At 41.3% G+C, this 125,725-nt stretch overlaps 5 protein-coding genes across 14 annotated transcripts in view; 2 read left to right on the top strand and 3 right to left on the bottom strand.

Moving 5' to 3' along the window:
• Positions 1-2,160: 2,160 nt before the first annotated feature.
• Positions 2,161-6,362, bottom strand: LOC132777075 (uncharacterized). The gene is made up of 2 exons (XM_060779384.2): positions 6,228-6,362; positions 2,161-4,580 (listed from the first exon to the last, which is right to left on the bottom strand). Exon 2 carries the CDS (start codon positions 4,577-4,579, stop codon positions 3,239-3,241), a length of 1,341 nt encoding a protein of 446 aa, XP_060635367.2. The 5' UTR covers position 4,580; positions 6,228-6,362; the 3' UTR covers positions 2,161-3,238.
• Positions 6,363-11,604: 5,242 nt separating this feature from the next.
• JCHAIN (joining chain of multimeric IgA and IgM) lies at positions 11,605-22,601 on the bottom strand. The gene is made up of 4 exons (XM_067468363.1): positions 22,428-22,601; positions 16,218-16,359; positions 13,638-13,718; positions 11,605-11,994 (listed from the first exon to the last, which is right to left on the bottom strand). The coding sequence occupies exons 1-4, from the start codon at positions 22,489-22,491 to the stop codon at positions 11,796-11,798; spliced, it is 486 nt and encodes a 161-aa protein (XP_067324464.1). The 5' UTR covers positions 22,492-22,601; the 3' UTR covers positions 11,605-11,795.
• A 6,088-nt stretch (positions 22,602-28,689) lies between these two features.
• On the top strand, positions 28,690-30,220 carry UTP3 (UTP3 small subunit processome component). The gene has a single exon (XM_060779385.2). The coding sequence runs from the start codon at positions 28,735-28,737 to the stop codon at positions 30,145-30,147; it is 1,413 nt and encodes a 470-aa protein (XP_060635368.2). The 5' UTR covers positions 28,690-28,734; the 3' UTR covers positions 30,148-30,220.
• Positions 30,221-35,311: 5,091 nt separating this feature from the next.
• Positions 35,312-107,499, top strand: RUFY3 (RUN and FYVE domain containing 3). Of its 10 annotated transcripts, none has more exons than XM_060779386.2 (19): positions 35,312-35,737; positions 59,320-59,373; positions 77,069-77,242; positions 79,052-79,169; positions 82,380-82,481; positions 83,621-83,744; positions 85,793-85,854; positions 87,500-87,565; positions 87,662-87,731; positions 88,762-88,854; positions 90,343-90,429; positions 91,050-91,217; positions 92,521-92,618; positions 99,014-99,133; positions 101,633-101,756; positions 102,347-102,426; positions 104,328-104,355; positions 105,676-105,750; positions 106,759-107,499. In XM_060779386.2, exons 1-19 carry the CDS (start codon positions 35,422-35,424, stop codon positions 106,900-106,902), a joined length of 2,103 nt encoding a protein of 700 aa, XP_060635369.2. In that variant the 5' UTR covers positions 35,312-35,421; the 3' UTR covers positions 106,903-107,499. The 10 variants fall into 10 exon arrangements, with proteins under 10 accessions (XP_060635369.2, XP_060635370.2, XP_060635375.2 ...); XM_060779388.2 differs by lacking the exon at positions 35,312-35,737 and adding an exon at positions 49,391-50,111; XM_060779390.2 differs by lacking the exon at positions 35,312-35,737 and adding an exon at positions 58,634-58,652 and having other exon boundaries at positions 106,759-107,498.
• Positions 107,500-114,356: 6,857 nt separating this feature from the next.
• GRSF1 (G-rich RNA sequence binding factor 1) overlaps positions 114,357-125,725 on the bottom strand; it is a 16,765-nt gene continuing 5,396 nt past the window's right edge. Inside the window, exons 3-10 of the mRNA XM_060779397.2 lie at positions 125,377-125,532; positions 123,876-124,019; positions 122,867-123,002; positions 120,994-121,172; positions 120,760-120,881; positions 120,304-120,439; positions 118,251-118,339; positions 114,357-114,561 (exon numbers count right to left, since the gene is read on the bottom strand). Coding sequence (XP_060635380.2) covers positions 118,278-118,339; positions 120,304-120,439; positions 120,760-120,881; positions 120,994-121,172; positions 122,867-123,002; positions 123,876-124,019; positions 125,377-125,532 — 935 coding nt within the window. The 3' untranslated portion in view covers positions 114,357-114,561; positions 118,251-118,277. The remainder of the gene's footprint in view (positions 114,562-118,250; positions 118,340-120,303; positions 120,440-120,759; positions 120,882-120,993; positions 121,173-122,866; positions 123,003-123,875; positions 124,020-125,376; positions 125,533-125,725) is intronic.

The following is a 125,725-nucleotide window of genomic DNA, read 5'->3' as shown; positions in this document are numbered from 1 at the left end:
CCACAGCATTCCTCTGGATATAGGTGAACTACAACTCCCAAACTCAAACACTGGTGGAGTTTGGGAAAAATAGAATCTTGACATTTGGGAGTTGTAGTTGCTGGGATTTGTAGTTCACCTACATTCACAGAGCATTCTGAACTCCGTCAACAATGGAATTGGGCCAAACCTCCCACACAGAACCCCCATGACCACCAGAGTGGGCCACAGCAATGCGTGGCAGGGGACGGCTAGTGAATATATAGATTTGTAAGTGACTTAGTGGATTCCAGTCAAAAATAGTTTGCTCAGATTGATAGCAGTAGCAGATCAGCAGAATTTGGAGGGCTGTGCTCTTCTCGTCTTTTAACTGCTCAGTTATTTTCTAGCTCAAAATCTAGTGTAAGAACAGCTCTGATAAATCAAGATTTACAGATTGCTGATAGTGGCTTTATTTGCTTTACGGCAGTGATAAATCTTATACGCAGATCATACATCAAAGCCATGAAGTGGGTTCCAAATGCAAAAAAGAAACTATCAAAGACACTCTTTGCAAAGGGATGAGTTATAATTTGGTCAACTGTCAGCCTGCTTTAACTAGGCAGTATTTTGGTACAACTGCTTTGAAAGTAGAATCTTTTTCTGCAGAGTTAACAAAAACTAGCAAAATCAATATAATTTATGGAAGTCAGTACTAACAGCTCCCTGAGCAGTCTTCAGAAACTCAAGAGCTTCTAGCTTTGATGGTCTGGCCATTGATGATTAGTTTTGTCAATATCTCCCCCCCCCCCCCCCCATATCAACTAGACGTATTTAGAAGCCACATCAACATATAAATAAAAATGTAATGTTCGTTTGTGGGATTCACAGAACTCAAAAACCACTGGGGGAATTAACACCAAATTTGGGCACAAGACACCTAACAACCCAATGTATGTCCTTCACCCAAAAAAAAATGATTTTGTAATTTGGGAGTTGTAGTTGCTGGGATTTATAATTCACCTATAAATCAAAGAGCATTCTGAACCCCACCAATGATGGAAGTGGACCAAACTTGGTACACAGTTCTCCCATGACCAACGAAAATACTGGAAGGGTTTGGTGGGCAGTGTCCTTTGGTTTGGGAGTTGTAGTTCACCTACATCCAGAGATCACTGTGGACTCAAACAATGATGGATTTGGACCAAACTCTACACATACTCAATATGCCCAAATATGAACATTGCTGGCGTCTGGGGAGGAGGCCCTGCTCTTGGTCCAACCCCCATCCCAAGTATGGTTGGTGAGAACAAGAGAGGGGGTCTTCTCTGTGGTCACACCCTACCTTTGGAACTCCCTTCCTAAAGAAATAAAGCTGCCCCCTTCCTCCTCTCCTTCAGAAAACAACTGAAGACCTACTTCTGAGAACTAACATATTGAGAGGATTAGTCAGTGAGTGACCACTACAGGGCCCTGGTTGAGAACTATTTTGTATCTAGGCTCTGCTAGTCTATGCCACACCAATTTACCACCATAGTCCACACAACTAATCCACACAAGTTGACTTTTATAAATTAATATGGTTTGTTCAGATTTGATGTCATTATATAATTTTTGTCTGACTATTCCTTTAATTTATTGACATTAGGTTTATTGACATTCATTGATAGTATCTTTAATTTGGTGTTAGCTTTTAATTGCTGTTTTCATATGTTGGGTTTTCCTGGGATTTTATGTCAGTGTTTGTTTTATGGAAGCTTTGAATGTTTGCTGTTGTACGTTGGAATCTGCCCCCAGTTCCCCTGGGGAGATAGGGCAGAATACAAATAAAGTTATTATTATTATAGACATTCAACCAAACTTCTAATTTTTCTTTTGTCGTGTCAGGAGTCACTCCTGTTGTGAGAGAATTGGCCGTCTGCAAGGACGTTGCCCAGGGGACGCCCGGATGATTTGATGTTTTTATCATCCTTGTGGGAGGCTTCTCATGTCCCCGCATGAGGAGCTGGAGCTGATAGAGGGAGCTCATCCACCTCCCCGGATTCGAACCTGCGACCTGTCGGGTCTTCAATCCTGTCAGCACAGGGCTTTAACCCACTGCGCCACCGGGGGTCCTTCTAATTGGTGCAGATTAATTGGAGTGGGTGTCGCACCCCAGACCTGACCCCACCTATGACCAGAGCATGACACAGGAGTCCAGAGTAAAGATAAAACAGTTTATTGTAAAAAGCACACAAACAATATATAGTAAAAAACAGGAATAGGGAAATAGGTGTAATATCCAAAAAGTCAGCAATCAAACGTCTCTTGCAAATACACTAGCAAGACTGTTCAAGAATAGTCCAAAATCCAAAAGCGGCTTGAGTCCATTGGCACAACTTGAACAAGGATACATGACATGAACATGGAAAAACATGGGAAAATTCCCAGAATACTTGAATCCCAAAACCAAAACAAGAACTAGAGAACCCAGGCTTGAGTGTAACTTAAAAGCTATGTTGCCTGAACTGAAGAGCAAAGAGCCCGCAGCTCCTAATATATATAGACATGAAAGCATTATGACTCACTTCCAACTGAGATGTGTTGACCTATGAAGCTACTTGAATCCCAAAACAAGAACCTAGGCCTGAGTGTAACTTAAAAGCCACGTTGCCTGAACTGAAGAGCAAAGAGCTCCTAATATATAGACATGAAAGTATTATGACTCACTTCCAACTGAGATGTGTTGACCTACGAAGCTACTTGAATCCCAAAACAAGAACTAGAGAACCCAGGCTTGAGTGTAACTTAAAAGCCATGTTGCCTGAACTGAAGAGCAAAGAGCCCGCAGCTCCTAATATATAGACATGAAAACATTATGATTCACTTCCAACTGAGATGTGTTGACCTACGAAGCTGCCTATCTACTTGAATTTGCAGGTGAGCCTCCTAACTTAGATTAATGTCACCAATGAGAATTTCTAATCAATTCGCCTTTGCTGGACTCCTTATCTGGAGAGGATGATTCCAACTCCCATGAACGGCCTTGAAGATCAGAGGCAATTCTATTCCTCTAAAGTAGTTTTATTTTCTGGCTCTGCTTGAGAATGGCCTTCTGCACAAGACTGAATCCCAGGGCCTGCTTCAAAAAAGGAAAGCCCACAATCCCATCTAACTCAAAATAATCAGTGAACCCATCAGCCTGCAGTGATTGATGCTGAAATACAACACTGGGGCTCTTTGGAAAGGGAAGGAGTCCCCTGTACCATTTTGGGATATTTATTATCCTTTCAGATGGTTTTCAGGGATTTTCTCTATTGCAAAATTTGGATGAATGCGTTCCATTGCAGATCGAACAGCAATGTTGGAATCTGCAAACCCTTCTGAAGCACTCACCCTGGGAGGAGTATACCCAGCACACGGCCCTTTGTTTTTGCTGCTGGGAGGACACTTGGTAAAGGCTCTGTTCCTGTTCAGAAGTTAGAATGGTATGGCCACTGTCGGATTTTTCATACCGAGTCCACCGTGGAGGGGTTATGACCTGCATCCACAGATAACCTTCAATGAGATCCCACCTCAATGTGGGATTCCGAGCTGCTGCCATTCTAAAACGCTTATCATAAAGCAGCCAAGCGTTGCCCGAATAGTCAACGTAAGTGTTGTGGATAATGTTCAAATACTTAAATAATGAGCACCCTCTGGTCGGATATGCTTTTGTTATGACGACAGCATATATCATAAAACCATTAAGCCAATTAGGAAAGATTTGATCTATCTCTCTCTTCTTCATATTTTCTTCATCATCTGATTCGTCTGGCTCTCTAAACAGCAGTGAAAATAAATCTATGTATTCTCCCCTCAGTATTTTGTCTATTGTTTTTTGTGCAAGGTGTCCACCCAACTCAATTGTGCTGCTCTCATGGGTATCCTTCAGAGGATACTCAGGAGTTCCCCAATATTGATGATAGGGACCATGTCTGTCTGGCAATGTCTGGACACTAGTTATTGTCCCTAAATCCTGCTGGTTGGGCTGCTGAGGCCAGCAATTCTGAGGCTGCAGCACTGATGTTGTTGACTTTTGGGCAGCACTAGCTTGTGAATTTGTGTTGGTGTTACTCGCGGGTCTGGCCACTTGGGTGTTGCTTGCGGGTCTGACCACTTGGGTGTTATTCACGGGTCTGACCACTTGGGTGTTACCCGCGGGTCTGACCACTTGGGTGTTACTTGCGGGTCTGGCCACTTGGGTGCTACTTGCGGGTCTGCTTGACAATGATGGCTCCAATATGTGCACCTGGGGAGCTGTCTCCAGTGTCTTGGTGGGACCCTCCAGCTTGACTGTGGGCTGGCCAGAACTCACATCCCTCTTTCTTCTTCTGGACTCCGCCTCTAAGGCGGAGATACGGGAAAGAAGAGATTTTATGAGCAAACGCTTACTAGCTAAGCGAACCGGCCTAGAACTGGGAGTCATTTTTCCGTTCCTCCTTTCCAGTGCAGCCACCCGATCCAATAAGATCTTGAGATCTTCCATTGTGATGTTAACTTTGTCCAAAGAGGCCATGTTTGAAGGGAACGGGTGCTTGGTCGGAGCCTTTTTGGCCAGGCCCTTGCCCTTAGTGATCCCAACATTCTTCTTAGGAGCCATTCTGTTGAAAGAAAGCATAGTTGGCCATGAGCGGAAATCATGAGTGTATGAGTAAATAATAAAAAGGCCAGCTTTCAATCACCAGCTGCTGTAAATCTTCCCAACCAAAATGTTGACAGTTTGAAGCCAGGTCAGGGTGAGCTCCTGACTTTCAGCCCAGCTCCCCACCCACCTTGCAGATGCAGGCAATGTGATAAATTAGGCACAGCATTTAGGATGGAAGTTTACGAACAAAAGCTCTTTGGCAAGGAGATGGAGAAGAAGAGCGGATATAAATACTGTAAATAAATAATACATTTTGGAGGCTGTGCTCACTTCCAGCCACAGGAGGGTCCTGTGGCTGGAAGTGAGCACAGTCTCCAAAATTTAATACTTTATTTATTTACAGTATTTATATTCCACCCTTCTCACCCTGCAGGGGACTCAGGGTGGATTACAATGTGCATATACATGGCAAACATTCAATGCCAAAGACACACAACATATATAGACACACGGAGGCTATTTAACATTCCAGCTTTTTTATCACCAGGGGAACTGTGGCTTCACTGTCCATTTGTGACACCGATGAAGTACTTCCTCATTCTTTGCATGCTTGCTGGAGATTTTTATGGTTATGGATTTTTATGTTGCATTTGTCCCTGTTGAACTTCATTTTGTTAGTTTTGTTGAATCATCTCTCTAATCTGTTGATTGTTTTGAATTCTTCTGGAGTATTGGCTCTCCCTGGATGATCATGCCTTCGAACCCTTCATCTAAGTCATTAATAACGATGTTTCCATTTGGGGCCACCTTCCCATCCAGGGGCCAACCATGTGGTCTTTAAAAGGGGCAGCCATTTTGGTCTGGTGCTGTAGTTCCACACTACTATATTTAGAGCGCAATATTGTAGTGTATGTGGGACTAGTTTTGCTGTGTGATCCAAGTCAACTGAGGTCTTTGTGTACGTGTGGTCAGAACAACGTCTGCTTAAGAACTAAGACTAAACCAATTGATACGATATACCATTATTGATAATGCTAACGCCGATTGGATTGGTGTTGGATGGTGAAGAGAAAGCTTGTTTTCTTCTTCCCTGGAGACTAGGACACAATGGAACAAACTACAAGAAAGGAGATTCCACCTGAACATGAGGAAGACCTTCCTGACTGTGAGAGCTGTTCAGCAGTGGAACTCTCTGCCCTAGAGTGTGATAGAGGCTCCTTCTTTGGAAGCTTTTAAGCAGAGGCGGGATGGCCATCTGTCGGGGGTGATTTGAGTGCAATATTCCTGCTTCTTGGCAGAATGGGGTCAGACTGGATGGCCCATGAGGTCTCTTCCAACTCTGGGAAGAGATTCCTAGCCCCAGCCCATCAAAAGCTCAGCCAATCCCGGGCCAGGGAGGGAGGATTCAAGCTGTAACAACGAAACAGACTCTCTTTAGCTCCTTGCAGGAGGGCAGGCTTTCCTAGGCCAGGGGTGACTACATCTGCCTCTATGGTATGTCCTCAACTGCCTTTGAGGAGTTAATTCGAATCTGGGAACTTAATTAATTGCAAGCTCCCCACTCAAAGCCTCTCCGGGTTGTGGAAAACAAAAAGCAGGGAAAGGGCGAGAGGGAAAGGAGGAGGAGGTGGGATGCCAGGCCCAGCCCACGTGCCGCACTTACAGAGAGCCCCAGAAGCACGTCCGCACTCTTCAGCCGCTGGAACCCAAAAGAACGCTGTGGCGGAGTGTTGTAGCAACGCTGGCTCCGCCCCCAAGCGGACTTCGCGCCAAATTGACTCGACTCGAAGATGACTCCGCCCCCAGGCAAGCTCCGCCCCCAAACAGACCCGCCCCCGAGCTGACTCCGCCCCCCAAATCATAGAATCAAAGAGTTGGAAGAGACCTCATGGGCCATCCAGTCCAACCCCATTCTGCCAAGAAGCAGGGATATTGCATTCAAAGCACCCCTGACAGATGGCCATCCAGCCTCTGTTTAAAAGCTTCCAAAGAAGGAGCCTCCACCACACTCTGGGGCAGAGAGTTCCACTGCTGAACGGCTCTCACAGTCAGGAAATTCTTCCTAATGTTCAGATGGAATCTCCTCTCTTGTAGTTTGAAGCCTAGTCTCCAAGGAAGCAGAAAACAAGCTTGCTTCCTCCTCCTGTGGCTTCTTCTCACATATTTATACATGGCTATCATATCTCCTCTCAGCCTTCTCTTCTTCAGGCTAAACATGCCCAGTTCCCTAAGCCGCTCCTCATAGGGCTTGTTCTCCAGACCCTTGATCATTTTAGTCGCCCTCCTCTGGACACATTCCAGCTTGTCAATATCTCTCTTGAATTGTGGTGCCCAGAATTGGACACAATTCTGGGCACCAAGAGGCTTCCCCAAGATTTTATTTATTTGTTGTGTCAGAGCAACCAGCCCATTATATTACATTGCTAACAGAACAAAGCAAACAAACAGAGAAAATACAAAACGTGTGAGTTTGGTAGTTGAGTAGATGTCCTTTGACCAGTATCTGGCCACTTGGAGTGCTTCTGGTGTTGCCGCAAGGAGGTTCTCCATTGTGCATGTGGCAGGGCTCAGGGTGCATTGCAGCAGGTGGTCAGTGGTTTGCTCTTCTCCACACTCGCATGTCGTGGATTCCACTTTGTGGCCCCATTTCTTAAGGTTGGCTCTGCATCTCGTGGTGCCAGAGCGCAGTCTGTTCAGCGCCTTCCAAGTCGCTCAGTCTTCTCTGTGCCCAGGGGGGAGTCTCTCATTTGGTATCGGCCATTAATTGAGGTTCTGGGTTTGAGCCTGCCACTTTTGGACTCTCGTTTGCTGAGGTGTTCCAATGAGTGTCTCTGTAGATCTTAGAAAACTATGTCTTGATTTAAGTCATTGACGTGCTGGCTGATACCCAAACAGGGGATGAGCTGGAGATGTCTCTGCCTTGGTCCTTTCACTATTGGCTGCTACTTCCCGGCGGATGTCAGGTGGTGCAATACCGGCTAAACAGTGTAGTTTCTCCAGTGGTGTAGGGCGCAGGCACCCTGTGATAATGCGGCATGTCTCATTAAGAGACACATCCACTGTTTTAGTGTGGTGAAATGTGTTCCACACTGGGCATGCATACTTGGCAGCAGAGTAGCGTAGCGCAAGGGCAGATGTCTTCACTGTGTCTGGTTGTGATCCCCAGGTTGTGCCAGTCAGCTTTTGTATGATGTTGTTTCTAGCGCCCACTTTTTGCTTGATGTTCAGGCAGTACTTCTTGTAGGTCAGAACACAGTCCAGAGTGACTCCCAGGTATTTGGGTGTGCTGCAATGCTCCAGTGGGATTCCTTCTGAGGTAAACCTCAGAGCTCGGGATGCTTGTCTGTTCTTGAGATGAAAGGCACATGTCTGTGTTTTAGATGGGTTAGGGATCAGTTGGTTTTCCCTATAATAGGCAGTAAGAGCACCTAGAGCTTTGGAGAGCTTCTGTTCTACCATCTCAAAGCTCCCTGCTTGAGCAGTAATGGCACGATCATCAACATAGATGAAGCTCTCTGTCCCTTCTGGCAGTGGCTGGTCATTTGTGTAGATGTTGAACATGGATGGAGCAAGCACACTCCCCTGAGGCAGGCCGTCCTTCTGTTTCCGCCATCTGCTTCTCTGGCCCTGGAACTCAACAAAAAAGCTCCTGTTTTGTAACAGGTTTCCTATGAGGCGGGTGAGGTGGTCGTCCTTTGTGATATTATACATTTTTCTCAGGAGGAGGCGGTGGTTCACAGTATCATAGGCTGCTGACAAGTCTATGAAGACAGCTCCTGTGATCTGCTGCCTTTCAAAGCCATCTTCTATGTGCTGAGTCAGGTTCACTTGCGATGTGCAGCTTTTGCCTTTCTTTCAAGGATGCCATCCATCCATCTTGCCGCCCTCTTTCTTTTTCCTTCCATTTTCCCCAGCATAATTATCTTCTCTAAGCTTTCCTGTCTTCTCATGATGTGGCCAAAGTACTTCATCTTGGTCTCTAGTATCCTCCCCTCCAATGAGCAGTCAGGCATTATTTCCAGAAGGATGGACTGGTTGGATCTTCTCGCAGTCCAAGGCACTCTCAGAACTTTCCTCCAGCACCACAGTTCAAAAGCGTCTCTCTTCCTTCGCTCAGCCTTCCTTATGGCCCAACTCTCACATCTGTAGGTTACTATGGGGAATACCTTTGCTTTAACTATGTGGATCTTTGTTGCCAGTCTGATGTCTCTACTCTTCACTATTTTATCGAGACTGGACATTGCTCTCCTCCCAAGAAGTAAGCGTCTCCTGATTTCCTGGCTGCAGTCTGCATCTGCAGTAAGCTTTCCACCTAGAAATACAAAGTTTGACACTGCTTCCACGTTTATTCCCTCTATTTCCCAGTTGTCAATAATTCTTGTTGTCAAAATCTGGGTTTTTTTTATGTTTAGCTACAACCCAGCTTTTGCGCTTTCTTCTTTCACCTTGGTTAGAAGACTCCTCAGCTCCTCCTCACTTTTGGCCATCAAAGTGGTATCATCTGCATATCTAAGGTTGTTAATGTTTCTTCCAACAAATTTCCGCCCAGTCTTGCATTCGTCAAGCCATGCACATTGCATGGTGTGTTCTGCATACAAGTTGAATAGGTTGGGTGAGAGGATACAACCCTGCCGTACACCTTTCCCAATCTTGAACCAGTATGTTGCTATAACTATACTTATAACTATAGTTGCAGCTAGTTACTTACAACTATAGATGGCATGATTTTAATATGAAATGTTTTTAAATGTTTAATATGTTTTAATTTTAATCTAAATTTATTTATCTATTTATTTGGAATTTTATGTGTTTTTAAGACAATGAATAATTGCCTCTATGTAAGCCGCACACTGCACTTACTTTATAATCCTACATACCACCTGCCACATCAGCACTTTTAATCTTGTACCCATTATTCTGGCCCGGCCCAGTTTTATAGTGTCTTGATGTATTGTTTATTGTCTGTTGTTTATACTGCTTAACTGTTTTTAATTTGCTTTAGGTGTTGTATTGTTGTGTTGTGTTTTGAGGCCTTGGCCTATGTAAGCCACATCGAGTCCTTTGGGAGATGCTAGCGGGGTACAAATAAAGTTATAATAATAATAATAATTGCCTTCAGGGTAGAAGGCGGGGTATAAACAGAATAAATAAGTAAATAAATAAATAATACAATATGCTTTAATTTTAATCTAATCTAACCTTATTTTATTTTATTTGAATGTTATCTGTTTTTAAAACATTGAATAATTGCCTCTATGTTAGCCACCTTGAGTCGCCTTCAGGATACATAAAGGTGGAGTATAAATAGAATAAATAATAAATAAATAAACACTGGCCAGCCCTGGGAAGCCCTGGTTCTTGAGCGCTCTAACTGGAGGTCAGCTGTGACCAGCAGTGCTGCAGATTTCAAAGGGCGAAATGGAGAAACGTGCCAAGAGGAAGGCGCATCAAGTCAACCCTGACCGGGACTGCCTTCCTCCTGGAAACCGATGTCCTCGCTGCGGGAGAACGTGCGGATCTAGAATAGGGCTCAACAGACACATATGCATCCACTGCCAAGACACTACACTTGGAGGAACATCATCCTCAGGCTATGTAAGTAATGTTAAGTAAGTATGTAAACTATGGCCAGTTCCATACCCGCGGGAGAACCCACACACATCCTCCGATTTGTAGTTTTCAGTCCCAATGAAAAGAGTGCAGGAATCATGAAAGATGCACACAGATTTATTTATTGAGAGCAGGTACTTTGCTTGTTGTTGTTCATTCGTTCAGTTGTCTCCGACTCTTCGTGACCTCATGGACCATCCCACGCCAGAGCTCCCTGTCAGCCGTCACCACCCCCAGCTCCTTCAAGGTCAGTCCAGTCACTTCAAGGATGCCATCCATCCATCTTGCCCTTGGAGGTACTTTGCACAAGGTGTAAATAATGCAGATGGGAAAGGCACAGTTTTATAGAGAAGGGAAATCAAACCTTTGCAATGAGGAATGAATAAAAGGCAAAACATTCTGCTGATGCATCCAAAGATTTATTTACTTTAAGCATAGGTCAAAATATAGAAATTAATCCTCATATATGTAGGTCAATACGTAGCAATTAATTCTCTTATCCTTGTAAAAATATTCAAGATATTGTCGAAGGCTTTCATGGCTGGAATCACTGGATTGTTGTAGTTTTTTCGGGCTATATGGCCATGTTCGAGAGGCATTCTCTCCTGACGTTTCGCCTGCATCTGTAGCAAACATCCTCACTGGAGCCCCTGGTGGCGCAGAGGGTTAAACCCCTGTGCTGGCAGGACTGAAGACCGACAGGTCGCAGGTTCGAATCCAAGGAGAGGCGGATGAGCTCCCTCTATCAGCTCCAGCTTCTCATGCGGGGACATGAGAGAAGCCTCCCAGAAGGATGATAAAAACATTAAATCATCCTGGCGTCCCCTGGGCAACATCCTTGCAGACAGCTAATTCTCTCACACCAGAAGCAACTTGCAGTTTCTCAATTTGCTCCTGACACGACAAAAAAAATATCAAAGGCTTTCATGGCTGGAATCATTGGGCTGTTGTAGGTTTTTTGGGCTATATGGCCATGTTCTAAAGGCATTTTCTCCTGACGTTTCACCGGCATCTATGGCAAGCATCCTCAGAGGTAGTGAGGTCTGTTGGAACTGATTACCTTGATTAGCATTTGATTGCCTGGAAACAGAGAGGAAACAAACAAGGACGTCGAATTACCTCTCAACAAAAGATTGCCCCAGGCACTGCCAAATCAAATGCTAATCAAGGTGATCAGTTGAAACATTCACACGTAGTTCCAACAGTCAAGAATCCTTTGTCCCACCTTGGTCATTCCACAGATATATAAACCCTCTTTCCTAGTTCCAACAGACCTCACTACCTCTTAGGATACTTGCCATAGATGCAGGCGAAACGTCAGGAGAAAATGCCTTTAGAACATGGCCATATAGCCCGAAAAACCTACAACAACCCAAAAAAAAATCCTCACTACCTCTGAGGATGCTTACCATAGATGCAGGTGAAACGTCAGGAAAGAATGCCTCTAGAACATGGCCATATAGCTCGAAAAAAACCTACAACAACCCAATATTCAAGGTTTGCAACAGTGAATTCTTGATATTTATCACCAAATTGTGAATTCCAGGATTATTTGGATTTAGCCAGAACTTGTGTAAAAGTGACACGAATCTGACTGGTCTTGTATGAGGATGGTTTGGCTCTAATCATCATAGCAGGATTCCGGGGTCAAGGCTGTCTCAATGGTCTGTGTTTTCCCACCGTTGTTGAACAGACATGGTGCGGTGTAGCATTTATTCCTGTCATAGGTGTAGCAGGGTTCCTGTGGGTCATTGCATAGGCCACTCTCCCCGACCCTCCGGCCCTTCTCTGGATTGTCACCTGAGTGGCAATTGCCACACCTGGAAAACAGTCAGATAGCAGAGTGTTAGTCAGTAAACCTAAACAAAACAGCACTTGCAACTATCTTGAATACTGCATTTTGATTTGTGTTGTTTGCATCTTTTGTGATGTACTCACCCATTCATTCCTTACAGCAGTGGTTCTCAACCTGTGGACTACAACGACCAGAAATCCCAGCCAGTTTACCAGCTCTTAGGATTTCTGGGAGTTGAAGGCCAAAACATCTGGGGACTCACAGGTTGAGAACCACTGCCTTATAGTATTTGTCATTCCATTAGACAGAGTGAGGCACCTGCATCAAGCAGTAGATTTTGGGGTTCGTGAATAATAATAATAATAATAATAATAATAATAATAATAATTGGAACTCTGATTCTGGCAGCCCAAGAACAAGCCATTCAAACCAATACTACTACTACTACTACTACTACTACTACTAATAATAATAATAATAATAGGAACTCTAATTCTGGCAGCCCAAGAACAAGCCATTCAAACCAATGCCATCAAAGCCAGAATTGAAAAGTCGACAACAGATCCCAAATGTAGACTCTGCAAGGAAGCAGATGAAACAATAGATCACATCCTCAGCTGCTGCAAGAAGATTGCGCAGACAGACTACAAGCAGAGGCGTAACACCGTTGCTCGGATGATTCATTGGAACTTGTGCCACAAATACCATCTGCCTGCGAAAAAGAACTGGTGGGATCACAAGCCTGAAAAGGTTACAGAGAAAGAACACACCAAATTCCTCTGGGACTTCTGAATTCAGACAGACAGAGTTTTGGAGCACAATACTCCTGACCTCACAATTGTGTTAAAAAACAAAGTATGGATCGTCAATGTCACAATCCCATGTGACAGCAGGATTGCAGAGAAAACTGGAAAAGCTGACACAATATGACAATTTAAAGATCGAACTGCAAAGACTCTGGCACAAACCAGTAAAGGTGGTTCCAGTGGTGATCGGCACACTGGGTGCAGTGCCTAAAGACCTTGGCCTGCACTTAAATACAATCGGCGCTGACAAGATTACTATCTGCCAGCTGTAGAAGGCCACCTTAATGGGATCTGCATGCATTATTCGCCAATATATCACACAGTCCTAGACACTTGGGTAGTGTCCGACATTTGATCCAATTCAACAGCCAGCAGAGTATCTGCTGTGGACTTATCTTGTTGTGTTTCAAATAATAATAATAAACAACTTTATTTATACCCCACCACCATCTCCCCAAAGGGGATTTGGGGCGGCTAACATGAGGCCAAGCCCAAAACTACAATACAGCAAAATAAAATACGATAACAAAATAAATGCAATAAGTGTTGTCAAAGGCTTTCATGGCTGAAATCACTGGGTTGCTGTGAGTTTTCTGGGCTGTATGGCCAAGTTCCAGAAGCATTTTCTCCTGACGTTTCACCCACATCTATGGCAGGCATCCTCAGAGGTTGTGAGGTCTGTTGGAAACTAGGCAAGTGAGGTTTATATATCTCTGGAATAATGTCCAGAATGGGAGAAAGAACTCTTGTCTGTTGGAGGCAAGTGTGAGTGTTGCAGTTGACCACCTTGATTTGCATTGAATAGCTTGATTTGCAGCATCAATGCCTTATGAACCCAAGTATAATGAAATGACATCCTTACAGTTTGGAGAGCCTGTACACGAATTTGGTTCTCACTGGTGAGGTGGGATCGGAGATGTTCTCCCTGGCTGTGAGAGGCACTCTGGAGAAGGCAAAGACGAAGAAAAAGGAAGAATGATGCAACAAACCAGTTCATTCAATATGTTAGATATTCACTGTTTACAGAAGTTCACTCTGTAAACAGTCTATATGGCAATAACGTGCATGCAGTACAACAGGGAATAGATTAAATGCTAGCAAGAATGAAAATATCAGCAAGGCAATGACTAAATACTAATGGCTACAATTGGTGGGGCATTCTTATTTATTTATTTAGTGTGTTTACATACTGTTTTTCTCTCCCTTGGGAGGACTCAAAGCTGTTTACAACAAATAATGGTAAAATTCAATGCATCATATGCATTAAAAAACCCAAAACAACATTTAGACATGAAAACATAAAAATTAAAATGACCTAATAAAAACATTAAAATCACATGATCCAAACTCATAGACCGGGCCATTCCAAAGGTCGATTGCATATTTACTTCTTGTACATCTAGTAGTCAAAAGCTTGGTTCCATAACCATGTCTTTCTAAAGACCAGGAGGGAGGGCGCTGATCTAATCTCACTGGGGAGAGAGTTCCAGAGCTGAGGAGCCACCACTGAGAAGGCCCGGTCTCTTGTCCCCACCAAGTGCTCTTGCGAAGATGGTGGGACCAAGAGCACGGCTTCTCCAGACGATCTTAACACTCTTGATGGTTCATAGGGGAGAATATGTTCGGACAGGTAAACTGGGCCAGAACCGTATAGGGTTTTATAGGTTAAAACCAGCACTTTGAATTGTGCTCAGAAGCTAATTGGCAGCCAGTGGAGCTGGTGCAGCAAGGAAGTTGTACGCTCCCTGTACCCCGCCCCTGTTAGTAACCTGGCTGCCGAGCGTTGGACTAATTGGGGCAGTCTTCATAGGCAACCCCATGTAGAGAGCATTGCAGTAGTCTATACGGGATGTAACCAGAGCGTGGACCACCATGGCCAAGTCCGACTTCCCAAGGTAAGGGCGCAGCTGTAAGACTACCAGGTGGGTTATCTTACTCTCTCATACCTTTTGGGCATTAGTAATGTATCACCCTACCAAGCCCCCAAAGATCACAGATTCTCCTGAAATGACAGGGGAAATTTTAACTTATTTTTCGGGTGGAGGGGGCAAAAGCACTTGTCAAAGAACTCATAATTCAGTTTGATTCCCTTCCCTGCTCTCAACTGTTCTTCAAAGTCCCTAGAATCCTTTATTCAAACACTATTACAAGTTTAGCTATTTGTAGGGATTTTTTGTGTGTGTGTCAGAAGCAACTTGAGAAACTGCAAGCTGCTTCTGGTGTAAGAGAATTGGCCTTCTGCAGGGACGTTGCACAAGGGACCACCAGATGTTTTACCATCCTGTGGAATGGGAAATCCTCCATGGGAAGCTGGAGCTGACAGATGGGAGCTCACCCCTTGAATCCCAAAACTTGAAGTGATTTTATTATTTATTTATTTCAAACATTTGTACCCCACCCTTCTCACCCCCCCCCCTCCCGGGGTGGGGGTGGGGGCTCAGGGTGGCTTACATCCGGCACATTTCAATGCCATTACATATAAATAATACATACAATAATTACATAGAAATTATACAGTAAGATTAATTTAAAATGAGTTTAAATAAAAGTACATTAATAAAAAGTACAATAATACTGGCTTATGTAGACATGAATTCAGTGAGCACAACACAATCGGAAGCCTATCCACAGTCCATTTTCCATAACATTGTCATCATTGCAGTTGTCAGTTATCTGCCAGCTACCCAAAGGCTTGGTCCCATAACCATGTTTTCAATTTCCTCCTGAAGGCGAGGAGGGACGTTGTTGACCTGATTTCGCTGGGGAGCAAGTTCCACAGACACGGGGCCACCACTGAGAAGGCCCTGTCCCTCATCCCCGCCAGGTGTGTTTGCACTAAAGGTGCGGCCGAGAGCAGGGCTTCTCCAGAAGATCTTAAACTTCGAGGTGGGACGTAGAGGGAGATACGTTCGGACAGGTAAGCTGGGCCGGAGCCGTATAGGGCTTTAGAGGTCAAAACCAGCATTTTGAATTGTGATCGGAATTGGACTGCCAGCCAGTGGAGCTGACATAACAGAGGACTGGTATGACACTCCAGTGAGTAATTTAGTGATGTCACTTTAGGATGAACCAGAAGTGACTCTGGATTGAACCAGGTTCATAGAGAAGTCAAGAGATGGAATGACTCTTCCCTCTTTGCAGTTGCCATCCCTTCACCTGGGTCTTGCTAGCCTTTACTTCTTTTGCTCTAGAGCAGGCATGAGCAATCTTCAGCCCTCCAGGTGTTTTGGACTTCAACTCCCACAATTCCTAACAGCCAGTAAGAAGTTAGAAGTTGAAGTCCAAAATACCTGGAGGGCTAAAGTTTGCCCATGCCAGATGCAGAAAGCGTGCATAAAAGAGAGGGATAACACTTCTTTCCCAAATAAAGACGGAAAATCTCCCTTCCCCCTGGATCTTTGCCAGTTTCACAAGGAAAAGGAGAATATAAGGTTGCACTTACACAATTCGGATATTTCTCACCAAGACTTCATTGTCAGGATTGTCTTTCGATGCGACAAATTTCGATGTCACCTTGACACATTGGCACTTGTTATCAACCAGAACCTTCTCATGGTCGTGATCTTGATCCAGCCCATAAAAAGCTTGAAACGAGAGGGTGGGGAACCATGTTGAGAGATGAAAATAAAATCAACTTGTTTGGCATCATAGGATGGGAATACATATAGTTATTGTTATGTAATGTAATGTTCGTTTGTGGGATTAACAGAACTCAAAAACCACTGGACGAATTGACACCAAATTTGGACACAAGACACCTAACAACCCAATGTATGTCCTTCATTAAAAAAAATGATTTTGTCATTTGGGAGTTGTAGTTGCTGGGATTTATAGTTCGCCTACAATCAAAGAGCATTCTGAACCCCACCAACAATGGAACTGAACCAAACTTGGCACACAGTTCTCCCGTGAACCACAGAAAATACTGGTAGGGTTTGGTGGGCAGTGTACTTTGGTTTTGGAGTTGTAGTTCAGCCATATCCAGAGATCACTGTGGACTCAAACAATGATGGATCTGGACCAAACTCTACGCAAATACTCAATATGCCCAAATATGAACACTGGTGGAGCTTGGGGAAAATAGAATCTTGACATTTGAGAGTTGTAGTTGCTGGTATTTGTAGTTCACCTACAACCACAGAGCATTCTGAACCCCACCAATGATAGAATTGGGCCAAACATCCCACACAGAACCCCCATGTGGGCCACAGCAACGCGTGGCAGGGGACGGCTAGTTATTTATATGCAACCCTTTCTCTCTTAAAAGAGAGTTATTGCATGCTGCACACATGCATCATGATATGATACAGGTTATTTTCATATTACACAATTACAGTACTTTCATATCATCTTAACTATCTTTGTTCAATGCATTTTAATATGTGTATTTTATAGAAATATGTTTTACTATTTGCATTTTATTGAATGTATTTTATTATGATGTATTTTTACTCTATTGTGCCCTACCTCAAGCCATAAAGAGAGGTGGGTCACAAAATTATGATGATGACGATGACGATGATTGTTGGAAATAGCAATCTTCTCAAGCCTCCACTAGTTGTTAGACTCTAAGAGTTTTAACTTAGGAGATCCCTTGTTGTTTATATAATTGGTTGGTTGTATATAATTGCTTACTGAATTGTATGTGTGTATTGGTTTGCAATTTTGCCTAGCCTTTTTGTTGTGGGCGGGGCTGCAGACCATGTGATCAGGTCTGGACACATTTAGGACTAAGACTACATTTTAGATCTGTTTTCCTTAGACTCCAGTGGAGATAGAAGCTATTAGCTCTGTGAGTGCAACATTTTTCCGAATGAAGAAGAGACTGTTTGAGGACCGGGACATCCGTAGGGATAGCAAGGTGCTTGTTTATAAAGCTATTGTCCTCCCAACCCTCCTATACACCTGTGAGACGTGGACTGTTTACAGACATCACACTCAACTCCTGGAATGATTCCATCAGTGTTGCCTCTGGAAAATCCTCCAAATCTCTTGGGTAGACAAGCGGACAAATGTCAGCGTGCTGGAAGAAGCAAAGACCACCAGCACTGAAGCGATGGTCCTCCGCCATCAACTCTGCTGGACCAGCCACGTGTCCGGATGCCTGACCACCATCTCCCAAAGCAGTTGCTCTACTCCAAACTCAAGAATGGAAAACGGAATGTTGAAGGACAGGAGAAGAGATTTAAAGATGGGCTCAAAGCCAACCTTAAAAACTCTGGCACAGACACTGAGAACTGGGAAGCCCTGGCCCTTGACCGCTCCAGCTGGAGGTCACCAGCAGTGCTGTAGAATTTCAAGAGGCACAAATGGAGGGCGAGAGCAAGAAATGTGCCAAGAGGAAGGCACATCAAGCCAACCCTGACTGGGACCGCCTTCCACCTAGAAACCAATGCCCTTCCTGCGGGAGAAGATGCAGATCAAGAAGAGGGCTCCACAGTCACCTACGGACCCATCGCCAGTACACCGATCTTGGAAGACAATCCTACTCGGACAACAAGGGAACTATATTTGAAAATAGTAGATGTTTTGGGGCAACGAAAGGAACACTTCTGAAACTCTGCTGAATATATGTTTTTGTATATTGGCATGCTTTTGTCCCTGGAAGTTCAAAGACATACCTACGTACATCAGCTGAGAGACCTAGTTGCCTTGCATGAATGCTGGTGAACATCAGTTTTCAAAATTTTGTTGCTTCTAACAAGGTCATATCTTTCCTTGACCACTGGTTTGCCAAAAAGGTTATGAATCCCATTTCCCAAATGGTTATGGAGATTCACATTTTCCAAAAGGTTATGGCATGATGATGATGATTTTTTTTTTAATGTCAGGAGCTACTTGAGAAACTGCAAGTCACTTCTGGTGTGAGAGAATTGGCCATCTGCAAGGACTTTGCCCGGGAATGCCTGGATCTTTTACCATCCTGTGGGAGGCTTCTCTCATGTCCCTGCATGAGGAGCTGGAGCTGACAATCTGGAGCTCACCCTGCTCCCCGGATTTGAACTGCCAACCTTTCAGCTTGCAGTCCTGCTGGCACAAGGATTTAATCTATTGCACCATCGGGGCTCTATGATGACGACAATTTTTATTGATATGTCTGCATTGTATAGAATTCTGATTCAGTTCATGGGTTCAAATAAATTCTACCTAAGGGCCATGTTTATATACATCATAGAATGTCAAATTGAAGATGGAGCAAGCTTGTTTTCTGCTGCTTCAAATACTAACTCATATAGCAATGGATTCAAGGTATAGTAAAAGAGTTTTCACCTAAAAATAGGAATAACTTCCAGACAGTAAAAAATGTTTAACAGTGAAATATGCGCCTCTGAGTGGTGGCTCCTTCTCTAGAGGATTTTAAACTGAGTCTAGATGGCCATCTATTGGGAAAGCTTTGATTGTGTGTTCCTGCATGGCAGAATGGGGTCAGACTAGATGGCCTTGTGGTCTGTTCTAACCTCATGCTTCAAAACGTTATGAAAAAATCACTGAGAAAACTGTGGGAAAGACTGGCATACAGGATGGTGGACTTTCCTTTTGTTGGGAGTTGATGGGTATCTTCCAGGAGTGCTTTAGTTGTGTGTTCCTACATGGAAGGGGGTTGAGCAAGGTAGATTTACAATTTGTCTTTAATTCTAAAATTGTATGATTTTGTGATTTAGAATTCTCTGCCGGGGGGGGGGGGGGGGGTCTAGTGCCTGGTGAAAACTACAAATCCCAAGATTCATTCAGATGCAGCGATGACAAAGTAATATCAAAGTGCTATAACTAGCCAATGTGAAAAATATTGACTGAGTCATTTGGCATGTTATGGCTGCACACCAACAGGATTAAGATTTGCAGGTGAAAGATACGAAAAGCCAAATTTAGGTTGCTAGAAAGGAAACTGAAACCCAAGGTCTTCCAGGTGGCATTCTCAGTTCAGGTGATTATATTTCAGTGCAGATCACTGGGTTATATTAATACATATTAACATTTGAAGTTGTCTTGAGAGAAGACCATTGGTCCACGTAGTAGAGGAATATTCTCTGTTCAACTGCGTACAGCTTTCCAGCTTCTCAGGCAGAGAACTGTCCCAGTTCTGCTAATACAAATCATGTTGACATTGAGATGGCCAAGAATAAGCCTGCAGTCTTCTGCAGGCAAAACATGTGTGTGATCTTTCTTTACTTCCATAACGTAAACATCTAATTCAGGGGTCCTCAAACTAAGGCCGAGGGCCGGATACGGCCCTCCAAGGTCATTTACCCGGCCCTTGCTCAGAGTCAACCTAAGACTGAAATGACTTGAAAGCACACAACAACAACAACAACAACAACAACAACAATCCCATCTCATCAGCCAGAGCCCCCGGTGGCGCAGTGGGTTAAACCCCTGTGCCGGCAGGACTGAAGGCCAATAGATCGCTGGTTCGAATCTGGGGAGAGGAGGATGAGCTCCCTCTATCAGCTCCAGCTCCTCATACGTGGACATGAGAGAAGCCTCCCACAAGGATGATAAAAACATCAAATCATCTGGGCGTCCCCTGGGCAATGTCCTTGCAGATGGCCAATTCTCTCACACCAGAAGCAACTTGCAGTTTCTCAAGTCGTTCCTGACACAACCAAAAAAAAAAATCTCATCAGCCAAAAGCAGGCCCATACTTCCCACTGAAATACTACTAAGTTTATATTTTTAAAAGATTGTTTTTTCATGTTAATTATTGTATTGTTCTTAAGTGTTATTTGCACTACAAATAAGATAGGTGCAGTGTGCATAGGAATTCATTAATGCTTTTTTCCAATTATAATCTGGCCCTCCAACAGTTTGAGGGATTGTGAACTGGCCCTCTGTTTAAAAAGTCTGAGGACCCCTGATCTAATTGAACAGAATACTGCAGGATAGCCAAAGCATTACACTATGAATCACAATTATTGTTCCTGGGTTTGGTAAAGTTTTTCCCCTGACATTAAGTCCAGTCGTGTCCAACTCTGGGGGGTGGTGCTCATCTCCATTTCTAAGCTGAAGAGCCGGCATTGTCCGTAGACACCTCCAAGGTCATGTGGCCGGCATGAATGCATGGAGCATTATTACCTTCTCGCCAGAGCGGTTCCTATTGATCCACTCACATTTGCATGTTTTCGAACTGCTAGGTTGGCAGAAGCTGACCCTAATAGTGGGAGCTCACACCACTCCCCAGATTCAAACCTGCGACCTTTTGGTCAGCAAGTTCAGCTGCTCAGTGGTTTAATTTACCGCATCACCTGGGATTATCCCTTATCCAGAATTAAGAATTGGATTACAACAAAATTGGTGTCAGAGGATGACAGGCGTGCTGGATTCCTTCCTATAGTTTGCATTTCAAATGGAAGGAACCCACTTCAGAAATTCTGATCTGGGAAGCACCAAAAGGGCTCATATTGAATCTCCCGTGTCCTCCAAATACATTGAATTGCAATGCCCATTAACCCCATATTGGCTTGGGATGGAGAGACCGCAGAATAACACATCTGGAGAACAGTAGAAAATAATACAGAAGAAGAAACCATAGACAGCAAAATGTATACTTCATCATTAGTTATAATCCTGTAATTAATACTTCAAAATATTTTTTTAAAATGTTGATGTGGTCATGGCTTTATTTCAGAGTATTTTTGAGGGATAGAAACAAGATTTTATCCCAGAAATCCTTCTGAGGTCTCCTAGTAAAAAAAAAAAAAAAAAAAAAAGATGAACCTGCCATATGACATCCAGATTATTTGCTTTGCACTGGATTATATAGCAGTGCAGAAGAGGTCTTACTTTTGGTCGTCAGAATGATTGCTTCCACAATAGCCCCATCTATACTGCCATACGAAATCCAGATTATCTGCTTTGAACTGGATTATATGGCAGTGTAGACTCATATAAACCTGTTTTTAGACGTAACAGTATTTTATGATACGAAAGGAACTTCATAAATATACTATTTTTGGTTTCATTACATTCTACCTTTATTAAAACAATTCCTCACAAATGCACATAAAACAAAAGGAATCTCTCCAGAGATGGCCTTGACTACAAAGAAATTAAAGCCCCGTCTACACTGCCATATGAAATAAAGATTATCTGCTTTGCACTGGAATATATAGCAGTGTAGCCTCATGTAATCCTGTTTCAAGCAGATAAACTGGATTATCTCCTTTGATAATCTGGATTATATGGCAGTATAGAAATAATCTTACATTTGGTCCTTGGAATTATTGCTTCCATATAACCCTATCTACACTGCCATGTTAAATCCGGATTATCTGCTTGGAACTGGATTATATGCCAGTGTAGACTCATATAATCCAGTTTAAAGATGATAATCTGGATTATATGGGAGTGTGGATCCAGCCTCAGCCACTTTAAAAGGGGACTGTGCAAATTTTGCAAATTTATGGCTGGGGTCACAATTTCCACCTTTCTGTCTCCTATTACATTATATCCCAGTCCCACAACAGTGTAACCAGCCATAACAATTTAGCCTTTATTAGCAAACCCGAGTAACTGGGTGGATACCCAGGCAAGCACATGATAAAGTATCCATCAATAAGTGCTGCCAGATCATTCTTTTTTTCTTTTCTGCAGCATACAAGACTATTTCATTAACAAATGTTAGATTTGCTTCACCTGAAAAGGTACCACATACCTGCTCCAAGAATGGCTCCCCAAAACACTGCCAGAGGGACGCATAACACCCAAGACTTCTTCATCGTCAAAGTGTGTCCTTCTGTCAAAGCAATGCCTCCAAGCACAGTCTGCTGATTCTCCTAAAATGCCAGGACAGTTTGACAAGCCACTCAGGTGGGGCAGTGCAGCCGGATGTAGTGAAACCACAGGCTAATGCTTTTTACTCCTTGGGGGGAAAACCCATTCTTAGAAAACTCGACTGGGTCAGGGTTAGGGTATTTCGATGCTTTTCTTCTTAACCTTTCCCTCTTTTAAAAATATGTATATTTCAAATCGGAAAGATACCAAAAAGACTTAATCTACAACATGCAACAAACATTTCAAGTTGGTGACACGTATTTTAGACATGCATCATGTTCTGACACAATAATTTCTAGCAAACCGGAGGTTAAACCAACCTCTTATAAGAGATACAAACACATACATTTATTGTAATAATAAATGTATGGCACAACATATCTGATGAAATATTTTATTTATTTATTATTTATTTATTTCAGAGTTTTATATACCAAGCTTCTCACCTCATAAGAGGGACTCAGCCCGGTTTCCAACCATAAAAACACATACAATCGGTAAAAATATCAAAATACACATTACAATAAAACATTTAAAAAGCACATATATTTAAAACTACAGTGGTCAGTCGTCATACTAAACTCGAATATACACCGTCTTCCATCCAGATCATTGTCTCATTCTTCGAAAGCATGTCTCCATAACCACGACTTCACCTGTTTCCTGAATGTCAAGATTGTTGGGGCAGTTCTAACCTCTGGCGGGAGAGAGTTCCAGAGTCGCGGGACCATCACCGAGAAGGCCCTGTCCCTCGTCCCCACCAGCCGCGCTTGTGAGGCCGGTGGGATCGGAAGCAGGGCCCCTCCAGACGATCTTAGTAATCTTGATGGTTCGTAGGGGAACCATCTTTTCATTTATATATTTTAAAGTACACAATTCCTTGTTTATTTCACACTAGTTGCCCCCTGTCACACATTGCTGTGGCCCAGTCTGGTGACCTGGAAAATAGTGTTGGTTTCTGGCGGGTACGAGAGACAGGGCCTTTTCTGTGGTGGCCCCGCGGCTATGGAACGCCCTGCCCTTGGAGGTAAGATCAGCCCCTTCATTGATGGCATTCCGAAGAACATTGAAGACCTGGATGTTCAAGCAGGCATTTGATTAACTCAATGCAAAGAATGGTAATTGACTAAAGGACTGGCAATATGACGACGAACAGGATCACGTTTTTAGTTAAGAGCTGAACTGGATTGGTATTGATGTATAAACTGTGTTTTTATGTTTTTATGCTTTTAACTGTATATTGTTGACTGTTATATTATGCTGTAAACTGCGTTGAGTCGCCGGCTAGGCTGAGAAACGGCGGTATATAAGTATTTAAATAAATAAATAAATAAATAAATAATAAATGTAATTTCTTTATGCTTGCGGGTAAACAGTATTTCTTGTCAGTGTTGATGTGGAGATTGTCTGGTTTGCCTACTCTGGAACATGCAACATATCATTGTCCTACTTTAGAGGTCCCTTTGAAATCTATGATACAATATCTGGCATATATATGTGTGTGTGTGAATCATATCTATTTGTCTATATTTATGACTGGATGGCTCTTTGTCAGGAGGGCTTTGTTCATGTTTTCTTGCCCTGGTCAAGGGAGTTGAACTGGATGGCCTTAAGGCAGCATTTCTTATACTGGGTTTTGGGACCCCGGGGTGTGTGTGTGTGTGTGAGGGGGTGTCAGAAGAGTTGCTGAAGACCACCAGAAAACACAGTATTTTCTGTTGGTTATGAGGGTTCTGTATAGAAAGTTTGGCCCAATTCTCTCATTGATGGGGTTCAGGATGCTCTTTGTAGCTGAACTATAAATCCTAGCAAATACAACTCCCAAATGTCAAGGTCTGTTTCCCTCAAACTCCACAAATGTACACGTGTGAGCATGTTGAGTATTCATGCCAAGTTTGGGTCCAGATCTATCATTGTTTGAGTCCACAGTGCTCTCTGGATGTAGGTGAACTACAACTCCAAAACTCAAGGTCAATGCCCACCAAACCCTTCCAGTATTTTCTGTTGGTCGTGGGAGTTCTTCATTACCTTGGTCCTCCTTATGCACTTTCAAGTCCTGGAAATTCAACAAAACCCCATCCATAGAGTAGCTGATCCTTTTTTCCAAGCCAGAAGTGGATCTTGAAGTTTTTATATAAAGTGTCTTCTAAATAAGTCACTTTATATAAAAACTTCAATATCCTCCTTGCAGTCTACTGCAAAAGTATTTACCACTCTTTGAGTTCATTGTTAAAAATATTCTCCTTGTGACCACAGTCTGTTTTTCTTCTTTGAAAAAGGTTTCAGTTGCTTTTTTTGGTCTCAAGATAGTTGTTAAACAAAACCACAAGAAAGAGTAGCAATACTGAGTGAGTAGCAGATATGGGTTCCAAAGGTCATGACTGCTATAATTGCAGTATGAAAAAGAACCTGAAAAAGACAAACCATCATATAAATATAAATATTAAATATAAATATTAAATAAAGGGTTAATCTGGTCAGTTCTTTGAATAGAAAACTATTCTCTGTTCAATGAATTTGCACAGTAAGATTGGTGGGGTTCCTTCTTTTGATTGGAAATTGTCCCTCTAAAAGCACTCTTGCTCAAGATAGGCTGGCAACATTAGGAACGGTGACTGCATTCCCTTTGTTTATGTACGGTGCAGAGTTTAATATATATATAGAACTGTCTCATACATGTAGAACAATTCTGGTTTATTTTACCCCATAAATGATAACTCTCAAGCCACATAGGTATGTTAGATCAGTAAACACCTCAGTAGGATGATTCAATGAAATATATTCTTTCCACATGAGATGTGTTATGGATGGAAAATTATTTAAACACATTACCATGGTTGGCCACCTCGATGGTTCCACTTCCTTTCCATTACTCAATGAGAAAATTTATTCCAGATTAGTCCGTTGCAAAAGCTGCACCTGTTCTGTGGTATTCTTAAAAATAAATCGGCACCTGCACTTCTTTTGCATAGGATGGTCGTAGGGTTTGGGATCAAGCAGTTTCATTCCTCTTTTGCACCACAACAGCCAACGGAGAGCACCTAGACCTTATTTTTTTGTGTCCTCTGTGCCTTACTTAGTTGACATAAAGCAGGACGTAAAGAAAAGGCTTAATCTTGGGGAAAAGCAAGATTATTTTATTGTTTATTTGTTTTGTTTCTTACATACACTATAAAACAATAATTAAAAAACAAAACCAAACAAAAAGAAATAGAAGAAGGAAGAGGGAAAGAAGGAGAAGAAAAGGAAGGAGAAGGAACAAGAAGAGGAGGAGGAGAAAGAAGAATCCCTGTGAGAAAGATATACAATATGAATACTGTACCTGCATGAGCAATACCCATGGTTTTACCTACCTGCAACCAACAACACGTCCTCTAATTTGTCAAAACCCTGTAGGTGATTCTATGGCATCTATTTATTTCATTTTTATCCTGCCTTTCTCTCAAATATAGGGACTCAGGGCTGTTAACAATAAATATGACACAATGCGAATTTATATAATGCAAATGCCTTAAAATATGAGTATAAAAATATAAAGCACTTTGTGTCTTGAAACAAAAAAACAATGCAGCCACCCCAATATCCCAATCATACCATCCCTAGACTCTTCTTCTTCCTCTCCATCTCCACCTCCTCATGTCCTCCTCCTCCTCTTCGTCCTCTTATTGTATTTATATTTATTTGTACCTTGCTTCCCCCCTCCACCCCCAAGATTAAGCTTTTACTGGAGGTTACCATAGTCTTGGAGCCCCCGATGGCGCAGTGGGTTAAACCACTGAGCTGCTAAACTTGTTGACCAAAAGGTTGCATCCCTTTGACCAGGCCCTTTAGGAGAGGAGGATGATCCAAATGCACTGCTTCCAAGATGCAAGCTTGCTTCTCCTTGGATTTCTTTGAGAGCATCCCAATCCCTGCATATTTCCGATTTCCTATTCCTGGACTGCAACTCCCAGCAATCCTCCAGATAGATAAATTACATAGAGATAGGTAGGTAGGTTAGTAGGTAGGTAGATCAATCGATCAGGAGGACTGCTGGGAGTTGCAGTCCAAGAATAGGTAGAGAAGGAAGAGAGAAAGAGGAAGGGAAAGAAAAAGAGTGGCGAAGGAAGGGAAGAGGAAGAGAAGGAAGGAGAGAAGGAAAGGCTGAGAGGAGATATGATAGCCATGTATAAATATGTGAGAGGAAGCCACAGGGAGGAGGGAGCAAGCTTGTTTTCTGCTTCCCTGGAGACTAGGACGTGGAAGGATGGCTTCAAACTACAAGAAAGGAGATTCCATCTGAACATGAGGAAGAACTTCCTGACTGTGAGAGCCGTTCAGCAGTGGAACTCTCTGCCCTGGAGTGTGGTGGAGGCTCCTTCTTTGGAAGCTTTTAAACAAGAGGCTGGATGGCCATCTATCAGGGGTGATTTGAATGCAATATTCCTGCTTCTAGGCAGGGGGTGGGACTGGATGGCCCATGAAGTCTCTTCCAACTCTTTGATTCTATGATCCTAGTAATAGTAATATATTACATATATTAATAATATTGTAATATATTATATACACTACAACTTATTATATAGTACTATATGTTGCTTGCTTGCTTAGGCGATCCCTCATTTTCCGAGGAGGATTGTCTTCCAGTGTTCTTGTGGGTCCGTATGTGGCTGTGTTGCCCTATTCTTGCTCTGCATCTTCTTCCGCAGTGAGGGCATTGGTTTCCAGGTGGAAGGCGGTCCCGGTCGGGGTTGGCTTGACACACCTTCCTCTTGGCACGCTTCTCCCTTTCGCCCTCCATTCGTGCCTCTTCAAATTCTGCAGCACTGCTGGTCACAGCTGACCTCCAGCTGGAGTGCTCAAGGGCCAGGGCTTCCCAGTTCTCAGTGTCTATGCCAGAGTTTTTAAGGTTGGCTTTGAGCCCATCTTTAAATCTCTTTTCCTGCCCACCAACATTCCGTTTTCCGTTCTTAAGTTCGGAGTAGAGCAACTGCTTTGGGAGACTGTGGTCGGGCATCCGGACAATGTGGCTGGCCCAGCGGAGTTGATGGCAGAGGAGCATCGCTTCAATGCTGGTGGTCTTCCAGCACGCTGACGTTTGTCCCAAGAGATTTGCAGGATTTTCCGGAGGCAGCGCTGATGGAATCGTTCCAGGAGTTGCATGTTTCGCAGGCATATAGCAGGGTTGGGAGGACGATAGCTCTATAAACAAGCACCTTGGTATCCCTACTATATGTTATATAATACTAATAGTATAATATACTGGTACTGTATTATATATATATTGTGGTTTACTAATATAGTACAATATAATACTATATAATAATTGTATATAATATATCACATGCAATATTACTAATAATATTGCAGTGTAGTGGTAAAGTACACTATAATATCATACTAACATTGTGTTGTGCTAATAATATATTATATACACACATATAATATAATATTAATAATATAACACAATATAATACTAATAGTAATACAATATAATGATATATAATAATAACAACAACAATAATAATGTAATATAATACACCTTTGCCCACGCCTCCTTTAAGGAGCTGGGCATGTTTAGCCTGAAGAAGAGAAGGCTGAGAGGAGATATGATAGCCATGTATAAATATGTGAGAGGAAGCCACAGGGAGGAGGGAGCAAGCTTGTTTTGTACTTCCCTGGAGACTAGGACGCGGAACAATGGCTTCAAACTACAAGAGAGGAGATTCCATCTGAACATTAGGAAGAACTTCCTGACTGTGAGAGCTGTTCAGCAGTGGAACTCTCTGCCCCGGAGTGTGGTGGAGGCTCCTTCTTTGGAAGCTTTTAAACAGAGGCTGGATGGCCATCTGTCAGGGGTGATCTGAATGTAATATTCCTGCTTCTTGGCCGAATGGGGTTGGACTGGATGGCCCATGAGGTCTCTTCCAACTCTTTGATTCTATGATTAAGCAGTGATCCTCAAGGGCTGCTCTTACAGCAGCGTTAGGACTTCAACTCCCAGAATTCCTGACAACTGCCTTCCCCGGCTGAGGCTTCTGGGAATTGAAGTCGGAAACAAAAAAAAATACCCGGATGACGTTAGGCCTGCGCGACCAGCGAGAGCAAGCCTGGGAACTTCACGCATGCGCAGTTGTCACCGGAAACGGAAGTACACTAAGGCTTTTCCGCTTCCTTTCAGGAAGTCATTCCCCACATTGGCCGGGATCATGGGGAAAGCGAGGCGGCGAGCGGCTCCGGGTTTGAAGGCCTGGAAGCCGCAGGAGGAGAAGATGGAGGAGCCGGGGCCGGGGTCCCTGTGCGTGACGGAGGAGGCGGACGACTTCCAGGAGAAGCGGCTGGAGGAGGCGGTACGGGCGGCCCTGGGCAGCGAGGACGAGGAGGCGAATGGGGAGGAGGCGGAGGAAGTGCTAGGCCTGGAGCTGAATGAGGAGGAGGATGAAGAGGAGGAGGATGAAGAGGAGGAAGAGGAGGATCTTGACATGGAGAGCGACCTGGAAGAGCAACCAGGCTCCGGCCTTCCGGATGAGCTGGCCTGGGGCCAGAGGAAGCAGCTCTATTATGGCACTGATTATGGCAAAGCCAGCTCCAAACCCAAAGCCCCCAAGAAGAGCAAAGAGGACGCCGAAGCGGAGGAATTGGAGGAAGAGGAGGCGGCCCAAGCTATTCAGAAAAGGCTGGCGGAGAATCTGGGCGAGGACGACTACGGCTTGGATTTGGTACGATCCTATGCCGAGAGACCCAGCGAGAAAGAATCCGGGCAGAAGATCGCCCAAGACTTGCAGTCCCTTTCCAAAAAGGAGCAGCTCAAACTGCTGAAAAAGGAATCCCCCGAGTTGCTGGAGCTGATCCAGGACTTCGAGGCCAAGATGACGGAGCTCCGAGACGAACTGGAGCCGCTTATGAACCTTATCAGAGACGGCGTCATCTCAGAAGGAAAAGGCAGCCACTACTTGCAAACCAAGTATCATCTCTATTTGAACTACTGCTGCAACATCAGTTTCTATTTAGTGCTGAAAGCCAAAAGGATCCCAATCCACGGCCACCCTGTCATTGAAAGGCTTGTGACGTATAGGAACTTGATAAACGATTTAGGAACAGTGGATCAAAAGGTGTCCCCAGAAGTTCGCTTGCTCCTTAAGGAATTTTGTAATGATGACAAAAATGGCATGGAAAGCAGAAAGAAGTTTGCAAGTGTCAAAAAATCAGTTGGTAGAACTAAACCAAAAACTGTTTGTGAGATTTCTAATGAAGAACCAGCAGACGATTCAGATTTCGATGAGCAGGCTGCTCTGAATTATTACAAACTGATGGAAGAACAAATAAAGCTGAAGAAAAAGAGAAAACGTGATGATACGGAAGGGGACGGAAAAGCGATTGTGGAAGAGGAACTGTCAGGGGATAAGAGAGGTGCAACATACCAGATTCTCAAGAATAAAGGCCTCACTCCCAGAAGGAAGAAGATTGATCGCAACCCAAGAGTCAAGCATCGTGAGAAATTCAGACGAGCCAAGATTCGTAGAAGGGGGCAAGTTCGTGAGACACGGAGAGAAGAACAAAGATATGGAGGCGAACTGTCTGGCATTCGTGCTGGAGTTAAGAAAAGTGTTAAGCTTAAATGATTCACTTCGCACCAGTTTTTTGCAGGCTGAGAACAATGAATATAACCTTAATAAATGCTTTTGTCTAAAAAAAGTGTAGCATATCTTCTTGTTAAGACCAACAATCTGAAATTATTTGTATTTTTAAATGATGGTATCTAGTGATTCTTCCAATCTACTCTCGTTTAGTTTCCTGCAAGCTACATTTCCGTTTAGCAGTGGAACTCTCTGCCCTGGAGTGTGGTGGCGGCTCCTTTGGAAGCTTTTAAACAGAGGCTGGATGGCCATCTGTCAGGGGTGCTTTGAATGCAATATTCCTGCTTGGCAGGGGGTTGGACTGGATGGCCCATGAGGTCTCTTCCAATTCTATGATTTGAAATTATCCGCGATGTAGAGTAAATGGGAAAGAATAAGAAAAAGCTAATATTGTGTTTTGGGTGAAAAGAGCTTTCCATTCATAACACCACCTCTTTTTTCCTCCCAGAGTATTGTAATTTACCATTAAACTTTTATTTCTTATTTTTGCCAGTTCATTCCTAGTCACTTGCTTGAGGACATTCCAGATAAAACTGTGATTCTGCCATGGGGTCAGTTCTGTTTGCAAAATCATTTAAATATCTATGCTGGGAATTCCAGTGCTTTTGTTGTACCTTTATCTTAAAATACACAAAATGAAAATTTTCAAAATTACATTAAAATATTATATAAAACTAGGATTTTCAAGAATTATATCTGTACACTTTATTATAGGGAAATAAGATTTCTTAGGTGCCATGGGTTAAACCACTGAGTTGCGGAACTTGGCGGTTCGAACCTGGGGAGAGGGGTTAGCTCCCACTGCTAGTCCCAGATTCTGCCAAACTAGCAGTTCAAAAATGTGCAAGTGTGAGTAGATCAATAGGTACCGCTCTGGTGGGAAGGTTATGGCACTCCCTGCAGTCCTTGGAGGCGTCTACGGACAACACCGGCTTAGAAACTGAGATGAGCACCACCCCCCAGAGTCAGGCACGACTAGACTTAATGTCAAGGGGAAACCTTTACTTAATGCAATATTGGAGTGTAGTGTGTTTTCCAGGCTGTATGGCCAGAAACCACACAACACCCCAGTGATTCCAGCCGTGAAAGCCTTTGACAGTACAATGCAATGCTGATTGAGTTTGGAATAGCCTTGTAATGTTCATCTAATCTTTGATTTAGAATACTCATAACATCATGAGTGCATGTACACTGTAGAATGAATGAAGTTCAAACACTACTTTAACTGCCATGGCTTAATGCGAAGTAATAATAATAATAATAATAATAATAATAATAATAAACGGAGTAATAATTCAGTGCTTAACAGAATCCTTTATTGAGAAAATGCATACCCAAGCATATATATCTTTAAAAATCATATACACCAAATTAATAAAAATATTAATAATTAACAAAACACTAATAATATTTTTTTATTTATCGTATTAGGAGCAAACCAAGGGTACAGTTTTAATGTAAGGTAAAAAACACAATGTTTAAAAACTTGGCAATTATATTAAATGCCCTCTAACCAGTAACTGGCCACTTGGAATGCCTCTGGTATTGCTATAAGGAGGTCCTGCATGCAGCAGGGCTCAGACTGCATTATAATAGGTAGTCTGTGGTTTGCTCTCCTCCACACTCATGTCGTGGACTCCACTTTGTGGCCCCATTTCTTAAGGTTGGCTCTGCATCTCATGGTGTCAGAGTTCAGTCTGTTTAGCGCCTTCCAAGTTGCCCAGTCTTCTGTGTGCCCGGGGGGAGGGGGGGTGTATCTCATTTGCCATGACTTGAGGTCCCGGGTTTTAGCCTGCCACTTTGGGACTCTTGCTTGCTGAGATATTTCTGCAAGTATCTCTGTTAATCTTAGGAAGCTCTTTCTTGATTTATTATAATAAATAACACAAGAAATTAATATGTTAATAATGTAGAAATAATAAATACAATAAGTAATACATATGCCTTAATATTAATATGTTAATAAAATATAAACTAATATAAGTAACAAGATAATAAAATAATGTTAATAAAATATAAATAATAAACTAATATAATAACAAATACAATATATCAATATAAGTTAATAAAAATAGAGAAATAATAACAAATTGAGAAAATATAAAGTAATATAGTGACTAAAATATACATTAATATAAGTTAATCGAAGGAGCCCCCGGTGGCGCAGTGGGTTAAACCCCTGTGCCGGCAGGACTGAAGACCGACAGGTCGCAGCTTTGAATCCAGGGAGAGGTGGATGAGCTCCCTCTATCAACTCCAGCTCCTCATGCGGGGACATGAGAGAAGCCTCCCACAAGGATGGTAAAACATCAAAAGAATCATCTGGGCATCCCCTGGGCAAAGTCCTTGCAGACGGCCAATTCTCTCACACCAGAAGCGACTTGCAGTTTCTCAAGTTGCTCCTGACACGAAAAACAAAAACAGTTAATCGAAATAAGGAACTAATATAATAAATATGATAAACTAACATAGGCTGATAAAATAGTAATAAATTAGTGAAATAAATAAAATGAACTAATTATAAGCAAATTAATATGGGTTAATAAAATAATAATAATAATAAATGAATGTAATAAATGACAAATACAATAAACTAAAAAAAAGGTTAAAAAGGTCGCAGCTTTCAACCTTTTTAACTTGTATGCAGAACACATCATCTTAGTGGGATGGGCATCCCAAGCCACCTTGTCTCTCTCCAGAGGAATCTGTACAAGGACCAAGTAGCAACAGTCAGAACTGACCATGGAACAACAGACTGGTTCAAGATTGGGAAAGGCGTACGGCAAGGCTGCATACTCTCACCCAACCTTTTTAACTTGTATGCAGAACACATCATGCGAGGATGTGCGGGGCTTGATGAATGCAAGGCTGGAGTGAAAATTGCTGGAAGAAACATTAACAACCTCAGATATGCAGATGACACCACTCTGATGGCCGAAAGCGAGGAGGAGCTGAGGAGCCTTCTAATAAAGGTGAAAGAAGAAAGCGCAAAAGCCGGGTTGCAGCTAAACGTCAAAAAAACCAAGATTATGGCAACAAGAATGATTGACAACTGGAAAATAGAGGGAGAAAATGTGGAGGCCGTGACAGACTTTGTATTTCTAGGCGCAAAGATTACTGCAGATGCAGACTGTGGCCAGGAAATCAGAAGACGCTTACTTCTTGGGAGGAGAGCAATGTCCAGTCTCCATAAAATAGTGAAGAGTAGAGACATCAGACTGGCAACAAAGATCCGCCTAGTCAAAGCCATGGTATTCCCTGTAGTCACCTACGGATGTGAGAGCTGGACCTTAGGGAAGGCTGAGCGAAGGAAGATCGATGCTTTTGAACTGTGGTGTTGGAGGAAAGTCCTGAGAGTGCCTTGGACTGCGAGAAGATCCAACCAGTCCATCCTCCAGGAAATAAAGTCCGGCTGCTCACTGGAGGGAAGGATACTAGAGACAAAGTTGAAGTACTTTGGCCACATCATGAGGAGACAGGAAAGCCTAGAAAAGACAATGATGCTGGGGAAAGTGGAAGGCAAAAGGAAGAGGGGCCGACCAAGGGCAAGATGGATGGATGCCATCCTTGAAGTGACTGGACTGACCTTGAAGGAGCTGGCGGTGGTGACGGCCAACAGGGAGCTCTGGCGTGGGCTGGTCCATGAGGTCACGAAGAGTCGGAGACGACTGAACGAATGAACAACAACAACAATAAACTAATATGGGTTAATAAAATAGTAATAATAATAAATGAATGTAATATATAAGAAATATAATAAACTAATGTGGGTTAGTAATAATAAACAAATATAATAAATATTAGAAATTAATATGGGTTAAAATAGTAATAATAATAAACAAATGTAATAAATAACAAATATAATAAACTAATATGGGTTAGTAATAATAAATATAATAATAAATATTACAAATTAATAGGTTCTTGTGGGTTTTTCCGGGCTATATGGCCATGTTCTAGAGGCATTTTCTCCTGACGTTTCGCCTGCATCTATGGCAAGCATCCTCAGAGGTAGTGAGGTCTGTTGGAATTAGGAAAAAGGGTTTATATATCTGTGGAATGACCAGGGTGGGACAAAGGACTCTTGTCTGCTGGAGCTAGGTGTGACTGTTTCAACTGACCACCTTCATTAGCATTTGAAGGCCTGGCTGAGCCTGGAGGAATCTTTTGTTGAGAGGTGTTAAGATTTGCCTGGTTGTAAATATTACAAATGAATATGGGTTAATAAAGTAGTCATAATAATAAAGGAATGCAATAAATAGGAAATGTAATAAAACTAATATGGGTTAATAATGATAACATAGGAATATAATAGCTGACTCCTCCTGAGAACCCCCTTCCCCTGAATCATAGAATCAAAGAGTTGGAAGAGACCTCATGGGCCATCCAGTCCAACCCCATTCTGCCAAGAAGCAGGAATATTGCATTCAAATCACCCCTGACAGATGGCCATCCAGCCTCTGTTTAAAAGCTTCCAAAGAAGGAGCCTCCACCACACTCCGGGGCAGAGAGTTCCATTGCTGAATGGCTCTCACAGTCAGGAAGTTCTTCCTCATGTTCAGATGGAATCTCCTCTCTTGTAGTTTGAAGCCATTGTTCCGCGTCCTAGTCTCCAAGGAAGCAGAAAACAAGCTTGCTGTAAATTAAAAATACAATGCCACCCCCTCCTTTTAAGTAAGGAGACAATGTTTCCATTTGATGCATCAATGAGGTTCTCCCTCCTTGCTGTGGCTTCCTCTCACATATTTATACATGGCCCTCATCATATCTCCTCTCAGCCTTCTCTTCTTCAGGCTAAACATGCCCAGCTCCTTAAGCCGCTCCTCATAGAGCTTGTTCTCCAGACCCTTGATCACTTTAGTCGCCCTCCTCTGGACACATTCCAGCTTGTCAATATCTCTCTTCAGTTGTGGTGCCCAGAACTGGACACAATATTCCAGGTGTGGTCTAACCAAAGCGGAATAGAGGGGTAGCATGACTTCCCTAGATCTAGACACTAGGCTCCTATTGATGAGAATGCTTCTCTCTCCTTTGCTGAGGGGGGGAAGGAATTCCCTGAGGCCTCACATGTATCTCCCTGAGGAGGGGGAGGCGCTGATTGGCGAGGGCTCCCATCCGTCAGAGGAGGAGGGCGCTCCTGATTGGCTTCCGGAGCCGGGTCCCGCCTTCCCTTGGTGGCGGGAGCGGCGGTTGGTGCGGCGTCTTCCCTCCTGAGGTAAAAAAGTTGAGAAAGAAGGCGAGGAGGGAGCGGGAGGCAGGATGGAGCCCCACCGCAGGAGGAGGAGGAAGGACGGGGAGGAGGACGAAGACGACGAGGAGGAAGACGAGGAGGAGGCCGAAGAGGAGGAGGAGGAGGCCCCCGCCTCGCCGCCCTTCTTCCTGCTGTACCCGGGCCGAGGAGCCGGGAGAGGCCCAGCCGCCTCCGCGCTCCAGGCGCCCGGCCGCCGGCCCCAAAGCGCCTGGAGGGCCGCCCCGCCCGGGAGCCCCGCCGCCGGCACCCCGCTCCCCGTCCTCCTCAGCTACGTCGCCGCCACTGAAGGAGCCCACCCGCACCGGAGCGGAGGAGGCGCCGCCCGTGAGTACAGGCCTCGAGGACGGAGGAGGAGGAGGGCCAGGAGGAGGGGGGGGGGTCGTTTTAAAGGACCCCGCCCACGGCCTATATATACTGTCTCTGTTTCTATCTTATCTATCTATCACGCATGGGTAAACTTAGGTCCTCCAGGTGTTTTGGTCTTCAGCTCCCACAATTCTTACTGGTTGTTAGGAATTGTGGGAGTTAAGGTCCAAACCAAAATACTTGGAGGGTCAAAGTTTACATACGCATATACACACACATATGCATATGCGCACAAAAATATATGTGTACACATACACATATACACATAGGCATATATATACACACATACATGTGCACACACATATACATGTACATTTATATGCATATTCATATATATACACACGTATATTTATATGCATATACATATATACACACATACACGTACGTTTATATGCATATACATATATACACACATTTATATGCACACACATACACGTACATTTATATGCATATACATATATACACACATACATTTATATGCACATACGTGTACATTTATATGCATATACATATATACACACATTTATATGCACACACACATACACGTACATTTATATGCATATACATATATATACACACATATATTTATATGCATATACATATATACATATATACACACATTTATATGCACACACACATACACGTACATTTATATGCATATACATATATATACACACGTATATTTATATGCATATACATATATACATATATACACACATTTATATGCACACACACATACACGTACATTTATATGCATATACATATATATACACACGTATATTTATATGCATATACATATATACATATATACACACATTTATATGCACACACACATACACGTACATTTATATGCATATACATATATACACACATACATTTATATGCACACACATATACATGTACATTTATATGCATATACCTATATATACACATACATTTATATGCACATACATGTACATTTATATGCACGTACACGTACATTTATATGCATATACATACATTTATATGCATACATACAAGTAGATTTATATTCATATACATATATACGCACATTTATATGCACACACACACACACATATATATATACATACACCCACGTAAACACACATACATTTATATGCACACACACATATATATGCACACAAGTATATTTATATGCACACACATATACATGTACATTTATATGCACATACCTATATATACACATACATTTATATGCACGTACACGTACATTTATATGCATATACATACATTTATATGCATACATACAAGTAGATTTATATTCATATGCATATATACGCACATTTATATGCACACACACACACACTATATATATATATATATATACATACACCCACGTAAACACACATACATTTATATGCACACACACATATATGCACACAAGTATATTTATATGCACACACATGCATGCACACACATGTATACATACATATATACACACTGCATACATATGTACATGACAATATATTTATACACACATACACACACACACTGACACATGGTATATATAGTATACACACGCGTGCACACACACATATATGTGTGTGTGTATACAGACAGTCCCTAAGTTACAAACAAGACAGGTTCGGTACGTTTTTCTTTAGTTGAATTTGTTTATAAGAACAGGTACATTTTTAGTGTAACTCCAGCCTCTCTCTATTACATATAAGCTTTGTGTTTATTCATTTGGAAGGGAGAGGTTAACACCCCTGTGGTGTTTGTTTTTCTGTCTGTGCCCTGTTCAGAAGATTTCTCCTCATATTCTGTCCCTCTGATAAGTTGGTTTTGAAAAAAAGTGGCTTGTTGTGGAAACAAGGATTGGTGAGAAAGCTTCAGTGGAAACCCCATTTCTCCATGATAACTCTTCCAGGATTGGATTGCCCTTCCTTCCGAGGGGTAGATTCCTCACACATCCTATTGTCTCACTCCCGTTCTTAACTGTAAATTGTTTGTAAGTTGGATGTTTGTAACTCTGGGACTCGTATCTATCTACACACACACACACACACATGTATATTCACACACACTTCTGCTCATGTGAGTGCAGGTCGGCCATCACCATCCCCAGCTCCTTCAGAGTCAAGCCAGTCACTTCAAAGATACCATCCATCCATCTTCCCTTTTCCTTCCATTTTCCCCAGCATCATTGTCTTCTCTAAGCTTTCCTGTCTTCTCATGATGTGGCCAAAGTACTTCATCTTTGCCTCTAATATCCTTCCCTCCAGGGAGCAGTCGGGCTTTATTTCCTGAAATATGGACTGGTTGGATCTTCTCGCGGTCCAAGCCACTCTCAGAATTTTCCTCTAACACCACAGTTCAAAAGCATCTATCTTCCTTCGCTCAACCTTCCTTATGGTCCAGCTCTCACATCCATAGGTTACTACGGGGAATATCACTGCTTTGACTATGTGGATTTTCGTTGCCCATCCATTCATATTCATATGCATACTGTATATGTATATGTGAATACAAGTGTTATATATGCATGTATGTGTATGCAACACATACGTATAACAGGCATTCATCCATAGACATGCACACAGAGGCTCACATAGATGTGTGTGTGTCTATCAATTTTTCTGTTTTATTAGCCCACAGATGCTGTATATTTCAGGAAAGAAAAGTTCCCTGTGTTACTTTTAGGGCCTATCTATCCATCTATCTTCCTACTTCACTCCTCCATCAGCTTTTAAGGGTGGGGATAATGCTCACTGGTTCTCTGTCTCTCTGATTCTCTTTCGCTTTCAGTTGAAGATTCTGTCATCCCTTCTCTCTCACCTGTAAACTTATTTTTAAAATCTACTCATCACCTATCAGCCTAAAACAGCCACTGAGCTTATTATGATCAATGCAGACTAAAAATAAATTTGTAACCGCTCTAGTAAGGAGATCCTTCAGTTCCTATCCTTTGTATTTTCACTCACAAGTAAATTTGTGGTACTTGCTTCCCCAAAAAGCATGCTTTGACTAGCAGTTATTCTTATATATGTGGGGGGTGGGGGGGGGGCATATTTTCTTTTTTCTTAAAAATCACCACCTTTCGCATACGGCACAAGGTTTTCTTCCTGCCCAAAGAGCTGAACACAGAAAGCTCATAATTCTCATATATAATAGAGGAAAGAAGGTCTTAGCTTTTCTTCAGCATGGTTATTGCTTTGAACAAGATTAAAAATACATTATTTCAAACACCAGCATAGTATATAGTACAGTTTGATTGGCAGCTTCATCCTTGGTGAAGAAGAACAAACTGGTGATTGTTTTGACTCTTTCAGTTTGGACGATGTGAAACATGAGATAGGGCAGATGATCAATTAGAACAACTGTTGAGTCTTGCTTTGAAGTGAAGCTTTCCCCTTCACTTTTTGTGTGTTCAATCTTATTTTGTTCTGAAAGCTGACTTTAGTTGTGAGATGAATCTACACTGGTAAGATTTTGATGAAAAATTATCAGAAAGGAGATTATCTCTTTCCATAATACTTTGTGTCTCTTCAGTTGCTTGAATTGGTGTTAAAGTTCTACTAGTCTTGATTGTGAAAGAGTTTGGTTTTTAACTGGATTTGGTTTTAACTTGGTATTACCTTTATAGCAGAAGGGGCTTAATAGAAGTTCTCATGCAAAAAAGCAGTTCCTTGCTCTCACAGAGATTTTATTTTGGTGTTTAGTGCTATCAAATGGTATAATTTCTGCTCAGGTGTAATGATTATTCTCTAAATCACTGTTCCTTAAAATATGGTCCCTAGATCTGTGCCTTCTCCAAACCATTGATTGATGGCCTCCCACATCTGATAGCCTGGAAACTGATTTAAACATTACTTTTCCCTACTGTTATATGGCTGTTAGGAATTGTGGGAGTTGAAGTCCAAAACACCTGGCCAACTTTGCCCATTTCTGGTTTAGGCTTTCCAACATATCTTCCAAGTTTTACAGTCTTTTCACGTTATCTCCTGTCCACAGTGTTAAAATAATTCCGCAGTGGTGGCACAGAGAGAACAGGGATAGTTACGTACACCACAGAAAAAAAGAACAGTTCAAGATGTTTCAGCAAATCTTTTATTCAAAACTAGTAATGTGTACATGTGAAACAAAACAATCAGGACAGTATGCATTTTATAGGTAGACAAAAGCATTTTGAATAGCCTAGAGACCACTTGAGAAATCTGCTAAAAAGCATCCAGGAAAAATCCCTCTTGTGAATGCCATTCCACAGACAAGGTGCCACTTCCACCTTGGTTATCTGTTTTGCTTTTGATGGGTATTGGCACACAAAAAAGAACTTCTTGAGCCATGTACACTTTTGAAGGTATGTGACTTGACTTGATCTTAGAAGTGTACTGGGATTAATTATGAATGGTCTCTGTACATAGCAGAGGTTAATCACACTGTTGATGTACTAGTTTAACCTGTCCAGTGGCATAAACCCTTCATAGCTTATGAATTCGTAACAGTTAATGGAGTGTCATGCTAATCTTTGCCAAGTCTTTGTGAGTCAGGTACTTATCTATGTTAAGCAGAAAGCAAAACTGAGGCAGAGTGTTAATTACTTTCTTTGGAGTGAAAGGAAGCAGAAGTTATGCTTGAATTTGGTAACCCTCATAAATCTTTGTAATGTCGTACTATAGCTGTAGTGCTAGATTGTAAAGTAGTGTGGGATAATATGGTGTGTGGGCTGGAGGGTTCTTTTTCTAAGCATCTGTAACCAACCTTTCATGTGTTGTCGAAGGCTTTCATGGCCAAAATCACTGGGTTGCTGTGAGTTTCTCAGGTTGTATGGCCTTTCATGATTGTTTACCATTTTTATGGATTTTTAAAAAACCTTTGTCACAAAATTGGCTTTATCATCTTTTTTTAAAAAAAATGATATTAATATAGATGCATGTAACACACATACAACACAACAGACAACATAATATAATGCCATAATAAGTCTATCGGTTGTAAATACAAATCAGAATAAAACATTAAAAGTTGATTTCCCTCTTTCTTATCATTAGTTTACCTGATTCTACCAAATTGGCTAAAAGGAACACCCCCTTCCCTTCTAATATACACTTTAAAAACCCCAGACCAAAACCTGGAAGCACTTAATCAATATTTATATTGGATAGTCAGAGTTATATGCTCAAATAAAATATATTTCTAGCAGGAATAGGAATCATGTGGTCTTTCAGATGTTGTTAGATTGCAGCTTCCACAATCTTTAGACAGGGTAGCTTGTGGTGAGGAATGCTGGGAGTTACAGTCCAACATCATCTGAAGGGCCCCATGATCACCAATCTTAATCTTTGTATGGCATTTTGTAGTTCAAATGAGAAAAGACTCAGTGGCATTTATGACTTAACAAGTTCCCATTGATTTAGTCAGTCACATCTCTTAGGGCTATCAATTGGATTTAAGTCTTAACCTTCTGTAGGATTAGATCTAAAAGAAGAGACAGACAGAATGGTACAGTAGGGAAGGAGAAGTCTAGACCACCTAAAAACAATTAAAGCCCCAAAGTAAACAAGAACAGGACATGAAAAAAGAGCAGGAATACTGTATGCAGACATTAGTAGTTCAAGTCATATAAATAATCCTATCGAGCAACCTTTTAGTGTGCATATTTTCTGAGAATCGGTTTGTGATCTGCTATGGCAAAGGATTCTGCACAGCAAATCCTTTGCCATAGCTTTTATTAAGCATATTTTCATTATTGGTCTTTGTGCATCGTCGAGATAAGCATAACTGTTTGACAGAACAAAAATGTAGAATGCATTCCATATTAATTCTGCTGTAGTCCTCCTTTCTGCTTTAGAAGTCATGCATAGAAATCAGTGTTCATAATGTATAACAGAGACATATTTTCTAGCATTCCTTTCAATAATTTACTCCTTTTGTATAGGCCTTTACTTTACACTCATGACCTATGTTCTTCCTTTGTAGCTTTTATATAATATCCAGGCAATCCTAATAACTTTAAAAATTGCTTAGCATTTAAAGATACCTTGCAAATATTAGATATACTGTACATACTTTATGTAAGAGAAATACATTGCTGGAACTGAATGTTATTCCTGTGGAAGGATGTGGTCAGCGATATATGGCAGAAGTTTTTATTTCTTTCTTTGGTCAGTGCTTAATTTTAGCCATTTAATTCATTAGTAGTAATAAATGGATGTCAGTATAGTAGTTACAAAAGAAGCAATTGTGAAACTAGAGGATTCTCCATGGATGAGAGTTTAATTCTTTTTGAAATAGGTAAGTGGACAATGATGGCATATCATACACAGTTTGTTGGGTATGCTAACATTAGCGGGCATGTTACTGTCCTAGAATAATGTGTTGCATGAGCTCAAAAACCAGAGGGACATACCACACACAGAGCTTGAATTGAAACAGGCAATTTTGGTTGTTATGTAATGGTGGTTATGTGTCTTTCAGGCTTATTTTATAACCAAGTGTTTGGTCTAATATCATTTATAATAAATGAGGGGTGGTCAGAATGTGGTTATTGAGGCACCTCTGAGTTCACACTTATTAGAAAAATGCTTGATGTTTAGGTTTGCAAATAAAGTACCTTAGACATTACAGTAGTTTGGCCTTCAAGATTTGGAAATGAAAAGTCAAAGTAAGGATGTTTGAAACGTACATGTACATATGCTGGTTTCTGAAATACTTAGCGTTTTGAGTTCAGAAGATGGGGAACTTCTGAGGCACTAGTTAGCATGCAGCTAGGTTTTGTTTCAGCCTTTTTGAATTTTCAAATAGCAGTACTCAGGAGATGTTAAGCTATTGAATTGAACTGCATCTCTACTAGAATGTCTGTGATAGGCATGATTATTTTGGCTTCTAGCAAAGCTTCTATGAATATAATGGTTGCAGATGGATGTACAACTCCTTGGAAAAGTGATATTCAGTATTCTGGAAATTTTCAGCCTACCTGATTTTACTTCTAGGATCATAGAATCATAGAATCATAGAATCAAAGAGTTGGAAGAGACCTCATGGGCCATCCAGTCCAACCCCCTGCCAAGAAGCAGGAATACTGCATTCAAATCACCCCTGACAAATGGCCATCCAGCCTCTGTTTAAAAGCTTCCAAAGAAGGAGCCTCCACCACATTCCGGGGCAGAGAGTTCCACTGCTGAACGGCTCTCACAGTCAGGAAGTTCTTCCTCATGTTCAGATGGAATCTCCTCTCTTGTAGTTTGAAGCCATTGTTCCGCGTCCTAGTCTCCAAGGAAGCAGAAAACAAGCTTGCTCCCTCCTCCCTGTGGCTTCCTCTCACATATTTATACATGGCTATCATATCTCCTCTCAGCCTTCTCTTCTTCAGGCTAAACATGCCCAGTTCCCTAAGCCGCTCCTCATAGGGCTTGTTCTCCAGACCCTTGATCATTTTAGTCGCCCTCCTCTGGACACATTCCAGCTTGTCAATATCTCTCTTGAATTGTGGCGCCCAGAATTGGACACAATATTCCAGGTGTGGTCTAACCAGAGCAGAATAGAGGGGTAGCATTACTTCCTTAGATCTAGACACTATGCCCCTCTTGATGCAGGCCAAAATCCCATTGGCTTTTTTTGCCGCCACGTCACATTGTTGGCTCATGTTTAACTTGTTGTCCACGAGGACTCCAAGATCTTTTTCACACGTACTGCTCTCGAGCCAGGCGTCACCCATTCTGTATCTTTGCATTTCGTTTTTTCTGCCAAAGTGGAGTATCTTGCATTTGTCACTGTTGAACTTCATTTTGTTAGTTTTGGCCCATCTCTCTAATCTGTCAAGATCGTTTTGAATTCTGCTCCTGTCCTCTGGAGTATTGGCTATCCCTCCCAATTTGGTGTCGTCTGCAAACTTGATGATCATGCCTTCTAGCCCTTCATCTAAGTCATTAATAAAGATGTTGAACAGGACCGGGCCCAGGACGGAACCCTGCGGCACTCCACTTGTCACTTCTTTCCAAGATGAAGAGGAAGCATTAGTGAGCACTCTCTGTGTTCGTCCACTTAACCAATTCCAGATCCACCTCACCGTAGTTTTGCCTAGCCCACATTGGACTAGTTTCCTTGCCAGAAGGTCATGTGGGACCTTGTCGAAGGCCTTACTGAAATCCAGGTACGCTACATCCACGGCATTCCCCGCATCTACCCAGCTTGTAGCTCTATCGAAGAAAGAGATCAGATTAGTCTGACATGACTTGTTTTTGATAAATCCATGTTGACTATTAGCGATGACTGCTTTTGTTTCTAAGTGTTTGCAGACCACTTCCTTAACAATCTTTTCCAGAATCTTGCCCGGTATCGACGTGAGGCTGACCGGACGGTAGTTGTTTGGGTCATCCTTTTTTCCCTTCTTGAAGATTGGGACCACATTGGCCCTCCTCCAATCTGCTGGAACTTCTCCCGTTCTCCAAGAACTCTCGAAGATGGTTGCCAATGGTTCCGAAATGACTTCCGCTAGTTCCTTCAATACTCTGGGGTGTAGTTGATCTGGCCCTGGGGACTTGAACTCATTAAGAGCGGCCAGGTATTCCTGAACGACTTCTTTCCCAATTTGGGGTTGGATGTCCTCCAAACCCTCATCCACTCCATCTTGCTGAGGTTGAAAACTCTCTTTTTGTGAGAAGACCGAGGCAAAGAAGGCATTAAGTAGTTCTGCCTTTTCCCTATCCCCTGTCATCATTGCCCCATCTTCTCCTCGAAGAGGTCCTATCGCCTCCTTGTTTTTCCTTTTTCTACTGACATAAGAATAGAAGCCCTTTTTATTGTTTTTAATGTCCCTGGCAAGTCTGAGCTCGTTTTTTGCTTTAGCCTTGCGGACCTTTTCCCTACAGGTGTTGGCTATTTGTTTGAATTCTTCTTTGGTGATTTCTCCCTTTTTCCACTTCTTGTGCATGTCTCTTTTGTGTCTTAGCACAGTTAGAAGTTCTTTGGACATCCATTCTGGCTTCTTTGCACTTGTCCTATTTTTTCTCTTTGTTGGCACAGTTTGCAATTGCGCCTTGAGTATTTCACTCTTGAGAAATTCCCATCCATCCGTAACTCCCTTGTCTTTTAGTATCTGTGTCCACGGAATGCTGCTCAGCGTTTCCTTCATTTTTTGGAAATCAGCTCTCCTAAAGTCCAAAATGCGGGTTTGACTTGTCTTAGTTTCGGCCTTCCTTTGTACCTCAAATTGCAGGAGCACATGGTCACTTGCCCCTAAGGATCCTACCACTTCGACCACATCGATCAGGTCCTCCGCATTTGTTAAGATGAGATCAAGAGTAGTCAATCCCCTTGTTGCTTCTTCTACCTTCTGGACCATGAAATTGTCTGCAAGGCAAGCGAGAAATTTGTTGGACCTTGTACTCTTGGCCGAGTTTGTTTTCCAGCAAATATCGGGATAGTTGAAATCACCCATGACTACTACATCTCTTCTCTGTGCCTGTTTGGTCAACTGTTGGCAGAAGACTTCATCAAGTTCTTCCTCCTGGCTTGGGGGTCTGTAGTAGACGCCTACAACGACATCTTTTTGAGTCCCAGTTCCCTTGATTCTTATCCAGATGATTTCAAGCTGGTTTCCCAGATTGCTGTCTTGAATTTCTTCTGCAGCATAAGAGTTTTTGACATATAAGGCTACTCCGCCTCCTCTCCCCTTTGTTCGGTTTCTGTGAAAGAGGTTATACCCCTCGATATCTACATTCCAGCGATAGGAGTCATCCCACCAGGTTTCAGTGATGGCTATGATATCATATTTGTGGTGTTGTGCTAAAAGTTGGAGTTCGTCTTGTTTATTTCCCATGCTCTGTGCATTAGTGTAAAGACATGTGAGCCCCTGAGATCTTCCCCTGAGCTGTTTAATTGGGATTATTGTGCTTTGGGTACTTGGTCCTTGTTGTGTTTGTGCAGCCCTCCGTTTAGCCTTCTGGCGATTCCCAGATATTGTGGGTAAAGTAGTGTTCGCAAGGCTGTTGTCCCCCTCCCCCGGTGGACCTAGTTTAAAGTGCGTCTAATGAGGTTTGCGAGTCTGTGAGCAAAAAGGTGTTTTCCTACTTGTGTGAGATGCACCCCATCCCTTGCCAGTAGGCCATCCTCCTGGAAAAGCAGGCCATGGTCGAGGAAGCCAAAGCGTTCCTCCTGACACCATTTTCTAAGCCAGTCATTGACCTGTACTATTTTTCTGGCTCTTGTGGGTCCGTGTCTTACAACAGGGAGGAGGGATGAAAAGACCACCTGTACATTACATTCTTTTAGCTTTGCTCCTAGAGCTCGAAAATCATTTGTGATCTTTTGAAACGTATGCCTTGCAGTATCATTGGTTCCTACATGAATCAACATGAGGGGAGGACGGTGATAGGGCTTGAGGAGCCTGGTGAGCCTCTGAGTGATATGGTGTATTTTTGCCCCCGGTAGGCAGCATATTTCTCGAGCCATCCCATCTGGTCTGGAAATGACAGCTTCCGTTCCTCTAAGGAGGGAGTCGCCTACTACCAAGACCTGTTTACTTTTGGGAATGACAGGGCCCCTTTTGTGCATTGTAGTGTGTAGGTCTCCAGAAAAGTGATCCTGTTGGTGTGAATTGTGTAGGTGAAAAGTGTTGTCCTCCTCCTCGACATCCCCGGTGCATTCGTCAAGGACAATCCATTGAGATTCGTCCAAGAGCCTATGGTTCTCCTGTATGTGTTCCTGTTGCACCTGGTCTACGGTTGGGGATGGTACACCTGCACGATTGTGCAAGTGTGAATGTTGTGAAGTGTTGTCCCAGTCAGGGCTATCCCCTGCACACTGATCAAGGATGAGCCACTGATCAGTATCTAAGCCATTCTGGTCTTCCCCAATATGTTGTGTTTCTTGGTCAGGTGATAGTTGTGTGAGAATTTGGAATCTGTTGTGTAACTGCAGCGGAGCGGAAGTATTCTGAGGAGGCTTCCGGGTCCTATGTGTCCTTCTAAGGGTGACATTTCTCCAAGCCTGAGGGTTGTCCACAACTGAGGTGCTGTTCTGTTGAGCCTCCCCGTAATGTTGGTGTGATATGGGCTGCGTGTCTAGGACAGTGTGGTGTGTGGTGTCTAAGAACAGCTCAAGTTCCTGAATGTCCTTAAGGGTGTTAATACGGTCCTCGAGTTGTCGGATCCTGTGTTCCATGCGAGTGATTTGTTTACACTTGGGGCAGATGTAATTGAGTAGTTGAGATGTAATTGATGTTTTCTTAAACACTAATTTTCCTGTGATTCATGGAGTCACTGTCCTGGCTTTTGTTATATTACGTATTTTAGCTTTTGAAGGCCTTTCCTCTAGCTCTGCATTATCTGTCACTCAGTAGCCTTCTCTGGCATCATTTTCAGCAAAGTAGTTGATGTTAAATTTGGTCAAGTATTCTGATTGACAATAGGACAGGGGAATTGATGGCTGCTATGATTCTTTTTTGCATATACTTAATCTTACACTACTACTATAACCTTTACTTTATTGTAGTACTATATTCTCTTAATTTAATCATCTAATTTGGAGTTTCCAGTAATCCTAAATGTAGTTGGAGTCTGGGTTGTTTTGCTATAGACATTGAAGATGGATTTTCTTCTGCAAAAGAAATAGCTCTTATTGGCTGTAGTGTTTGAATTAAGACAATTTAAAATGATACTGATGATTCAACCTTGGTTTATCGATCTTAGCCCCCTCCCCCCCCCACTGTGTAACTGTTAGACACCACTGTCACATGTTTCTTATCTCTTACATATTCAGAATTTTACTTTCTGCATAGTGTCAAATATTTCTTCATTTAATTTTATTGTTTGTAGACCGCCTTTATTAAAATCCTTAATATTTTAATAAAGAGGTGGTCTTTATTATAATAAAAGCCCTTGGTGCTGCAGTGGGTTAAATCCTTGTGCTGGCAGGACTGCTGATTAACAGGGCAGTAGTCTGAATCTGGGTTGAGCGGGTTGAGCTCCCTCTGTCAGCTCCAGCTCCCCATGCAGGGACATGAGAGAAGCCTCCCACAAGGATGGTAAAACCTCAAACATCTGGGTGTTCCTTGGGCAGCATCCTTGCAGACAGCAAATTCTCTCACACCAGAAGCGACTTCAGTTTCTCAAGTTGCTCCTGACATGAAAAAAATAAATCGTCGTGACTTTTTGCATATCGTTTGAAATGTTTACAAATTTTCCATGTCTTTTATCTAATAAAGTATAGTCCATTTCTTTGAGCAAATTCTTAAACATGATTTCATGCAGGATCCAGGACTGACGTCTATATAACCTTGACTGAAATGGATTTCTTGTTATTGTCCATCTGTTCTTCTTAGTATGGAGGTGGTTAATCATTAATATACACCCAAGAGTAATTCCCTGTTTGGTTCATGTTTCATGCTTTCTTAAGAGCACTACGTATTAGAGATCACTGTAGTCAGCCACTTCTTAATGTCATAAGTAATCTTCAAGAAGTGAAAAGGAGTGAAAAATTAAAAGTTTAAAATTATAATGAATAAATTAGTGTGTTGTTCAGATTGGATTACAGATGGAAATGATGCTTTTTCTAGGCCCCTTACACACAGCCATATAGCCCAGAATATCAAAGCAGAAGATGCAACAATATCTGCTTTGAACTGGGATATCTGAGTCCACACTGTCATATATTCCAGTTCAAAGCAGAAAATGTGGAATTACTTTTAAATATATGTGTGTTATGGCGACAATTTTTATGTATATTTTGTTTTGTTAATCTTATGGTTATGTTGTTTTTTTACTTTGTATGTTTTATGATGTTTCCTGGGAACCGCTCAGAGTCCCCTCGGGGAGATGGAGCGGTATATAAATAAAGTTTTATTATTATTTATTATTATTTTATTCAGCTGTGTGGAAGGGAACATGTTATTGATGATGAGACGACAGTGAATGGGTATTGTAGTAATTGTTTATTAATTGTGTAATGTGTTAGGTTGTTAACTGTTATACTGTAGCACTGAATTTTTGCTGTTCGTATTTGTTTTGAACCGCTGTGAGTCACCTTCGGGCTGAGAACAGCGGTATATAAGTAAGGTAAATAAATAAATAAATAAATAAATAAATAAAATAAGGGGCCCTAGAGTTTTACTAATAGATATGCAATAACCTTGAGGGTTTTTTAACAACATGTTGTAGTCTCTCTAAATTTAAATAAGTTTGTATTTATATTATTGCATATAATGCACTGTACAAGCAAAGGATGAAGTAAGGAACAGTCTTTTTTCTTCTATCATTCATATTAAATTGTGAAGCTAATTAACTTACAAGAATTAGGAAGGCAGGGGGTGGGGTACAAGGCATTGCAGAGCAGTTACATTGTAGAACAATTACATCCTAATCTTTGCTAAATAGTAAAATTTGTGCTTTGTTTGGTATTGAATTCCCATGCTCATATGCATCTGACTGACACTTTAGAGTGCTCACAAACATGTTTTATATCTCTTTGTGACATGAGACTAGTTGAGCATAAAGGCATGCATTGTATTATGTCTATGATCACAGATTGACTAGGAGAGTCTGAAAAGAGGGCTGTGGATGCTGAGAGCAAGATCAGCTTAATTACTCTTCCTGCATCAGCAGCATCTATAAAGCATCCTGGGAATTGCTTGCCCTGCGCTCAGAGAAATCTGGTCACATGAGTCTGAATTTTCAGCTCAGTTCATTAGTCAGCCATTTTGGTCAACACCCTGCTTACTGCGCACAACCAATCCTATTATCACTCGCTGGCTTGGCTCATTTGAAGTGGGGAGAGAGAGAGAAAGAGATACGGTGGTAGATTTCACCAGTTCTGGATAGTGCTTCTTCGATATATTTCATCATATTTGAGGCTTTCTTCCCAAAAGAAGCTTTTTTTAAGGAAACAGCAAAAAGAGCTATTTTTTTTCTGATGCAGAGGCCACACTTGCAATGGTTATTCAGGATTAACTGCTTCTAGTCGGTTTGAAGAAAGGAGAGTGTATTGCGGAAGAAGACAGAGGAAGAGATTACAGAAGAGAAGGGGTATATACCCCTCTCTTGCATCCTGTGCCTTGCTTTTCTCCAGAACCAGCGCAGTCTTGTGATCCTGAGCAAATCTCTTCTGATCGAGCACTGGTATTCTTCCTTTTCAAAAAGATTTTTCCATTTTAGTTTTTTAAAATTTGGATTTTATTGTTGTACCAGCTGAGTCATCATGTCTGCTCTGACGCCTCCAAGCGATATGCCAACCCCTACCACAGACAAGATCACACAGGCTGCCATGGAGACAATATATCTTTGCAAATTTCGTGTATCTATGGATGGAGAGTGGCTCTGTTTACGAGAACTGGATGACATCTCTCTTACACCTGACCCCGAGCCTACCCATGAAGGTATGGGTACATTTGCTATGTAGAGAAACCTACAAGCCTTATTTCGGGAGGAGGGTGTTGCTGTTCATAATTTCAAAGCATTATTACAAAAATATGTAAAGTGGACGTACTTTCAGTCAGTGCAGTGTAACCTAAGCTTATGTCTAAAAATGCTGTTTTACTTCATTACTAAAGAAGAATTAGCTGATTTTAAAACATCAATAACACTAGCAACAGATGTGTGTATTTGGAGCTCTTTGTTTTTCCTTAGAAGTCCCCCTCTCAACTTAGCACCAGGAGTGAACGAGTTAAATCTGGTTATTAAGTTCACCATTTGAAGCATGAATCTTGGTATTTTAATAGTAACTGGAATTTGTGGAAGTGCTTATTTACCTGAAAATTACAGCTGTTCCAAATGCCCAGATACTCTATTTAAAATATACCAATGTCAGAGTTTAAAAGATGTTTCATTGTGGTTAATAAGATGTGTAATTTTGCACAGAGGAAAATGACAATGAATGCAGTAAATGATATGGTGTAATGCTTCAAAGGCTCCTCTTTATTCCAAAACAATGAAACGTCTGTCAGAGCTGGTTCAGATCTATCTGCTTCTCCAAATCCCGTGGGATTCTGTTTTGATTCATACTAGAATGACTGCTATGAAGCAAAGGTGAAAATATGTGTCTCATGTCATTTACCACACTCCACTTTAATGACAGCTGGAACAGGTACAGGCTGCCACTTAACAATGTTATTGTCCATAGTATTTTCCTTCACTTAATCCACTTCAAGGGAGAGTTATTTTTTATTTTTGCAATACACAGCTATAACTGAAGCCAGCTCGCCAGCATTTTTCAAGAGGGATTTGGCAATGTAATTTTTTTCTTTGTTCGCGTTTCTCATTGCTGACCCGGAAATGAAACACAGCTGCCTTTTGCTGCATTATCTTCACAAACCCACTGCTGGCAGCATATGGAAATAGCTCAACTGGGTTCGGCAACATATCAATACAGTCTGTCCAATCATAGGGGAACTAATGAAAAGCCATTGCAGGTTTCATAATAAAATTGTACATTCTTTTAAATCTTTAAATTTTTGCCGGTATGACACTGTCAGTGCACGTAGAACTTCCCTCAGATACAACAGTCTTCCCACTAGGAGATAGAAGGCAATGTTTTGAAAAACAGAGGGTAGTAAAATGAAGTTAAATGTTAGCAACTTAAGTTCATAGGCATAGATTTTGCTTCATTTGGTGAAAACTGTTAGTCACATAATTCATGACAACCTTTGTTGCCCTGGATATCAGAATATTTTTGCAGTGGCTCTATAAAACAAATAGTGTGGGAAGGAGTATTACAATTAAAATAACATTACCTGTTTAGTTCAGATCTCAGATGCTTCTACTTTTTCCTTAGCAAGTCAACAACATTTGATTTATGTGATGTGTTTGTGGTGTTCACACAAATCCATTCAAGAGAAGCCTTTGGCTGGCATCTTCTTTAGCAACAAGATAGTAAGCTGGATTTAGCTGCTTTAGGATTCATGTTTATGATTGTAAATGACAAAGTTTGACCCACAAAGCTTACCTTTTCATCCTAGTCATGCTCAAACTCAACTGTTTCCAAGGGGCTGCAGATTTGGGCAACTGGGAAATTATGTTGATTGCCTGGGGCTCATTGAAAACAGCGGTTACGGCAAAATTAGTTTTTCTGGCTACTTGTTTTCAACAAGCCCCACAACCAGAAATGCACTGCAGGTGTCATTTTCCAGTGCCAGAAATTATAGCACCTTGGAAACCAAATTGAAAAGGTAGGGAGGTCTGACATCAGAGGTAACTATGGCAACGGAGCTCCGTCATTGTAGTCATGTCTGGTGATGCAGTATCTCAGCCTTTATGTTGCTTCAGTCCTGATATTGTTTGTTTGAATTCAGATTTAGGCATTCACAAGCATCCTTTGTGATTTCAAATTTAGGCATTCACAAGCATCTTTTGTGATTTCGGTTTAGGCATTCATAAGCATCCTTTGTGATCACATCTTGTTCAATAAACTGCTCCATGATTGCTTCTTCCAAGTCGGTGGAGTTGATTATAAGTGGGTGAAACAGCAAGCATGAAATTGTTTCAGAGTCCTGTTTAAAAGGTCCTTCAAGATCTGTAGCCTATACAAACAAGCCCCAAATGAGATGCTTGATTTTGGGGAAATTAATGGGAAATTAACAGTGTTGCTGATTTTGTAACTATACCTTGTATTAGTGTGTTTCAACCCTACTTGCACACTGTGGTCTGGATATAACATATTTTATAGATTTCTTTACAGTCTCAATATCCATCATAAAGAGCTGGAAAAAAATCCCATAAGCTTGGTGTTTCCTATCTGAATATGAAGACTAGGATTTTACTATTGTCTCTTAGATTAATAGTTCTTGAATACAGCACAATGTCAGTTCATTCTCTTGGTTTTTTCTGCACTCCAAAAATCTGTATTTTCAGTGCCTCATAGAATATTACTTTGTGGGGCATTGATTCATGAATGTGCATCATTGGTGGTAAGATATTTTAGGGAACTGGAATTTATGGAAATGGTTTTTACAAGGTAAGTACTTGTAATCAGACCATGATTGCTTTAATGAAAAAGAACAATGGTGGATCTATTATTAGCTGAAACTGGTATATGCGCATGAGTGTGAGTGACATACTTGTGGCATGTGCATTTAAGTTAAATAATGTATTTTAGGTACAAAAATAATAAAAACCCATTTTTACTACTGTCTTAGTGAAGACAATATCCTGAAAACAAGAGATTAATATGTCATTCATGGTGGAAAATTAAATATGAACACACTTGCATTAATCACTTCTCCTTTTGCAATATACAGCACATGGTCACAGAGATGACAATCAAAGTTAGGATGGCGGAAGATAAGCACAGGCTTGTTTGGTCTGTCTACACAGTTTTTGCTGCCTGGAATGAATCAACATATGTTAAACCTGTCACTAGTCTAAACTAGCTCATAAGATTGTTTTGAGGATTAAAATCTTTAATTGCTGTGGGAAAGGCAGATGAAAATGCAATTAAAATGTTATTAACAACACAAAGAATCCATAATAAGTCTCCCTGGAGCAACTCTCTTATATATGTCCCCACTTAGAAGAATTACTGAGTTGAAAATAACTTATTCCCAGGCATGTTTGCAATCCTAATGGAACAACACTGTTGTGCTTGGCTGCTCAGAATGAGGCTTACTCTGGGGTAAAGTTGTAAAGCTGGCGGGGACGAGAGAGAGGGCCTTCTCAGTGGTGGCCCCCCGGCTGTGGAACACTCTCCCTGCACACATCAGACAGGCGCCCTCCCTCATGTCCTTTCGAAAGAGCCTTAAGACATGGCTCTTCGAGAGGGCATTTAATTAAATGCTAACATTACGGTAAAGAAGAATTGGAACGGAACAAGGAATATGAGACGGGTTATGATTCCACTATGAGACGAGCGGATTTTTAGTGTAGTCTGTAAGTGTTGTTAGTTTAGATGTTGTTGAAACTGGGTTTTTGTAATTGTCTTTTATGTGTACTGTACACCGCCATGAGTCGCCCTTATGGGCTGAGAATGGCGGTCAATAAGTGCATCAAATAAATAAATAAATAATAAATATAGGATTTTCGTATTTGTATATTTCAAGGGAGCACTTACATTTGCATAAAGTAAGATCTGAAATGGAAAGAATACTGCTGTTACCTATCCAAGACTAGATATTTATTGTTGTGTGCCTTGAAATCATTTTTAATTTATGGCAACCCTAAAGAGAATCCATCATAGTTGTGTTTTTGTTTTTTTACAAGATTTGTTCAGTAAGGATTTGTTCTTTGCTTTTCTCCTAGGATGAGAGAATTTGACTTGTCCAATATAGGTTTATGGCCTAAGGGAGATTGAAACCCTGGTCTTCAGAGTCGTATGGTCCAACAGTTGAACCACTACACCATTCTTTTGTAGGGCTGAATATATTGCTGGTCGATTAGGCCAATACTAATATTTATTTACTGATTTCTGCTGATTATATTTACTGCTCTATGAGGTATAGGGAAAAAAACTCACTTAAAATTAAACTAGGCAGACCCTTCTGCAGACAGATGGTCACTCTGCACTTATCTCTGTGGCTCATGCTGTTCACAGATTGTCAGTCATGGCTGTAACTTAATGCCTGAACATATTGAGAGAGGAAGGCAAGCTCATGTCTTATATAAAAAAAATTACAACAGAAGAGTGGCATAACATTTTACCTCACATATTCCAGTTCTACATGGGCTTGGAATTAAACATTGGGAATCTAGGTTTGCTAATGGGCCCCCTGAGCTGATGAGTGGGATGTTGTCCACTTAGTCCAGTAGTTAAATTCGCTTAGACTTTACCATAATTATTTTAAGAGTGGACATTGGAGAATATTTTTTGGCTTCATTTAAGTTGATTTCGAATATTACCAAAGACTATTTATTTATTTAAAACATTTATATTCTGCCTTTCTCACCCCGCAGGGGACTCAGGGCAAAGCACAGCATATATACGGCAAACATTCAATGCCGGGACATAAAACCATAAATATATACTGTACAAACATTAAAATCACTTATATTCACATTAAAAGTTATCACTGCTAATACATAGGAAACGTAGTGCCATGGAAGGTAGGATCAAAGCTATTGTGACTCCAGTAATATGTCAAGAAAAGAGTAGGACAACCCCCCCCCCCCAAAAAAAAAAAAACAAACCTGTGGGACTGGTATCAGCAGTTACATCTCTTATAGGATAAATTATGTCCTCTCTAAAAAAGATTCTAACTCTTCCAGGGCAGTCTCTGGTGAAGGTTGTTCGTTTCAGTAGAGTTTGCTATAATCATCTGTTTTTTGTTTCCATAGTAAGTTCAGGAAAGTATCCCCCACAGATATGGGGATTGTACTGTTTACAGTAATGCTCATCTGTATTAATATTTAATGCAAAGAGGTCTTCTGTTTATTGACATCTGAACCAGGATTGAACATTCTTATGCCAGTCCTTTCCATTCATTATATGCTTTTCGTAGATTTCCATTGATCAATTGCAGTTTCATTTCTTGTTCTGAGAAGAATTGTACATACGTTCTTGAGCCCAGTGTTTCAACAAGATAATAAAAAATTCATTTGCTAAAGAAAGGAAAATCACAGCATGGCCATATTTCACAGGTATTGTGAAATTCAGTTAGATGTTGAATAGCAGAGAAACCTGGCATTATTTGACCAAAACAATACTCACATAGAGCTGTAGTAGTGAATGAATTAAACAGCTTAATTAATGAATTTTCATACATCAAAAAGCATTTCCTGTATTGAAAATGTTTTTACAAGGTAGTTTAGGTGATGGCGAGCAGCTTATTGACAGCATACATATTTTATTCTTTTTTTGTTCATCACTGTTGGGAGATAAAGAAGCAAATACTTCAACCACGGTCTGTATTGGAGTTGATTGGAATCAAAGTAAAATGCATAGAAAGTACATTGGATCTTCCAACAGGTTCATTATTCTTGTCACGAGCTAATTTTGTGTCATGCTCACTGATAAGAGATGAAGAAACAAATTCTTCAGCTTTGTTCAGTTTGAGGTTGGGCTTGAGCTGCACTGGATTAGTCTCCTGCAGCTTGAGGATTCCTGCCGTGAATTAGTTCACTAAGATTATAGTCCTGCCTCAGAAAATATTTCTGGCAACATAATGACTTGAGATTGAATGTGTCCACATACTGGTCAGCTTCACAGATACTAATGGCAAATGGTGCATCTATACACAGCTAAGATACCAAAAACATGTGTGATGTTATACATTTTATAATATCTGTTAAGGCAGGTACTATGTTAGGATTTCCCAATGTAATGTGCTGTCTGCCTTTCTATAACATATTATGAGAAATATACTGAATACTTAAATGGCAATATCTTACTCTATTGCCAGATAAAGCTATCTATCCATGGTCTAAGGTATTCTCTTATTATGTTCCTGCCAAATATGGCTTTATGTTTTCAGTGTAAAAGACTTTCAGAGATATAAAATTAATTTTAAATACAGGCTTTTGTGTTTGCCTGAGTCTGGTGCTATTTTATTTATTTATTTTCTATTGAACTTCATTGTTTCAAAAAGAGACAAACCAGAAAGATTCATACCCTTGCAAACCCTTGGATGTAGCTACAAAACATTTTTGGTCAAAGCAATTGGTGTTTGTGTGTGTGTGAGAGAGAAACGTATTAGACTAAACAAAGTCCAATAGGATATCACAAACTCCTTTGGAAGCTCCTGAAGCAATGCAATCCTATACAGCTTTATGAAGAAGTCCTATTCCATTCAGCAGATCTTTGTCACATTGGTTAATGAGTTGCAATTCTGATGCCTTCCAGATGTCCTTTAAAGTGCTTCACAAACACCAATAAATCGAAGTTTTGCATTAAGTATCACTGGTAGCAGCTATTTAATTAGATTTCTTCAAAATGATGTGATGGTACATTCTCTGATTCTTTTCGTCATGGGATATGTTTCTGTACTTAATTATATTATTTACAAGTAGTTATTATTTATTTACTTCTGTTGCAATCCAGAGCAGGGAACGAGGCCCTAAGATAACTATCCACCACACTTGGCTGTGAAAAACAATCCTTTTTATTGAAGAAAAATGGTTACAAAATAAAGGAAAAATGCAAGTCAAAAGCCACAGCAAAATCAGCAAACATGAATTTAAATGGACAAAGCAAAACCAAAAGCCTCACTGGGAAATACTGGAATCTGTTAGCAATCCACTAACCGTACTTGATATCCTAGAAATCTTCCCAGACTATGGCCAGGGAACCGAGAGAACTGCCAAGGTCTTCATCAATTCTGAAACGATGCCTGAACTGAAACAATCAGCTCGGCGTATTGCAATTAAAACTCAAGAATGGGTTCTGTGAACCGCCCTTCTGTTTTGAAGCCAATGTTTTTAATTCTTGAATTCGGGAGGATCGACGCAAACTGAGTGATTTACTTCTGTCTTCCCAAATTTGGCCCCTTCTGTTGTCATTACAGTTAACAGGTGCAGAAGGGAGGGAAAGTTCAAGGTCTCCCTCTGAAACATTCTCAGGAACACTGGTACTTTCATTTTCCAAATCTACAGAAGTTCCTTCCTCACTAATTTCAGGAACATTGGCATTTTCCAAACCTACAGCAGATTCTTCCTCATTAATTTCAGGAGCATTGGCATCAAAAGGTACATTTCCACTAGCATCAGTAAATATACTTTCATTAGCATCAGGAGGAACAAACAGAGAATCAGGTTCAAGTTCAAACTCAGGCTGAACCCCAACAACTTCATTTTTACCCTGCCTTTCTTGACCCTGGAGGGGACTCAAGGCGGCTTACAAATAGTTCCTCTGCTTTTATTTTTCTACTTGGCAAATCTATGGCATCTTTTGTAATTGTGTAACAATACATTTTTAATGTGAATTCTCTGTAGCAGACAGTGTTCAAAACAAGTGCTTGGTGTGTTCAAGGTTCTGTTTTAAATTTCAAATAAAATAGGCATAATCTGTGGTTTGCAGCATTGTGCACATGTGGACTACAGTTTTATCAGGTTTCAGATCTCACTTATAACATCAAGTTTCTTAAGATATTAAGTAATTACGGCTGTGGAGCATGCTTGACAGTATTTGGGGAGTATTGGTGAAGCCAAAGGAGTTACTAAGGGCCCTTCCACACTGCCTTTTCTTCCAGGATCTGATCCCAGATTATCTGCTTTAAACTGGAATATATGCATCCCCACTGCCAGATAACCTGGGGTCAGATCCTGGGGTAATGGGGCAGTGGGGAAGAGCCCTGAGTTACACATTTGAGTGATTAGAGGACAAGGTCTTGTGTATCTCTTCCCCTATTTCATGCCTAGGAAAAGCAGAGTAAAATGTAGAATGATTAACTAATAGTTAAAAACTTACAAAAAGTCAACATTTTGTTGGACTCTTAACAGAATTCAAAAGTCAACTTGTGATGCAGAATATAAAGTTATAATGCTTAAATTTTTAACACACAAGCTAATGTTTGATCAACTCACTCCTACGTTGAGACCATTAGAAAAAGTGTTACATACAAGTATTCAATATTTTATATCTTTAACAGAGGAAGTGCAGACCTCTTGTGAGTTGCAGGTTATCCAGATATTCCACTTTGTATGTACAATATCGTGTTGGGCCATGACCACAATTGGAGTAGAATAATTCTATTAGCTTAGTGGCCTTGCAGAATGTGAAAACAGGAAATTGTGACTAACTTCTGAGATACTGAAATCTTGTTGAATTGTGAGGATACAATTGAAATGTGTGCTGTTTTCATACTGTTGCGCACAAGTTAATACATGAGTGAGGATGAGATTACATCCTTCCTTTGGGAATGAGGCCAAGGTGGGTGTATCCTTTGCTGGCTCCCAGCATTTTACAGCTCTCTCTGTAAGAGGAAGGTGCTTTATCTTGGGTTGCTGCTTTGCTTACGTACTCAGTCTGATTTAGGCTTTAAGGCAGGAAAGACAATGTAAGTATGAAAAATGTTTGAACGTATAAGTAGTCCCTATTTTCACGATGATAAATTATTCTTTGTGGAGACAGTCTTTGCCTTCTATTAGGACTTTTCTTTTTTCCTTCTCTCTTAAACAATACAGTGGTCAATCTTTTTATGGAAGAGCTGTTTACTAGTATATTGAAGGCAGTGTTATCCATAAATTCCTCTACATTTTAAGATTTCTTTTAGCCTGCTTCTTTGAACTAACTTTGGTTCAAAACACCTGAACAGGTTTTGCTTCCTATTATTTTCAGGGAACCAGTTCTGAGTAAATTGTGAAAAGTTTCTAGCACATAGTTTCCTGGAACATTCCTCCCATTGTCAAACTCAGTCAGGGAGGTTACAAATCCAAATCAAGTGTCATTTTAGGTAGATTATAATTTTCTAGCTTGGTTTGAAATGTATATGTTTTTCTTACTCAAAAGAGTTTAAGAAAAGTTACTGTTTCTCTTCAATAAACCTTGCTGTGTTGCTGCATGTTAAAACAACAGACTAAAACAACATCTGGATTTCAAAATCACTTCTACCTATGTGTTAACAAGCTCCCTTTCTGTTCCTTTTCTTGATTTCTCAGTCTTTTCTTTAGATCATGGCTTGCATGACATTTTTCTTTCTTTTCCTTTTTTTGCTGTTTGCAAAGACTCTTGGGAGGATTTGACAGATTTGGTGGAGCAATTGCGCGATGATACAGAAGGTGCGTGCCACACCAACATCTTTCCACTATAATTTCCATTTCATTTTCATCTGGCTTTTATTGTCCTTTGAGCTGGATCACGAGTTACGGCCAATTGGTAGTAACGGTGCATCATATATATGTCTTACCATATTGTGCTCACATCCTTTCATTAAAATGTGAATTTTCTGTTTTGAAACCCTGTCTCATACATTGTTTTCTGTGAATTCATCCATATTGTCCCTTATTTATTTTGAGTACTGTATGGTTTCTGATAAGTGTTAGAAAAATGGCAAAGTCCACAACAGATTTTATGGTAGTAGAATTCAGAGACATAACTGTCAGCTTGGCTCAGTTAAAATATGAAGGAATCGTGGCACGTTTGAAACTGAGAAAAAGTAAGGTTTTATGAACTCCATTACTTCAGATTTAGGTGTTTTTTTCCCTCAGTCTCAAATATGCTGTAGGATTTTTAAATACATTTTTGTCCCATTTTAATGGTTTGTTACAATGTCATGGTCCCCTTCTGGAGTTTTCAGATTCATTTGTACTGTCTGTGAAAATCTGAATAAAGGGTTCCCAATATAGGGATGGAAGTCTTTGACTCAGGCAGTCTTTCTCACCACCTCTTGTATTATTAAACATTCCAAAAACTTTCAATAAATTTAGGCCATTGTATTCTTGTACCTGTTGACCATCTTGCTAGCTTTTTTCTGTTACTTTAGCAGAAGTTAAACATTATTACATTATAAACCCATCTTCAAAGCTCTTTTTGCTGTTTATTTTTGGCACACTACCTCAAAATTATCCAGGTACGGATGGATGCATTAAGCAGATTTGCACAGTTGTGAAAATGTGCTGGGAGGAAGGGATCAGGTATGTATGGGAAATGCAAACACGCAAAATTGTATGAAAGTGTTGAGAGAAAAGAAACTGGGATATTACAAGTGTTTTTTTTAAGAATATAGCCACAGGCTGCTGTCCAAAGTGGATCCAGTTTATTTGAATAGGGGTTACATCTGAGTAGACACGCACTACATATGAAGGCAGCAGGACAGTGAGAGAAGAGACTTTTGGTAATATATTTCAAGTAGATAAATGTGGAATGGTCTAAGCTTCTTTCATCTGTGCCCTGCTTTTGATATTGAAATCACCACTCCTTTATGAAAGATAGAGACAAAGCTGGGATTAAACAAATAGATCTGCAGCCATTAGAAGTACTGGGGTATTAGTCACGGCATAACTTGCACACCATTGTCAAAATCAGTACTTCTTATATGTGAATTGGGAGACAAAATTGGTGCATTACCCATGTCAGCTAAGCTTATTCCATTTTCATGTAATTTCACAGCATACTTCATCTCACGTATGATACATTCATACCAATTTGCACAGTCCTGTATTATTTTTGGCAATAAACTCTACACCTGTGTGCAACATGTTACACTGCAGTGTGTACCATATGTGGCTAATGGGTGGGGAACATTATAATAAGTGAGAAAAGTCATGGACTTTATGTATAGTTGGAGAAAGCAGTTGTTGGCATGGTGAATATTGGGTGGGTTGTGCTACTTAATGTATACATTTTGGAAAACTGTTCTTCAATTTTGTGGGATTGCATTTTAAAAATACTATTCTAAATGTTTTTATTTTCCCTATTCATTGTTTTCTACATCACATTTGAAAGTGTTCAGATTTTGAAAATATGACTTCTAGAAAAACAAAGCCCATAGTAGCTGTGATGGAAATGTATGAAACCTCTACATTTAGTACATTAGAATTTATCAGACAAGGTCTCAATCATATATCACACCATTAAGACTGAGTTACATTTTAGGATAAGCTTTTGTAGATATCACTCCACTCTGTCAGATACAATACAGAATGATATTAAAGCTTCAGGTTATTAAGCAAATATATACAGTTATGAGACTTGACTTAGATATAGGATCCAAAAAGATGCAAAAACCTAAAATCTAGTTGCAGATCATCTCGGCCTTCTTGAACATATAATTGGGATACATAAATCACAGTTCACAAATTATAAAGGAGGACTGGGAAGAGAAATGAATGGATTGGGTGATATTCACAAATTCCAATCCAGTAGCAGACACATAAGCAAAGATAATGGTGTGGTGGTACACAACATACTCGTATATTAATAGCTAAGTCATAATTGTACATATAACAAAAGGAATCTACTTGAAAGTTTTAATGGCAGGAGAAGTGGCATTTTGTCTACATGTTTATTGGTTTCACATGTCATTACTGACCACTGTAAAGATCAGAAAAACCACTTTCTCACAGTCCTTGGAAGATTTAATGTGAAGCTCACAATTTACATCTTTCTGATCCTGTTACATTATGACCCACTCTCACAACTGTATAAGTATGCTTATTAATTTGGGACTTTATTACTTTGCATTGCACCTGAAGAAATGGATTACTAGCTATGAAAAATCAAAGCCAAAATGATATTGATGGCACTTTTGATGATCCAATCTATCAATGTTTACTCCCAAATACTGCTGACTGATTTAAATGGAACTGATTCTTAAATAAAAACACATAAAATTGCAAAGCTGAATAATATTATACAAGTTTTCTTCATTAAGAGTCATTTTAAGAAGAACAGGAAGGAAATCAAAAGTGAGTGTGTACCCAGTTCACAAACTTCCCAATACTTCTAATAATTCTTGGCAAATATAGCTGTAACTGCATCCTCCTCCTATTCAACAAAGTATCTGTGAAATGTCAGTCAAATTATATTAAGGCATTGTTTCATTCTCATTTGCACCTGCTGTGCTGCTGAAATGATGGAACTCAAAGAAAGGTCTTCCCTAAGGATCCTAAGACAGCCAGGCTCATAGTCTTTCCTGTAGTCTGGACTCAAGCTGTATCACATAACATTACCAGGTTACAGGACAGAAATTTCTTCCGTGTATTAAAGGCAGTGATTCTTCATATTTTGGAAGTAAGGAATTCTTCATATTTTGAAGGTTCTGGCCCAACTTACCTGTCCGAATGTATCTCCCGTTACGAACCACTGAAGACTTTAAGATCATCTGGGGAGGCCCTGCTCTCGGTCCTGCCTTTGTCACAAGCATGTTTGGCGGGGACGAGGGACAGGGCCTTCTCAGTGGTGGCCCCTCATCTATGGAACACCCTCCCTAGGGAGATCAGATCTGCTCCCTCCCTCTTGGCGTTTCGGAGGCAAGTTAAAACGTGGCTATTCGAGCAAGCGTTTACAATTACAGAGTAGCTAATGTAGGAAATTGAATGACCTGACAATGGAATTGGACAATGCTTGAGAATAATGAGATGCTGGTGATATTGTTTTTATTGCTTTTGTGATGTCTTATACTGTTTAATGTTTTTTTTATCTATATTATGTTTTATGTAAACTGATTTGTTGGAAACCGCCTTGAGTCGCCAATTGGCTGAGAAAGGTGGTATACAAATACAGTAAATAAATAAATAAATAAATAAATAAATAAATAAGATATGGAATTCCTCCAAAATATGAATGCCACCTCCCTCCCCCCGGTATGAAAAATCACTTCCTTTAAGAAATGGGAGAAACTATTGAAATTCTGGGAGGCATAAAAAATTACACATATTTTCAGTCAGGTTTTCTGGGCTTAAAAAAGCTATTCCTATTTGTTTGTTTGTTTTTTGCCTCTTCCAAGGTGTCTAATAGATTTTGACAAGTTTTAAAGTTATTATTTTACTTCAAGCTCACACAACTTGACTAGAAATGTTTTTATATTCCTTTTCCATTTAAATTCTGTGGAGTGCACCCCAAAGAATGATGGTAGTGAAGAGAGGGATAACATGCACCCGTCTGTTTTTTCTTTTATTCTTCGTGTCCTCTGCGAAATCCACACCTATGGGTTTTCCTTTGCGCATGCGCAGAAATCCGGAACATTCTAAAGTTTAATGAAATTAAAAATGATTATTTGTGAGGCTCCGCCCCCCTCCCCGCCCCCTCGGTATATATGCCGCTGCATGCGGCTGAGGAGTAGTTCCTTTTTCCGCGCTAATCCGGCAGCATCTCGGAACGTTCTCTCTGTATCTACTGGCTATATCGACCTTTGGACTGTTTTTCTGGCTTCCACCTTCTCCATTCCTGACCCGGACTGGCTGACGACTCTCTAATCAGGCTAGATGTCTTCTCCCTATTTCAAAAATTGCTCGGCCTGCGGAGCTACCCTCCCTGAGGCCGATAAGCATTCTAAATGCTTACTTTGTTTGGGGGAGGCTCACAATCTCCAGACTTGCGAGATATGTTTGAGTTTTACCACTAGAGCCCGCAAGGGCAGAGACGCCAGATTGAAGGCTCTGCTTTATGAGCGTGCCTTGGCTCCCCAGGCTCTTCCCGCCCCCTCCCATTCCTCCCCAGTTCAAGAGCCCCCCCAGCCTTCCTCCCCACGCGTTGGGGACAGGCGGGACTTGGGCCAGGCAAGCGCTTCCCCCGCGGAGCCGCCTAGAAAGAAATCCAAGCCCTCTAAGCAAGCCTCAAGGGCTGCAAAATCGAAAGAAAAATCTACCAAACAGAAAAAGGGACGGCAACTCACTGGCGAACAGCCCTTGAGTCCTCCTATGCTGGAACCGATGCCTCATCTCCCCGGTTCCGTCCTCCAGCTCCAGGAGCCCCTCCCAGCCATGCTCCACATGGACGATCCTTCTTATCTTCCCCCCTGGAGCTCCTGGCTCCTCAGCTCGAGTTGCAAGCCCAGCCCACAGCGGAGCTTTCTCCTCCGCCCCTCCCTCCCTCCCAAGCCTCACCCCCTCCTTCCCTCAGCCCACCAGATTCCCCGGTTCCGAGGGAAACTCCTCCTCCAGGACAACAAGCCTCCGCGGCGCAAGCCCCACGCCGCCGCCAGCGTTCTCCTTCTCCTTCCCCTCAGCCCTCTCCTAACCCCCACCCTCCCAAGAGGGCTAGATCTCACCCTCCTCAACAATACCATCCTTATGGTCCCCAGGACTACCCTTACCATCTCTACCCTCCTCCCCCTCCCTATCCAATATATCCCTTCTACTATCCACCCCCCCCTAACCATCCCAAGGACTACAGTGCCCATTATCCACCGCAGTTCAGTTATCCACAGCCTCCACATGCACCCCCAACAGCTACACTCTCTCATCCTCCAGAAGATCAAACGGAACCGGACCCTCCCCAACCCTTTCAAGACCCCCTCACTCTAGTTCACCATGACTCTGAAGCAGTGGAGCTTGAATCCACTGATGACACCCCGCTTCTCCATGATCCTATCCCAGACTCTGACCCTTCCCCTAAAAATTTAGAAGAGTTTAAAAAATTTTCTGCCCTCTTCATAAGACTCTCTAGAGCTTTGAATCTTGCCACACCTGAACCCACAGATACTGTGGCAGACCCATGCTTCACCTCTACTGAACAACAACAACCAGCTTCCACTGTGTTGCCCACTTTACCTTATTTACTAAAAATCTTGAAAAATACTGGAGTTGCCCCGACTATGGTCCCGGCAACTCCCAAAAGAGCAGACAATTTATATCGTATTGATCTGTCCTCAGCTTCATGGCTTTCTAGAATGCCTAAAGCAAATTCCATTGTAACGGATGCTCAGCCAAAACCTGTACAAACAAACCAGACTTCCCCCTCTGACAAAGAGGGAAGAAAACTTGACTCTATGGCCAAAAAATTTTACTCCTCAGCATGCCTGTTTGCACGCATGGCTCACTATGGAGTATACATGAGTGTGTACCAAACCCATTTGTGGAACAAGATATCCCCTTATTTAGAGTTATTACCTCCAGCCAACCAACCACTGGCTCTGGCTCTTAAACAAGAAGCCCTCCTTTTATCATCTTTGCAAAAAGACCTTGCAAGGAACACAGCTGACACTTCAGGGAAACTCATTGCAGGCTCAGTGGCCCTTCGTCGCCACGCCTGGCTAAGGGCTGCAATCCTCTCCCAATCACAACGCACCCTTATTGAAAACCTTCCTATGGATGAGGCAGGACTCTTCAATCCTGAAACTGATTCACAACTTGAGCATTCTCATAAGATGAAACAAACGGTCTTCAAATATGACCAACAACCATATTCTCACCAACGGCAACGGTGGGGCTCATATTACTACCGCCCCCACTACTACAACAGACCCTACAATACCTCCTTCTACAGGGGACGTCAAAGATCCTACGCCCAGTCTACAGCTCCAAGACGGCCACAGCTCCCCTTCAGAGGTCAGTACCGTGGTACCAGGCCTGCCAACAACAACAAACGTCGTTTTTAGCACACCAGTAACCGTTACCACTCATCCCTCCATACATACACAACCACTTACATACCTAAACAGGCTACAACCCTTTCTTCCAGCATGGCAGTCTATCACTACAGATGCCTGGGTCCTGGACATAGTCGAAAGGAGATACGCAATAGAATTCGACTCTTACCCACCTGTGAGTAGGATCCTCCTCACTCAACCCTCCCAGGAGATCTGGGAGGAAGTACACTCTCTCCTTCAAAAGGGCGCCATATCTCCTAGCCCTTCACAGAATGCCAGCAGCTGCTTTTTCTCTCGATATTTCCTGATAGACAAAAGAGATGGGGGTCTACGCCCCATCCTGGATTTACGCAGACTCAACACTTTCATTACACCCCGCAAATTTCGCATGGTTACACTTCCTAACATACTCCCTTTCATTCCACCACAATCGTGGTTGGCGACAGTGGACCTCCGAGACGCCTACTTCCACATCTCAATTAGGGAGGCCCACCGCAGGTTCCTGACCTTTGCGGTGCAAGACAACCACTTCTCCTTCAATTCTCTCGCATTCGGCTTGTCCACGGCACCCAGAGTGTTCACAAAATGCATGTCTGTCATAGCTGCACATCTCCGCCAACAAGGCATCACAGTTTTTCAGTACCTGGATGACTGGTTATTTTGTTCTATTTCGAGAACACAACTACACAACGATATTCATTACACCTTGTCTCTTTTGCAGGACCTGGGTCTGGTTGTAAACCAGGAAAAATCCCATCTCACCCCGACACAACGAATCCAGTTCATAGGAGCCGTGATAGACTCCACTCTCCAGAAAGCCTTCCTCCCAGAGGACCGCTTCCTCAAACTTCAGCAAGCAATCCGAACCCTCCAGCACTCCCGACGATCTTCGGCTTGGGCTATCCAATCTATCCTTGGCCACATGTCATCTACCACAAATGTGACCCCGTTCGCCCGTCTAAAGATGAGGCCGCTACAAAGCTGGTTCATCAAGTCCTTCGACCCCCTCTGGGAACCTCAATCTCGCATTCTATATCCGCCACACCCCGTCCTTCACTCCCTCTCATGGTGGACAAAGCAGTACAATGTTCAATCAGGGATGTCCTTCATCCAACCCCATCCCTCCATGTCCCTCACGACCGATGCCTCCAACTCAGGTTGGGGAGCACACCTCAAAGGGTTCAAAGTGAGCGGCCATTGGTCTCCCCAAGACCGCCAATTCCACATCAACGCGCTCGAGATGATGGCAGTAGAAAAGGCCCTCAGAGCCTTTGTCCGCATCATCTCGAACCGCAAAGTCCAAATTGTAACAGACAACACCGCTGTCAAATATTATATCAACAAGCAAGGGGGAACCCGCTCTCAGACACTATTAGCCATATCAACACGGATTTGGGAATGGTGCATTCGGAGGAATGTCCTTCTCACTGCTATCCACCTACCAGGCCAGGACAACACACTAGCGGACTCTCTAAGCAGATCCTCAAAGAACAATCACGAGTGGCAACTACATCACACACACTTCAAGACTCTCACCCGCAAGTGGGGCATCCCCAGGATAGACCTGTTCGCATCCCCCGTGAACACTCATTGCCCTCTCTACTGCGCAAGGCTCCACCCTCACGCATCCCCAGGTTGTCTCGGGGACGCCTTCCTGTTCCAGTGGTCCCCAGGCCTACTCTACCTCTTCCCACCACTTCCTCTCCTATCCCCCGTCATAGCCAAAATAATTCAGGACAACACAGACTGCATCCTGGTCACCCCCTGGTGGCCTCGCCAACACTGGTTTGCTCCCCTGCTCGAGATCTCCAACAAAGAATTCCTCCGCCTCGACCCGACCCCAGACCTTCTCTCAGTGGAGAATGGACTAGTCCTCCATCCAGATCTCCACTCCCTCTCCCTCACGGCGTGGAGGATCAGGCCACAATGAACCTCTCTGAGGAAGTATCACGAATGCTATTGGCCGCCCATAAACCAACCACTAAGAAGTCATATCATTATAAATGGTCATCATTTGGGAAGTTTACACAAGCAGTGGGATTCACTCCCTTATCAGCACCAATTCCTGTGGTACTAGACTTCCTAATGCACCTTTCCAACAAAAACTTCTCCCCTTCCTCAGTCAAATGCTACATAGCAGCAATCTCTTCCTATCGTAAAAAATCCGGCTTGCCGTCCCTTTTTCAAGACCACCTGATTCAATTGTTTCTCAAGGGCTACAAAAATGTCCACCCTCCTACTTCCCTCCCTTCCCCTCAATGGAGCCTAGAGCTAATGTTATCCCAGTTATCAAAACCTCCCTTTGAACCTATGGCCTCTAGTGACATTTCCCATTTGTCTTGGAAGACAGCATTCCTTGTGGCCATCACGTCGGCCAGACGGTCGAGTGAATTGACGGCCCTCCGCTCCGACCCTCCTTATATCAGGTTCCACGAGGACAAGGTAGTCCTTCGGACTGACGTCACGTTTTTACCCAAAGTTGTTTCTTATTTTCATATGTCTCAGGATATTATCCTGCCGGCCTTTTTCCCCAACCCATCCTCCCCGTTGGAGGTAGCGTTACATTCCCTTGATGTTAAGAGGGCCCTTTCCTTTTACCTGCATAGGACCTCCTCCTATAGGAAGTCTCCTAAGCTATTTTTGAAATACAGAAAAGACATGTTGGGCCATCCTGTATCCTCACAGGCACTGGCCTCCTGGATTGTTTCAACGATCCGGCTAGCCTACCAATTGGCAAAGAAGGAACCTCCTTCTCACATCGTGGCGCACTCGACTCGCTCGGTGTCCACATCTCAAGCCTTTCTTCGAGGAGTCCCTCTGGATCAAATCTGCAGGGCAGCTACGTGGTCTACACCATCCACGTTTGCCTCCCACTACAAGTTGGACATTCAGGCGAAGAAAGACGCTGCTTTTGGCAGAGCTGTCCTTTTTTCCTGCGTGGCATGACCCACCTCCAGGTCAGTAGCTTGCTATTCACCCATAGGTGTGGATTTCGCAGAGGACACGAAGAATAAATAGAGGTTGCTTACCTGTAACCGTATTTCTTCGAGTGTCCATCTGCGAAATTCACACAACCTGCCCTTCCTCCCCTCTGTCATGCCTGTAGACCTAGCTGCGATTAGCGCTGGGGAACTACTCCTCAGCCGCATGCAGCGGCATATATACCGAGGGGGCGGGGAGGGGGGCGGAGCCTCACAAATAATCATTTTTAATTTCATTAAACTTTAGAATGTTCCGGATTTCTGCGCATGCGCAAAGGAAAACCCATAGGTGTGAATTTCGCAGATGGACACTCGAAGAAATACGGTTACAGGTAAGCAACCTCTATTTCTTTTCTGAGATTCTGCTTCCTCTCTGTATTCAGATTTCCATTTCACCCAAAGCGGGCGTTGTTGAGAATACTAAACAAATAAAAGAAACTGCACATAGTTCAAATGGAGCTAATTAAAAATAAGATTATGGGAGAACAGAACACTTGTGACAGCCATAAAGCTGGGCTAAAGGCTTTACTCAACATCACACAGGAAATACATGATTAGGATAAAAAGGGTAAAGGGAGGGGAAGGAAAAAAGAAACGTAGGGGGTTGATTCTATTCTATTCTATTCTATTATACTGTTTGAAATGCTTTCTTAATTTTAGTTGGTAATGGAATATAAGGGTTGATCAGACTGACCAGACACTTCTTAACAAGTTGATTTAGCTCAGCTATGCTTTTTGCCTCTCATACTTGTGGCCTTGTTCAGACAGAAATGCAAAGTGAAGGCTTTCCTTTGTCCATCCTGTAGTTTTTTGCTTCTTATATTATGGAAATGTTGTATCTTGACTTTCTGTAAATTAGTTTACCCTGGCTACAATAGGAATGTGAACACTGTGTAACACAATTTTTGTTACTGAGGACCCTTTCACACAACCATATAACCCAGAATATCAAGGCAAAAAGTCCCACAATATCTGCTTTCAACTGGGTTATCTGTGTCCACACTGCCATGCAGGCCTGTAGCCAGGATTTTGATTTGGGGAGGGGGGGGCTGAGTTTGATTCGGGGTGGGGGGGGGCTGAGTCTGAGTGAAGGAGGGTCTACCCTAGCAAACCTTTTGTATTGTTACCCCAATACCCCCATGCATATGGGATATATTGAGTATGGTGATCAGATCATGATAAGAATAAACATAACAGTTTAAATAATGCACCAGTAAGGTCTTCTCGCAGACCACGGTGAGAATGTGCCCCCCCCCCCCCCCCGGCTACATGCCTGCTGCCATATATCCCAGTTCAGAGAGATAATATGGGATTTTATTCAGCTGAATGGAAGGGGCCTGGGTTATAAATGTCATTTCCTAATTGGTTCTATGATAAAAACATGGAAAAAGTTTTTTAAACTGCAAAATCTTTGTTTTGTGGAATATCCTGCAGCACATTTTGTTATAGATCTTCAGTGAGTATCTTACTGAGCCTCAACTAATTCTATATATTTGTGACAGCCACAAAAGAAGTTTCTGGATTATAACAACTACTTTCAAAGTAAGTACCACACAGGAACAACACTTTCAAGCCAGAAACAGATCCCCCCCCCCAAATTTTGTTACATCAGTGGTCCTCAAACTAAAGCCTGGGCGCCGAATGCAGCCCTCCAGGTTAATTTACCTGGCCCTCGCTTAGGGGCAACCTAAGTCTGTAATTACTTGAAAGCACACAACAACAACAACAACAACAACAACAATCCTATCTCATCAGCCAAAGGCAGACTCACACTTCCCATTGAAATACTAATAAATTTATATTTGTTAAAATTAGGTTCTTGTGGGTTTTTTTGGGCTATATGGCCATGTTCTAGAGGCATTTTCTCCTGACGTTTCGCCTGCATCTATGGCAAGCATCCTCAGAGGTAGTGAGGATTGTTAAAATTGTTCTTCATTTTAATTATTGTATCGTTTTTAAGTGGTTTTTGCACTACAAATAAGATATATGCAGTGTGCATAGGAATCCATTCATGTTTTTTTTTCAAATTATAATCTGGCCCTCCAACAGTTTGAGGGACTGTGACCTGGCCCTCTGTTTAAAAAGTTTGAGGACCCCTGGTTACATAGTGTAATTAGAGGAGTATTTATTTATTTATTTATTTCACAGTTTTCTATACCGAGCTTCTCAACCTCATTGAGGGACTCAGCCCGGTTTCCAGCCATAAAAACATATACACTCATTAAAATATCATATATCACAATTACAAAAACAACTTTAAAAACACTATATATAAAACTACAGTGGTCAGTCGTCCTATTAAGATGGATCTACATCAACTTCCATCCAGGGTCCTATGGTGTTGTCTCATTCATCGAAGGCCTGACTCCACAGCCACGTCTTCACCCGTTTCCTAAATGTTAGGATGGATGGGGCGGTTCTGGCCTCCAGAGGGAGAGAGTTCCAGAGTCGCGGGGCCACCACCGAGAAGGCCCTGTCCCTCGTCCCCACCAGGCGCGCTTGCGAGGCCGGTGGGACCGAGAGCAGGGCCTCTCCAGATGATCTTAATAATCTTGATGGTTCGTAGGGGAGAATACGTTCGGAGAGGTAAACAGGGCCGGAGTCGTTTAGGGCTTTATAGTAGGAATACATAGAAATTTTTACAGGTGTTACTAAACCACCTTGTGTTCCATGTTGAGAGAAAAATGGGACCTCAAAAAAAGAAAAAGAAAAAAACGTAACTCCTAGCATTCCTCACCATTGGTTGTTTTGGCTAGGGCTTCTGGAGGCTGCAGTTCAACAGCATATGGAAGACACCACAATTTTCACTCCAGTCTTCAAAGCACCAAACTAAATAAATCTAAAAATTAGAAGGGAACAACAAAAACATGGGTCTTACTTCCCTTCCTGAAAGTAGCCACTGATAAGGCAAGTGTAATTTTTCCTGGGAGGCCTGCTCAGTTCTGTGGTATTGGGTTCCTACTTGCCATATTTTGAAGCTTTAGGGACTTGAAGCAAATGCTTAGCAGAACAATACTGTCATCATGTTCATAGAGCTACAGGTGAGACGCCTGTATCCATGGGATTATATTCCCAGCTGGATTGTGGTTACCTTTAAATCGTCTGACTTCTGGTTCCAGCATACAATTGAACCACTCTGGAGATCTTAGAAATTCCTAGAAGTATCCTTTCAAAGAATTTGATAGGTCTTCCAGCATGACTCTCTGGTAATTTCTGGGAGAAGCATACCATAGGGGACATAGAAGATTCTCCCACCCTGGATCTTCCACAATTTTCCTAGTTAAAGGTTTTCCTCTGACATGAAGTCCAGTCGTGTCTGACTCTGGGGTGTGGTGCTCATCTGCATTTTTAAGTCGAAGAGCCAGCGTTGTCCGTAGACACCTCCAAGGTCATGTGGCGGGCATGACTGCATGGAGCGCCGGGGCAGCCTCCCTTGGCTGGCTCATGCTGCCCATCGGGCCCGATGGTCAGCGTGAGTCTGCCAAGAGAGGGGCACTCCTCCTCCGTGGGTGATTTACGTGCGAGTAGGACACGCGAAGTAGCTGCCCTTAGCTGGCTCACGCTGCCCATCGGGCCTGACGGATAGCGTGAGCCAGCCAAGGGAGGGGCGCTCCTCCTCCGTGGGCCGGATAAGTACCCTTGGCGGGCCAGAAGTGGCCCGCGGGCTGTAGTTTGAGGACCCCTGCCATAAGGGATCTAGAAGATTCCTGAAGAGACCTTCTCACCCTAAGCCCAGGTAAGTGAACCAGTGGACGTGGGCCTCACAGTGATGAGGGGCTGACTAGCACATTGAAATGAAATGAAAAAAGGGGCAACTACTCAGGCTGGCATCAGATGCATGTAATATGGTCTAATTAACTGGTCACAATCAGCAGCTTGGCAACCATATTTTCAGTTACTTGAAGTTTAGTTTGAAGATGACTAGAAAATGAATGGCTAAGGTTTGTCATAGGAATAGGCATGGCAGAAAATTGGTTTGCTATGGCTAGATTTTAGCAGTGTGAATAATCAAAATCCGCAAAAGTCAAAACTGCAAATGTTGATGGATGACTGAACTAGCCAGCAGTTCAAAGAATTAGATGACAACAATTTAAGATCTTCAGTTATTTTAAAAAGGGGTAATCACATAGTGAGAGCCAGCATGGTGTGGCGGTTTGAGTGTTGGTCTCGAACAGAGAGAGATTAGGTTTCAAATCGGTAGTCAGCTATGAAAACCCACTAGAAGACCTTGGGCATGTCCTACGTTCTCTGCCTCAGAGGAAGGCAAAAGCAAACTCCCTCTGGTCAAATTCTGCCCAAAAAAGGCCCCGTGATAGGGCTTTAGGGTCTCCGTAAGAAATGACTTGAAGTCACACTACAATAACAACAAATTTACACAGTACTTCCATGGATTTGATTAAATCTGTTCTGTCTTAGGAATCTCTAGGTCCTCCAGTTTGACAATATTTTTAGCTTCTTCCTGTAATGCTAACAGACCTTGAGACAGGCCAAGAAATTTCTAGAGAGGTGTTCTCTCGGGTTTTTAAAAAAGCAAAAAATAAAAATTGTGGTTTTTCACTTTTATTGGAGTCCTCTGCCCCTAGGCGGACTGTATAGTCTGTACTGATAGAAGACCACTGTTTGTCCTTTTGCATTGGGATTTGAATTCACTTCCAGGGTGGCCATGATTGTATATTTCTCCTTTGGTGTTACATACCCTTTCGGAGTGGATAGGATGAGGCTGTGTGGTGGTCCCGTCAGAGTGGCTTTGTATGCTCCCACTGACTCAATCCTTTGTCAAGGATTCTGGCAAGCAAGTCAAGTTTTACAACTTTCCTATGGAGATCTCAGTAGTTTTCTCTCTCATGCCAATTTTCTGAAGCTATTCTACTAACAAACTGTCTAGGGAAGCTGTGGTGCTCATTAAATTGCAGTTCTTTTAGTCCAAAGGGAAAGTTTTGGATTGGGATTTTTTTTAAAATAATGTCTACATAAATACAGCTACTTTTTACATCTGTTCTCTGTGCCTCGCTTTGCAAGAGAACATCTTAAGGATATGGTTCATGGACAGTGCCAATATCATCAGCTCAGAATGCAAAACAGGCATCTTGCAATTTGAATACAATTTAATTAGCATTGCCAGGATCATTTATGCATGCTTTGCAACAAAAATGGTAAAATCTTCCATCCGTGTTAAACAATTCCGTAGCCATTTTCCTATCAAGCACATTAGATTATTCCATGTTTTGTTCCTTTTGTTTCCACCGCAGACTCCTCGCCGTGTTATTTCTTTGCAGGGAATGCAACACTCTGTACTTGTAAATGCCTTCATAAGAGATTGGTGCTAGGAGATTTGGTTAGGCTTCTCAGTTGGAGGACTTGTCACTGTAGCAAAAAAATCTTCCAGCAGTCTTTCGCATGCATATATTTGTATGTGGATGTGACCTTAAGACTTGGCTACGAATACAATTTCTTCTTTGTATTGTCGAAGTCTTTCATGGCCGGAATCACTGGGTTGTTGTAGGTTTTTTCGGGCTATATGACTCTAGAACATGGCCATATAACCCGAAAAACCTACAACAACCCAATTTCTTCTTTGTCTTCTTTGTCTTAAGAGTTCTCTCGTGTCTTCTTTTTGAAATAGATTTAATGGTAGCGGTTCAAATAGTCATAGCGTAAAATTTCAAAACAGATGAAATTACAATTCAAGATTCCTACATTGTTCTGTTCTGCAAAACTGCAGGGTAGAGGCATAGTAGTAGTGCTGCTATTTAAAGAAAATAAAATTGTACTTTAATAAATTGTCTTATTTTGGGATCAAAGGAATAAGCAGAGTGGCTTCATGTAGATATAGGACTTAAATGATGTTGAATTGCTCATAGGAACAAGGATTATTATATTTATATCCCGATTGCCTCTCCTGAAGGAGACTCATAGTTGCTTGATCTGTGGATGTTTCTGTGAACATTATTCTTTGATAAGTAGTGGTCATGGAATGATACACATCCACTTTGATTATTTTGAGGGGCATTTTCCAATTATTGTTTTTATTAGCATATATTTTCCTTTCTTTGGTTTTACCTTGTGTTGTTCAAATTTGTATTTTTCATACAACCATTTCATGGAATTTTAAACGTTTTCTTCTAGTTCTTTATAACCTAATCCTGAGGCTTTTTTTGTGTCAGGAGCAACTTGAGAAACTGCAAGTCACTTCTGGTGTGAGAGAATTGGCTGTCTGCAAGGACATTGCCCAGGGGATGCCTGCATGTTTTGATGTTTTACCATCTGAAACCTTGTCAATGCAATACACCAGAATAACTATGCAGGTGTAGGCAGTTGCGGCAGGAAGAAAAAGAGCCCTAGGCACTGCAGCTGTGAAGGAAGATATAGGCTGCTCAGAAACAGCACTTTTCTCTGGCTTCTCTGGCTTCTCTGGCACTGCTGCTTGTGTATTGCACCAGCACAATTCCGGATTCAATGTACAAGGAAGGCCGTATATAATGTTAAGGCACTTTCAGTGCTTCCACAGGTGCAGGTTATGATCTATAAAGCCCTAAACGGTTTGGGCCCCACCTATCTTTGTGATTGCATCTCCCTCTATGAGCCGGCGTGGATTTTAAGATCTTCCCGGAAGGCCCTCCTTTTGTTCCCACCACCATCACAAGCACGGTTGGTGGGGACGAGAGAGAGGGCCTTCTCAGTGGTGGCCCCCCACCTCTGGAATGCCCTTCCTAGAGAAATAAGTCAGTCCCCATCCCTCCCTTCCTTTCGTAAGAGCCTGAAGACCTGATGGTTTAAACAAGCCTTTATTTATTTATTTATTTCGGTCATTTCTACCCCGCCCTTCTCACCCCCTAGGGGGGACCCAGGGCTGCTTACATCCGGCACAATTAGATGCCAACAGTTACAATAAAATGCAATAGCAATAACACAATAGCACAATAGAACTACTAGTTCTAGCTCAGCCCCAGATATTGTTGAATAGGGCCATATCTTTTTCTACCAATTACCCAGGTCACTTGCTCCTATTAGGAAACGGCTCTGAGTCCCCTCGGGGAGATAGAGCGGTATATAAATAAAGTTTTGTTGTTGTTGTTGTTAATGATAATTCACATCTTGTACAGATGCAACACAAAAGCAAGATAAGATTTTAGAGGAGGTGAGTAGCATAAGACCCCTGCCTCTGTGTGGGATGCATTTCTTGTCAGGCCCACAATTAGGTGAAACTACAGATATGACCAAATGCCATTGAATTTGCTGACTTCCGGTCCTGTCATACCATAGAGTTGCTCTGGAGGACTTTGAGATCTTTTTAGTTTTAAGATCCTTCAATTATATTATATGATAGCTTCTTGGGGCACCTATCAGATTCCTATAGGAGACAATTTCCCCTAGCGAAGAAAAGCAAAATCATAGCTATTGGTTCAGTAGTTATGAAGCAGGGTCAGATTTCATTGCTTTGACTTTCAAAATAGCACACAATATGCATATAACACATAAAATTTAATACATCAACATTTAAAATCAATCATTTGATTTTATATGTTGATACAGAATGTAGGCCTGTGACCTTCACTTTTCTTCTCCTGTGTGATTTTTAACATCTTTGCCTGATGCAAAATCCTGTGGAGTTTGAAAGATTGCATGATGCATGTTGTGCTTTTTTGTTGCCCCAATAAAGGTGTTGGTATTTTATGGTTTTGGATTTTGTTGAATTTCCTGCAAAGTCAACACAGCTACCCAGCACGTGTTTTAAACAAATAAATAGACATTCTGAGAATGCCTTTGACCATTTCAAATGAGCTTAAGATTTACTGTGAGAGGGAAGGGATACATTTTGATTTGGGATTAGATGAGAAGAAATACGTGAGAAAATGTGTAGATGAGGGATCATTTCAGCAGTCAAGATGAAAATGCGGTCTCTGTATAGGATGACCAAGTAGCAGGTTAAGATAATTTACAATTTACAGTATACCAATAAAAGCTTACCTGCTATACAACACCACTTTTATTGTGGAACCTACCCAATTGTTAGTGAGTAAGTTTGTAAAACAGAATATTCCTCCATAAAACATTATTATATGAAGAAATGCGACTGATGGGAACACAGGCGTTTGCCACCCCTGTTCTAAAAATGCCTCTCATCTAATTTTCCCCTGTAACCTCAACAAGACCTTACAGTTTTCAACAGGCACCGTCTATTCCCTTTAGTGATAATATTTTCAGCTGTCAGATTGCTCAATTTTTAAGACAAGGTAATTGAAATAGTATGTGAAGGTTCCCAAAACGTGCTGCAGTTATTCCACATTTTGTTTTTAAAGTCTAAAGCTTGGCTTGGTTCGTGTAAATAATGTCTTTAGTCTTCAGCCTTCAGCAACTGGAAGTTAAATTTGGCAGTTACCACTTTAATATTTTTTTCAATGAAGGGAAAATGTATTTACAGTACTGCATTTTTCTTACCAAACTCTTTATGTTTTTCTGCAGATCCCAACTATCTCATGGCTAATGAACGCATGAACCTGATGAATATGGCTAAACTAAGTATAAAGGGCTTGATTGAATCTGCTCTCAATCTTGGGAGAACACTAGACTCTGACTATGCACCTCTTCAGCAGTTTTTTGTAGTGATGGAACACTGCCTTAAGCATGGCTTAAAAGGTGGGTGCTGCTTGAAAGTTTTATGCATAATACTAAGTTGGAAGTAATCTGTAGCTAGTTCTATATTAGTTGTTTGACATACAGTTAGCCATTGAATATCCCTTATTTGTAATACGTGGAACCAGAAGGACTTTCAATTTTGGATTTCTTTCCCCAGAATTTGGAATATCTGTTATTTGTATATACATTGTACACAATGAGATATCTTACAGATGGATCAATGTCTAAACACAAAATTAATCTATGTTTCATATATCCCTTATTCATTAGATCTGAGTATTTTTAATAATTTTGTACATGAAAATAAAATTTTGCCGATTGAACCAAAGATGTCACAATCTTGGCTATCATGTGTATGATTCTGGAGTACTTTGGATTTCAGAATCCTGGAGAAAGGATGCTCAATCTGAATTATATATTTTCTTTGACTGTTGAGTGCCCTGCCTTGTTACCATATAGGTTTTTATGTAGATTAAAATATATTGAAATAAGCTTGTTTTGCATGTAGATTTTAGCAGCTCATCTAAATCTTTTTAATAGACACTTGCCTGTATCTCACATATGTTCTTGAGGCCTTGAGTGGTGCTTTATGAGTGATTGTAAAAAACACTTTAGTGATTATGCTTCATTGGTAGTTGTCTGTAAAGACCAAGTATTCTCCCCATGCCAGTCAGGGAGGAAGCCAGAAAACAACACCCTGAATCAAGCTACTCCTGACACATAATTATGCTGATTTGATAGCAGTTAGAGCTTGCACTGAAGCTGGAATAGTGGAAATGTCTCCTGGCCATCTCCTGTTTTATAGTGCTGGTGGTGTTTATTTGTTATTAAATAAATAAATAAGATGCTAAGCAGTCTGTTGGCTTAGAATTATAGTGATAAAAGTTGTATTTGTTCTATATACAGTAGAACTTCCTTATTCATGGGCTCAGTATCCAGTTTCACTTCTCCATGCTCCCCAAAAATATGTTTCCTCCACCGAAAGTGTTGATAGGGCTCCATGAATTCTCCAGTATGATTCTATGGTATACTTTTGTCCCAGGTATAATCAAAATATCAGGCTCACTATTATTCATGGTTTCAGGTATAACCTGAAACAATGTGATGTGGCAGCAAAAAAAGCCAATGGGATTTTGGTCTGCATCAATAGGAGCATAGTGTCTAGATCTAAGGAAGTAATGCTACCCCTCTATTCTGCTCTGGTTAGACCACACCTGGAATATTGTGTCCAATTCTGGGCACCACAATTCAAGAGAGAGATTGACAAGCTGGAATGTGTCCAGAGGAGGGCGACTAAAATGATCAAGGGTCTGGAGAACAAGCCCTATGAGGAGCGGCTTAGGGAACTGGGCATGTTTAGCCTGAAGAAGAGAAGGCTGAGAGGAGATATGATAGCCATGTATAAATATGTGAGAGGAAGCCACAGGGAGGAGGGAGCAAGCTTGTTTTCTGCTTCCTTGGAGACTAGGACGCGGAACAATGGCTTCAAACTACAAGAGAGGAGATTCCATCTGAACATTAGGAAGAACTTCCTGACTGTGAGAGCCGTTCAGCAGTGGAACTCTCTGCCCCGGAGTGTGGTGGAGGCTCCTTCTTTGGAAGCTTTTAAGCAGAGGCTGGATGGCCATTTGTCAGGGGTGATTTGAATGCAATATTCCTGCTTCTTGGCAGGGGGTTGGACTGGATGGCCCATGAGGTCTCTTCCAACTCTTTGATTCTATGATTCTATATATCCTGTGGATACAGGGGTTGTACTGTACCTTACAGATGATATGTTCCAATGTGAGAAAGAACTGTTTTTTTTTCTAGCCAAGAAGACTTTTCTAGGCCAAAACAAGTCATTCTGGGGACCTCTGGAGTTGGTAGAGAAGTTTGTCCCTGAAGCTGCAGAAATCACAGCAAGTGTTAAAGACCTGCCAGGGCTGAGGTAAGTGAAAATCTTTTCATATGCTTTTTAACAAGATGCTGGTCACGTTTTGTCATAAGAGGGCTGAGAAGGGCGGCATACAAATACAGCAAATCAATCAAGCAATCAAGTGGAGGTTCATTCAGCATGCAAATACCTGCTTGCCTAGCTGTCTACAGCATGTCCTGTTTCATGCTTCTGCCATCTTCTCTAGGAGTAGTAGAGGCAGAAGCAATGTGTTGACAGGCTTTTCTGTTATTTGTGGATTCTGTAGAATCAGCATGGGAAGTATTATGTGGCAGATGGATAGTGTCTTCTGTCTCACTCTGTTGTGATAAGAGGAAGGGCACAGGAGGGCATGGACACACAGGTTGTGTTAACGTTAGATCATAATTGACTGTAATGAACACAAGCCGCAATAGCTGCTTTAAGTCTTCTTCAGGAGAGATAAAGTGGGGTATTAATAAACATAATAATAATAATAATAATAATAATAATAGTAGTAGTAGTAGTAGTAGCAGCAGCAGCAGCAGCAATAGTAATAATAAGCCTTGGACTTACTCATTTCTCACTTCCTTCTACTCCTCTTGCATGGGTGGAGGGAAGATTTCAGAAACTTTTTCTTCCAATTCCTGTTTCTCTAAACTGAAAACTGAAGTTGACTTGGTGTATTTTTAGAAAAACAGCTTCATAACTAAAATAATAGCTGAAGGTCATGTTTTCCTGTGAAGAGAACATACTAAGTGGAAACTATAGAGAAAATTGTGAGGGCTTCTGGAATAGGATAATGCAAAAGCATGCATGTAGAGGCATCAAGAAATCAATATTAGTGCTTAATTCTTTGGCTATTTAGTGCTGACTGTTGTTTCAGTGTGCGGTCAGACCAGCACTCTTGTCACATCACATTTGATTTCAGGTTTATTTAAAGTGCTTGCGAGGTTAGCGAGAGATTAACTCAAGCAAAGGAAGCACTCAGATACTATGGCTGGGATAAAATAGGCCACAATTTTATTTCTTACAGCTGTTGCAGTGTTGTTTTCTTGTACAATGACCTCTGCCTCTGAAGGATTAAAGAAAGGAGGGGTGGGTGCTGGGGGTGCATGCAGCAAGAGGGCTACAGAAGAAAAGTAAAAACTTGGCTATGGGACCAAGCCTTTGGGCAGCAAGCTTTGGGCACTTTGGGCAGCAAGCAATACAAGAAATGATCAGGCACTATATGCAATAGATATGATATTTGGAACGGCCTGGACTACAGTTGTTGGATTGTGAGATTTTAATGTTAATATAGATATGTTTTTAATTCTATGTTTTAATGTTAGATGATGTAGTGTTTTGTGATTTAATTGAAAATCGTATGTTGTTATCATTATGTTAGGTTTCTGTATGTGAGGCATTACATTTTGCCATAATTATATTGGAAACTGCTTTGAGTCCCTCGCTCGAGAAAAGCAGTATACAAGTAAAGTAAAAAAAATAAAATAATAATAATAATAATAATAATAGTAACAACAACAACATAGGTTTTGTGAACAATTTGACTTTAAACTAGCGTTTAAACTAGGGATGTGCAACTGTGGAAGGCTAAAGTGTTTCATGAAAGCCTTTGACAATACTTTAGGTATTTGTTTTGTTCTTCCATTGTGTTCAGTGGAACTCAGCCATCTGCTTAAATTTGGCTCAGTTTTGTCTCATACCTAATTCAGCTGTAATGTTTCTCAGTTTCCCATTGGGAGACATTGGAGGGTAGCATTGCTTATCACCTGCCCAGTCCTCCAAAACAAAAACACCCATGGATTTCTTACTTGCAAAGCCCTCTGGAGTTATGGAAGTACTTTCATCATATTATTGGGCCTTGGGTTCAAGAGAGGCCTTTTTTAAAAACAACAGGAAACAAGCAGAAGTCGCTTTCTTATTTTCTAGGACAGCTCTTGGACTTCTCGTCCCCGACCCTCCCAGGGAGCATTTGGGGGCAAAACAATTTTTATTAACTAAGTATGGAAAAACTTTTTTTTCTGACCCCGGAGGGCAAAAGGCCTCCAGATATGGTTCCGATGCCCTCCACAGCCCATAGAGTTCATTTTGGGACAGGTTTGATTATTTTTTTCAAATCCAGAAGCTCTGGGAAACACAAAAATGTCCCACCCCTGGCTTAAAACAAAACCCAGTTACTTGGGCTTAGATGTCATCGGAGCTGATGTATTTCGAAGCAGACACTGGTGCCTGGCCATGACAAAGAATATGTAGCTGTTGCTTAGCTAAATAGTAAGAAACCACGGGGGTCCCCTTATCTGTAAATCAGACCAAAATGGCAATTGAGCTATTTATTTATTGTGTTAGGAGAAAGCCATACAGTTGTATTGCATTTTTAACAAACAAACAAATAAAACACAAATTTTCCAAGCTTGGTAGTTGATTAAATGTCCTTTGACTTGGAGTGCCTCTGGTGTTACTATAAGAAGGTCCTCCATTGTGCATGTGGCAGGGCTCAGGTTGCATTGCAGCAGGTGGTCTGTAGTTTGCTCTTCTTCACACTCGCATGTAGCTCCATTTCTTAAGGTTGACAATTAAGTGTTATTAAGTGTTATTGAGTGTTTGGAAAATAAACTTGCCACATACACTGTATAGCTATACAAAATCTATAATGTCACAGTTGCGTCTGCATGAAATGATATTCTTTGCCTAGCTTATGATTTACAAATAGAGTGCTATTGGATGCTGTCTAATTGTCCCCATTTGATATCTCTCAATGACTGAAATGACTACAATGACTGCAGGAAGCTATTAGAAAGGAATGGTTTAGCATTATGTCTGAATTGGGACTCCTGGTTTTCTGCTTTCCTAACAAATCATATGGCATCACCTAAATTTGCCTTCTAATGCCTGGTTGGTTTGGGAGCAACAAGCCAATAATTTGATTTGAACGCAGTTCCAAGCTTTTTCTTGGGTGAATTTCTTGGTTTCTATATCCATTTCCAGTTACAAGGTGAGCCAAATAGAAGCGCTCAGAAAACAAACAGCAACATGATGCTTCTTAATGATATGTCAGAATTCTCTGCAATTGTTACTTATTATTTGATGTGAATTCATCTGATTTGTCCCTGCTGAAAACCAGCTGGATAGACCTAGAGAAGAGCAACTGGCCTATTGTTTACATCAATAACAAGGAAGTTAGTGCAGAGGTTACGTATAGCCCTTTGTATAACAGTGTTTATCTTGCTTCCTTAAACATAGGACACCTGTGGGCAGAGGAAGAGCTTGGCTTCGCCTAGCACTCATGCAAAAGAAACTTTCAGAGTACATGAAGGCCTTGATAAACAGAAGGGAAATTCTCAGGTTGGTCATTTATCTTATCTTTATACCGAAGGTTTAATTTCAGTAATAGGGCATTCATGAAATAAGCCAATCTTCCACTGTAGAATCTTTTTTGGTATGCCTTTTCATGACTTAAAGCCATAGCTGTTCTGACATTTTTTTAAAGACCAGCATAGGTATAAATCTTGTTAAACTATCATAATATGCTCGCACATATCCCTTTAGCCGCAGGTATTTCAATGGGAACTCATTGTAGACATGGCATCCAATTATACTGAAATGTAGCATAAAAGCTATAGACATCATAATAGTTCAGTGTTCATGTAATTGTTTAACATTTCCTTAGATACTATAAAGAATAGATGCAGAATGGTTTTGCCTCTGATGTGCCAGATTGCCTTTGGTGACAGCAGTGGATCATGCTCTCTCATTTGTAGTAAGCAAGTGCTAGTACATATTTTATTTTATCCATAAACACACACACACACACCTCCCAGCCTAGTCTACTTTCTCTACTGACAGAGTAGCCAGATATTAGAGCAAGCTTTCTCTCATGACATGATGGCTTGCTTTTTCTGTCTTCTCACTTTCTGAATTGGAGCCCCCACCGGCGCAATAAGTTAAACCCTTGTGCCGGCAGGACTGCTGACCGAAAGATCAGCGGTTTGAATCCAGGGTGAGGGGTGAGCTCACGTCTGTCAGCTCCCAACTTCTCATGCAGGGACATGAGAGAAGCCTCCCACAGGATAATAAAAGGATGTTGTCCCCTGGGCAACATCCTTGCAGACAGTCAATTCTCTCACACCAGAAGCAACTTGAGTTGCTCGTGACACAGGGGGGAAAAAACCTTCTAAATTTGACTTAATAAATGTGGACAATAGCAAACTTTTATTAGTTTCATTATAACCTCATAACTTGTCAGAGCAGAGGAGCCCTAATGACATAATTACCTTGTCTGGTAGATTTAATGAAACATGTGGCTTCCACACAAAGTGCATAATCACAAAGTGGTATTTCACAGAATTTACTGGCAATCCAAATGGGTTCATCTTCTGCTTGCAACACTCCTGCCCCCTTTTGTCCACCACATTCATCTATTAATGTCTTCCCATTAAGACAACATTCTCAGTGATTTGACAAACTTTTAACTTGTTTTGCAGTGAATTTTATGAACCTAATGCACTCATGATGGAGGAAGAAGGTGCCATAATTGCAGGTCTTCTAGTGGGCTTGAATGTCATTGATGCAAATTTCTGCATGAAGGGTGAAGACTTGGACTCACAGGTGCTGGATACTTACTCAGTAGTTATTTGGGTGATGGGCTGTACTTTTATTCAGTTGTGGTGACTTGGATTTAATTTTTAAAAGCCATTTGAAAAGCTAAAATTAAATTCAGTAGTCATTTTGTGACACGTTTGGCTACTTAGCAGCTATCATGCAGAATGAAATACAGGTATAACTTAACTAAACTGAATACAGATCCTTACACAGTCATTTCAACAATAGAATCATAGAATAATGGAGTTGGAAGAGACCACATTGGCCATCTAGTTCAACCCCCTGCCATGCAGGAAAAGCACAATCTAAGCACCCATGACAGATGGTCATCTAGTCTCTGTTTAAAAGCCTTCAAGGAAGGAGCTTCCAACACATTCCAGTGCAGAGAGTTCCACTGTTGAACAGCTTGGACAGTCACAAAGTTCTTCCTAATGTTCAGGTGGAATCTCCTTTCCTGTAATTTGAACCCATTGCTGTGGATTTCGGAATTAAGATACACATGATAATGAAACCCTGTTTACCTGTTCATTAATCTAAGTAGAAACACAAGGAAGAGGGGGCATTCTTAGTTCTACTTCCTCCATTATTACTCCAGATGGGTGAATAGAAGTCCATGGAGGCGCTACATATTATTGGGAATTTTGAAAAATCATGCCTAGAGGAGACTCTCTTTGTAATCTCAACATATGCATATTCCTTTTCCTGTTTTTACTTGAAATAAATTATCATTTGTTTGTGTGTTGTTGGTGCTTATCCGAGGAGAGGGATTCTGCTCTATATCATTTGCTGTTGCTTTGCATGCTTTCAACTTCACTCCTATGTCCTTTTACTAAAATATCCTGTCAGTTTCTTTGCTTTTGTTCTGCTTTGAAGTGTAGGAGGAAATGAAAGCAGTTAAAAGTATCTCAGAGCTAAGTGAAAGCATGTCTGGGGAAAATCCATAGTTACAGCTTTGAAAATAAATTGTTATATTTTAGGTTGTGTGTGATTTTTTTAAAAAAAAATGCTCAATTTGTATACTTTATTTGTTGTCTTCTTGAAATGTTTTGACAGAAAAGGGGTGGATGAAGGGCAGTAGGAAGCTATAGATACAATGAGTGATTTTTAAAGCTTGCAGGATCATAAAACTGCTTTTTCGATGAGTAGTCTACATTTATGTTCCTTATAATAAAATCTAGAATCTTGCATGTTTACAAAAGTTAATGAAGCCTTTCAGCAATCTAGATCCTTTGCCAAGTTTTTTTTATTGTAAGCATAGAACTGGAAAGGACAAATGACCTTGTCTACAAATGAGTCATAGGAGGGCAGATTAGATTTTCTGTTTTCTCAGTTCTAGGTTAAGTGACATGAGTTGGCTATGATTATGCCTTGCGTTGTCCCTCTCATGCTAAATCTTAATACATTTCTCATTTGATGTGGTTACTTTGAGTTTATTCTTTTTTTAAATGCACATATGGCTTAAAGTACTCTATGTGGAGCCACCTAACTTGCAAGAATGGTAAAATTAGAAGAACACAACAACAGAGAGGAAACAAACAAGGACATCTAATCACCTCTCAACAAAAGATTGCTCCAGGCATTGCCAGGCAATCAAATGCTAATCAAGGTGATCAGTTGAAACAGTCACACCTAGCTCCAGAAGACAAGAGTCCTTTGTCCCACCCTGGTCATTCCACAGATATATAAACCCTTTTTCCTAGTTCCAACAGACCTCACTACCTCTGAGGATGCTTGCCATAGATGCAGGCGAAACGTCAGGAGAAAATGCCTCTAGACCATGGCCATATAGCTTGAAAAAACCTACAACAACCCAAGCATGGTATTCATGCATCAAGCTTTCCCCCAGTTGTGCTTGTTTCAAAGCAGCTATGCCAGTAAACAAAAAAGGTAAATTAGTGTAGAAAGCCATTGAGATGTGCCAGCAGAATATAGATTTGCTTAACTATCTGATTAATTCCTGTTTTATGTAAGGTAAACTCAGTTAATAAGAAACATTACGTGTTAGAAGAAAATTAATTATATTTCACATGTAGTATTACTGTCTTTTGTTGCAGGTTGGAGTCATTGATTTTTCAATGTACTTAAAGGATGGGAACAGCAGTAAAGGTAGTGAAGGGTAAGTGTTTCTCTCCCCTGTTCTGTGCTAGTGTTTCAAATTGTTCTCTGAAGATTTTTGTGGGAAATTGACATGTTTACTGCTATAAACTTTCAGCACGTTATACTCCTCACATGTAAGTACAGATGGAGGCTACCACTGCCATTATCTACCATCTTCACCTCTGCCTTATTAGTCTATAACAGTTGTTTAGCAATAGTTAGTTAACAACAGGAATTTTCTTCCCAGACTAAGGAAGCAAAAATGTGCAGCATTTTTATATTTTAATTATTACATTTGGCCCAGCCATAGGTTTTTAAAATTCTGTATGTTATTATTGTTATTGTTTATTGCTTATTGTGTATTTTTTTGAGTTTTATTTTATTTTAATTGTTGTATTGATTATTTGTTATTGCCTTTGTTTATTGATGTCCCTTGGGGAGATGGTAGCGGGTACAAACAAAGTATTATTATTATTATTATTATTATTATTATTATTATGTTAAATTATATTCTGACTTTCCTCCTGTGAACTCAAAGTATTTTATAAGCTTCTTTCCCACTTTGTCTTCACGACACGCCTGTGAAGTTATTAAAACTGGAAAGCAGTGGCTGTCCTGGGAGAAATGTGAAGCTTCATCTCCCAATTCCCTATCTAGCCCTATATTCTTTACAGGGCCCTAATGTATCTCCCTCTGTGAACTATCTTGGAGGTTAATATCATCTGAGGAGGCCCTGCTCTCGATCCAACCGCCCTCACAGAGAGACAGGGCCTTCTCAGTGGTGGCCCCTCGGCTGTGGATCTCCTTCCCCAGGAAATTTAGATCTGGCTCCTCCTGCCTGACCTTCTGAAAGAAAGAGAAGACATAGTTGTGAGACCAAGCCTGTGGACAACGATTCCCAGTGCAATAATGATCTCTCATTGCAACAATGAATAATGCACGTGATAGCTGGAATGTCCCCTGGAATATGCTTTTGTATTGTGTGATTTTAAGTAATTGTTTTAAGTTTGATATGTTTTAAGTATGTGATTTTAAAGTATATGTTGTTTTATTCTATATATGTATTCATGGCATTGAATTGTGCCTTTGTTGTGAGCCGTCTTGAGTCCCCTTTGGGGTGAGAAGGGCAGGATATAAATGCAATACATAAATAAATACAGTGGCTTAATACAGCCTCAGTGAAGGTTTTGGGAAGGTCTGTGAGCATTGCTTATGGAAAGAAGAAGAAAAATTGAAGATTTTTAAGATTATGATGGTGGTGCTATTTGTTAAAAGACCCCCCCCCCCCTTCCTGCTTTTCTGGCCTGTTATTTCATTGCTCAGTTATTTGTTTCTCAGTTGCAGCATATCTAGAGAATGCACAATTATGCTTTGTCAATTGTAACATCATATCAGACCGTTTCTGATATGTGTCTTCTAATTCTGGCTTGTTGCCTTACTGACAAATCATTATATATGAATTCAAATGGCACCAAACTATTCTGTCTTCTATAAACATGATTTGATGTAATAACTGGGTTTTTGTGGGATTTGGTCATAGACTTTATTAGCAGTCATTGCTTTTTTCATCGTTAACAATATATTATACTCAATTGATTCACTCCCTCCTCACACTCTTGTGATTTAGCTACCAATGTTTAATATTCATTGTGTGTTGTTTCCAGAGATGGTCAAATTACAGCAATTCTGGACCAGAAGAATTATGTAGAAGAGCTCAATAGACATTTAAGGTAAAGAGTGAGTTCCTTCAGATTATGATCAGTAAAATTGTTGATCAAATAATGCTTGAATTTTTAAATTTTAATATAATTACTGTCCTTTGACAGTGCCACAGTCAACAATCTGCAAGCAAAGGTTGATGCTTTAGAAAAATCCAACACAAAGCTTACTGAAGAGGTATGTAGATGTCAAACAAACATTCCTTTTATTCTTCTTTAGGTAAAACAATTTTTGATCATTAGGCAAATTAAACAGTACAACAGAGAACTTTATAAAATAGAAATAGGCACTGTTCTTCAAGATTCCTGTTAGTATGCTTGTTTAGATGTGTTGATCATCTAAATTAGTGGTTTTTCACCTGTGGGTCCCCAGATGTTTTGGCCTTCAACCCCTAGAAATCCCAACAGCTGGTAAATTAGCTGGGATTTCTGGGGGTTGAAGGCCAAAACACCTGGAGATCCACAGGTTGAGAACCACTGATGATTATTCTTTAAAAGTAAACCCTTGACATTTGACTTCTAATAAAATGCAAACTGAATAACTATTAAAGTGAGGAATCTCATCTGACCTGTGGTAGGAATAACAAATGTAGAATTTAGCAGAGATCCACGCCATTGAAATATAAATCAGTGTCTCCTTGTGAGAATGTGAGCACATTAGTCTGAAGAGTGTGTGCAGCTTATGGACAGGATTCAATAGTGGATTTTGTTCCCTCTATACATCCCAAGGCACTGGCTCTGGAGAACCAGAAAGTCCTCTAGAGATGCTTTTCAGGCAGTTGAAAGTTGCAGAAAGGTGTAATAAGAGGTTGTGGATGGGCCTGCCAAGAGAGACACCTTTTCTTGTCAGATAATCAGGTACATGGAGGTTCAGATTAATTGAGGTTAAGGCAGGGCCATCTTTGGATTTCCTTTTGGGTGGTGACCATTAAGAACCACCAGAACCAAAATCATTCTTGCCGATCCCATCATAACTCTGTTCTACTGGCCAACTTCTGTAACTATACAATTATGGGAGGATAAGTTGACATATGGCACATCATGCAATGGCTGCTTTTGGATCCCTGTGGTCTAAGTCTTGTTCTTTATCCAGTACATCATACAAGCTACCTAGGTACAATCTTTTAACAAACCACTACCAAAAATGTATCAGAAATACTTTTAAAAATATATTTTTAAACTTCTTCCATTTTTGTTGGCATACACAGCTCGCTGTTGCAAATAATAGAATTATAACACTGCAAGAAGACATGGAGCGAGTGAAAGAAGAGAGTTCTTTTATTTTGGAATCAAACAGAAAGGTCAGTGACTATATGCGAGCTGTCTAACTATAGAAAGCTTTCTCCTTCCTCCCCTCTTTATTGCATGCATCATATTTGGCTTCTTTAATCTGTAGGAACCTCAGTTGTTGTTACTGCTTTCTGGTTATGAAAGACTATTAAGTGTTTTGTTTATGTGTGGATATATATGTATGATAAGAATGTATACCATTGTGTAAGATCCTGCAAAAAACTGTACTTCATGGATTTTTGGCCTCTCATCACTTCCTGCTTTATTCAAATGGGAAGATAACTTCATTGTAAAATAAATTCCTATTTGATAGTACACTTAATGTTTCAACTTTTTAAACATATTTCCATCTAAACATATACACTGTCAGTTTACTCAAAGTTTACTAAATACAAGTATGCCTAGACAGAGCAACAAAGACACTTACTTTTTTCAAAGTAAACATTAGGTATGGAAATGTACCCATAAAAGAATTACAGAATTTGTGCAATTTTTTTTAGAAGGACAATGAATAATTTGGAATGATGAATCCTCGGATAATACATTCCCAATGTGTGCACTCTTCTTTCAGTGTACTGTTCCAATGTTGTATTGCTAAATTTAGTATGTGAAAGTGAAAACCTGGCTTTGGCGTCAAGCCTTTGCAGATTAATTATAGTGCAATGATTGCTACAGAATATGTCCAATGATTTTTGGAACAGCCATGGATGGCATGACTTTAATCGTGAATGCAATATTTTTATATGTTTTAATGTGCTTTAATTTTAATGTTTAATTTTAACTTAAATGTATTTTAATTGTATGTTGTTCAAAGGCATTCAGTAGTTTCCTATATGTAAGCCGCCTTGAGTCCTCTTCAGGGTAGAGAAAGGCAGGATATAAATAGAGTAAACAAAAGAAATATTTAGAGTTCACACAAAGAGGCACACAACAAATGTTTTAGCCCATATCAATATTAAGCCTCATATGTTGGTAGTGGTGTGGATTAATTATGGATTTGGGAAATTATTTTCTAACGAACACATGATATGTGAAAAAGACTTTACAGTCTATTTACTTAATAAAATCTATTCTTATGTAAAATACAGAATGTGAATAAATCGTCTTACAAAATTGGGGTTCTTTTTGTGGTCTCTGTGATTGACACAGATGGAGTTTATGGCACGTGCATAGTGAATCATTTGGAACTTTTTAGAGTTGTAACTTAAGCATTTTGGCGGTAGCTCTTCCGCTCCTGTTCCATGTTACAAACCTGATTCTTGTTCATTCCCTCAGTTCCTTTGTATTTGCAGCAGCATTGGGGGAGCTATTGGTGATCTGTTCACTTATTTGTGGCTGCACTTCTGGTTTGTATTCTTTTGGGGCTTGGAATTGCTATCTCCAGTGCCTATTCAGATTAGTCATAATTCTGCATAGAGAAGAGTTTATAGTTGCATTACTTAATAATTGTATTATTTGCCAATTAACAAGATTTGGTTTTCTGATCTTCTGATGAACAGCAAGCGCCTAAGCAAGAGAGAACATCAGATGGACAGGCCCTTAGTGAAGCACGGAAACAGTTGAAGGAGGAAACACAGCTGCGGTTGGTAAGTAGAATAGCGACCCACTCTTCTTTTTTAGGAAACCTGTGGGTTTTGTGCTGCTTTTTCCATAGTGAAGAATACGTTTTTGTACCATGCCATGGAAAGCTATATCACCACCACCTCATGGAGTTCTATCTTCCATGCCACTTCTGCTGCGTTGGCACATGTTTAGCATCAAGCAGCTCAATTTAAGATTCAGCTAGACAGCATCCTGCACCATAAGCATTTTTTTTCCTATCTCCTAGCAGAAGATCCACAATACTAGCCACAATAAAATTTAGTTGTATATGTTTTTGTTGATAAGACTCTTAGTAATTATTGTGTAATTAAGATGGTATATGAAAAAATACCATCTTTTGAGAGGAGAGATCAGCAAGTATTTTGTAAAATGGGATGCAAGATGGAAATTTGGCTTTCCTTTAAGGCCAGTAATGTAACATAGAATAGATGCAGTGGCCTCATCTTGGAAAGTGCCTTTCTGAAAGAAAACAAGAAGAAGTCAGAGTGTTGGGTTTTTTCCCCCTTGCTACAGGAGTAGCCAAATTCCGTGATTATGATAAGGTAGCTTTTTTCATAGCTTCCAAATAACACATGTCTTTTGTGTCTGTGTTTGTATGTTTTAGGATGTGGAAAAAGAACTTGAAGTACAAATTGGAATGAGACAAGAGATGGAACTAGCCATGAAGATGCTGGAAAAAGATGTTTGTGAGAAACAAGATGCACTGGTGGCACTCAGGCAGCAGCTGGATGATCTCAGGGCCCTAAAACTTGAACTTTCTTTCAAGCTGCAGGTACAGTGAATGTAATGTGCCCTCAATATAACTTTGGCTTCTGGGGACCTCCTAAAACCTGGGTTATCAACCACTTGTATCTTGGGGCATTCATAGCTTCTTTGCTTGAATCTATCCACCCGCAATACAGTCTTTTACCACTTTCCCAATCATCTCCAGTGGCTCATGTCATATGATATGACCTTGGCTTCTTGTGAAGGTTATAATAATAATAATAATAATAATAATAATAATCTTTTATTTATACCCCGCTACCATCTCCCGCAGGACTCGGTGTGGCTTACAAGAGTCCGAGCCCAAAATAGATCAAAACAAAAAATATAACCACAACAATACAATACAGCAATAAATAACTAATAGCAAAGCAAAGACAATAACAAAATATCACGACGCAATTTAAAAACCTGGCAGGGCCAATGTAAAGATTAATTTTTTAAAAAAAAAATGCTGGGCATGACCAGGTGAAAAAGGATGGATATTTTGGGGGGTAAGTGGGTGTGCAGACACTTCTAACTCTCTCGTAAAGTGCATTTGGGACATATTGCTTGGGATTCTTTAATCTGAGAAGGCACACTGGAACATGTTTTCAAGCTCCTTCTGAAGACTGCCAATGTTGGGGCATGCCTGATGTCCTTGGGGAGGGAGTTCCAGAGTCTTGGGGCCACCACCGAGAAGGCCCTTTCCCTCGTTCCCACCAATCGCGCTTAGGTCTTGATTTGCTCTTGAACCGATTTCTGATTTTCATAGAGGTTTCCCCCCAGTACCATGTTTCAAATGGATTGAATTTCTTCTAGTTAGCATTCACACAGAGAAAACAGGATCATATTAGCTGCTAGGTACTTTGCTTCCTTTGCTTATCCTTGTGGAAATTGTGCTGTGTTATAATGCAGAGATGGCTAACATGAGTTTAACCCACCTCTGCTCCATAATATGTGCAATCTGTAAATGGGGAAAAATGGTATTCACCATCAATGTTTAAACAAGTTTGTCAAATGTGGACACCTCCCTGTTTGTGTAAGCTAATTTTTAAAAATGTGACAAGAGAAGGGATCAAAATGGATATATTTGTGGGAAGTGGGTTTAATTATAAACTAGGATAACAATTACCAGAAAAATTTACGTTGTTTCCCTGTGTTTATACTCTTGGTTTCAGTCTCTTCTTCTACCAAGTCTGGTATTCATGTGTTGTTGATAGTGATACAGAGTGATTTTGAACGTGTACATATTTACACAAACTAAGATATAAATCTAGATTTTTCTGTACTGATTCCTGAGGGTGATGTTGTGGCCTTTTGCCTTTTAGAGTTCAGACCTGGGAGTGAAACAGAAGAGCGAACTGAATAGCCGCTTGGAGGAGAAGACAAATCAGATGGCTGCTACCATTAAACTTCTTGAACAAAGGTAAAATTGGAAGTTGCTTATTTAAGCAAAGTTATAACTGTATGCCACTGTCAGTTTTGCATTTTTTAGATATGGAGATAAATAATGTAGGATATTTGAGAAATGTTTTAAGCACAAGGTGCAACAAGGTCCAGTAGCTTAGAAGTACTTTACTTTAATGCAGGGGGTCTCAACCTGTGGGTCCCCAGATATTTTGGCCTTCAATTCCCAGAAATCCTAACAACTGGTAAACTGGCTGGGATTTCTGGGAGTTGTAGGCCAAAATACCTGGGGACTCACAGGTTGAGAACCACTGCTTTAAAGAGAACATGGTGTGCTCGCCCATACCATTTCCACATAATAGCCTTCACAGAGCTCAAATTTTACAGTGAATTTGATAGTTGCTTAATACATGACCCATCATTAAAAAGAAAAAGATTCTATAAGTGCTCCTAAGTAGGGATGAAGCCATGTGGCAACTATGTTCTGTGCTACAGATATTATTCGTAATTTAAACGGGTTCTCCTGGGGCAAGTTGTATCTAATGGGATGATCAACTCTTAACTTGTGGGCATTTGCAAGCTCCACCTAGACCGCTGCAGTTTTTCTGCTTTGCGAACTATCTATAACAGTCCTAAATGAGAGAAGGTATGATTGTTACTCAACTATGATGCTTTGCCATTTATATAGAGCATATGTTAATTTGGAATTTTAAAATTTTTTGCCCTGTTTCCATTCTAACTTGAGGCTCATAGTTTGGTGACAGGGTTTTGCCATATCAGATTAAAATAAAATGGCAAGCAGGAAGCTAATGGCATGGAAGGCACTACAGACTTGGTTGCTATGAGTTTTCCAGGCTGTATGGCCATGTTCCAAAAGCATTTTCTCCTGACGTTTCACCCACATCTATGGCAGGCACCCTCAGAGGATCCTCACAACCTCTGAGGATGCCTGCCATAGATGTGGGTGAAACGTCATGAGAGAATGCTTCTGGAACATGGTCATACATCCCGGAAAACTCACAGCAACCCAGTGATTCAGGCCATGAAAGCCTTCGACACTGCAGTGCAGACTACTTCAACCAGAGAAGTGAGCCATAACAGAGCACTTGATGAACCAACCTGGACACAGCATATTATTTGAGAACACATACATGCTGGACCACTCTAACAACAGTCAGATTACACAGAAAAGCTATTGAAATCTACATGCATGTGGACAATTTTAACAGAAAGGAGAAAACCATGAAAATGAACAAAATCTGGCTACCAGTATTAAAAAAACTCAAAAATTGGGACAATAAATAAAGAACAATACTCAAAAAACAGGGGAATTCCAGACAGGAAACAACCAGAGCCAGCTAATCACTTCCCAACAAAGGATTCCCCAGGGAGGAAGCAGCCAAGCTTTGAAGCTGCATGGTTATTCAGTGCTAATCAAGGTGATCAATTACAACATTCACCTCCCTCAAACAGACAAAAGTTCTTTCTCCCACCCTGGACATTCCACAGATATATAAACTTCCACTTGCTTAGTTTCCAACAAACCTCTCAAACTCTGAGTATGCCTGCCATAGATGTGGGCGAAACGTCAGGAGAGAGTGCTTCTGGAACATGGCCATAGAGCCCGGAAAACTCACATTAACCCACTAATGACTATTGTCACACGTTGCACAGTGAGTCCCGCAAAGCTAAACTGTTTTGTGACTAAATGTAAAATGTTCTGATGGAAATGGAGTACTTAAATACAGATTCTACTTGTTTCATTAAATGAAGCAGTGGTTTTAGATCTATGGATGACGGGAAGAAGATGCTAAAATTACACAGATGTAGCAAAGTTGTACAAATAGTTACACAGATTTAATTATTGTTAAGAAATGCACAGAAGTATTTTCCAGCATCTTATTTGTGCAATGAAGAGAGATTGCCTGGACTGATTATCTCACACAGAGTTACTGACCTCAGTTTCTTAACAGGCTTCAGAAATTTCAGTTCTAGAAATACAATTCCCTTTCAGAAGACATACAATAGTAATGAGTATCCTTGTATTGTCGAAGGCTTCCATGGCTGGAATCACTGGGTCGTTGTAGGTTTTTCAGGCTATATGGCCATGTTCTAGAAGCATTCTCTCCTGATGTTTCACCCGCACCTACGGCAGGCATGCTCAGAGAATGTGAGGTCTGTTGGAACTAGGAAATTTGGGTTTATATATCTGTGGAATGAAAAAAAACCCTGTCTGTTGGAGCTAGGTGCGAATATACAGATATATAAACCCAAATTTCCTAGTTCCAATAGACCTCACAACCTCTGAGGATGCCTGCTGTAGGTGCGGATGAAACGTCAGGAGAGAATGTGTCTAGAACATGGCCATATAGCCTGAAAAACCTACAACAACCCAATGATATTTATTTATTTTGTGACAAAAGCTTTACATAAATAAATTAGCATAAAACTGGTAAAAGGTAACACAAGTGGTTAAATAATTTTAGACCAAAAACGGGCAATAGCGACTGCATTGTCTGTAGCTTTAAACAGTTCTTCCTCTGTTCACGAGACAGGGCATTATGGGCAAGCATACAGATGCTGAGTTTGTTCTGCTTCATAGTCGCACAAGGTGGAGGATTCATCTAGGTATCCTATGGATAGTACGTTATCCTCATACACTCTGAACTTTCTAAAAAAAATCTGATGAAGCTGTATAGAAATGTCAATTACATTTTCTGCTTTTTAAAAAATGGAGCTCAGAAGTTCCTTCTTTATGTATTTACACTTGCATATTGCAATGTTTTAAAAGCACGGTGGCTGTCATGTATTGAATTAACGTGTGTTTTCTTCTACTGTCTATGTCCTCCCCACCTTCCCACCCCAATTCTCCCTATATCATTTCAACATCCCTTTTCTAATCTAGTGAAAAGGATTTGGTGAAACAGGCAAAAACCTTAAATAGTGCAGCAAATAGACTGATTCAGAAGCCCCATTAAGGCTTTTTAAAAAGAAAATGGTTGCAGCTGGTCACCTCACAACTCTGACATCTCTGCTCAGTTATGAGGGGAAAGCAAAAGGAGGTGGTTGAGAATGTTGATGTCAGGCTTAAATATTGTCACCCAAAGTTGACTTGGAATTTGGTGGATTTTTAAGTAAAAATGTTTTTGTTTGGAGGTAGAAAAAAAATAACCCATAATGTTCCTTTTTCCCTGTTATTTCTTGTTTAAATTTGACTAAACTGCAAAGTACTCCAGAAAATCATGTGTACCACTAGATTTGTGGCTCTGTGTGTACAATTGATACAAAAATGTATAATCTTGAAGGGATGTTGGGGAAAATGTGAACCTTCCCCAGGCCCATGTTCAAATTCATGGAAAATGAAGTTACTTCCCTTTGTTTACCTTGTTGTGTCATAGATGAAACACATAAAACAAACACAGAGGTTAAGAGCAGACAGTGACACCTTATTCTGTGGCTTTTTTTTTTGTTCCATGGGATATTAACCAGGACAAGCACACAACTAAGTTTAAGAAATTGCCATTGCAATGGTGTAGCCCTTGTTAAGCGGAGGCTTGTCTGCACTAAATAGTTTTCCAACTGAGATTTATCACAAACACAGATACATCGTAATTGTGTCTGATTCAAGGACTGCACAACCCCTGACTCCAGGGATGTGCTAGTTTCCAAGGACCATGATTAAAACTACTGATTTCAAGTTAGAATGAGTTATATGTACTCCTTTACACTTTTCACCTTCTTCCAATTGCATGGGAATGCAACAACGTCATTATTCCACTCTTTCTTCCAATACTCTTTTTTTTAAACCAACCTTCCCTTTCATCTCATAACAATTGTATTCTTTTGGTGTAATACACTATGCATGGATCTAAGACACATCCAGAGCAGCATAGAGGTAACATAATGCAAATAGTCGCAACCAAATCACTGGAAAACATCACTGGAAAGTTTTGCAGTGAAAGGACAAACTTCATAGTAAGCCAGTGCATTGAGGAAAAATAATGCATTCCTGACAGGTGATATGGACACACAATCCAGTTAATAGCTGTTAAACGGCAAACCCTTCGTTATCTTTACATTGCCTTCTACCTCTGCCTTTATTTTCATAAAAAGAAAAAGTGGTTCTTTCTGAAGAACTTCAGTGATAGGTATGGGTTTCCCTCTGTTCCAGTTTTAAATACAAGTTGGAGTTCTGTATTTTACAAAACAGTTCATTGTTGTTAGCTTTTTAAAACGAGGGATACGTGGGACTGAGAGTGATGTACTGCTGGTCAGTCGCTGACACAAAGCATCCACAACATACAACGACTTGGGTGTTCTTTGAAGTTGCCTTTGCTCTTGTTAATATTTGAGTCTTAAGTCCTTGGTTCAGGCAGGAGACCTGCTTAAGAGTTGTAGTGAGAAATCAATTGAAACCCATGAAGTCTAGGGAAAGCCTTTCTGCAACTCAAAACAAAACTGCTTTTCTATTTAGGATGAAATATTAGGGGTTTCGTTGCTGTGGCTGCCACAGTTCACAGCGCTATCCTCGCAACAGGTTTTAGTGTGTAGATAGTCATTTTGAATCCTTGTCAGGATACCCAAACTAAGCGGTTTCCCTCTTTCTTCAATTTAGGCTGTCCTTTTCCCCATTTTCTCCCAAATACTCCACTTGCTTTGTGTTTAAACTAAATGGGGAATGGAGAGAAAAATGCCTGTAATAAAGATGGGCAAACACCTACTGCTGCTACTAAAATCTGTAGGGCTGAGTTTAACTCTTTTATCAGTTGTAAACCTAGTTTTGCCTGAACAGCAAGATCTTTGGTTTGATTTTAAATAAGAACTCCGAAGGGTTGCACTTTGGGGCGCATGTTTCTAAACATATCCACTATATTTGTTGCAGAGTGAGGTTATTGAAATGACCAAATAGAATATTGTTAAGATTGTTACAAGGCCTCCCCCTGGCATTAGAATTAAACTTTTCAGATGACCAAAATCTATTTTGTAAGATCAGTGCACACATCTGGTTGAGAATCATGCTTCGTTTCCACCGGGTTACAGGCGAGCATGTCACTGGCAAACACTTGGGAAGAAGTTTCCCTTCCCAAATAAGCTGCTTTGAAAACATAACCTGTAATCCCATTTATTTGAAACATACTTGAAGTCAGGCTTTGAAAAACACATTATCAGCTGTGAGAAGTCAGGTACTTACCAGTGGGATATGAAGAATCCTCATTTCAGTGAGAAAGAGCAGATCTTACAAATGGAAACAGCCCAAATGTTTCCTATCTCCATCTTGGAAAAAACTGGATCAGATCTGGTTGGAGAAGAAGAATTGCTGTTTTGCTGGTGGTCTTGGACTGGAGGTTTGGCACCAGTGGTCCTCCTCTTCCCCAGATATTTTGATTTGGATTCGTACAATATTGCTTGAGAAGGAAAGGAGTAGTTTGGACATCCAATTAGGCATCTGGTACAATTCTCCATGTTTTTCGAGACATTGAGAGACATTGGTATTGGTTTTGAAGGAAAGTGATAGCCCTATAGCAGTAGTTTTCAACCTGTGGGTCCCCAGGCGTTTTGGCCTACAACTCCCAGAAACCCCAGCCAGTTTACCAACTGTTAGGAATTCTGGGAGTTGAAGGACAAAACACCTGGGGACCCACAGGTTGAGAACCACTTCTGGCCCAGTCTAGTTATAAGAGCATGTCACATACCTGACTGAGCATTGAAGCAGCCTCAATATGGCATTTTAGTCAGGTGTAGATACCTTCAGGTTTTTGCTGAGAGCTTTCTTCTACCTGCTCACTCTCCAGTTAAGCCATCGTGGTGCTCATTTGTCACATGGCTAGTGAACACACCTGTAATCCCAAACCAATCCCTCTATAGTTAAGGTATGCTCCCATCTTGGTTCCCCTTGCAGCTATTCCTCAAGTATCCTGGGAAGCTGAAATCTTTATCCATGACTTTGTATTTGATCTGAAGCCCTGTGTGCTTAATGATGTAACAGTTGTGGAAAGAGACCAGACAAATGCACTAATTCCTTAATATAGTAGGTACCCCCATGATGCAAGTTCCAGTTACTTGTATAAAGCTGCAGTGTAACGTAAATTTAAAAAGAAAACCTTACCAATACTGTGTACCTGAGATTTGCTTTGACTATGGATAACAGTGATGTTTTATGTTTATCATCTAATGACTGTAAACTGTAGTAATAGAACAATAAAACGTTGAAATTAGAAGCTTCTTCTGCCTGGTTCACCTACACTTTGGTTTTTCTTTAGATATGTTTTGTCCCTCATCCTTTCCCGTGCCCACGTATTTCCCCTCCATCTTTCACTGAGCTTGGTTTTTCCTTTTAATTTATTGTTTAAACTCAGTCTTCCTCCCCACCATGGCTTTTGTTTTTTATCACAAGTTCATGTGGCTCAAATCCAGATTGCAACTGACAGAGAGAGAGCGCCAGTCCCTGGAGGAGGACAATCGGCTCTTCAAGCAGGAGTTTGGGGATAAGATCAACAGCCTTCAGCTGGAAGTGGAGCAGCTCATCAAGCAGCGGTGAAGAGAACAGCCTGTTTGCGGGGGTATATTGTGCGGGATATTCCTGCTCATGGAGCACTGTTGCTTTTTTCCCAGGGTCACTTCCATCGCTATTGTAGTCTGTGACTTTACAAAAACTATATATATGCTTATTTGTGTAAGATCTTATGGCACCTGCTCCTCTGAATGGCCAACTGCCCAGGTCTGTAGGCCAAAGTGTCTATCCAAAAAGCAGTGTCCATAACTTTTAAGAATACTTTTCCATCTTCAACAGTGGTTTGTTGGAGCGAGTGGGCTTATTAACGAAAGGCCCTGCTCATAAATGCACAGTAGAGTAACTTGTCAGTAGCAGGGTGACCTAGCACCAATAGCCCAAAGTGATAAAAAGAACCAAAACACACAGACAAATATTATCTCTTCCTTAGGAGGCTTTTCTTTGTAGCAAAATTATATGGTTGCACTATTTACAAGAACAAGGTTTCCATGACACAAATAAAGTTCAACCTTCACATTGAAATTTCACACACGAGGCTTCTCTCACTCAGAGGTTTACTTCACACTCCTCAGGACAACACTAGCTTTGGCCTACTAACTCTAACATGCTTCAGCCTACTCACTCTTTTCAGGACGACACTAGCTTTGGCCCATTGACTCTTAACAGGCTTCGGCCTACTAACTCTTTCAGTGCTTGACTCACACTTTTGTAATAAAAAATACCCAGTTAATTTTTAATATTTCTGACAAATACTAAATATATTTTATTTATTTATTTAAAACATTTATATTCCACCCTTCTCATCCCGAAGGGGACTCAGAGCGGAGCACAGCATATACACGGCAAACATCCAATGCCTGGATACAATACATAAACATTAAAAAAAAAATCAAAATATTAAAATACACCATTTAAAATAACACCATTTAAAGCCATCCTAGCCATCCGCATCAAATCCATTTGGCCTGGTCATCTTTCCCACTGTGGCTTCATTGCCCTGTCCCGAAAGCTTGGTCCCACAGCCAAGTTTTTACCATCCTTCTAAAGGACAGGAGAGAGGGGGCCGACCTAATCTCACCAGGAAAGGATTCCATAGCTGGGGAGCAATCACCAAGAAGGTCCTGTCTCTCGTCCCCACCAATCGCGCCTGTGACAATGGCGGGATGGAAAGCAGAGCCTCCCCAGAGGATCTTAATCTCCGTGATGGTTCATAGGGGGAGATGTGTTCAGACAGGTAATTTGGGCCTTTCTGTGAGATCTTATGGCACCTTCTCCTCTGAATGGCCAACTGCCCAGATCTGTAAGTTGAAGTATCTATCCCAGAAGCAGTGTCCATGCATTTTAAGAATACTCCATCTTCAACAATGGTCTTTGTGCCCAGAGATCAGCTTTGCTTGTCATGCTTATGTCCAAGTCAAAACAGGGGCTAAATATCATAAACGGTGGCCATACAAATCGGTTTTTAAGTTACTTGCGCAATCATTAATCCGTCTGCATAGTACCCATGTATCGCTCATTTCGACCTTCTTTCTGTCTGGCTGATACAGTGGTTCCCAGCTTTTAACCCTTGAGGTGTGTGGGACTTCCAACTCCCAGAAGCACCAGCCATTTTGGCTAATTGTCAGGAATTTGGGGAGCTGAAATCCAAAACACCTGGAGGACAAAACACCTTGAAACCACTGGGCTGGTTTGTAAGGAAATCATAGGCTGTGTGTTAACAACCCTGTAGGACAGACATAGGCAAACTTCAGCCCTCCAAGTGTTTTGGACTTTAACTCCCACAATTGTGGGAGTTGAAATTCAAAACATCTAGAGGGCCGAAGTTTCTCATGCCTGCTGTAGGGAAACTGTCATTGATAAGGACTACTTCTCTGTACAGTGGAAACCATAGCCAAATGTTGATTTACAGGTCTGTAATAGTCTTACGCAAACTGCTTATGCATTTATTTACACACATTGATCATGTTGTGAAGCACATAATAGTAAAAAGGGAAAAAAAAGCAGCTCAGGAAAAGGAGAATTCTGAGCAGGTACCTGTTTCCTGCAATCAAGAGACAGAAATGAATGGCAAAGAAATGAATGTCATGATTTTGGGAAACATCTGGATTTGCTTCCTGTTGCAAAAAGGGAAGTTGGTAGGATGACCTATTGATACTTAAGCATTGCAAGTCTTTGTGCTCTTTAGTTATAAATTAGCATCTACCCAGTTCAGAAAAAAATATTGGAAGGTTATTTATTTATTTGCTTCACTTGTATACTGCTTTTCTCACCCCAGTGGTGGACTCAAAGTGGTTTTCAGCTTGGTTCGCAGCTAGGAGGTTTGCAGTTTGGAGGTAGTAATCTTGCAGTGTGTGTTCTTTCTCTAGTTAAAGTATTGTTTATTGAGGGAATATAATTTTTAAAAGCCTCCTCAGTAGCAACCAAGAAGGGGAAGACTTTTACTTCTTTCTATGTTCTTTATTGGGGGCTCAGATTACAATTTATTTCACTAACATGTTTTTTTCTCTCTGGGGTTACTTCAGGGGTCAACTTGAACTGGAACTGAAACGGGAACGAGACCGATGGTCACATTCCCGAAACAGAATTCAAGACAATAAAAACTTGCACATCCATAGCAAAGGATTCCATAAGACTGGAACACAAATAGTAATGTTTATTTTCTGTTTTTTCTCCTATGCTCACCTATGGTTTAATTTCAATTTCATTTTTAAGCCCAATGTTGTGATTTGCTTGTGCTTCTATTCATACCATTATCTGGCTATATTCTGGCTACCATTATCTGACTATATTCATACCATTATCTGGCTATAGTCCAGGCATGGGCAAATTTCGGCCCTCCAGGTGTTTTGGACTCCCAATTCCCACAATTCCTAACAGCCTACCGACTGTTGTGGGTGTTGAAGTCCAAAACACCTGCAGGGCCAAAGTTTGCCCATGGCTGCTGTACAGGTAATGCATACACTTGGCAATTCCAGTCATCAGTATCTCATGATGATCTTTGGTTCTTCCAGAATTAGTAGGCAGTTCCATGATAGCCATAATAAGCTTTAATATTGTTATATTGTTATATTAATTAATAATAGTAATTAATAATGTTAATTGGGACTCTTACTATTAACAGGAAACTCTGTGCTGTTAGAAAATGAGATAATTCAGGTCATTTAAACATGTAAAAACAAAATACGATGACAAAAGTGTTTCTTCATTAATTTCTGAATATTTTTCTATTTTGATAGGATGTAGGAAACAGATTCTTGGAAGGAGATTCTCAAAGGAGGATACCAGAAAAAGACGAGACAACATCTCACCCAAACAAGTATGAACTGTTTGAAATTAAATATATATATTTCCACAAAGATGACTTTTTGGATGACTATTGCTTCTGCCTGTATAGGAAATTGTTTCCCACATTTGATGCAGGGCTTTCTTGTAAGGTTGTGTAGACAGAGAAACTTCTAAGGGTTGGTAGCCAATAGATTATGAGTAGCACTTCTCTAGATATCTTTTCTGCTATCCTGAAACTTCACGTCCCTTTGGGAAAGGAACTTGCTATGTGATTTGGAGTGATTGGAGTGAATTGCATCTGCCTGTATCAGTGGTTCCCAACCTTTGGTCCTCCAGGTGTTTTGGACTGCAGCTTCCACAATTCCTAACAGCTGGTAAGAGGGTTGGGATTTCTGGGAGTTGAAATCCAAAACACCTGGAGAAACAAAGATTGGGAACCACTGCCTTATATAGACCACCTCACACACTATGAGCAGCGGAGGAGGCCTTGCTTTTGGTTTCACTCCTGTTACAAGCACAATTGATGGGAATGAGAGAGGGGGCTTTCTCTGTGATTGCTCCCTGCCCCTACAACTCGCTTCCTAAAGAAATAGACATGGTCCCTACCCTCCTCTCCTTCAAAAAACTTCTGAAAACACACCCATGTACCTTAACGTACGGAGAGGAGGAGTAGTAGTACATTTTATGGCTGCTACGGTCTATTTTGAATCACAACGAATGCTTGGCACATTTTGCAGTTCGGTCATTTTAATTATTCAGGATACATAATTTTGTGGGTTTATGTTTTATTGGTGTAATTACGTTTTATTTAAGTATTTGTATTTTGTATTATTTCATCTTAATTCTGTTTTGTAATAAGTTTGTTAATGTTTAATTTCCATTTTTCAATATTGTGTTTTTAATTATAGCATGGAATGTGTGCCTTTTATATGTATGTAAACTTCTCTGAGCCCCTTTGGGGAGAGAGGGCAGTCTAGAAAACAAGCATTATTATTATTATTATTATTATTATTATTATTATTATCTTGAATGGAAGTATTTTGATAGAGGTTTTGGAAACTTTTAAATGCTCAAGTTTCATATGTGAATAACAATTGTGAAAATCTCCGTTCGGCCCAAACACAATTCTCAGAGAAAGGTCATATTTGTTCAAGGGGCGTAGATGTCCTAGACGCAAGTGGTGAAAAGCAATGTGTGCTGTGGCAACACATTGCTTCATGAATATAATTGTGCTCCTAGTTTTAACAATTGTAGAAAGATGATTTCACTTTTGGAGTAGTTTTTTAGTAGAAATGATCTCCTTAGGTAATTGAAACCAGGTGTGTTCTGAGTGGTTTATGTTTGGAATTTGAGGGAGTTTATTGCCTATTGGGGCAAGTACAAATTCTCAAGTTCTTCCTTACAACTTTGTGTGTATTATTATAAGTGCCTTATTTAACTTATTACATGGAACCCCCGGTGGCGCAGTGGGTTAAACCCCTGTGCCGACAGAACTGAAGACTGACAGGTCGCAGGTTCAAATCTGGGGAGAGCGTGGATGAGCTCCCTCTATCAGCTCCAGCTCCTCACGCGGGGACATGAGAGAAGCCTCCTACAAGGATGGTAATACATCAACAACAATAACTTATTACATAGAGTTTTATTACGTTGTATCAAGTTTTGTTGTTTGGTTCGTATGATGATATGGCCTGAGGGCTAATCAATAATATTTATTTATTTATTTATTTATTTTACTGCAACTGTATGGATTTGCCCTTTGATAAAACGTTGGTTAAGGACCTGGGCAATCAAGTCCTATATATGTTTGAGGCATGTGGGTATAATACATAGCTCTGAAAGCAAAGTACTGTTACGAGAAATCAGAATATGCTTGATGGCCAATTGGTCCCAGTCAAGTTGCATGCTAAGTTAATGTCTTCGCTTCTTTTTCAGGGTACCTCATGGGCATCAAGAAGAGAATGTAAGCAATTCAGTTATTTTGGAAATGTGGAGTGGAATTGGGGAAATCTTTAAAAGTACTGAATTGCTAAAAAGCCCAGGCTGCAAGTTGGCCATTGTAGGATAATGTTGAAATATTTTGAGAAAATGTGTTACGTTGGGTTTTCATAGAATTAATGGCTTTGATTTTTCTGTTTTATGGGTTCCCAAGCTTGTTTAATTGCCTTATTTGGAATGGATGGCATGAAGTGAGAAATGGAATTTAACTTCTGTTAAAAAGTTGTTATGTTCTTTGTTTCTTCACTACATTGACTTACCATTTTTGCTACAACAATGTTGTGATCTCCTGAAAACTCAATTCAGTGCATGTATTACAACATTTTATAATATTAACATCAGTTTCATATGTCAAGTATTTACAAGGAGTACTAAGAAATTAATCCTTGAATTTATCTAGTCTTTTAAAGGAGTCCCCAGTGGCGCAGTGGGTTAAAACCTTGTGCCGGCAGGACTGCTGACCAACAGGTCAGTGGTTCGGATCTGGGGAAAGCATGTTGAGCTCCCTCTGTCGAGCTCTAGCTTCTCATGTGTGGACATGAGAGAAGCCTCCCACAAGGATGGTAAAACATCAAACATCAGGGCTCCCTCTAGGCAATGTCCTTGCAGAGGGCCAATTCTCCCACACCAGAAGCGCCTTGCAGTTTCTCAAGTCACTCCTGACACACACACACACACACACACACACACACAAACTGCTCTTTTTATTTTTAAAAAATATAGCCAATTTCAATAATCATCACTATCAAATTGATAGGAGATGGTGAAAAATTAGTCTGTCTCCAAATTTTGAAGGATTGCTACTTGTTCAATCTTTTGCTGTCAGAGGAGCATTGAATCCCAAATCATTTGGTGGCCCAGATTTCCCAGCCATAAATTGATGCAGATGAAGTGCTTTGAATGTTTAAAAGTATTATCTAAATATTGAATATTACTGTTATTTATTACGAGTTTTGATTTGGAATTTCTAAGCATAGGCTTGCAAAGGGAAGTGCAAGTGATGAATTTGCAGCCTGGTCAGCACATAAAAATACTCCTTAGTTTGGGAGGGCTTTAGCAAATTGAAACGAAAATCATAAAGTTGGTCAGAAAACATTAAGCAGTGGTTCTCAACCTGTGGGACCCCAGGTGTTTTGGCCTACAACTCCCAGAAATCCCAGCCAGTTTAACAGCTGTTAGGATTTCTGGTAGTTGAAGGCCAAAACATCTGGGGACCCAAAGGTTGAGAACCACTGCGTTACAGCCTTAATGCAGTTAAATGAGAAACATGTATTTAATGTTCTAGGAGCAAATTCCTGCCCCTGGAAAGTTAGAACCCTGTCAACTTTGTCAAGAGGAAAGCACTCGGAGCAAAAGAAAGGTAAATACAAATCGAGTGGTTCAGCTGCTTCACCTTCTGCTTCTAATCTGTAGATTGCAGCCCATGAGCTAATTTGTTCATTGCAATTTGGGGATGGGGACTACTATTATTTTCCCCTATTTTTCAGCTGTTGCTTGAGTAGGACTCTCAATCTGTTCTACAGGGCTCTGTTTTAATACTGCAATGAATTTGCTTTCATTGTATTGTGTCATGTTTATTGTTAACCACCTAGAGCTGCTATATTGGGAGAAAGATGGGGTAAAAATACAGTAAAAAAATAAGGCTGAGAGGCAGTTGTTACCCAGCCTGGGTCTTAAAGTAGAGTAGGCTTGAATGAATAAACCCAAGCTTTGAGCATTTTGTGATGCCCTCTTCTACCTTGTCACTGTGGAGCCCCCAGTGGCACAGTGGGTTAAACCCCTGTTCTGGCAGGACTGATGACCGACAGGTCGCAGGTTCGAATCTGGGGAGAGGCGGATGAGCTCCCTCTATCAGCTCCAGCTCCTCATATGGGGACATGAGAGAAGCCTCCCACAAGGATGATAAAAACATCAAATCATCTGGGTGTCCCCTGGGCAACGTCCTTGTGGATGGCCAATTCTCTCACACCAGAAGCGACTTGCAGTTTCTCAAGTCTCTCCTGACACGACAAAAAAAAAAAAACTGTGGAAGTATGCATTTCTTGTTCTGTTTTTTAGCCATAGGATTTTCCTACATTGGTAGGGGGAAATAAGGAGAGAGAACCCTATGGCCCAAGAAATAGGTCAGGCACAGGTGAACTTCAGCCCTCCAGGTGTTTTGGACTTTCACTCCCAGAGTTGTGGGAGCTGAAGTCCAAAACAACCTGGAAGGCTGAAGTCTGTCCATGCCTGCATTAGGTGAAAATAATTCTTTTTCTTCTTCTTCTTTTTCGTATCTCACTTTTTCCTCTGCAGTACAAATAATAGACTTTGTGTGTGACTGAATTAAAGATTGCTTTGATTCTTCTCTCTCTCTCTCTCTGTTCAGAATATATGCAAGAACTGCAGTGGAGTCTTCTGTGAAGATTGCTCAGCAAATGAACTCCCCCTTCCCTCCAGCATCAACCCAGAGTGTGTCTGCAACCAATGCCACAAGCATTTGATACAGCAATATTCTGCAAGTCCCTCCTAGGGCTCCCAGTGGAGGGAAAGAGCGGTTCCATCAATTGATTTCTGCCAGCTTGCTCCGATTCTGAAACACTGCAGCTTCTCATTACAGACAGAGCTGTTTGGATTTCTTTTTCAAAGAAAAGTTACAAGTTGTGAGAGCCTGGATGTGAATGATTGACAAATCAGTTTTAACTGTAAACATGGAAGGCTTCACACAGCTCTTTTGAAGATGTACAGTGTTTGCTATGGGTTGTGCAATTCTAGCCTACTTTTGTTAGAAGGAAGCGTGGCATGGCTTCCATTTTTGCAAACTGGAAGGGGGTTGTTTCTGTATTAGTTTGGACCAGGCATGGGCAAACTTCAGTCCTCTAGGTGTTTTGGACTTCAATTCTCACTCACAGCGCCGAAGAGCTGGTGGGCTGTTGGGAATTATGGGAGCTGCAATCCAAAACACCAGAAGGGTTGAAGTTCACCCATGCCTGTTATACAGCTTGCTTGTATTGTGCTCTGAATTGCACCTTATTCTCCAGAAGAGACAAATGGAGCATGCTGCCTGCATTTTAGTCCAAAGCAGGCATCGTCAAACTGAGGCCCTCCAACTGTTTGGGCCTCCAACTCCCAGAAGTCCCTATTACAGTGGTTCTCAACCTGTGGGTCCCCAGATGTTTTAGCCTTCAACTCAGAAATTCTTACAGCTGGTAAACTGGATGGGGTTTCTGGGAGTTGTAGGCCTAGACACCTGGGGACCCACAGGTTGAGAAAAACTGCAATAGGGACTTCTGGGAGTTGGAGGCCCAAACAGCTGGTGGGCTGCAGTTTTGAGGATGCCTGCCTAAAGCAAGGCCTTCCAGGGGTGGTTAGACTGCAGCTCCCATCATTCAGTATACTAGCTTAGGGAGTTACAGTTACACAGCATCTGGAAATCCACTTCAGATAATTTGTGTGTGGGGGGAGTGCAATATGTCTAAAACTTCAGGAATCTCTGCAACATCTGGGCATGTGTGGAAACAAAATAAAAGCAATTTCCTAGCCAAACAGGAAGAAATGTCCCAAGCAGTTTTTTTAGTTTCTTTTTCTGCATCCTTGTTCATGCTTTATATATGTGGCTTTTTTTAAAAAAAAAATATTACCAAGATCTTTGAAAGAAAATACTTGATGTCTAAAATAGAACTACACTGCACTCTTAAAAGTCTACAACTCAAGGAAATTGTGGCAGTTTTTCTGTACTTCCTAGTAACGTTTTTGGACATCTGTTCCTACAGACCACCCCAAAAGGCAACAGATTGTAAACATCTTGAACCAAAAGAAAGGAAATTGAATTCTAAATATTTAAATAAGGAAAATGAATGAATGAATGAATATATATATAAATAAAAAATAAAGAATGGTTCATTCATGACATAGAGGTGAATGATATAATAGGACCATTCCGTTGTGTACATTTTGGCTCATGCTGACACTTTACCTGTATAGTGATAGATTCTGGGAAACCTGGCAGTGTGTTGTGTGAATATATTATTTATTTTTATTTATTTACTTTGCTTATATACCGCTGTATCTCAAGCCCGAAGGCGACTCACAGCGGTTCACAAACAGTAAAAACAGTAGAAACAGCAGTGGTTCCATACAACATATAACAATTGACTTAACACATCTATATATATAAATTTGTTAGGGGCATCCAACGAGGAAACAAAACTCAAAAACCCCCCAACGAAACTTAACCAAAATTCCCATGCCCATAACACAACCCACAAGGTACAAACATATCTACTCAAAATGAAAAACAACACAACAACACACTCACAAAACGGCAAAACAACAAAACTCAAAAAAACCCCAACGAAACTTAACCAAAATCCCCGTGCCCATAACACAACCCACAAGGTACAAACATATCTACTCAAAATGAAAAACAACACAACAACACACTCACAAAACGGCAAAATAACAAAACTCAAAAATCCCCCAATGAAACTTAACCAAAATCCCCGTGCCCATAACACAACCCACAAGGTACAAACATATCTACTCAAAATGAAAAACAACACAACAACACACTCACAAAACGGCAAAACAACTGAGCATGCGCATTGGCGCCCAGCCGCAAGTTCCCTGGCGCGCGCACATGGCCTTCCGGCCAACGTTCCCTCTGCGGAAACCATGCCCACTCCAAGCCCCGCGGCGCCGCTTCCCGCACACACACACACCCTGCTGCACACACACACGAAACCCCACGCTCCATCACTCCCCCCGCCGCCGCATACACACACGCAACCCCACTCCCCCGCCGCCACACACACACACGCAACCCCACGTTCCATCACTCCCCCCGCCGCCGCACACACACGCAACCCCACTCCCCCCGCCGCCACACACACACGCAACCCCACGCTCCATCACTCCCCCCGCCGCCGCATACACACACGCAACCCCACTCCCCCCGCCACCACACACACACGCAACCCCACGCTCCATCACTCCCCCCACCGCCGCACACACACGCAACCCCACTCCCCCCGCCGCCGCACACACACACGCAACCCCACGCTCCATCACTCCCCTGCCCCAATCTTACCTCCTTTTACTTCACGCCACCTTCAAACCCCACCCCGCCCCTTCCCGCCCTGTCAAAATCTAGGAAAGACAGGAAGGAAGGAAAGAAGGAAGAAAGAGAAAGGGAGGTAAAGAAAAAGGGGGAAGGAAGGAAAGTTAGAGGAAGAAGAAAAGGAAAGAAAAGGAAAGATGGAAGGAAAGAAAAGAGAGACAGCAGAAGAGAAAGAAAAAGGGGGAAGGAAGGAAAGAGATAGAGAAAGAAGAGGAGAAGGAAAGATGGGAAGGAAGGAAGGAGGGAGGGAGGGAGGGAAAGAAGGAGAGAAAGAGGGAAGGTTGGCCACAGCAACACGTGGCGGGTAAAGGTTGTTATTTCTATTATTATGATGATGATGCTATGGTTCCTATGAGACCCTTTTAGGGGGAATGGGAGAGGTGTCAGGTCCCAGAGGCAATGCATTGCATTATTGTTATTGTTATGATGGTGGTGAAATAACAGGAAATAAAAAGAGAAAGAAGGAAGCCAACAGGGAGGGAAGAAAGGCAAAGGAAGAAAGGGGGAGGGAATGAAGGAAAGAGAGAAGGGTGAAACCAAGTAGTGAAAGAAGGAAAGAAAGAAAGAGGTAGAGAAGGAAGAAAGGAGAGAAAGGGGGAGGAAAAGGGGGAAGGAATAGGTAGGGACCTCTCTTTCATAATAGTCCAAATATCTACCTCAACTTTGATAAGTTTTACTATAGGCCACAGCAACGCGTGGCAGGGCACAGCTAGTTATCCATAAATTACCAATAAGCAATTACAATGCACAATTATTACAAAAAACAACCGTACCCAATCTTCTCATCATCCAAGCGTAGTCCAGGTTCGTCGTCCATTGTTCCATTCCTATGTTCCATTACCAGATTGCACTAAATTACTCAAACGCCTGCACAAACATCCAGGTCTTCACCTTTTTGCGGAATACCATTAGAGATGGTGCTAGTCTAATGTCCGTAGGAAGGGCGTTCCACAGCCGAGGAGCCACCACCGAGAAGGCCCTATCTCTCGTCCCCGCCAGCCAAGCTTGAGAAGCAGGCGGGATCGAGAGCAGGGTCTCCCCGGAAGATCTCAAACTCCTGGTGGGTTCATAGGCGGAGATGCGGTCAGATAGGTAGCTTGGTATATATTGATAATGCAAGGGAGAACTTACTCAAGGACTTTACTTTTTGAGAATGTTTCACTTTCTTGGATAGGGGAGCCATCTTTATTAACAAATGAACTAGAAATTGAATCAAAGCTACAGAATCTGAATTCACACAAACCACTGTACATTCTCCTTGATCTGTTCATCCAATAAGCTTGTGAACACACTGAAACCATGCTGCAATTATCATTTGGAATAAGGCTAATTGGGGAAGTGGCTTTTGGCTTATGCAAAGTTTCCCTTTAGTGCAATTTTGTGGATATTAAATCACAGACTTAAAGGGAAAAAAGTTTTCTAAAATGGTATATTGAGGATTTAAAATTGGTAAATTGATAAAGGTAATTGCAGAGTAACTTACCTATGCAGGAAAGACAATCTGGGCAAGATGCCCTCATTTGGAATCATGTGGAACCCTATTTACAATTTCATAATTTCCAAGGAATTGCCCTATGCTGCTTATATGTTCAGTAGTTAAACACTTGTTCTCTCTAAAGGAGTATTAGAAACTCAGTCTGGATCTACTGCGATATAATCCAGATTTTCAAAGCAAATAAACCACATCTGTTTTGAACTGGATTATGAGTCTACACCAGGCATGGGAAAACTTTGACCCTCTAGGTGTTTTGGACTTCAACTCTCACAACCCGTAACAGACTACTAGCTCTTAGGGATGATGAAAGTTGAAGTCCAAAACACCTGGAGGGCCAAAGCTTCCCATGGCCAGTCTACACTGCCATATAATCCAGCTCAAAGCAGATACTGTGGATTTTATATGGCACTATTGATGAGGCCTCAGATGACAATCAAGACTAAAACGATAACCCTAGTTCTCCCAAATGAGGAGATACTATCTGGGTTGCAGTTTACTAGGCATATTGCTCAGATAGGATTCTGTTTTGATTCCTTCATAAAAATCTCTTTTAGATACACGAGTATGTATTTCTTTCATACACATCCACATAGCATACAGATAGCTTTCTGTGCTTTTGTTTATAAGTACACATTTATGGGTCAGTGAAGCATGGTTTTGTTCAGCACAGGATCTCAGAACTAGGCCCAAACCTAGTACTGCAAGACATTGCTTTCTGACAAGGAATTTTAACTTAAAACAAGAGGTATTTACCATTAGAGTGTGCACATTCAGTTTATAATTATATGATAAGAATGCAATTCTTGGTTTCCAACTGAACAAGTATTGGGCATATTATTTTAATGCAAGGCACCTATGTGTATCTCACCACACTAAAACAGTGGATGTGGCTCTTAATGAGACATGCTGCATTATCACGGGGTCTCTGCACCCTACACCACTGGAGAAATTACACTGTTTAGCCAGCATTGCACCACCTGACATCTGCCGGGAAGTAGCAACCAATAGTGAAAGGACCAAGGCAGTGACATCTCCAGCTCATCCCTTGTTTGGGTATCAGCCAGCACGTCAATGACTTAAATCAAGACATAGTTTTCTAAGATCTACAGACACTCGCTGGAACACCCCAGCAAGCAAGAGTCCAAAAGTGGCAGGCCCAAACCCAGAACCTCAACCAATGGCTGATACCAAACGAGAGACTTCCCCCCCCCCCCCCCCCCCGGGCACACAGAAAACTGGGTGACTTGGAAGGCGCTGAACAGACTGCACTCTGGCACCACGAGATGTAGAGCCAACCATAAGAAATGGAGCGACAAAGTGGAATCCATGACATGCGAGTGCGGAGAAGAGCAAACCACTGACCACCTGCTACAATGCAACCTGAGCCCTGCCACATGCACGATGAAGGACCTTCTTGCAGCAACACCAGAGGCACTCCAAGTGGCCAGCTACTGGTCAAGGGACATTTAATCAACTACCAAGCTTGCAAACTTTGTGTTGTCTGTCTGTGTTTTGTTAAAAATGTAATACAAATGTCTGATTGCTCCTGACACGATAAATAAGTACTAGAATGGTGAGTTTACTTCTTACAGGAAATGATAAAATGGTAGCACCAAGCTGGGCAAAACAGGATAAAGGACCCTGAAGCAAACCGTCTGCATTAAGGAATTAAGCTTTTCATTTATTAAGTTTCATACATAAACTTAAAATGATCAGAGGCAAAACTAAGCAGTGCTTAACACCTTACTTGTCACAGTACATGGCAGCCAGCAATTTGGGGCTGGGCATCTTCTCTGTTACTCAGAGAATACAATGGCTCCTGATAAGACAGCAAGTGGCCTGGCCATATTTGTGAAATGCAAGCTGTATAGGATCAAAATGCTTATGCAAGAGCCAGGGAAAGACATATAGGTAGAGGATAGTAAACCTGGCAAATGTGATCACCGTCTCGCTTAGGCCAATAAGGAAGTACAGATGCAAAGTTTATCCCCACTGAATAGAAAAATTGTACTTTCAATTTAATTGAAACCAGCACCGGACAAGGCTGCACTCTGTGGTGTCACTGTTAGCAGGCAGGTCCAGCTCACTGAAGGCACTTTCTGTCTGATTTCAAAGGGAATCCCCTTCCCCACTAACACTCACCTATTCAGACATCATTCAACCCTCCTGTACAGGGATTTTGTGGGCTCTTGGGTCACACTCCCAACCGCCCAATGTCCAAGAAAAAACCCTGCTGATTTGCAACTACCTTTCCTTAAATAAACTTCACCAACTGAGGCAGGACAGGAATTGTTTTTTTGGTTTCAACACGCATTGCTTTGCTAAAGTCTAAATAATCTTAAAGCCCACACTTGTGTTCAAATGGCACCTTTTGGCAAATGCTTTGTTTCCAGCCAGTCAGGCCCGTAGCCAGGATTTCATTTGGGGGGGGGGGGTGATTCGTTTTCCGGAGGGGTCTGAGTGTGAGTGAAAGAGGGTCTAGCCTAGCAAACCTTTTGTATCATTACCCCAATGCCCCCATGCATATGGGATATATTGAGTATGGTGATCAGATCATGATATAAATAAACATAACAGTTTAAATAATGCACCAGTAAGGCCTTTTCGCGAACCACCATGAGAATTTCGGGGGGGGGGGGGGGGGAGAGCCCCCCCCCCCCGGCTACATGCCTGCAGCCAGTGCATACTACTGCGTCTTAAGTATAACCAAAAGTTCCATGTGCAAAAGTTACCTTTGACCTCTGATCCAAAGTATCCATCAGCACATTCCATCTGCATGCAAAGCTCTTTATTGTGGAGCTTTCCCATTCCACACTCATTGTGACAACCTTCCTGAATCAAACCATTTCTATGTATTGTTGAAGGATTTCATGGCCAAAATCATTGGGTTGTTGTAGGTTTTTCGGGTTGTATGGCCATGTTCTAGAAGCATTCTTTCCTGATGTTTTGCCTGTATGTGTGGCAGCATCCCCAGAGGTTGTGAGGATGCTTGCAACAGATGCAGGCGAAACAGCAGGAGAGAATGCTTCTAGAACATGGCCATACAACCTGAAAAACCTACAACAACCAAAGCATTTCTGGTACTATGTTCAATGCAAAGACTAGTGGACCTGGAGCTCTTCTACTGACTCACCATGTCTGAGCAATCAGCAGCAAGCTACAGAATCATATTCCTCTCTTTCAACGCATGACTATGCACACAGCTAGAGACATGAAACAGTTGAGCTTGCACTGATGTTTGGCAGTGTTCTTGAAGCCAGAGCCAGCTCCTATCTGCACTGGCCAGGTTCCCGAATGATGGTAATCTATGATCATCCATCCACACACCAGCACTTGGCCCTCACTCTACCATGTCATGTACTGTAGCAAGAAGTTGAAGGACAATTAACTTTAATTTTGGATTTACATAAAACATATCCCGCACAAATATATAGGTATTTAGATACAGCGATGGGATTTTCCTTGAAAAGCAATTCAGGAAAAAAGTGTCCTCTAGAATTTGTCCTTTCCCCTGGTTACAGGAATGCCTGTACGCCAGACCTAGGAAAATGTGCAAATGAGATGCATCTTGATTTATCCTGTTGAGAAACAGAGAAAGAAAGAAAGAGGGGTTATTTTAATGCAAAACAAAAAATGTGAGGTCTTTTTTCTTTAACTTTCAAATTTCAACTTACATTTAAAAAACATGTTCTACCTTAGTACTTGCAAAGGTAAGCCTGAAAGATAATGGGTAATGGGTTGTGAGTGAGTTTTCCAGGTTGCATGGCCATGTTCCAAAAGCATTCTCTTCTGACATTTCACTCACATCTGTGGCAGGCATTCTCAGAGGTTGTGAGGTTTGTTGGAAACTAGGACAAGTGAGGTTTATATATCTGTGGAATGATGCCCAGGATGGGAGAAAGAATTCTTTGTTTGTGTGAGGCAGGTGTGAATGTTGCAATTGGCCACCTTGATTAGCACTGAATGGCCTTGCAGCTTCAAGGCTTGGCTGCTTCCTGCCAGAGGAATCACAGAATCAAAGAGTTGGAAGAGACCTCATGGGCCAGCCAGTCCAACCCCATTCTGCCAAGAAGCAGGAAAGTTGCATTCAAAGCACCCCTGACAGATGGCCATCCAGCCTCTGTTTAAAAGCCTCCAAAGAAGGAGCCTCCACCACACTCTGGGGCAGAGAGTTCCACTACTGAACGGCTTTCACAGTCAGGAAGTTCTTCCTAATGTTCAGGTGGAATCTCCTTTCTTGTAGTTTGAAGCCATTGTTCCGCATCCTAGTCTCCAGGGCAGGAGAAAACAAGCTTGCTCCCTCCTCTCTATGACTTCCTCTCACGTATTTATACATGGCTATTATGTCTCCTCTCAGCCTTCTCTTCTTCAGGCTAAACATGCCCAGCTCCTTAAGCCGCTCCTCATAGGGCTTGTTCTCCAGACCCTTGATCATTTTAGTCGCCCTCCTCTGGACACATTCCAGCTTGTCAATATCTCTCTTGAAATGTGGTGCCCAGAATTGGACACAATATTCCAGGTGTGGTCTAACCAAGGCAGAATAGAGGGGTAGCATTACTTCCTTTGTTAGGAGGTGATAGCCGACCTTAATCTATATATATAAATCTGTTAGGTTGGTTCAACCGGACAGCAAAACTCCACAACCCCCCAACGAAACTTAACCAAAATTGCCATGCCCATAACACAACCCACAAGGTACAAACATATCTACTCAAAATGAAAAACAACACAACAACACGATCACAAAACGGCAAAACAACAAAACTCAAAAAAAAACCAACGAAACTTAACCAAAGTTCCCATGCCCATAACACAACCCACAAGGTACAAACATATCTACTCAAAATGAAAAACAACACAACAACACACTCACAAAACGGCAAAACAAAACTCACAAACCCCCCAACGAAACTTAACCAAAATTCTCATGCCCATAACACAACCCATAAGGTACAAACATATCTACTCAAAATGAAAAACAACACAACAACACACTCACAAAACGGCAAAACAACTGAGCATGCGCATTGGTGCCCAGCAGCAAGTTCCCTGGTGCGCGCACAGTCTTCCGGCCAACGTTCCCTCTGCGCAAGCCATGCCCACTCCAAGCTCCGCCGCGCCGCACACCCCCTGCCGCACACACACACACAACCCCACGCTCCATCACTCCCCCCACCGCCACACACACACACGCAACCCCACTCCCCCCCGCTGCCGCACACACACACGCAACCCCACGCTCCATCACTCCCCCACCGCCGCACACACACACACAACCCCACTTCCCCGCCGCCCACACACACACAACCCCACGCTCCATCACACTCCCCTGCCGCCGCACACACACACGCAACCCCACTCTCCATCACTCCCCCCGCCGCCGCACGCACACACACGCAACCCCACGCTCCATCACTCCCCTGCCCCAATCATACCTCCTTTTACTTCACACCACCTCTAAACCCCACCCCGCCCCTTCCCACCCTGTCAAAATCCAGGAAAGACAGGAAGGAAGGAAAGAAGGAAGAAAGAGAAAGGGAGATAAAGAAAAGGGGGAAGGAAGGAAAGTTAGAGAAAAAAGGAAGAAGAAAAGGAAAGATGGAAGGAAAGAAAAGAGAGACAGCAGAAGAGAAAGAAAAAGGGGGAAGGAAGGAAGGAGAGAAGGAAAGGAAAAAGGGAATAAAGGAAGGAAAGAGGGAGTGAAGGAAGGGCGAAGATGTAGAGAAAGAGGGAGGAAAGGAAAGAAGGAAAGAGAGAAGGAAGAAAAGAGACCAGAAGAGAAAGAAAAAGGGGGAAGGAAAGAAAGAGAGAAGGAAAGAAAAAAGGGAATGAAGGAAGGAAAGAGGGAGTGAAGGAAGGGGGAAGATGTAGAGAAAGAGGGAGGGAAGGAAAGAAGGAAAGAGAGAAGGAAGAAAAGAGACCAGAAGAGAAAGAAAAAGGGGGAAGGAAAGAAGGAGAGAAGGAAAGAAAAAAGGAAATGAAGGAAGGAAAGAGGGAGTGAAGTAAGGGGGAAGATGTAGAGAAAGAGGGAGGGAAGGAAAGAAGGAAAGAGAGAAGGAAGAAAAGAGACCAGAAGAGAAAGAAAAAGGGGGAAGGAAGGAAAGAGATAGAGAAGGAAGAGAAGGAAAGATGGGAGGGAAGGAAGGAAGGAGGGAAAGAAGGAGAGAAAGAGGGAAGGTTGGCCACAGCAACGCGTGGCGGGTAAAGGTTGTTATTTCTATGATTATTTATGATGCTATTATTCCTCTGAGACCCTTTTAGGGGGAATGGGAGAGGTGTCAGGTCCCAGAGGCAATGCACTGCATTATTGTTATTGTTATGATGGTGGTGAAATAAAAGGAAATAAAAAGAGAAAGAAGGAAGCAAACAGGGAGGGAAGAAAGGCAAAGGAAGAAAGGGGGAGGGAATGAAGGAAAGAGAGAAGGATGAAACCAAGTAGTGAAAGAAGGAAAGAAAGAAAGAAAGAGGTAGAGAAGGAAGAAAGGAGAGAAAGGGGGAGGAAAAGGGGGAAGGAATAGGTAGGGACCTCTCTTTCGTAATAGTCCAGATATCTACCTCAACTTTGATAAGTTTTACTATAGGCCACAGCAACGTGTGGCAGGGCACAGCTAGTTTTTTTATATTTGGAATTCCTTGATTTTGTGAGTGTTGTTTTTTATTTACTTTCCAGATTTTAGAGGTTTTTTAAAATACTGGAAGCCAGATTTTGTTCATTTTCATGGTTTCCTCCTTTCTGTTGAAATTGTCCACATGCTTGTGAAATTCCATGGCTTCTCTGTGTAGTCTGACATAGTGGTTGTTGGTTGTCCAGCATGTCTGCGTTCTCAAATAATATGCTGTGTCCAGGTTGGTTCATCAAGTGCTCTGCTATGGCTGACTTCTCTGGTTGAATGAGTCTGCAGCACCTTTCAATGTTAACCAAGGTAGCCAATTGCAAGATTTGCACTTGCCTCAAACAGACCAGAGTTCTTTCTCTCACCCCGGACATTCCACAGATTTATAAACCTCACTTGTCCTAGTTTCCAACAGACCCCACAACATCTGAGGATGCCTGCCATAGATGTGGGCAAAAAGTCAGGAGAGAATGCTTCTGGAACATGACCATACAGCCCGGAAAACTCACAGCAACCCAGTGATTCCAGCCATGAAAGCCTTCTTCAACACATAATGGGCAATTTTTGGCAAGAATCTTAGATCATAAAATCTTGAAAAGAATTCAACAGCCCAGCATCTTCTCCAAGAATTGTAACTTTGCCAGAACACTTACCTAAACTTTGGTAATTACATGCCATTGTCACTGGCAACCATTTTTTCTGCTTGGTGATGAATTCAGGAATAATTCAATGTATCTATGTTCTGCAGAACAAAATAGAAAAAAAGCTTTAGTAGATGAACACTTGAAATTTAGCAATACAATGCACAGTAACAGCATCACTCATGTTATATTACTGTCATTGTCCAAAGTCTCAGATTATCTGGAGGTGCCATTCATATCAGCCGAAACTATCCCAAGTGGCCTCATCACACAAAGTCCTAAACTTTGGCTGCAAGCAAAAAATAAGGGGCAGATAGGGGTTTGCTGCTTCTATTCTACACAGCAATTCACACTAGAATAGAAGCTGAAAACCCCAATCTTCCATTTCAGACACAATGCTGTTAAAATGTTATGTATTATTATGTATTATTATTATTATGTTTATTTATATCCCAATATTTTCCACAAGACAACTTGCAGTGTATAAAATAATCTTCAGACCATGTGTATACGATGCATATGGAACATTAATGAATTTGTTTAGACTTGGGCCCCATATTCAAGATATTTCATTATGTATAAGCAATTATTCCAAAATCCGAAATATGGAATGCTAGCCCCAAGTATTTCAGATAAGGGATGTTCAACTTGTATCAGATTTTGCGTATGTACAATTGACAAGCAGTGTATTGACTGTAATCTTGATAAAGAAAACAGGTACTTGGGGTTCTAATATTATAGCCTTTTATTGATCTAGAGGGGGGGCATGAAGGCAGTTCCATCTTGCCTCCAGTGCCATCAGTTGGGAGCCCCCCCCCCCCCACCCCCAGCACAAACCACTGCTCTGAGATCAGAATGAAGAGAGGGGTCAGGAAGACAGCTTCATTTGTCTCCTGCACTGTGCTTATAATATAATATAATATAATAGTGATAATATTATAATGTAATACAATATACAAATAATAATAATATAATATAATAATTATTTAATATTAAATGTAGTATTACTAATAATATTACAGTATAATGTTATAGTACAGTGTAATATATAGCATTAATATTGTGCTATGATAATAATATAATATATTGTATTTACTTTTTACTTGTAAGCTGCTCTGAGTCCCCTTCGGGGTGAGAAGGGCGGAATATAAATGTCGTAAATAAATAAATATTGCCATGCATCTCAAGGGGACAACATGCAAGTAGGACAACCAGAAAATAATTTTTTACCTAAAGCATGACCTTATTGCATCCTATGCCCTTTGTCACACATTTTTCCTGTCCCTCTGATTCAAGACTCAATTGCCGAGTATGCTTGCCCTGTTTGGCACAAGTCTCTCCATGCAAAGCAGGTGAACATAGCATTGAATGAAACATGCAGAATGTTTCATTCAGACTGGATATCTCAAACCTACACCTGTTGATGAACTATACAAGCTAGCTGGCATTGCCCCCTCTGATGTGTGATGGGAAGTTGCTGCTAACTGAGTGAGAGAAGGTTGAACACCGTGATAGCCATCCACCGCATAGCAATCAGCCTCCTCCCAGTAGACTCAAATCAAGGAAAAGCTTAATGAGAACCACCAATCATTTTAAGGTTTCCCCAGCAACAGCAGGAGTATCCCTCTGGGCAGCTAAACCAGGAAATCCCAAAAGGATAGCCCCCCACGAGGGTATTCCTCCAGGGACAAACCAAGAATGGGCCACTTGGAAGTCCCTGAACAGACTCAGAAATGGAGTGGGCAGATCGAAAATGGGACCTGGCAAAATGGGACTACCTAGAAGAATCCATCTTGTGCAACTGTGGAGCAGAACAAACAACTCCACATCGGCATGCCTGCCCACCATGTCCTGCCTCATGAAGAACTGTTTAAAGTTACAAGCAATGCAGTCACTGTTGCCTGGTTTGGTAAAGAAATATTTACCCTCTTGTGCTGTTATTTTTATCAGTTTTATACTTATTTCTGCAATGCTTTTGATACAAAATAAAAGGATTCAATACTGTCCTGGCATTACCCTCCCAATCCTGAATATCCCACAAAGGAAAAGGGGAAACCCGACTTACGAACGTGAGACCTGTTTTTAGCCATGGCAGCAACTGCATCTTCATGCGTCTCAAAGTGCACGTCTGCTTCTCCGGTGGCTTTCCCACTTGAGTTATATTCCATAGTGATCCTCACTGGTTTCAGGGGCGCAAAAAACTTTTAAGGAATTGAGGGGAGAAGATGTCAGATTTTGTAACTCATTTGATTATCAGCTGGTTTGTCCCAGTGATCCCCCCCCCCCACTTCTCTCTCTCTTTCAGCAGAGTTCTGGGAAAGATTGGTTGAAATCTGTTACATCAGGGTTAATACTAAAAACTAGGTCACTGAGAATATGAAGTGATACTTAAGAGAAAGGCAAAAATAAATTTGAGCAAATTGGTTATAAAATGACTTCAAATTAACAATCTCAGTAAATGCGAAGTTAAGACCTCTGTTTGGAACGTGAAAGAAAGTAAATAGCCTTACCCCCTACGTACATTTATAATATCTTGGGCCGTTGCTTGAAAAGGAAGACCCCTCAGGTGAACAAAGTGAGGCGAGGGGAAACTCCGAGATTCCATCGAATCCCGAGGCCTTTCAAAGGCTTGCTTGAATAGTTCTGCAGAACGAAGGGGAGAATCGACATTTGCAAATCATTTCCATCTGCATCTTTCTGACATGCAGAAGACAAAGAGGTGAATCAGACACTTTAAACAATAACAATAACTTACCGTGTTCTTTATTGTTTTCATAAGCTGCAACGGGACTTAAGGCCTCATTCAAATCACCTTCATTAAAAAGGGAGTCGGAATCTTGCTTTGTGGTGGGAAAACCCATCATCTTCTTGCCCCGGAAAAAGCCATTGTGCGTTCGGATTTCACTTCTTTGGCTTGGAAATATTTCTATGTAGCTAATGTTTTAAAAAAGGAGAAAATAGATTACTATTGATTACTGCAGCACTTTAAACACACAAAGGTTCAAGTCAGAGATGATACTAAACTTTGAATGGATTATGAAGATTAAGTTTAGCTTTATGACTCATGGTCAGCAAGCAGATAGAAAATGAGATTTAAAAAAATATTGGTACAATGTATTGAAGGACCCAGATGCACTGCATGTTTATAGTTATTCTAAGTCCATTCCAAGCTCACTCTACCACATTGCAAATTAGAGAAACTAGTTTGTTCAAATTCCCACAATTTTTGACCACACTACAATATGAATCTTTGATTGTGGTCTAAACCACAATCAAACCTGGATATGAAATTATGCTTTGTAACTGCTCTCCAAACTAGATTTTGCCATCTGGGGACAATGGCAACCAGATGCAAAAAAGGAAGGAGAGAGTAAGCTGCCCCGAGTCCCTTCGGGGAGAGGGGGTGGGATATAAAGATTATTATTATTTGATACAGAACAAGATTAGTACACAGCAAACAAGATCACTATGCTGGCTTTGTATTCGTTCACATGTCGGACACTTCCCAAGCGTCTACGACTGTGTGATGTATCAGTGAATAATATGTGCAGATCCAAGTAGGATGGCCTTTTGCAGCTGACAGATGGTAATTTTGTCAGCACCGATTGTGTTTAAGTGCAGGCCAAGGTCTTTAGGTGCTACATCCAGTGTGCCTATCACCACTGGCACCACCTTTACTGGCTTGTGCCAGTCTTTGCAGTTCGATCTTTAAATCCTCATATTGTGTAAGCTTTTCCAATTGCTTCTCGTCAATTCTGCTGTTGTCTGGGATTGCAACATTTATGATCCACGCTTTGTTTTTTTCCACGATCGTGAGGTCAGAAGTATTGTACTCCAAAACACTGTCAGTCTCAATTCAGAAGTCTCAAGAGTAGTCTGACATATTCATTTTGTGTAACTTTTTCAGGCTTGTGATCCTACCAGTTTTTTGTCGCAGGCAGATGGTATTTGTGACACAAGTTCCAGTGGATCATCTCAGCAACAGTATTATGCCTCTGCTTATAATCCATCTGTGCAATCTTCTTGCAACAGCTGAGGATGTGATCTATCGTTTCATCTGCATCCTTGCAGAGTCTACATTTGGAATCTGTCGTCGACTTTTCAATTTTGGCTTTGATGGCATTGATCCTAATTGCTGCTTGTTGTTGTTATTGTTATTATTATTATTGTTATGCAATCCCAAACATCTTTAATAGAAAATAATTTTTAGCATGGCAAGTGAAGTGATCCAGAATACTTTCTTTTCTTAATTTTTTTCTTATTTAATTTGAGATATGTTGATAAGGCATGCCAATACTGACAAAATGAAAATTGAACCAAAGATTGCAAATCCACCCATTTATCTGAACTAGAAGAACCCCAATTCTCAGCATCATAACGCTGACTGACATTGTGAATTCACATAGCAGCACTCTTATCTTCCAATGCCTTCCAATCTTGAGGAATCCCTAAAGAAGGCAGCATGTTGATCAGGAAGTATGTGGCACAGGCCACACTGGAGGGGGCCGTCCCAGAGCAGTGACCAGCTCCATTTCTGCTTATTTCATAATGACATCTTGATTACAGGTGCAAGTAATGCATCTATTATCCCTCCCTCATAGGTGCTCCACTTTCCAATATCCACATACCGGCTCCCAATCTCCTCCTTATGCTTCAGCAAGGCTTGGTTTGCCATCTCAGGACTAGCAAACTGCACAAAGGCTTCTCCTGTTTTCCTTCTCCCTCTCTGGTCCATGACAAATGTTATGTCAACTATAGACAAACCTGCAAAAAAAAAAAAAAAACCCAACGAAGACTCTTTAATACTGAAATCCTGGCAGTGGCATGTTTTTTACATATGATTTGTGCAAGGCAAAAATTTAAAAAATGCATATTCCAGAATTTAATATCATACCAAATATGCATTACATAGTGCACATCACTTCATTGCACATTCTTGGATGATGCATAATGACTCATTAATTCTTTCAATATGTCATTTGATGCAATCATGTTGTGAAAAGAGCAGGAACATTCCCAGGAAGGCAACTGGTTGCATCATGTTGTTATTCCATAGAAGTTCAACCATCACCTAACTATGTGAATGTAGATTTACATTATAGAAGCAAAATGCAGGAGTTTTCATCCTGTCTGTGTCAAAATAGCAACATTAAAGAATTCTCAGAAAATTCCTGGTATCCTTCAGACATTTTTGACTATAATTTTTATGGACTACCAGAATATAATATAAGCCAGTTTAATTTTTGAAATAATTCTGAGAATGAGAATGGAGCGTATCTGCAGATGAAAGGAACAAAATCATTTATATTTTACACAACACACAAATGTTGCCTGATTATTTCTCCACGCTTCATCAGAAACAACTATTCTTAGGTTTTTGCTTTCAGGTCATAAGTATGTTCCTGCATTGTTTCCAGTGAGCTGAACTTTTCCTACCTACGGAAAAAATCAAATTTAACTTTCATATCCTTGACAGAGAAATAGTGATATTCTTCAACATATTTGTTTGTGTCCCAATTCGAATTTGTCTTTTTGGGACAGTTTTTACCACAGCACATACGCACAGATATCCTTTCTCCTTCACTATTTGCTTACAATCACTGTCTTGACAGAATTACTATTCCATACAGGACTCACCTGAGAAGAACTCAGAAATATCCACTTCTGTGCAACTATAGGGAAGGCCTCTCAACCGCACCACTCCATCGTTGGTCACAGACGTTGAGCTGGACTGCAGGCTCTTCATGATAGAATCAACATCCTCATTATGTATTTCAAAAACTATAAAGAAATCCCACAAGACAGATGGAAAATTTAAATCTCTTTAAACATTATCAGAAGTATTCTAAGAAATATCTAAGTCTTCACACTGCTACTTCTCTCCTTCTCTACTCTTTTAATTTCTTGTTGAGCTTTCTCTACTGAGAAAAGGAAGAGAGATGCTTTTGAACTGTGGCGTTGCAGGAAAATTCTGAGAGTGCCTTGGACTGCAAGAAGATCGAACCAGTCCATACTCCAGGAAAAAAGCCCAACTGCTCACTGGAGGGAAGGATATTAGGAGCAAAGATGAAGTACTTTGGCCACATCATGAGAAGACAGGAAAGCTTAGAGAAGACAATGATGCTGGGGAAAATGGAAGGAAAAAGGAAGAGGGGCCAACCAAGGGCAAGATGTATGGATCTTATCCTTGAAGTGACTGGCTTGACCTTAAAGGAGCTGGGGGTGGCCATGGCCGACAGGGAGCTCTGGCGTGGGCTGGTCCAGGAGGTCACGAAGAATTATAAATGACTGAATGAATAAACAACAACAACAAGGTTGTTTTCATGCATGGTGTTTTTTCTGGGTTTTTTATAGTGTTAGGAGCAACTTGAGAAACTGCAAGTCGCTTCTAGTATGAGAGAATTGGCCGTCTGCCCAGGGGATGCCCAGATGTTTTGATGTTTTATCATCCTTGTGAGAGGCTTCTCTCGTGTCCCCGCATGAGGAGCTGGAGCTGATAGAGGGAGCTCATCCATGCTCCCCCTGGATTCGATTATTATGTATTGTTTGTTCAATGGTAGCATTGAATGTTTGCCTTTGTATGTTGGAATCTGCCCGGAGTCCCTTTGGGGAGATAGGGTAGAATAGAAAAGTTTTAAAAAAATTATTATTATTAATGGGAAGAATTGTGCAAAGCGGTCTTATTTTTGTCTCTATGGAAAGTTAGCAAAGTCTGCCACCTGACCTGGTACTACAGGCAATGGCCAAATTGTATTTAAATATTTCCTGCATGGCAGAGAGTTGGACTAGATGGCCCATGTGGTCTCTTCCAACTCTATTCTATGAGTCCACTGAATTACTGGAATTCGCCACATAATAGTCATCACAGTCAAAAACCAGAGAATCAAAAGCAGATTTTTTTCATTGCTTAATAGTCGCAGCCCCCCTTTTCAACATAATGTTGCAACTATTATGTGACGAAATATTGTAATATGGATTAGTCTATTATAAAAGCAAACAAAAATACATGACAGTGTACAGTACAAAGTAGGTAGGTTTCAGATGACTAGGTTTCATGATAGACAAGACAGATTCCCTTTTATTAGGTTGTAATAAATCAAAAAGCTTCTGTAACGCCAGGCTAAAAGTAATCACATACCTTCCACGTAGCGCTGCCCCAAATATCTCCGGTGTTTCTCCAAGGCATTATGCACATCCTGCTCTGACTCCAGTTCGATCAGAGCATCTCCTCTCCGCTTGCCATCTCGGTTTAAGAGGAAGTGTATGCCGTTCACACCATTTCGGATTTTGCTGCCTAGAAAGTTATCAGACATAAAGGAAGATTAGCCACATTCAGGCTGATTCATTTACAATAGGACATTTTGATGTTTCATAGTGTTTTGTTTCAGCCATAGACAAGCCATAGTTTGTTGTACCCCGAATTATTCCTCATCCAAAATTAGCTTGACTTTCTAATGGCTTGTACAGATGCTAGTCATCAGAGGATA

Source organism: Anolis sagrei, chromosome 5, assembly GCF_037176765.1.
Source record: "Anolis sagrei isolate rAnoSag1 chromosome 5, rAnoSag1.mat, whole genome shotgun sequence".
Taxonomy (NCBI): Eukaryota; Metazoa; Chordata; class Lepidosauria; order Squamata; family Dactyloidae; genus Anolis; species Anolis sagrei.
Note: the sequence above shows the minus strand (reverse complement) of the source record. Positions and strands in the feature narration are given on the sequence as shown.

Bases quoted from the DNA above. Each gene is read 5' to 3' on its own strand.
- LOC132777075 (XM_060779384.2), bottom strand. From the start codon at position 4,579: ATGGCTCCTAAGAAGAATGTTGGGATCACTAAGGGCAAGGGCCTGGCC.
- JCHAIN (XM_067468363.1), bottom strand. From the start codon at position 22,491: ATGAAGAAGTCTTGGGTGTTATGCGTCCCTCTGGCAGTGTTTTGGGGA. The intron at 16,360-22,427 runs GTATGTGGTACC...TCTCGTTTCAAG, and splicing joins GGGAGCCATTCTTGGAGCAG to CTTTTTATGGGCTGGATCAA. The intron at 11,995-13,637 runs GTAAGGATGTCA...ACTGTTTTCCAG, and splicing joins GTGTACAGGCTCTCCAAACT to GTGTGGCAATTGCCACTCAG.
- UTP3 (XM_060779385.2), top strand. From the start codon at position 28,735: ATGGGGAAAGCGAGGCGGCGAGCGGCTCCGGGTTTGAAGGCCTGGAAG.
- RUFY3 (XM_060779386.2), top strand. From the start codon at position 35,422: ATGGAGCCCCACCGCAGGAGGAGGAGGAAGGACGGGGAGGAGGACGAA. The intron at 87,566-87,661 runs GTAAAGAGTGAG...GTCCTTTGACAG, and splicing joins GAGCTCAATAGACATTTAAG to TGCCACAGTCAACAATCTGC. The intron at 101,757-102,346 runs GTAATGTTTATT...CTATTTTGATAG, and splicing joins ATAAGACTGGAACACAAATA to GATGTAGGAAACAGATTCTT.